The sequence below is a fragment of the Emys orbicularis genome, chromosome 1, assembly GCF_028017835.1.
Source record: "Emys orbicularis isolate rEmyOrb1 chromosome 1, rEmyOrb1.hap1, whole genome shotgun sequence".
Classification (NCBI taxonomy): Eukaryota; Metazoa; Chordata; order Testudines; family Emydidae; genus Emys; species Emys orbicularis.
The window spans coordinates 327,070,919-327,215,097 of NC_088683.1; the positions used below are offsets into that span (position 1 = coordinate 327,070,919).

The 144,179-nt window shown below is 41.4% G+C and overlaps 1 protein-coding gene across 1 annotated transcript; it reads right to left on the reverse strand.

Moving 5' to 3' along the window:
* Window positions 1-9,282: 9,282 nt before the first annotated feature.
* On the reverse strand, window positions 9,283-102,579 carry TNFRSF19 (TNF receptor superfamily member 19). Its single transcript, XM_065423500.1, has 8 exons — window positions 102,511-102,579; window positions 100,657-100,767; window positions 69,707-69,885; window positions 59,762-59,847; window positions 16,350-16,514; window positions 15,128-15,253; window positions 12,034-12,136; window positions 9,283-9,673 (listed from the first exon to the last, which is right to left on the reverse strand). The coding sequence occupies exons 1-8, from the start codon at window positions 102,577-102,579 to the stop codon at window positions 9,283-9,285; spliced, it is 1,230 nt and encodes a 409-aa protein (XP_065279572.1).
* Window positions 102,580-144,179: the final 41,600 nt, after the last annotated feature.

The following is a 144,179-nucleotide window of genomic DNA, read 5'->3' on the forward strand; positions in this document are numbered from 1 at the left end:
GGGGGAATCTCCCCAGCCCAAGTCAGAACAGGGCTTCATAGCTGCCTCCATCAGGAAACTTTTTCAATCAGAACTCTCAGGCCTCTTGCATTCTGGGTGGGAAGGATATGGAAAGACTGCACTTTGCAGCGAGCTGTGCCTCACCCAGACAGTACAGGCACAGTTGATGCTCGCTGCTGATGGAGAAGAAAGAAGGCAGGAGACACAGTTCTTCAATCCGAGGACACAGGGCTTAGTCCCACGCCCCGGGGCATAGTCCCGTGAGTGGGGAGCACTTACTTTACAGGTTATGCACAGAGGGAAGGAGGACATGCTTCTGACTCAGGCCTTGAAGCAGTGAGAAGGAACTGGACAGGCATCGCCCCGCACTGCCTCTTATACCCACTGTCAGGAGCACAAAGGAGGTGACTGTGCATGTGCTGGTCAATGGCCATGGCTTTGCAGCATTTCCAGACTCAGGCACATGGGTGCATGCGCACCTACATGTGGAATACACATAGGGACCAGCACTCAAAGAAGACCCAGTGGAGATTTTCAGATTGGGGAAAAAATCATAACTGTGTGGATGGCAAATGTAGCCAGGAACCTAGTGTCCAGATCACCATTAGCAGCATCAACTGTATCCAGGAGGGAGAAAAGGGCAAGATGAGGGCTCCTCCCTTTTATTTTATTGTTAGTGGTGATGGAGGACTCAGGAATAGATATCGGGGGAGGCAATTGCAGCCCTGAGTTAGGGAGAGGACTGAATACAGGGGCAAACAAAAGGGGCAGATAAATGAGAATGTAAAGAGCCAAAAAGACAGGCCAGACCAAGAGGAGTGTAACAGGGTACTGGCCTCTTAGAGCCAGAGAAGGCAGTCTGGGAGGCCAGTTACCTTGCTTCAGGTGTCCAGAGAAGGTGAATGAAGGCCAAGGGAATACGCAGAATGGACATTGGCTGAGAGAAAGATGGTCCAAGGAATAGTTAGTGTCTGGGAGGGGGAAGGGTTAGGAAAACCCAGGCCATTGTTCTGTTAAGGGCCCAAGACCAGGAACCTTGTAGACAGGATGGGTAAGGCTCCCGTCTCCCTCACAGTCCAGACAGCAGTTTTTGGTTATTAGTCCCACCCAGGAAGCATCAATGGAAGCAGATGATTGGATGGGTAAATTAAGAAGAAAACTTCAAGCCCAGTTATGGAGCGGCTTCTTAGAGGAAGAACTCAGCCAGGTCATAGTCCCCAGAAGGGCTGTGAAACCCTTTCCACTTAATGGGAGAGCTGCAGATTGGGGTGGACATGACTTGAATCACCCAGCCCGGAGAAGGAAGGGCTGTGTGAACCCTGACTGTAAAGGAAGAGTTTGTAGGCTGGGAAAGTCAGGACTTGAATCACAGTCCCAAAAAGGAGGACTGTACAGCCCTGAACCTAACGGGGGGAGGCAAAGGGGAGGGAGGGGCTCTTTTTGGGGGGAGATGGCGGCTGTGCAGTAAATTAGACCCACAGTAGAGGGTCTATTGTTTTGAAGATGTTGGGTGTGAGTAGATGTATTCCCAAAACTCAGACATGGGACTACAGTGGCACGTCATGACGCAGAGGGAGCATATTCAGAAACTGCATCCTCAGGCCCTCTTAGAGGTCCAGAGAGGCCTGGGCCACTTCAAGCTTTTGAGGCCCCTAGCCATAATACAAATTAAAAATGAGGACACATGAAAAGAAAATAAGGCACCAAAAAAAGAGTGAGATATAATTTGAATATTTTTTTAGTTAACAAATGCTTTTCTGGTCCGATAGGGATGCATATAAAAACAAATTGCAAAACTTATCAAATGCCAAAAAATTAACAAGTGTCTAAATTTGAGGCCTCCTTTGAGCTTGAGGCCCAGGCCAAATGGCCCTCCTGGCCCAACCTCTGATTGGCCCTGTGCATCCTACACGGAATAAGGGAACAGACACTGGCTAAAGCAAAGGAAGGGGTCGGACTGAAGAAAGGAGGCACTGCTTTTCAAAGAAAGAAACGGAAATTCAGGGTAAGAGAAAGACAGACAAATAATAAAGACAACTAGAGAAATGAGGGGGGGAAAGGAATAAAAGACAAAAATGCAAGTAAGTGCACACCTTTCAGGATGGTGGTTTGTGTGTATGCACATGCATGTTCGTAAATGATAATGCATTTCGTTTGCAGCTTTCATAGACGACTCAGTCTGGCTGAAAGGGATGGCACGGCTCTGATGAGTACTTGGAATTTTGTTGGCTGCACTGGAGTACAGTTAAGTGACTGGAGAAAATAACTGCAGTAAATGAGACAGGACTAAATTCAATTTACCAGAATTAACAAATCACCCCTGAGGGTGGGGAACATAGCCACTCCCAAATTATTTGGAGATTAGCCATTGAAAACAACTTTAGATATTGGCATCTCTAGATGGACCCGCCAACACAAGCAGGCTGGCTCTACTTTAGCTCTAATCAGGGCCGGCTCCAGGCACCAGCATAGCAAGCAGGAGCCTGGGGTGGCCAATGAGGGGGGTGGCCCGTCCGGCCGTTTGGCGGCGGGGCCGTCACTCCCTCTCGGAGTGAAGGACCTGCCGCCGAATTGCCGCCGTAGAATGAAGCGGCGGTAGAGCTGCTGCAGCTTGCGATCGCGGCTTTTTTTTTTTTTCCTGCTTGGGGCGGCAAAAAACGCTAGAGCCGGCCCTGGCTCTAATGATTAGGCTTTTGAAGCTTATAAGCTCTCCCCACAGCATGCTTTATTTAAGTTTAAAAATGAGTTTCAGTTTTGAGCTTGGTTATGGGTCAAAATCTCTCACTGGACTTCCCATTATCCCAACCCTTGACTCTACTATAAGGATGCTGATAAATTGGCAAGGGCATCACACCTGCAAGCTCATGTTCAGTTGGTTATCTAACATGATCTCTAAGTCCTTTTCTGAGTCACTACTTTCCAGAACAGTCCCTACCCCTCATGTAAATGTGTTGGGATTCCCTTAATTATCACAGCCAACTCTATGAAGTATTTGGATTTAATTTGAAACAGATTACACTACAAAAGCAATCTGTTGAGCTCACCAAATGATTCTCTCTCCACTTGGGACCAATACCCAATTTGAAGCATCATGCCTTCAATGGGTGATATCTTCAACCTCCCACAACTTGGAGAATTAATAATTCTAATTTGAAGTAACATGTATCTCAAAATAATATTGGGCCAGATTATGCCATTTTTTAAAGCAGCACTCTACTAAAATCAATGGGGAAATCTGTTTAAAAGATTATGGCCTGATATGATCCATCATTATAGTAATGAGTAATATTCACTGGTTGAAATCAACAAATGAAGAACAATTCATGTAACAGTTTATTCACAAATAGAAAAAGTATTACAAAACAATTTACATAAGATTATAATTTACAGATTTTTTTAAAAAGTCCAATATGTAAAACAGGACTGAAAAAACTATATGTTAGGCACACTGTCTAAATGTGTTGGTATTTGTTTTCTATTGGCATATACGTTGCTTGCATATACAATATAAACAAGACCAATTTGGTTAAATTAAGAAAAACTATTCAAAAGTATATACACAATATACATATATATTTAAAGAGACTTATTCGGCAGTGTTTTGGTGGGGGTGTTGGTTTATTTTAGTTTTGATTTTTTTTTTACAATTTGCTGTTAAACTATAGGTCTCTCTATTAGAGGAACTTTGTATATAGCTGCTGGACAAAAGTGATCAAAGTGTAAATTCCAATGGGAAACATACTTATTGGTGAAAGATTCTGGCAAAGTTTCAGTACCATTTTAAAAGGAATTCCTGATGGCAAACATTTTAATCTCCACACTTATTCTAACAATATTTTGCAATATAATGAAATGCACTTTGGATTTTTCTCTTTACACAATATATACAAAAACAAATGTATGTTCATGCGGTAAATAGTAGAAAGTAATATTTTGATTTTCTCTTATGTATGAAAGTAACAAAAGGAATTTTGAACCACAGTTTTCTGATCTGAATAAATCTTTAGCAAATTTGTAGATTAACAATTGTACTGCAGGCACAACTGTGTATGTAGTCAGTAAGTCAGTGATCATATAGTAGCATTTACTGTATAAATATTCTTACAAATGATTTCATCAGTAACCCTATGCCATCTTCTGGAACTCTTACTCATGATGAGTAGCTCTTACTCACACAAGTAGTCCCATTGTCTTTTGCCAAAGCATCTTGTTGCTTTGGCATTCAACACTGCATATAATTATTCTTTTGCCGGTCCAAACGTCTGTTGGTGTGTGTCATCAGCAAGAGAGTTTTTCTTTTAAAGAAACTGAATGTTTGCATGGCAGTGTAGATACTTGCAGCAAGAGGGAGCATTTATGGCAAATCTACAGCATTTTGCTGATTACTTTTATTGTGCCAAGACCACACTCGCTGGTTTATAGTACACTTATAAGAAGAGTTCAAAAATCTCACAGCTCAATCCTGCTGAATGTAGTTCTTAGTTCAGTTCACTGGGACTACTGGTAGTAAGCACAGTACCTGGTTGAAAGTGTGTGCAGTTCAAACCCTAACGTAAGATGCAAAGTATTTCAGGGAGAGGAACAACAGAAGTTACACCAGTAAGATGATATGTTTAACTCAATTTAGTCATGTGCATAACTTGACAGTTCAATTAAGGTATATGTTTAAATAATTATTGTGAACTTGCTTTTTGGAAGAAGTGAATTTTTAAAAGATATTAAAATGAGGAGAGGATAGTGGCTTGGATGAAATTTTAAAAATGAACCAGTAGAAGAAAAGGGACTAGGTCACCATGATATGACCCCTGAAACTCATCCATGACTATAGTAATAGTTTAGCTCTCACTTATATGAATACTTTCATGGTATGTTTACTGTAATTTGACATGACAATTTATTACAAAAATTATTTCAACATCTAAAAAGTATGTGATATAACAAGTCCAATATGCTGACCCTTCCACATATTGAACATACCAAACGACAAATACAAAAAGCCCTATCTATGAGGCTGATTTTTATAAATCTAAATCTAAATTAAGGCAAATCTCCTGGTTTAAAAAGAGGTGTGATGTTTTTAGGGCACTTCAATAACCCATATTATTGTAACATGCTAATTGCTTAGTTCCCAAGAGTAGCTTAATGGCTAAAGTGTAATACATAATAAAAGCGTCATTTTTATCAATAGATGATCATCACATAAATAGAAGTGTTAATTTTTTTTACTCATTCTCAGAAGAAATTGTGAATTAACATTACATCTAGCCAGGGCAGTTTCCTAATACGTGATTAACTTTGCAAACAGAGTAACTGGCAAACTTCTGCCGCACATCTTCTGTCATTTGTAGCCATATTTAACAGATCAGTATAAACACACTAATTTAATTCATTTTGTTATATTTACATAATCTTCTTAGACTTTTCAAGCACCTTTGAGGCACAGAAGGTTGTTGTTTACAAGAGATGCAAAGTACAACAACAACAGATTCCAAGGCCAGAAGGGACCATAGTGATGATCTGGTCTGACCTCCTGTATAACACAAGCCAGAGAACTTCCCCATAATAATTTCTATTGAACTACAGCAATTTTTTTTAATATCATGAATCCACCTCAGTCTTCTCTCAAGTTGCCCCTTGATGGTTCAGTTACAGCTACTATGGCTCAGATGCAACTTGCTGAAAGGTCCAAAATGCTGCCAATTTATTTCTGCTGTTTCTGAAATCATGTAACACTGAGGACCAGGCTGTGTTTAATTCACAAGCATTAACAGACAGGCATTAGGGTAGCATTCAGTTCTAGTGCTGGCAGAAAAACTCCTTTTGGCTTCCTAAAAGAAAGTGACACAACAGTGGTTACACAAAATCACACAAAAACTGTATGTACTTCTATACAAAATAAAATGTTAAAAACTTATTGCTGGTTTTACAGTCACCTACTGTAAAAACAACAAACAAAACAAATCACTAAAAAAGGCAAGAAACTGACGTGTCCTAAAAACATTCACTTGTAAATTTAACCATACAATCACACAATTCTAAGCTCTGTTAAAAATCACTCTTATTTGAAATGATTTTATTCTAATTATCATTTATTTGCATTGCAATAGTGCCTAGAGACCCAGCCAAGATTGGAGCCCCATTTTGCTCAGTGCTCAAACACATACTAAAAGGCAGTCCCTCCCCGAAGAACATGCAGTGTAAATAGACTAGAATCATAGAATATCAGAGTTGGAAGGGACCTCAGGTTTTTGCCCCCATTGCTCCCCTTGGAAGGCTGTTCCAGAACTTTACTCCTCTGATGGTTAGAAACTGTTATCTAATTTCTAGCCTAAACTTGATGTTCAGTTTATATCCATTTGTTCTTGTGTCTACATTGGTGCTTAACTTAAACAACTCCTCTCCCTCCCTGGTATTTATCCCTCTGATGTATTTATAGAGCTATCGTGTCTCCCCTCAGCCTTTTTTGGGTTAGGCTAAACAAGCCAAGCATTTTTGGACATTGGAAACAATGTTATTCCTAGATATTATTCTTGAAGGGTTGGCACCAGAACTGGACAGTATTCCAGCAGCAGTCACACCTATGCAAAATATAGAGGTAAAATAACCTCTCTAGTCATACTCAAGATTCCCCTGTTTATGCATCCCAGGATCACATTAGCTCTTTTGGCCACAGTGTCACAATGGGAGCTCATGTTCAGCTGATTATCCACCATGAAAACCAAATCTTTTTCAGTCACTGTTTCCCAGGACAGAGTCCCCCATCCTGTAAGTATGGCCTACTTTCTTTGTTCCTAGATATATAAATTTACATTTAACCATATTAAAATGCATATTGTTTGTTTGCACCCAGTTTACCAAGTGATCCAGATTGCTCTGTATCAGTGACATGTCCTCTTCATTATTTACTACTCCCCCAATTTTTGTGTCATCTGCAAATTTGTCACTGATGGTTTTATGTTTTTTTCCAGGTCACTGATAAAAATATTCAATAGTGTAGGGTCAAGAACCGATCCTTGCGGGACCCCTCTGGAAACACACCCACTCAATGATGATTCACCATTTACAATTAGATTTTGAGACCTATCAGGTAGCCAGTTTTTAATCCATTTAATGTGTGCCATATTACTTGTATATCTTCTAGTTTTTTAATCAAAATGTTGTGTGGTACCAAGTCAAACATCTCACAGAAGTCTAAATTTATTACATCAACACTATTACTTTTATCAACCAAACTTGTAATGTCATAAAAAATATATCAAGTCAGTTTGACAGGATCTATTTTCTATAAACCCATTGATTTGCATTAATTACATTAACAAAAAAGGAGGGTAATTGAGTTCTGGATCAGCTGCTCCATTATTCTGCCCAGGATCTACGTCAGGTTGACAGGCTATAATTATCCTGGTCATCCCATTGACCCTTTTTAAACACTGGCACAACATTAGCTTTTCTCCAGTCTTCTGGAACTTCCCCAGTGCTCCCAGACTTATTGAAAATCAACATTAATGGTCCAGCAAGCTCTTAAGTCAGCTCTTTCAAAACTCTCGGATGCCAGTTTTCTGGACCTGCTGATTTAAAAATGTCTGACTTTAGTAGCTTCTGTTTAACATCCTTCAGAGATACTCGTGCAATGGAAAGAGTGTTAGCATCATCATATGATGAGACTATGTAATCTGTTTTTTCCACAAACACAGAACAGAAATATTTATTGAACAGTTCTGCCGTTTTTGCATTATTATTGACAATTCTACCATTTCCATCTAGTAATGGACCAATACAGTGGTTTGAGCAGTGGCCTGCTAAACCCAGCATTGTGAGTTCAATCCTTGAGGGGGTCATTTAGGGATCTGGGGCAAAAATCTGTTTGGGGATTGGTCCTGCTTTGAGCAGGGGGTCGGACTAGATGACCTCCTGAGGTCCCTTCCAAACCTGATATTTTATGAAATCAACCATTGTCAGGATTCTTTTAGTTCCTAATACATTTAAAAAACTCCTTATTGTCCTTAACTCTGCTGGCCAAAGAGTCCTCTTTGTTTCTCTTTGCTTCCCTTACCAATTTTCTACAATTCTGTCCAGCTTCAGTACATGTTTAAAATTATACTTAAATCTAAATTTCTGAGACATAGGCTCTGATTTACAAAAGGTTTAAAAACCAGTTAAACAGACTTTGGCAGGATTTGTTCTGTACATTTCCAAAATATTCACATTCTTGTTAATTCCTAAACCTCTTTTATTTTTCATTCAAGAAATAGAACAAATAAGTGTTCAGATTGAAGGGAAGAGGATTAAAGAGAATAATTTTATAAGTGACATGCAATTTTTAAAAGTAAGAGTAGGATTAGGTACTTTATGCTCCAAATGCCATAAAATTGCTACTTTTCAGATACAGGGCACAGAAGTATTCTAAAAGAAAAATGCCCATCCAGTGGTACTGTGAACTTTTGTGATCCTTACAATGCTCTAGCAGAGACAATAGTTTCTCCCCTCCCTTCATTTTGACCTTGTTTACTCTGTACATTACACAATATTAAAAGATGCAGATTAAAATTAAATTGGTTAAACATTTTATTTGTCAACAGGGAGATGTGACTGGCATAAAAAGAAGTTTGATGATCTCTTATATCTTTGTTTCTTCTTTATGCTGTAGTGGCTTCATAGAGAAGGCTTTGTGTAGCCTTTCATACAGATGAACAATGACAAGTCAGCAGGGCCGGCTCCAGCATTTCTGCCGCCCCAAGCAAAAAAAAAAACAAAAAAACCCCGCGATCGCTCCTAGAGGGAGTGAGGGACCTGCCGCCCCCGAATTGCCGCAGGTGCCGCCCCTCTCCCTTGGCCGCCCCAAGCACCTGCTTGTTAAGCTGGTGCCTGGAGCCGGCCCTGCAAGTCTGCAATTCTTATTTCATAAGCAGGGGCTTCCTATGAGTTCCACCATATAATTATTAAACTAGTTTTTGCACTTAAATTTTCACAACACTGAAAACTGTCAGTGCAACTTGTTCATGCTGTATACAAAGGCTCAAACTCTCCATTCTGATTCACGCTATTGTTACATTGTAGTATGGGGAAAATACCATACTTTTAAAATTCACATAATGCATTTAAATTTTTGAAGATTTTGCAATTATATAATATAAATTACTCCACCAATTCTTCTATTTATATTTGTCTCAGTGTGGCTGGAGGACTTATACATTCTTACCTTGGTCTCCCTCAGAATGTACCATTCTAACAACAAACAGGTTTTCTTAATTTTTTTTTACAGATATGTGTCTTACCTGATTATCAGTCTGTGGGATGATTAACTGTTTCATCACACTCTGACATTGGCAGGTTTTCAGCAGCTGATGAGTTCTGAACTAATGAAGCATCCACACATATGCTCTGTTTGGAAAGTTCAGTGGATTCTGCAAAGCTTCCAGCAGACTTAGCTGAAATAAGTACATCACTTAGATCCTGGTCATTATCTGAATCTATATTGGCCGTGTTTTCAGTCTCTGGATTGAAGGAAGTGATATCTCTTCCAGTCAGTTCTGGATAAGATTCACAGAAAGAGATGCTGTCGCAACAAGCAGGGTTTTGCATAAGAGGCCAAGCATCTGAAAGGTCTCCACAGGCAGAGTGTGAAAGAGAACCGAGGAATGCAGGAATCATTTCTCCGACCGAATTTAAAGTCCTGCAAAGAGAAAAGAAACAAGTTTGAAAAAGTTTTCCAAAGACTATGACACTAGTAAGTGTTACATTAAGAAAATTAAACATGGGGGAGAGATAGCTCAGTGGTTTGAGCACTGGCCTGCTAAACCCAGGGTTGTGAGTTCAATCCTTGAAGGGGCCATTTAGGGATCTAGGGCAAAAATCTGTCTGGGAATTGATCCTACTTTGAGCAGGGGGTTGGACTAGATGACCTCCTGAGGTCCCTTCCAACCCTGATATTCTATGTTAAGCCAATACTCTGGAGGTAGCCATGTTCTGCTGGAGGAGAGATCCTGCTGGCCTGCTCCTCAAATCTGAAGACAGCAGGGGCATTGGAAACACTATGAAAGGTAGAGAGGATGTGCTGATGGTTCCTCACACTCATTTGTACTCCTTAGTAACTGTCTTCTTTAGACTTCTTCATCCCTTAAAACCAGCCTTCAAAATAGTATCTGATGTGACTAATAAGAAAGGTTTTGCTCTAATTTCTGTTTCTGCATTCAATATACATAATATTAGAGAGCACTGATAGGTTATTTTTATTTTTATTTTTAGAGGGACTATTTCCATCTTACACAAAGAAAAAGAAATTGGCAGCAGTTTTCAGGTAAGTCACAATCTAGGTCAGGTATTTTGAAGGTGACTATTACTGTGGTATCTAAGGGTACGTCTACACTGAAAACAAAAGAAAACATGGCAATGAGTCTCAGGGTATGTCTACACTGTAATTAAAAACCCACAGCTGGCCCATGCCAACTGACTTGACTCGGGCTAAGGGGCAGTTTAATTGCGATTCAGAGATTTGGGCTCAGGCTGCAGCCTGAGCTCTGTGACCCTCCCGTCTCACAGGGTCCTAGAGCCCAGGCTCCAGCCCAAGCCTGAATGCCTATACTGCAATTTAAACAGGCCCTTAACCCAAGCCCCACAAGCCCAAGTCAGTTGACACAGGCCAACTGAGGGTTTTTAATTACAGTGTAGACATACTGTCAGAACCTAGGTCAACTGTCTCAAGTTTGTGGGACATGCATTACAGGACTGAAAAAAGCCATGTAGACGTTCCTGCTCAGGCAAGGCTGTAGGTTTCAGATCCCAGACTCCAGCTCAAGCAGGAATGTCTACACCGCTTTTATTAGCCCTGTAGCATGAGCTCCGTGAACCGGAGTCAGCTGACTCTGAGACTCTGTGCCACAGTTTTTCTTTTTACAATGTAGTTGAAGGAAAGAGACTTTTCTGGGAAAAGAAATTGGGGCAAACCCCTACTCTTATGGAAACCACCAAGGGATCTTTCATATCCTGAGAGAGTAGACCGGACTTCTATTTTTAAAGTCTTAACCAAAGACCCCACACAAACTGCATGGAACTCAATTTGTCAGCAATGGAAGGATAAAGGGGCTGAGTCAACTTGGCACTTGAACATGTAGCTGCAGAATGCCTACATGTTTTAAATTTGATGCTTAGACTACTAAGCCATATTGTATCAAGGGCAGCTATTTAAAACCACCTCTAAATTTTTAGTCACATTTGACCACAGGAACAAAACAGCTAAAGGCCAGTTAAAACCTCATATAGAAAACAATTCTGGTTAGAAAATATTCAGTGTTAAAATCTACAGTTAGGAAATATCAGATGACATCAAAAGCTTTCTATTTTTCCTCACTGTATAGGATTTGTGATGCATAAATAACTGTACCACTACTGTATTTATATTTGGCCAGATGCAAAGTTGACTAGGAGTAGATGAATAGTTAGTACTATGGGACTCATCAACATTACATTAATCCAGTACTGGGCATTTGTACATAAATGATTAAACAAAATCTCATAGCAATCTCAAAAGTACTAGAACAGATCAGCCAATTCGGAGAGCAACTTAAAGTTTCTGAACCAAAAAAATATAAACTGAGTTCATGGAGATTACAAGCCATACCACTGGCTTCCAGAATTCTGGTTCACTGTAGTAACTGTTCCAGGCAAACCAGAGGCCGGAATGAGATTACACAACATCCTGCTAGCCCATTGGGGAATAGAGGGTCACCAAAAGGCTACAGGCGGATTGGGAGAGGGGAAGAAAATCCATCTGGGGAGGAAATTAGGACACTCTCCAGATTTTATTTTACTAGTGTCCAAACTTAAGGCTTGGATCTTGTATAGTTTTTTTTCTGGGTGAAAATGCAGAATTTGTTTCACCATAACATGATTTTTTCATGAATCTGGCAAACAGGATTGCCAGCAGTTCAAAGTTTTTCATTAAGCTCCACTGGAACTTGTGTAGCCTGTATAAATATTAATTTGTCTAACGTGCAAAATAGTTAATACTCGATACACTCTAAAAAACGGTGTTACCTTTCATAAAGTGTAGTGTGAGAGTGGAAAGTGCAGCTGTGACTGCTGTGCTCCATGCTGCAGGTCTCGTCACAGCACAGTGATGGAATCAAATGAACTGGGCCTACAGAAGAAAACTTTATTTTAATAGAGGTAAAACATGTCCTCAATTAATTCACAACAGGGCCATAAGTTTAAAGTCTGTATTCTTGTAAACTTATCATTTTTTCCCAATTTTACATAAATTAATTCATGAAGATGTGAGATGTCATTGTAAAGATGGTTTTTTTTAATTATTCCTTTAAAACCAGTGTTACCCAATCTTTTAAAAGCTGAACCTCCCCTTCAGGAAAACGAAAGCATTTGTGCCCTCCTTCAGTCCCAAGGTGCGTTAGTAAGGGCCTCGACCTACCACTACTTTAGTTCTTCATAATATGATACTTCCTCTCCTTTCTTACATGTTTTAATGAAGAGTAAAATAGCTAACAAACGCTGACATTTCAACCGTCATCACTGGCATCTGAGTTAGCGCCTCTTGAAAAGAATGGGCAGTCCTTTCCTCATAGCTATTGTTTTAGGTTTTATTTTGAGGGTTTTCTCCACAACAGTAACATTAACAATAACAATAACTGAGAGACTTCGCTTTCATTTAAGAAAAAAATGAGTCTCTGGAGAAAAATTATAGGACTGCCCATGCACTCTCAGCTAATCTTTTGTGCCTATCCTTTGGGAAACTGCACAAAATCATTAAAGACTGTTGCATTGCATAGAATCACAGGACTGGAAGGGACCTCGAGAGGTCATCTAGTCCAGTCCCTGAACTCATGGCAGGACTAAGTATTATCTAGACCATCCCTGACAGGTGTTTGTCCAACCTGCTCTTAAAAATCTCCAATGATGGAGATTCCACAACCTTCCTAGGCAATTTACTTCAGTGCTTAACCACCCTGACAATTAGGAAGTTTTTCCTAATGTCCAACCTAAACAACCCTCACTGCAATTTAAGCCCATTGCTTCTTGTCGTAGCCTCAGAGGTTAAGAAGAACAATTTTTCTCCATCCTCCTTGTAATAACCTTTTATGTACTTGAAAACTGTTATCATGTCCCCTCTAAGTCTTTTCTTCTCCAGACTAAACAAACCCAATTTTTTCAATTTTCCCTCAGAGGTCATGTTTTCTAGGCCTTTAATCATTTTTTGTTGCTCTTCTCTGGACTTTCTCCAATTTGTCCACATCTTCCCCGAAATGTGGCACCCAGAACTGGACACAATACTCCAGTTGAGGCCTAATCAGCGCAGAGTAGAACAGAAGAATTACTTCTCATGTCTTGCTTACAACACTACTGCCAATACATCCCAGAATGATGTTTGCTTTTTTTGCAACTGTGTTACACTGTTGACACATATTTAGCTTGTGATCCACTATGACCCCCAAGATCCCTTTCCATAATACTCCTTCCTAGGCAGTCATTTCCCATTTTGTATCTGTGCAAGTGATTGTTCCTTTCTAAGTGGAGTACTTTGCATTTGTTCTTATTGAATTTCATCCTATTTACTTGAGACCATTTCTCCAGTTTGTCCAGATCATTTTGGATTTTAATCCTGTCCTCCAAAGCACTTGCAGTCCCTCTCAGCTTGGTATCATCCACAAACTTTATAAGTGTACTCTCTATTCCATTATCTAATTAATCGATGAAGATATTGAACAGAACCAAACCCAGAACTGATCTCTGCAGGACCCAATTTGATATGCCCTTCCAGCTTGACTGTGAATCACTGATAATTACTCTCTGAGAACGGTTTTCCAACCAGTTATGCACACATCATATGGTAACTCCATTTAAGTTGTATTTCCCTAGTTTGTTTATGAGAAGGTCACATGAGACAGTATCAAAAGCCTTACTAAAGTCAAGATATACCACATCTACCTACCACTTCCCCCCTATCCACAAGGCTTGTTACTTCAACATACGCACAATGGGCCACAGTTAAGGTTACTCATGCAGTAAAGAGGCAGGGCACTGAGCTGCCATGCTGTGGGTAGCAATTTAGTATTGGTACAGGCCAGCAATAAATTACTATCCTTCTGAAGCAATCCTTGAACGGTGTGCTCTTTCTTTCCTTCTTTTACACATTCATCCTTGGGCAGAGACCAATGTCTGTAAAATTTCAGTCTAAAATGGAAAGTTTTAGTAAACTCTGAGCCACTAGAAACAGGGGATAAGAGAGGAAATTATTATGCTGACACTATAATGGTAATTACAAATGTACATAGAAAAACAGATCTCTTAGTATGGTGTTAGATGATATAACCTATCAGTACCATGTGGTGATTTTAACTGTGTCTATACTGATATTAGTTTACCACATGTGAATAACTTTGAATGTTCAAGCCTCCTAGGGTAGGTTTACACTATAATTAAGATCCCGCAGCTGGCCCATGGGTATCGGGCTAAGGGGCTGTTTAACTGCAATGTAGACATTCGGGCTCATGTGAGATGGGAGGGTCCCAGAGCTCAGCGTGCAGCCCAAAGTCCTGTGAGCCCTAGTCAGCTGGCATGGGCCAGCTGTGGATGTCTTACTGCAGTGTAGACATATTCTTAATGTAACCTTGGGATTAGGTTCACTGTGAAAATGCTGAAGTTCAGGCTGTCTGATCACACACATCAATTTAAATCTCAAAGCCTGAGCTAACAGTACTTTTTAGGAGCAACGGGAAACAAACATGTCTAAACAGACCTGCAGAAGAGTTCTGTGTAAGCTCGAAAGCTTGTTTATTTCACCAACAGAAGTTGGTCCAATAAAAGATATTACCTCATCCACCTTGTCTCTCACATGTCTAAACTGGCAGATTATTTACATGAAGGATCAACTGACCCAAAACAATAAAACAAAACCTACCTCAACAGCTTCTGGAAAATTCTAGGCCTATAATGAGAAGGCCACTTTCTTTTAACACTTACAATCAATCCTAACCTTAAGAAAGACTGATAATGTCCTACCATAACTAGGAAACCTACCAAAGCAACTCAACTGCTAGATGAAAGCTCAGCATTCCATGTGTTCCTTATGTTTAGACTTCTCATTTCCATAAGGCCTTATGGAGACCTAACTTACCACATGTCTGTGATGCATCTCGTTGACACTGACAACATGTTCTGTGAGCATATTCATTAAGCCGGGGTCTATCAAAACACGACAGTTCAGAACCATTGTAATGAATATCCTGTGATCTCATAGACCCTTTGAGTAAAATTGAAGAGAAAATGTATCAGTATGCTCTATTTGTTTTTGTTCACAATTTTTTATACTTATGGAGTATTTGAACATTATAGTTCACAAAATGTTCACATTTCTAGTTTCATAGATTTTAGACCAGAAGGGCACCTTATGATCATGTGGTCTGATCTCTTGCATAACACTGGCCATTGTATTCTTGCACTGAGCCCAAGAAATTGTGGTTCAACTAGAATCTCTTCTAGAAAGACATCTGATCTTGATTTAAAGACTTCAAGTAATTAAGAATACATCACTTTCCTTAGTAAGATCTTCCAATGGTTAATTACCTTTACTAGTAAAAATGTATGCAGTATTTTCCATTTGAATATTTTTAGCTTCAGCCACTGGATATTTATTTTGTCTTTATTTGCTAGATTACAGAGCCCTCTACTATAAGCAATCTCCACCCAATGTAGGTACTTATGGACCATGGTGAAGTCACCTTTTAAATTTCACTACAGTAAGTTTAACAGATTAAACTCCTTAAAACTCATTATAAGATCAGCCCTCAAATAATTCTGGCAGCTCTTCTATGAACCTTCTCCAATTTTTCAATGAGTGGCCTCACCAATACCATATACAGAGGTAATATCTCCCTACTCCTACCTGATATTTCCTCTTTATACATCTAAGGATCATTTAAAGTCATTTTTATCTTAATTAAAGATATTTTTAAAATGAGGGCAAAATATCATGCTTTAAGTTTGCTCTCATTTTAATGTTAATTTTAAGCAATCTGAAAATATGGATGAAATGTTGACAAAATTATTAATTAAAAACATAGCTGATTAAGGCATTTCATTCATCTTGAATATGTCTATAAATATGGATAAATCCTTAGTGACAAACTTGGGATTTTTTCTTCAATAATATAGTAATATTAGTACTGAAATTTTAAAGCGACAAGTCTCTCATTGTACATTTTGTACTATTTTTAACAGGCTTACATTCACACAATATTGCCAAAGGCTTGACCCTGCAAAGGGATCTGTTGTACTGCACAATCTTGTTACTCTTAAAACAAACAAACAAACAAACAAACAAATAGTTGGAAACTCACAGCTTTGCTTCTTCTCCATAAACTGTCTCTTACAGTAAATAACACAGAGGATGAGAAGAGCTAAGAGCACTGTGGCCAGTGCACTGCATATAACAGCTGCTAGAGCAGTATCCCGAGGACTGGAAGCAGTTGATGGGATCTTCACAAGATTCACTTTGATAGTACCTAAAATATAATTAAGCACATAGGTAAGGCATGCTGTGTGGACAGTTTAGGTATATGGAAAATCCAAGAAATATAACTAGAACAGGCTCTTAGCACAGAAAAAAAAAGGACTTTCCATCTGCTAATGTATCAACAGCAAAGTTGTATAACGAATATTAATATAGCTTATCCTCAGTTATGTTACTTACTCTCAATTACGCTGCCAGGTGCAGACACTTATAAAATAGCACAATCGGTTAAATGGGCATATAATGAATTGTAGCCGCATACATATAGACACCCTGGTTGTCAGGGAGGATTGAACCAGGACCTTTAGCACCAAAACACAGGCCTTTGCTACTTGAGCTACAGGAAAATTTGTCTAGCTTTGAGAAAGTAGCTAACTGTATAGTTAAAGGGACCACCCACTAGCAGGAGTTACAGTCACACACTAGGCCATTTTTTTCATGCTCCCCTGTTAAGGAATCTTGTTGTCAGTTAGAGGTCCACAGGAATTCAAGTCCATTAGAAGCACCATTTTGTCCTAAACTTGGTTGCATATACACACAGACACCAAGGCTGTCAGAAGAATCAAACTCCGGATTTTCAACTGTGATGGGACTTTATGTACACATAGTGATGGTTTGTTATACACAGATTACAACTCTTACAGCCACCATATTAACAATTTCTGCCATCCTTTTGGTTTGGGGGAAAATGACTATTTTTACATGGCAAAGAGAATAGGAGTTGACTAGTGTCAAAGAGGTCCAATTGCAGTTATGGGAGGTATCTTATATATTGAGGATGTGCCAATTATTGTTTTCATTTTTCATTAAATGCTTTCTTATAACTGCTTAAAAAAGCTTTCTTACAGTGGCTCAATTCAGATCAGCTTATCAATTTCAGTGCACACTGGAATCTACATTAATTCCATAAACTTTCACGAGGGAAAAAAACAGACCTTTGAGCTTTTATTTGATTGCAAGTTTTTAAAAAGCCCAACAAACCACATTTTATTAACTTATGAAAACATGTAGAATGTGCCTAGTCCTGAAAACATCCTTGGTTAAAACTGAAAGACTATAATTTCCTGAGAAATGATCCATAGTAATAATTTTCAGTTGGGAGATCAAGGCCTGCCAGAATACGATAAAATCACTAATCAAGACTTACATGTAATAGGTTGTTATCCTAAGTTTGCAACATGATAATAAGAGAGAACAGGATCCTTAGATTGTTTGAACTATCAAAGCATATTACTTTTAAAATACATTTTTCTAGACCAAGGCCTGATCTACACTTAAAAGTTAGGTCAACATAGCTCTGGTACTCAGGGGTGTGAGTTTTTCACACCCCTGAGCCAATCTAACCCCCAGGAGTAAATATGGCTAGTTCAATGGAAATTGCTTCTGTCGACCAAGCTACTGCTGCTTAAGAAGGTGGATTATCTACCCCTTCCATCACTGTAGGAAGCATCTACACGGCATATCAATGTAGCGGCTGTAGCGTAGACATGGCCTGAGTATAGTATTTTCAATGTACACATCAGTAGGGTTTCTGGACACCAAGTATTTAAAAAAAAAATCCCAGGCCCTCTTAGACCAGTCATATTAACAATTGTATTGGCCACAAAACAAATTGGTATTACTATTAAATATTATGTTCATTCTGCCCAACTGCAAGTCTGCAGAGAACATGCTTTTTGACTAAGAAAACATTGACCTCTAGGCAAATGGTTAATCGCAAGTTTTAAAAATTCCTTAAGGAGTGACCATTTCCTTGGGGCTTCAGGAGGCTTGTAGTGAGTGCTATGTCAGGGAAGGAGAGAGGATTTGGCCAGAGTGAAGAGGGGGTCAGCTCAGGTGTCCTGGAACAGAGGTAAGGCTTTTAGTGGAGGATTAGCTATTGAAAGTCTGGAAATTAATTGTTTTCATATAATTACAACATTCTAGTAGGCCTTGAGGCTGCATTAGGAGCTGCTAGTATGGATCTGTGTACTCATGCAAAGTCTCACTGTAATCAGTGGGACTCTGCAGAGGAACAGGGTCCATGCTAGGGGATCCCTATGCAAGGCTAGGGTATAAGACAAAATGTGGGTCTTTCTTGTACCATTGTGTCTTGCCAAAGGATAACAGGTTTTTTTTAAAAGTCATGTCTCAAAACTCATGTCTATGAAGATGTTAAAGGAATACTACTCCATGAATTTTCCATGCTTACTGATTGTATATGTTGAAACTTTTTCCTTGTACTGAAATCACAGTATTTTTTATTATTATGGCACATGGTCTACCTATTGTTTAGATTTCAGATGATGGGATAAAGGCATTTCCCTTCATTAGTTTAGAGCAGGGTTACAGAATGTTAGGAACCATTAGGAAAGGGATAGATAATAAGACAGAAAATATCATAATACCACTATATAAATCCATGGTACACCCACACCTTGAATACTGTGTGCAAAAATGATATATTAGAAATGGAAAAGGTACAGAGAAGGGGAACAAAAATGATTACGGGTATGGAACAGCTTCCATATGAGGAGAGATTAAAAAGATAGGGACTATTCATCTTGGAAAAGAGACGACTAAGTGGGGATATGATAAAATCATGAACGGTGTGGAGAAAGTGAATAAGGAAGTGTTATTTATTTACATGACACAAGAACCAGGGGTCACCCAATGAAATTAATAGGCAGCAGGTTTAAAACAAAAGGAAGTACTTCTTCACACAACATAGAGTTAATCTGTGGAACTCATTGCCAGGGAATGTTGTGAAGACCAAAACTATACCTGGATTCCATAAAGAATTAGATAAGTTCATGGAGAACAAGTCCATCAATGGCTATTAGCCAAGATGGTCAGGTATGTGACCCCCATCCTCTGGGTGTCCCTAAATCTCTGACTGCCAGATGCTGGGACTGGACGACAGGGGCTGGATCACTTGATGATTGCTTTGTTCTGTTCATTCCCTCTGAAGCATCTAGCATTGGCCACTGTCAGAAGACAGGATACTGGGCTAGATGGACCATTGGTCTGACCCAATATGGCCATTCTTATGTACTTACACTCTTATTTGAGACCCACAAACTTAATGGCCCAGATTAAGTGAACCACTGAAGCATGTGATTACCTTTAAGTTTGTGCTTAAATTATAGGACTTAAGTACATGCTTAAATGTTTTCTGGGATAGAGATGGATTTAATCACATGCTTAAAGTTAAGCACATACTTAAGTGCTTTGCTGAACTGGTGCCAATATGCTGTTAAAAAACAATAACCGGGGGAAGGGGGAGGGAAGACCCTACAGTGAGATTCTGGAAAGAACACAATGTTGTACATTATTAAAAATAAACTTTAAAAAGGCACTTTATTTCAGAAAAAAAATATTGCATTTAGTTTTCAAACTCTGAGTTCCAGTATATTCTAGGACAGGGATCAGCAACCTTTGGCATGCGTCTCGCCAGGGTAAGCCGCCTGGCGGGCCGGGCTGGTTTGTTTACCTGCTGCGTCCGCAGGTTCGGCCGATCGCGGCTCCCACTGGCTGTGGTTTGCCGCTCCAGGCCAATGGGGGCTGCGGGAAGCGGCGCGGGCCGAGGGATGTCAGCACCAAGGGTACTAAGTTTCATAATTCTATGCAATGTATTCCATTAGTCATATTGAGTCAAATCATTGTTAACTAGTAGGAGTTGTATTGATTAAAACAATGTTAATTATGGCTTCATTTAGAGCAAAATGGCACAGTGCGTGATGTGCTACATCTTAATGTTTAGGTTAAAACCCTGAATAGACTAGAGATAAAAATGAATTCAAATGTCTTAGCCCACACATTAGAATAATAAGGGTGTTGCTGATCAAGACAGAAACATTGGCATGACTACAAATAGAAGTTTCCACTTTAGCTGTCCATTCTATATTTGGTTCAAATGAGTGCTAATAACTTTAGTTTGAAAATAATTCAATTTGCAAATGTTTAAAAACATGAGTATGCTCATTTAAAGGAGAACAAACAAAACAAACAACACCCCTCCAAGCTCTCCTCCCTACTCTCCACCAAACAGAAAAAACACAAAATTGATAAGACATTACAAGTACTATAAAGATATAACATCTTTGGAAAAAAGAAATAATCCTGATCATATTTCTGAATCTTCCCACAAATAAAAGATTGACTGCTTTCTCCTGATCTTTGAGTAAGAGGTAAGAAACGTTATTAAACATGACCAGAGACTGTGGTAAACACTGGAAAGACTGTCTCCTAACATCTGCAAAAGGACAGCCATTTGCGTGCATGGACTAGATCCAAAAGTTCATCATGTCAAACCACATTTTTCAAATATGCTCCAACTGCTGACTTTGAAGCATTTTGTTTCCAAGTTGGTGCCCCACACAGTTTTTCAAAGAAATGTACCAAGAACCCTTGGGGGTGGAGGGTAGAAATACAACTATACACGTATTCATCATTTGTTGAGAAATCTTGCAATACTTGTGTATAAATAGAAAGCTTTAGAACTTAATTTCTTCTGTTTCAAGCCCACTTCTACCACAATACATATTTTTAAATGACTCCAATTGTTGACAGAGTCAGTGTACCGATAGGAAACAGCATCTTCTTGGGTGCTATTTGAATATTAAAAGATTTTTTAAAAAGGCTTTATATACTTAACCCTACCTAAACTGAAATAGGGACACAAAAATATGCCTTTCCACATGTAAATCTGGAACGTCCAGAAAAATCCAGTGGCAAAGAGAATATATAATTATTAATGTGGGTATAATGTTGGCAGCAATGACTTGTTTGGGATTTTTTGTTTCTAGGAGCTCATTTTGCATCTTCTGACATCTGAGGACGTTTACTGCCCATCTATTTTTTTCAAGGACTGCCATATTTCCTTCATTTTGTTGCAGGGCTGCCATCCCTTGAATCAAAGTCATGTCATGTTTGCACAAGGACTTGGTAGGATGCCATGCAGAGCAGAACAAGTTATTTTTTTGACTTCATATTTGGGTTTGATTTGTAATTTAGGCCAAATTCTTTTCCTGAAAATTTTTTATGAACAAGGATTGAATATTTTGGGATGGTTTTCTGTTCAGATCCAAATATGAACGATAGCCTTAAAGCTTATGTAAATCCTTTCCAAAATGTATTCAAGGTATCCAATAACTTCTTCCTTTGAAAAGCTTGTGAATCTTACTCTATTTCTTGTACTCTGATATTAGGAAATTTATGTTTACTAGTGTTTAGTTTAACTATTTAAAATATTGAATGTATTAGAATAGGTTGAATATTAACCATTTAAAATTTGGCTGCAGCCAAGATAGAAATCAGAGGATCACACTCCAAACTCAAATTTCACAATATTCACTTTTTCCTTGAATTCTCTATTTCATGGTAGGATAACAGATTCAGATCCTGTACTTCAAAGTTCTAATTTCACAGAGGTCTGTATGCCCATATATATTTCTACAATGCATGCTTGTATTATCATGTGTGTGCAGACTAATAAGATTCAAAGTTCTTACAAAACTATAGACTGAAAAGCCTTCAGAAATCACAAATATTTATTTTGGTTGATAAAAATGTACACATTTGTTACGGTTTTAATTAGAAAAGATTTTTCTGCAAAAACAAAAGGATACAGTATAAGCTAACTAGAACTGTACATGATGGATGGGCCTGATTCTGTATTCCTTACTCGAGTAATCCTCATACAAAATCAAGAGGGTTGCTTGCATCAGAGGGCTAGATTGGCAACTTGATGTGCCAGCCCTTTCCTGACACAGCTATTTCCTCCTTTGCACTGGTTCAACTGTACTGGCTGGCATATGGAAGGGAGGGATGGAACCAAAGCTTGCATGGACACATAGGATGGCTCATGACTGAGCCCAGAAAGATTACTCATAAGAGTTGCAAAACTGCAGCTCAACATTGTTACTGCAAAGGGGTGCAACAATTAGATTATTAACTATCGCTAATGTTCTATGCAGTACTCATCATGCAAAGAGGAAAACATACTTTAAAAAGGGACCTGTGCTTTTATTGTATTGCTTTAAACATTTTTTGCAACCACTGAAGATAGTAAAGGTGTTGTTTAGTTTCCTCACTTCTGTCTATTAACAGGATATTTGCTTTATTATCAATATCACAATACACTACACTTTCTTGAAAGTAATGGTTTACTCTTAATTTTTGTCCACTTTCCATCTAGATAGCTTTGTACAACAGATATTTTATTGTATTTTAAATACAAATAGTTCAATCTATAAATATGACTGATGAATCTGAATGTCAGCTGTAGCTATGGCCTTTTGCCTCCCCAGATTTTTTTTGTCTTTATTGACTCAGATCAAAATGAAACTCTTGTGGTGTTCAAATAATTTAGCTCCTACAGAAAGCTGGAATTTCCCTGCCAAAACATTCCATCGCTGATTGGATTCAGTACAATTATTGAGCAAACAGGTCCTCCCTCTTCTTGGGCGGCATCTGAATTAAGATTTCTTTCCATGCTAGCTGAAATTCTCCAGATAGGCAAAACTAGATTATTTGTAAGATTAGACTAATTAAAAAAGAATGATAAAAATAAACCTGTATGAGGCATTTAATTTTTTAAGACAAAAGTTAGACAGTGTGAGGAACGATCACATGAAAATTCAAGAGATAGATCAGTTACTTCCGAGTTAAGAGAATAAAGCAAAAATAGGATACATGAATCCAGCAATTTTCAGATTTATCTTCACATGAATTTGAATGTGAGAATAAACACAAACACATAAAATGGCTGCTACCATATAACACGTCCCTGTTGATCTCAGACATGCATGTACCTGTTCCTCCTTTGGTGGCCAAATTTTTACTTTTTATCTTGTGGATTCAGAGGCCTGAGAGCTGAAGAAGCTAAGGAAGAAAAGGCCAATATGGCTCTACCAGGAACTTTTTAATGGCCTGAAAATCAATAAGGAATTATAAAAAAAGTTGAAACGTAGACAAATTGCTAAGGAGAATGTCATAAATATAAAGGGAAGGGTAACCACCTTTCTGTATACAGTACTATAAAATCCCTCCTAGCCAGAGGCACAAAATCCTTTTACCTGTAAAGGGTTAAGAAGCTCAGGTAGTTAGCTGGCACCTGACCAAAAGGACCAATAAGGGGACAAGATACTTTCAAATCTGGGGAGGGGGAAAAGGCTTTGTTATGTCTGTTCTTTGTCCGTTCTGTGTGCTTGCCAGAGACAGATCAAGAAAGCAAGCAATCCAACTCCATTAGTATTAGTAAGTACTCGCGAAGGAATGCATTAGCTTACTTTTATTTTGGCTTGTGATTTCCTTTGTCTAAGAGGGTGGTTTATACCTGGTTTTGTAACTTTAAAGTTTTGCCTAGAGGGGAGATCCTCTGTGTTCTTGAGTCTTTTGTTATTCTGTAAAGTACTTACCATTCCGATTTTACAGAGGTAATTCTTTTACCTTTTCTTTAATTAAAATTCTTCTTTTAAGAACCTGATTGATTTTTCATTGTTTTAAGATCCAAGGGTTTGGGTCTGTGTTCACCTGTACCAATTAGTGAGGATATTATTCTGAAGCCTGCCCAGGAAAAGGGGTGTAGGGGCTTGGGGGGATATTTGGGGAAGGTAGGGCTCCAAGTGGCCCTCCCTAAATGTTTGTTTAAATCACTTGGTGGTGGCAGCGTTACCTAATCCAAGGTACAAGGAAGGATTTGTGCCTTGGGAAGTTTTTAACCTACGCTGGTAGACATAAGCTTAGGGGGTCTTCATGCGGGTCCCCACGTCTGTACCCTAAAGTTCAGAGTGGGGAGGGAACCCTGACAGAGGAGTACAAAATAATAGCACAAGCATGTAGAAACAAAATCAGAAAGCCTAAAGCATAAAATGAGTTTCACTTAGCAAGGGACATCAAAAGCAATAAGAATAGATTCTTTAAATACATTAGGAGCAAGAGAAAGATGAAGGAAAGTATAGGTCCTCTACTTAGTGGGGAAGGAGAGCTAATAACTGATTACACTGCTCTACAGCCAAAATGCTTCTGAAATAAATGTAGTCAAACTTTACTAATTCTGGGTCACTGAGAATGAAAATGATGCTTAAAATTGTTGATTGGCTCTAGTTTTCAAGATATGCTATTGGGTCAGTATATACGACCCTTGACTTGGGAATGGCGGAGGATAAGTGAGTTATAAAGGGAAGGGATCTCAATTTAAACCAGAAATGACTAAAATACATCTTTGACTGGATCTATGAATAAATCTATGACTGGGTTTGGACAGTACTTGCTTTTTAGGCAAAACAATGAATGATGCAATCTGAAGCTGGTATTGTGTCATACATGATATGAATTGCATCATGTTATTCCTAGAAGTCATGGATGATGCAATCATAACGAAGCTTACATCACTCTGCTGAACAAATTGCCCTATATCAGCTCTAGAAATCATACAGTGTCATGCTCTCTTATTTGTCAGTGTTTGATTTTGCAAAGGGACACATTTCTGTTTAGCCAAAGTGAGCAGAGATGCCTCGTACTTGTGTGAACAGTGCAGATAACTTCTGCTATGTTTGTGGTGAAGTGACTTTTGCATCACAAAAGCGCAGTATAACCACTATGGTTAAGAAAGCCTATCACCTTTATTTTGGCTGCAAAATTGGAGATCAGGACAAGAGGTGGGCCCCACACATACGCTGCAACACTTGTGCAACAAATCTTCGCCAGTGGTTGAACAGGAAAAGGAAATCTATGCCTTTTGCAGTGCCAATGATTTGGAGAGAGCCAACAGAGCATACCAGCAATTGTTACTTCTGCATGGTACCTCCAGTTGGGAAAGGTGTGTCAAAGAAGAAAAAGTGGACTGTGCATTATCCAAACATTCCATCAGCTATACGCCCAGTACCCCACGGAGAAGGACTGCCGGTTCCTGATGCACCAGAATCATTCTCACTTGAGTCAGACGAGGAAGAGGAAGAGGATGAAACTTCTGGTCCTGAACCATCAATGTCACAGGACCCACATTTTCTCCCATCCTCCTCCTCTGAACCACACCTCATAACACAAGGTGAACTGAATGACCTTGTCAGGGATTTGGAACTACCCAAGAGTAAGGCAGAGCTGTTGGGCTCCAGACTACAGCAGTGGAATCTCCTGGCAGGTGATGTTAGGGTTTCCATGCTCCGTGACCGTCAAAAGGATCTTGTCGCATTCTTCTTCATGGAAGGTGATCTTGTAGCCTGCAACAACATCGATGATGTGATGGCAGCCCTCAACATCGTTCACGATCCAGATGAGTGGAGACTGTTCATTGATTCATCGAAGACGAGTCTTAAAGCTGTTTTACTGCATAATGGCAATGTTTTGCCATCAATTCCAGTTGGTCATGCAGTCCATATGAAGGAAACCTATGACAACATGAAACAACTTTTGAGGTGCATAAACTCTGACCAACATCAGTGGCAGCTTTGTGGCGATTTGAAGGTTGTTGCTCTCTTGCTTGGTCTGCAGACTGGATACACAAAGTACTGCTGTTTTCTCTGCGAATGGGATAGTTGTGCAAGAGATTCCCACTACATCAAGAAAGATTGGCCACTCCGACAGTCATTGGAGCCTGGGAGGAAAAGTGTTCAGCATCCACCACTTGTTGAATCAAGGAAGATTTTGTTACCACCCTTACACATCAAGCTGGGTCTGATGAAGAACTTTGTCAAGGCCATTGACAAAACACAAGCAGCTTTCAAGTACCTCCGTGGAAAATTTCCAAGGTTAAGTGAAGCTAAGATAAAGGAAGGTGTCTTTGTTGGTCCTCAGATTCGTGAACTTCTTCGAGATGATGCATTTGACCATGCACTGCGTGGCAAGGAAAAGACGGCATGGAAAGCCTTCCAGTTAGTGGCAATAAATTTTCTCGGAAACAACAAGGCAGACAACTACAGGTTGTTGGTGGAAAACCTCCTCAAGGCATACAAAAGGATCAATCCTGGGTCTGATACTATTCAATATTTTCATTAATGATTTGGATAATGGAGTGGAGAGTAGGCTTATAAAATCTGCAGGTGACACCAAGCTGGGAGGGGTTGCAAGCACTTTGGAAGATAGAATTAAAATTCAAAGCAACCTTGACAAATTGGAGAATTGGTCTGAAATCAAATGCACAACTTCAAAATGGGGAATAAATGGGTAGGTGGTAGTATTGCTGAAAAGGATTTGGGGATTATAGTGGATAATAAATTGAATGAGAGTCAACAATGTTATGCAGCTGTGAAAAGGCTGATATTATTCTGGGGTTTATTAAGAAGAGTGTAGTATATAAGACATGGGAGGTAATTATCTCGCAGTACTCGGCACTGGTGAGGCCTCACCTGGAGTACTGTGTCCAATTTTGAGCACCACACTTTAGGAAAGATGTAGACAATTGGAGAGAGTCCAGAGGAGAGCAACAAAAGTGATAAAAAGGTTCATAAAGCCTGACGTATGCGTAAAGGTTTAAAACTGGGCATGTTTAGTCTTGAGAAAAGAAGACTGAAGGGAAACCTGATAACAGTCTTCAAATAAGTTAAGGGCTCTTATAAAGAAGAGGTGATCAATTGTTCTCCATGTCAATTGAAGGTAGGACAAGCAGTAATGGAGTAATCTGCAGTAAAAGAGATTTAGGTTAGATATTACGAAAAACTAACTAAATATAAGGGTATTTAAGCTCTGGAGTAGGATTCCAAAGGAGGCTGTGGAATCCCCATAGTAGGAGGTTATTAAAAGCAGGTTGGACAAACACCTGCCAGGGATGGTATAGATTTGTTTGGTCCTGCACAGCACAGGGGGCTGGACTTGATATTACTTCTCAAGGTCTCTTCCAGGCCTATATTTCTATGATTCTAGAAACAAAGTGGATTAATTATATCTCTAAGAGGAATCAGATCCATGTTATTAATACAGCTATTATGCCAATAAAGTTTTGTACCTAGGCTGAAACGCTACATCATCATTCATGGCATCCTTCATTTTAACTGAATTAAGAAATGTTTGTTCTCAGTACACAAGCAGCTTAAGTCATTCTTTCCCCCTTCTATTGTATTTTTAAAGATTATCATAACATACAATAAAAATAAAAAATTCAGACAAAAGCACCACATAATACACAGAAAACAACAATACCACATTAGGCGTACAAAGAGAAATGGGTTTGACTAGTCAAAGCAGTTACATGGATAATTTTAAAATAGGAATAATATCATCAGATCACTTCAGCAGGATGTTGTGAAGATAAATTCATTAATGATTTTGACGCCCTTGCATATTTTGGTGAAAGCAGCAAAGAAAAGCCCATAAAGAAGTTATTAATTTTGTATTCTGTGCAGGGTTTATATGGAGTATGGTAAATAAAGCATGGGGTCAAGCATGGAATGATGAAAATAAAAAGAAATATTGAATTACAGACTATTCTGTGCTTTCTGCCCATCCTGTGCACTAAATGAGGCAGAGGTCCTATGGAAAAAGACCATGTAATAATGGAATTTAAACTGTATTGTAATGCATATGTACACGGGAGCCAAATTAAGGGTCCATGGGCAAATTGAGTACTAGCATTTCCTAACTTTGGTGTGCTTGACTTTACAACCTTAATGTTCTTTGAATGTAGTTTAATTTTGTACATACTAATTTCATCAAATAACATTGGGAAATTTATTTGCTAAGTGGGTTGAATGGAAGAAGAAAAATAATCAATACAACAACATTATTTTTTCTCATAAAATTCCTCAATCTCCTGCAATTTCACGTCAAGGAACAAAAAAAGGTAAACTAAAGTATAAGGGATGAGAAAGACTAAGTATAAGAAAGAACAATAAAATCACTGTGTGTCAAATTTGCAATCTGCCTCAAACCCATCTCTAAATTTCCCATCACACATTTACATATATTTTTATTAGAACTATAAAAATATGTGTACATTAGTTTTGTGCATGTAAGATTATAGGCTGCTTTTTGAAAATTTGGTTCTACTTTTTTTTTGTAGTAAAAGCTGCATTTTCTGTCCTAGAAGAATTCATAGAATACTATTACAGTCACAGAAGGTTACACCCAATATGGTCCTCACTAAAACATGGATATGACAATATAGTAAAAGGCAAAAGTTAAGTGAACTTCAGCACTTAATCTCATTCACAATCATTTCCAAAATTTAAACCCACACTATTATGGCAATAATGTCTTCTACAAGCAGAAAGAATCTGTAATGACAGTGAAGAGGGGGAAAAGTGAGAGTGCTTGCAGGTTCAAATTCAAGATGTTTTTTAAAATAAGACACTAGAACAAAGAGATAATAGAATTTCCTATCAAAAACTTGTCTGAATCTGATATGAAGAAACTGGCAAGAGAGCTTTTAACTTCTTAAAATATATAACCCCTCTGGAAAAGTATTCCTCTTTTTTTTTTTTCAAACCTTTCAAATTACTTTTTTCCTTTTCTCCCCAATAAAGCAAAAGGACGCAATCAAAGTGACAAAGTAATGTTTGCATACCACAGGGGTCTTTGAGGAATTTTTAATATTAATTTCACAGGAATATAAAATACTTTTGTGATTTTCAAAAGAAAGTTGAATGTTTTGGTTAAATTAGTTTCCAATAATAGAGACTACCAAATTCCGCTATTTCAGTGAATCTTAATATTCTCATACTGAAATTCTCAGACAGAATTTCAATAATATAATAGAGCATTGGCCTTTATCTGTAGCTTGAGCATTATTACTTAAATTTCCAGGACCAGATTATGAAACCTGTACTCACACGTTGCTGAGTAGTCCCACTTCCGTGAATAACTACCCACTGCTGTGAGAAATGGCCCCACAATCTGACCTTCAATGTCTAGTACTATGTCCCACTACAGGGATTCAGCTCTGCAATTATGCTCTTGCTGTCTGTTTGGGAAGAAATCTTTTAGAGAGCCCTTGCCAGTGGAACTAGCTCCAGTGAACCCCCAGGCCTCATTTTTAGCAATCTTCAGGACACAAAATAGGGCTCACCTGTTTATGCAAGCTTACTCATGGTATTGACTACTAAAGAAAGAACTCTGCTTTTATTATATATTCTTTACAGTAAGAAGCTAATAATGCAAACAGTTTAAGCTTAATATACATAATCAGAATATCATATCAATAGAGATTAAAAAACTAAGTAATCCACACAACACTCCACTAAAGTAGTTAAGCATTATCTTCACTTTACAGCTCAAGAAACTGAGGCAGAGAAGTGAAGTGACTAACCCTATACCAGACAGTGAATCAGCGTCAGAGCTGACATTTGAAATCAGTATTTTCTGACTCCCTATTTGTCACATTAATACCTATCCCTTTTTGTCCCTTTCTACTTTACACCACGTTAGCAATATTGGGACTCTGGCTGCCAATGGCATTTTAAACAGCAAGTCTAGCAGAAACACAGACTGATTCATTGTTGTTCCACCTCTTGTGCAGTCACCAGCACAGACACCAATACCATATTGATTGGCATAATTCTGCATTCAGTTTGCAGTGGTATAAATGATGATAAATTGGACCTACTGTGCTTAAAAAGCCAGTTGCAGCTGTCAACCCAACCGGGCTGAGACTGCCCATATTACTAATACAGGTGGAGATGAACTGATATTATCAATGGTTGAAAATGTTTCCTTAATTTCCTTATTGTAAAAGAGGCCTTTATATGTGGTTGGTTAAAACTAATACTCTCAGGCTAACCATAGAATTGAAAAATTATATCAAAACCTTTTCAATGAGTCAAACTTCTGAAATTAGCAATTGTTTAAAAAAACTGCACACATCCTTAACTACAGCATTCTGACCAGATATTTTTCCAGATAACCCCAAATAAAACACTACACATCAAAATTCTACTGAAAAAATTCTCTCTAATTTATTGTGATTCATGGTATAGTTAAATCTGATCAACGTGAAAGCCAAACTAAATAATAAGCATGTAGATCCAATACCAGCAATCCGTTTTTTTAAAATGACTTTTAGCTAGTGTAAGATTGCTCACAAATTAAGAACAAATACTGTATTTTACAATCAAAGCAATTGCATTCATGAATGAATATGAATTCTGTAGGTGGATTGAAGGGTAAGATACGTTAATAAGTAATCATACAAGAAAGAACACAGGCACTGATACTTATTCAATACAGGTCAATCATTGGCCCCTTCTCTGTAACTGAGGAATTTCAAGTTCATTTAAAGCTAGTGTAATTGAGTCAACCATCTCCACCATTAAAGAGCAATGATTAAGTTAAATTTCTTGCAGACACACAGTACCTAAAACAAACATTCAGAGTGCCTCTGGCAAGGAGGAATACTAATTATAGTATGAGATGAAAGGTTGCACAAGTCACTACTAGAAACAGAAACAGGTAAGCTATTTAGAAGAAATTATTGAAATTCTCATACTTGGTAGTTAAACAGAGCATTTCATTTTGTAACTGTATTCACCCATTTCAAGATTCAAAACTAAAATATTTGCATGCTGCTATATTTTTATATATGAACATAAATTAGAAATGTATACTGTAATTACAAAGTCCTGCTGTATGCCAAAGAAATTCTTAACCAAAGAAATGAATGAACTTCCTAAAATGGGCTTTTATATAGCAAAAATAAAATTATATAGAGAGGCTTTCAAAGTATATTTGGTCACACACAGCTCTATTTATTTATTTATTTATTTAAACAAAACATGGTTTTAAAAATGGATATTTAAAGATTCAGTGCATAGTGAGGCTTCTAGACTTCAGTTCCAAGAATTTAAAAGGAATCATAAAAGAAACACGTCATTAAGGCCCCAAACATCTGTGGGGAAGGATACACAAGCTCAAAAATAGTTTTGTATTTCAAACTGAAGTTTCCACTGGGATTAGCAGACAGGATTGCCAGCTGGGAGTTAGAACAAAGATATGAAACTTGGGCTCCTGCCCTATACATTACTGACTCGCTTTAACCTTTTGAATGCCAGACAAGCCCCATCAACAGCAGGAGAATCTTGTACTGGACATTCGTGAAGCAAACAGAATCCGACTCAATTTTTTTAAGATTAGTTGACATTTCAATTTTGGTGTGTAACACAATCTATACATTTATTGTTATTTCTGAGTAAATATTTCTTGTTAAATACTTTCAAATGGATTTGCTTGGGAGTTCTGTGTTCTTTATTAAATAAGTTCATGAATAAACACATTAGGAAGACAGATAAAAGAGGATTACAAGTAATCAGTATCAGTTTCATACAGGCAATGCTTAGCAATGCAGTTCAATTTACTGAAATATTTTCAGCTTATGTTTATAGAATTTGCTTAAAATCTAATTAAGCTATTATCATGTACATTTAATATACATACATCTTTTCCTATCATTCCTGATTACTTTGATTTATGTATATAAACAAATACTTTATAAAACAGCATCTTCTCTTTCCTAACTTATTCCAGGATTTTACAGTTTGTACTATGGAAGCAACTGATGTCACATATACTAGATCAGAAAATCACTGAATGATTATATTCTCCTTTTTTCTAACAAATACCTTGGCATTAGTAACAACAGGGAAAGGAAACTTTACAATAATCTTACAGAGTTTTCATATTAAAATATTTCTGGTGGTACCTTGCAGATAGATAGTAGCTTAAAATTATGAGATTTTAAAAAAAGAATAAATTATGGGTCTTTTTATTTGTCTTTTGGTTTTTGAGCTGTTAGTGTTCAAATTTTCTAACTTTTCTCCAAACCCATACGGGCTAAAAATGTACCTTAAAAAAGGCATTTAATTATAGACTCCAGAAGATGAAGCTTTAAGAACATCACCAAATAATGTGAGACTCATGAAAAAATTTGAATTTACAATATTATATACATTGTTTTTAATAACCAACAACTACAACCACCACTCCCAGAAGCTACTGACAGCATCTTTATTAAGTCTTTCAAAAGTCAAACAGTTAAACAAAAAACAAAAACAAAACAAAACCCTCAGTCCTTGCAATCCTAGCACTGGCTGAAGAGCTGGAAGCCACACGGGCACCTTTATGTCTTTGTCTGCAGAAACTCACAGTGTTGCCAACTCTCAAGATTTTGTCATGAGTCTCATGATAATTATTGTTTTCCTTAAAGCCTCAGCTCCTGGAGTCAAGTGATATGTAATGTTTTCAGCCTTATTCTTAAAGAAAAAGTGAGTTTCTAGCCCTCATGGCTATGGAGAAAGCTTCAATATGTGATCCTTAAAGGCTCAAAAAGCAGAAGATAAATAAAAAGAACATCAGATCTATTATTTTATATAATCTCATGATTGTAAAGCCAATCTCATTATTTTTGATGACCCTGACTCATGATTTTTGAACATTTGGGGTTGGCAATACTGAGAAAGAGACTTCAAACCGACCTATATTACAACTATGTAAAGTGCTTTGAATTTACTTGATAAAAGGTGCAATACATGTACAAGTACAGTATAATCCCCACTGAAGAGAACGAGGCTCCCTGGCTTAAATGCATGGGTGAAGATAATGCCTTGAGAACCCTTGCATGACCTAGACTGATGGCCATTGCATCACCTATACAATGAAAGCAAACCACAAATGATGAGAAGGAAAGGTAAACTGCAGTTGTTACCAAATGATTCTTGCAAAATACTCCAGAGGAGGAAAAAATTCATTCCTTAAAAAAAAAAAAAGCTAATCTGCCATGAGGAAAAATTCCTTCACAACTCCAGACATAAAGTCCTGTATAATCCTATGCATTTAAGAAAGGGTTGATGTGCTCTATCATCTAACCATCAAACAATCCTAACAGGTGTTCAACCCAACAAACCCAATTCAGCCAAATCTAGATAACACTAGAATTTAAAGGTTGGGAATAGAGTGACTGGAAAAGTCTGGTTGCCAGCAAGAAAGCAGCTCCTCCCCTATCAACAGCTTACTATGGCCTCAGGCACATCTGCAGGGGTCAATCAGCATAACCGGTGGGATTCAAACACACCAGTTCTGGAAAAGTCAGGCTTCTGACAGAATCCCATTTGTGTTAAATCACAGGATTACAGAAACTAGAGATGGAAAAGAGCTATTAGGTCTCTTGCCTGGATGGAAGAGGGCACTGGGGCAGAGTCACAGTAAAACATGATTTCTGAGGCAAGAGGAATGTTAAAATTAAAAAGGTGCTTTTTGATTGTTGCTTTTATTGATTTACAAACAAAGAAGTAATATTTTGGGATATTAAGTGATCAGATGTTTTATAAATACAAAAACCTCTTTATGCTACAATTTTCTAAGCCATATTTCAGTCCAGAATGAACTTCCACAGTTGAAATCTAAAACCCTTGAAAAATAAGGGGGATATAATGGAAATGCTGATACAACCCTAATTATGGCCGTGTGTAAGGAATCAGTCTAATAAATCTTGTTTTGCTAAGAATCACATATGTAATTACTACATGTGGTGAAAATGCAGGGTTTTTCAATTTCTTTGAAAAACAAAACAGGAAGGCGGGAGAGTGGAAGCACATCCTTCAGTAGATTGTACAGAAAGGAGAACTACAAAGAAAAATTCACAAAGACCATATTTTGGTTGGCTCTGTATCTGCTTAATTCAATTGGCAAGGTCTATTCTACTGAATTATACATTTAGCTGGCATGTACCACTACAGTCTTGTACTTTCATTTTAAGGACATTTTACAATATTTTAATAATAATGATTTTAAAATTTCAACATTTAAATGACACGTAATGAAAAAAGCAAAAAGCATGCACTCTAGTGCAGACCTGCTCCGAAGTTACACTCTCCATTTCAACAGGATATTCTTCCCCCCACCCTCCGATACTTGTCTGTGGCCATGCAGATGGATCTGGCTGCAATCTAGTCATTAAAAATCTTCTGATATATGTTCTAATATAAGAACTTGGCCATATCCAGGCACCTACAGAAAATTAGGAATGGAAAATCCTGTTGTCCATCCTCTTGGTTATGCAGGATTGATCCATACGATACAGGGTTATTCAATAAAGCACAGTAAGTAATTAAGCACCACAGATTCCTTTTGGAATCTATTTCTGTCCAACAGATATTACTTTTAGAAATGCATCTCTGATACTCCACTTAAATTTTCATTTGTTTCATTATTCATACCCATACTCATGGACTGTTCTAGCCTCTTTCCCTCTCTACTGGCGAGATTTTCTATTCTCACTGGCATAGGTAGAAGGAAACATCTTGCTTGCTCTCTCCTTTCTCCCTGCCCTATTTTTGATACACTGAGCATCAGTCGCGCTGGACCCCTGACAGCCTTTTAAAGAGATGAGATCAGCAGACCTAGGTAGGAGTTACTGCTGAGTCTTGCTGCACCTGTAGTGGAAGAGGGTGAGGGGAAGGGAAAGACAGAGCTACCCAAAGAAAAACATTGAATGGATTATTTGGGAAGAAGCAGAAAGCCTGGTTATCGCCCCAGTCACCTACCCTACCCTAACTTACTACAAAGGATTACAGCAGTAAGTGAGGACCTAGGACTGGTTGGGTGCTCAGATACGCATTTAAACTGAAATACTAAACCTCATAGCACCTTCACTACTTCACATCTAAAACTTTACTTTCAAGTCACTCCAGACATTCAATTCTTCCTGAATGACATCACTTTCATTTTTTCATTTTTCAGCAGTAAATCTAAAGTATACAATATTTTATTATATGGTGTCTTATTTTTTCATGAACAGATAGGAGCATTGTCTTTTGAGTTTAATCTTTAGAGAGCTCTCTTGAGTACTGTTTGGATGACAGACCCAAGTAGTGCAGGTGAATGATTTTGTTACCCTAACAACTTGTCTAGGGTGGACAATTGCAATATGTTAGAACATGATCTTGAGAAGTCCTGGTAACTAATGTGACGTTAAATATGACTTAGTGCTCCGTATTGACAGGGTCTTTTGTTTTTAACTCTACGATGAATGAAAGTCAATGGGATTTATGTCACTTTAAGCACTTCTGAAAATCCAATCAGACAGTCCATCTGCACTGAGGATGGGATTTTCCTAAACACTCAGCATAGGCTAACTCTGCTCCTGTGGACATCAATGAAAGCAGAGATAGGCCAATGCTGAGATCTTTTGAAAATCCTATCCTCTGAGTTCAACATCGAGTTATTCATCATCGCTGCTCAGGGCATGTACTAACTGATCATTTAGACATGGCAAGTTGGGGTGTAAATCTACAGCGCTCCAGTGTGCTGTGCACCAACTGTTTGTGTGGACCCTGCTGCCATGCACCATAAGTTCCCTAGTGCACAATGATGTACTTCTATTTCACAATATATCGATGTGCAGTAGGGAATTTTTAGTGCATAGCAGCAGAGTTCACATGGACTCTGATAATATGTGGCAAACTGGAGTGCTATAGATTTACACCCCAGCATATTGCACACTATCTGATCATTTAGACAAGCCCTCATTGTTGTGTTTTAACTTAATATAATTTTACAGTGTGGACAAGCCCTCATTAGACACATACACGAGCACAAAATCCCTCTATCCCAAAGTACTTTTATTTGTGTACATGAGCCTATATATCTAGAACGCTGTGTATTTGAAGCTCACTCAGCAAAATAAGTTGTTTGTGTACAAATAAAAGTCAATAGGCTAGATATGTACTAATATGCATAAAAGCAGAGACACTGCTTATTCCTCTAAAGGTACGTCTACACTTACAGTGGCATACAGAGTACGGACACAGCATGCCCAGCTAGCATGGGTATAAATAGCAGAGTAGATGGTAAGGCACAGCTTAGGCAGGTAGAGTGCCCTACATGCCGGAACCCTAAGATATATATTTTACACAGCTCTCTAAATGCCCAAGCCGTGCCTCCCACATCCATACTGCAACTTTTAGCCGTGTAATGTCCCACTGTCTCCCTGCTGCAGTGAAAGGCTCTAGCAGCTGGGAAAGGCTCTACTGGGGGGAGGCTGCATGCTTCAAGAAACTTGTTAAAACTGATGAAGATATTCAGATAACTAAAAGTGAATAGATTTAAATGAAAAGGACTTATAACTCAGAGTAGACGCCAGATCCTGCAAACCCTTATTCTCATGAGTTATCATTAATCAAGTGGGTTGCCCCATTGATTTTAATGGCATCTACTCGCACAAATATCAGTTTTCAGCCTTGGGCTATATTATTAGAGCTGGTCGGAAATTTTCTGAGGGAACATTTTTCTTTTGGAAAATCCTAATTTATCAACAGAACATTCTGTGGGAATGTTTCAATTTTGACACAATTCAGACAGGAACTTGGCTTATGGGGAGCCAGGATGGTCTCCAATTCCAGGCTTGCAACTCCTCAGCAGCCCAGGCTTCCATGGTCCCCCGTTTCAGACCAGCCTGCCAAGCACGTTGCCAAGGAGACAGCTCCCTGGATTACCCACAGAGTTCTGGAAATATTTTAGAAAAGGTTGAACCAAAATGTCATTTTAACTTTTTCAAATGAAATTTTGTAATTCCCATTCTGTAGGAAATTTCAGGATTTAAATTTTTGTTGGGTTTTGGAACTAAATTTAAAAAATGCCTCAGAAAAGGAATTCCAGTTTCTGGACAGCTCTTTTTGTTATCTATAGTCTGTCTTAAATGATAAGTAATCTACATAATGAAGGACTAATGTCGTTAGTGGCATAGAAATGTGAAGTAATGAAAACCTACGCCTAACTAAGTCCAAGTTAGTGGGGCACGTGTGTGTGAAAAAATATATCACAGTGATAACCCTGGTCTAGGTCAGAGACTGTAGAAAATTATGGAAAGTTATAAAATATGCAATAATTCTTCAAAAAATTTCCCGATTTTGAAAAATATGTACACATTTACAACACATAGCAATGGTCACTCCCCTACTGCCTGGTCAGTGGAAAATTGAAGAGAAAAAGTCATCACCCTCTGCCTGTTGCTTTTTTGTTTGAGGGAGCAGGCACCTGAAGCAAATCAGAAAGGTAAACTAAGGGAGAGGAGAGGCCAGCTGGATTTAAATCAGATAACGGGCCAGAGGCACACCAGTCCTTATTGAAGCCAAGACAATTAAATAATTTAGAATTTCTAGGTCAAGCTATTTTTGATCTATGATGAGTAAAAGAAATAAAAGAGAGTCAAAAAGCTTTATAGGAGGTGAAAAACGATTTTCATATCTCTGAAATATCTTGTCAAATTTGTCTCAGACTTCCTGAAAATGTTTTACTTTGGCATCAGGTCACATATGGAAAAATATTGGATGGGTTAATTTCATTTTGGCAAAAGTAGGGGTGGCAGGATGGGGTGTGTGTCTTTTAAAATCAGTTTTATAATAGAAAGCTAGTCTCTTCATAATAAACTAATGCTAAGGTCTAATGAATATGTTAATGAAATGGTGCTATGAGTTCCCCACTCTGGTAACAATAAGTCTTTGTGAAAGGCTTATAGAAGTTGCAGCTTCTTTCTATCACAATTCTCTATGTGATGGCAAGGAGGGCTATGAAAAGAGGATGGTGGTGATATAATCTCAGGCCAGGTCTACACTACCGCGGTAGTTCGACAGCTGGCAATCGAACTTCTGGGTTCGATTTATCGCGTCTGGTCTGGACGCGATAAATCGATCCCGGAAGCGCTCGCCGTTGACTGCGGTACTCCAGCTCGGCGAGAGGAGTACCGCGGAGTCGACGGGGAGCCTGCCTGCCGCGTGTGGACCGCGTCTGAACCGCGGTAAGTTCGAACTAAGGTATGTCGACTTCAGCTACGTTATTCACGTAGCTGAAGTTGCGTACCTTAGTTCGAATTTGGGGGTTAGTGTAGACCAGGCCTCAAATAAGGAACAAAACTGAAAAAAATGGACATACACGTTGCAATAAACCCCAAATAATTTCACCCTTTATATACTTTCGGCATCTATTTCACAGATTGAAGCATTAACTGGTCTGCAACTAACTACACATTTTTGCATAAAGTCCTACTGATAACTTTTCTGATCTCGACTTGACTTTTTTAAATGTCAGCTTTACTCTTAAACAAACAAACAAACGTAAAAGCTCAGTACATTACTTGATATTTGACAAAAACATTCATTTGGAGGCTGATAAAATTCAAACCACAAAATTCTGAAATGTTAAAAGAAAATGAGACCATAGGAAAGGAAATACCATTATATAAACAGAGGGAATATTATGGAATTGCATGTCATCCAAACTATACCCTCAAGTTAAAACACTATAAATATGCTTGATGAAAGAGAATCAATGGGGAAAAAAACAGAAACAAAGTTTGACATGAAAGGAAATTCCCTCCATGTCTAGTGGGAAAAGTAGACTCTTACAGAGCAGACAGCAGCAAGCATCTTCCTTTTTAAAGATTATTTTAAAAAATATTTATTTTGTGATCCTGTAATTTTTCCATTTGGACTGTAACTTACAGTTTTGATCATTACCCTTTTTGCTGCTGCCTGAGCAGTCGCTGATCTGATGTTACATTTCTTGCATATCTTAAACTACCATTACTTCAAACAAGAGTTTGCAAGATCTCATCCTTATGTCCCAATATTGCACAAATTTATGCACGTGAGTAAATTTATGTCAAATTCTCCCCTCCCTATACTAGTTGCACTCGTTGCCTTCTAACCCTGTGGAGGAAAGGCAGACTACCAAGATTTTCCCCTTAAATAGTGCTGTCCATTGGAGGAACTCAGAATACTTCATAAACATTGGCCCAGATTTGCAGTTATTTAGGTGTCTAATTACTATTGATATCATTGGGAGTTAGGTGTATCAATAATTTTGAGGGTCTGGGTCACTAAGCCTCCACATTCATGTGTGACAGCATTATTCTAGGGCTGTCAAGCGATTAAAAAAATTAATCACGATTAATCGTGTAATTAAAAAAATTAATCGTGATTAATCATGCTGTTAAACAATATTAGAATACCATTTATTTAAATATTTTTGGATGTTTTCTACATTTTCAAATATATTTATTTCAATTACAGCACAGAATACAAAGTGTACAGTGCCCACTTTGTGTTTATTTTTGATTATAAATATTTGCACTGTAAAAAACAAAAGAAAGAGTATATTTTAATTCACCTAATACAAGTACTGTAGTGCAATCTCTTTATCATGAAAGTTGAACGTACAAATGTAGAATTATGTAGAAAAAATAACTACATTCAAAAATAAAAAATGTGTAACTTTAGAGCCTACAAGTCCACTCAGTCCTACTTCAGCCAATTGCTCAGACAAACAAGTTTGGTTACAATTTGCAGGAGATAATGCTGTCCACTTCTTCTTTACAATGTCACCTGAAAGTGAGAACAGGAGTTTGCATGGCACTATTGTAGCCTGCATCAGAAGACATTTACGTGCCAGATGCACTAAAGATTCATATGTCCCTTCGTGCTTCAACCACCATTCCAGAGGACATGCGTCCATGCTCATGATGGGTTCTGCTTGATAATGATCCAAAGCAGAGCAGACTGATGCATGTTCATTTTCATCTTCTGAGTCAGATGCCACCAGCAGAAGGTTGATTTTCTTTTTTGGTGGTTCGGGTTATGTAGTTTCCGCATCTGAGTGTTGCTCTTTTAAGACGTCTGAAAGCATGCTCCACAGCTCGTCCGTCTCAGATTTTGGATGGCACTTCATATTCTTAAACCTTGGGTCGAGTGCTGTAGCTATTGTTAGAAATCTCACATTGGTACCTTCTTTGCATTTTGTCAAATCTGCTGTGAAAATGTTCTTAAAACGAACATGTGCTGGGTCATCATCCAAGACTGTTATAACATGAAATGTATGGCAGAATGCGGATAAAACAAAAGAGGAGACATACAATTCTCCCCCCAAGGAGTTCAGTCACAAATTTAATTATCGCATTATTTTTTTAACAAGCATCATCAGCATGGAAGCATGACCTCTGGAATGGTGGCCGAAGCATGAAGGGGCATACGAATGTTTAGCATATCCGGCACATAATTACCTTGCAACGCTGGCTACAAAAGTGCCATGCCAACGCCTGTTCTCACTTTCAGGTGACATTGTAAGTAAGAAGCAGGCAGCACTATCTCCCGTAAAAGTAAACAAACTTGTTTGTCTTAGCGATTGGCTGAACAAGAAGTAGGACTGAGTGTACTTGTACGCTCTAAAGTTTTACATTGTTTTGTTTTTGAGTGCAGTTATGTAATAAAAAAATCTACATTTGTAAGTTACACATCATGATAGAGACTGCACTACAGTACTTGTATGAGGCGAATTGAAAAATACTATTTCTTTTATCATTTTTACAGTGCAAATAATTTTTTTAATTGCAGATTTTTTGAGTTAATCGCGTGAGTTAACTGCGATGAATCGACAGCCTTACATTATACCTGTTTTACAGATGGGGCAACTGATATATAGAAAGGTTACATGATGTGGACAAGATCAACAAAAAGTCCCAAGAGCCTATAATAATACCATTTAGCTCCTGTAGAGCACTTTTCATTAGTAGATCAGTATCATTATTCCCATTTTAGAGATGAGGAAACTGAGGCACAGGGACGTTAAGTGATTTGCCCAAGGCCACCTAGTAGATCAGTGAGAACAAAATCCACAACTCCTGACTCCAGCCATGTGCTTTAGCCACATGACTATTTTTCCCATTAGAAATGAACTATTAGGGCCATGATTTTTAAAAACTGGGTTACTTAAAGCAAGGTTCCTAATTACATATTTTGATACCTAAATAAAATTGACCTCATTTCCAAATTGCTGAACACTTGGCATGTCCCACCAAAATCAACTAAAATACAGAGTGTTCAGAAGTTCTGAAAAATCAGACCACTTATTTGGGTACCTGAAAATAGTCTTAGAACTTAGAGGCACAAAATGTATTTGGAGTGTGTGTGTGTAAAATGCTTTAGGGGAAAAAAACATGCTGCGCACATTTTACACACAGCAATGAATAACTAGCAAAGTTGATTCCTCCAGGCATATCAGGTCCCCAGATGGCGCTGTGCATTTGACTCTAGATGGTGTTGTGCATTTTGATGGATTTATTAAGCTTTTAAAGCATTATACAAAGTTGTTGCCATCTGTACATTAATCCGTTTGCTATGATGTGGTGTGCAAATTTAAATTGTAAGCATCAACCACAATCACAGTTTTGCTTTTGCTTTTATTACAATGGATTGTTGACTCTGTTTGAATCAATGCCTTACTGTTTCTAATAATTAGTGAGAATTGCATTTTTTTATTGGTATATGCACTTATGTGGCAGGAGGGGCAACAAGTACTACAGACACAAGGAAGGGGGGTGTGATGAAATAAGTTTGAGAACCACTGATCTATGATGATTTAACTTGACATCAACTTGGGTGTTTAAATTAAATAACTTGTTGTCACAGTGCATAGTACGTGGAGTTTCGTATTAAAAATTTATTTTAAAAACCCCCCAGAAATATTGGTTATTTCAAAAAGAGGATTCCATATTTTTTACTTCTAATAGTAGTTCTAGACTTGAAGAGGATAAATAACTCTACAGGATCGCATGGTTCAGTTTGTTTCCTCACACACCTTGGAAACAGTCAAAGAAGTTGCTTAAATGAAATCTCTGTAGAAACCACCCCTCGTACTATCGAGAAATTATCAATGCTTGACACACACATTGTTTAGTTTGACATTATGACCCTCTCTATATATATTTACATACGTAAAAGAGGCATAAATCTACCGGCACAAAGAAACTTAACACTTCCATTCTTAATTAAAAAATGGTTCCTACACTCTAGTTGCGCTAGATATTTATCAGAAGTGCAAACGCATGAACATTTAGAAACCAGGAGAAAACTAACATGCTATACTAAAAATGAAAAGTGAACTTAGAAATAAAGCTCAGTGGAGGTGGCCAAAATGCAAAAGATATTCATTAGGGTATAAAACATTTCAGTAGGATAAAATTAGACATCAGCACATCAGCATTGTAATGCATTCATTATCATCTAAAAACCTATTTATTTGTCTTCTACATGGAGTGATCTGTGGTTTGACTCTCACTTCTCACCCTTAGAAGCTTACCATATCTGCAGATCAACAGAACTCAGATCAAAAATCAAATACAAGTGTTTATGTTTTGCATTTATAACACTCAGTGGTGTACCTGCTTAAGGTTTCATTTACTTTAACTCTGTGTTTTTATGTATGATGTATATCTGTTTCATACAGAAAAATAAATGTTTTTTAAATTGAAATTTAGGCTTAGCCTTTGGAACCATTCTGGTGAGTATTTCTGAACATGTCCAAATTACCATCACAAATTATTAAAACAAAAAAACAGATCTTCAAATGTGTGCACACAAACCCTGGTGACTTTGTGTGCCTGGAGTAGAAGGTCAAAACTGGTTTAGTGTTATCCAAATGGCACAATATATATGCCAGAAATTTATTCCAGAATTGGTTTAAAGTAGAAAAATGAAATTAAGTATATCAGACCTCACACATACAATGGAGCATGATAAGGATGATAAGTAGAGCTCCACGGATTTCAATAGAGGTCCACCAGCAGGGATCTCACTGCAGGATCAGGTTCACACAGTTCAAATGTCATAAGCAGTGCTGCGCTTCACAACCTTGCCTGGCATAAGACAGTGAACCTATCAAAAGTTAAATTTCTTTATACTATCTTTTGCTCAATTAATTTCATTACGGAACATGCATTACCAGTATATATCTGATCCCACTCCTACACAGTTATATATTAAATTCTTCCCCATATTAATCTTTGCTCCTTATTGTCCACATTCATTCTGGATTAAGAAAAAAAGTAAAGAGAACGTTCCACAAGTTCCGAAGTTGAGATAGAGTAAATGTGCTTAAAGAGTCTTTCATTCTGAAAGTTTCCACTGGTTTGAGAGATATTCCCTATACTTAAAATGAGTACTGCCACTGGAACCAGTAATATCTCTAAAAAAGAAAATTTACATAAAACAATTGAATATATATAAAAATTAGTGCCTCTTTTAGGTCTAACTGAAGGTATACATCCAATACATGTAATACTACACTCTTCAGTTGTAGACACTTCCACCACTGTGAATTATTCAACAAAACATTTCTGATTCACTGAAGCAAAAGATGCAATTGTCCTGGAACCTGCAGATGCTAGCTTCTCAAGCTTGATTCAGAGTTGGGTCTCATCTCAACCTTCCCCTGCTTTCTTAAAGGTGTGGGGAGGGGCTACTACAGAGAATGAAGCAAAACTTCTTAGGAGCAGGAAAAAGCGCCCAGAAATGTGGCTCTCTTAATACAGCAATCACCGAACAGTGACTAAATAGCAACTTCATTCTGAGTACAATTGTGAGATGTTTTAAGCAGGAGTTTCCTATGCGCTGCAGAAAGTCTTCCTGGAAGTTAAACAATTCTAGACATGCTCCAAAGGGAGTGGAGTTATGCTGTATACCCATAACTGACAGTTCTGGTTCTGTCTCCTGAACTGAACAGTAGAAAGAGAACCCTCTGTAGGAAAAGTCAAGATGGCTAAGGAAGACAAGCAATTTTCTTCTCAAATTAAGCTTTGATTTGACTGTATCTTTTGGTTTATTGCATTTGTTGGTTTATTGCTAATGACTAATCCAAAGTACATGATCCCCTCCAGGCTCTCATCTCATGCACTGTGATATAGTGGTGGTATTCAAAATATGGAAATAACCCCTTTTCCAGGAACAACTTCATCTGCAACTGCCTGATTCCTAGAACTATCCCCATTGCAGAGTTCCCTTATTACAGTGACTTTTTTCCCAGCATATCTTTCTGGGGCTGGCCCTTTAAATGTACCAGATCCAAAGAAATCCAGTCCTAAAGATGCCATTTTAGAACTGATTGCTGCATCTTTCTCTCCTTTATCTTGTAAAAACCTGCTATTTTTTTCCCTTTCTGGTTGCTAAGGAGATGGCACATTCTCACAAGTATCGTTTTTGAAGTGTGTTCTGAAACATCCTCTTGTAATGGGTAAATCTCAGATTAAGGATCCATGCATAATAAAATATAATACATAAACTGCATTATCAGGATAGGAGTCTGTTTTATCATCAGCATACTGTACATCTGTTCTTTATATTCCTTACCTCCTATCTTTATCTCAATTCTTTAAGAGCTCTGTTAGATTGTATCAGCTAAAGTTTTAAGAGCTGTATGTGTAGGGAAGTAGAGGGTACATCTGTTTCTGTGCCCTTTAAAACTCAACAGAGACTAATAATCCCACTGGTGGTTATGTAAATCCTTATCTTAGAATTTGTTTGAATTATATTTGAGAAAACTATTTCAAGACTATTGTTAAAGTTTGTACCGTCATCTGATGTTTCATCGGCTTCAGAATTACTGAAGCCAATTCCTTCTTGGGCTAGTAGACAAGAAATTACTATTAAATATAACAGATCAGTAAATTGCGATTAAGGCCTTTTTATATCTAATTAATGCATTTGTATCTTATAACTTAAAAAAAAATTAGAATAAATTGACTTGAAATCCTCAAGCTGTGCGTGTAACTAAACTATATAACCAGGTCTCCTATTCCTCTTCTATTTAGTCTGACTTTTACATCCACTTGGGTTTTGCCTTAAATTACACTGAAAGCTCCTCAGGTCATATATTGTCTTTTGCTATGCATTTCTACAGCATGTGCTCGGCCCTCATAGGGGCTCTACTGCAATACAAAATAATTTAATGATAATAAAAAACCCCATGTATTAATTCTTAGAGGAGTATTCTCTATGCTTTTTCCAGAATTAGACATATATGTACTCAATTCTGTACGCTATTCTCCAGGGACTGGCTCTTTTCCAATATTTCTTCTTCTTTTGTAATCCTCATTCAAATTAGCTTTTTGTTCCTTGATTGTAATCAATCAAAATATATGATAAATTCTTCACAGTTAAACAGTTTTATTATTTGAAATTTATTAAATGATTAGCTTAAAATATATAGATTCATAGATTTCAAGGCCAGAATGGACCACTGTGATCAGCCTCTTTATTGGTAAATGCATTGGTATTAGTGGAGAAAACACTGTTTTCAATTTTTCCAAAATTTGTCATTTGTTTACTTGCTTACTCCCAATTCTAAATATTTAAATATGAAATTCAATTAAGACAAGTGCAAAGTACTACACTTAGGAAGGAAAAATCAAATGCAGAAATACAAAACAGTGAATAATTGGCTAGGAAGTAGTATGCAGACAAGGATCTGGAGGTTATATTGGACCACAAATTAAATACGAGTCAACAATGTGATGCAGTGGCAGAAAAGCTAATATTATTCTGAGTTGTATTAAGTGTTTTATCTAAGACACAGGAAGTAATTGCTCTGCTTACTCTACTTGGCTGGAGTAGAGTAGTGAAGCCTCAGCTGGAGTACTGTAGCCAGTTTTGGGCACCACACTTTTAAGAAAGGTGTTCACAAATTGGAGAGAGTCCAGCGGACAGCAACAAAAATGATGTAAAATTTAGAAAACCTGACCTATGAGGAAAGGTAAAAAACCTGGGCATTATTAGTCTTGAGAAAAGAAGACTGCGGGGGACAGGGATGTGATAACAATCTTCAAATATGTTAAGGCCTGTTATTAAGACGATGGTGATCAATTGTTCTCCAGGTCCACTGAAGGTAGGATAAGTAATCACCTTAGTCTGTAGCAAGGGAGATTGAGGTTAGATATTAGGAAATATGTTCTAACTTCAGGGATAGTTAATTACTGTAATAGGTTACCAAGGGAGGTTGTAGAATCCCCATCATTGGAAGTTTTTAAGAAAAGGTTAGAGAAACACCTGTCAGGGATGGTCTAGGTATACTGCATAGACCAGTGTTTCTCAACGACTGGTCTGTGGACTGGCACCCAGGGCCGGCTCTAGGTTTTTTGCGGCGCCAAGCAAAAAACAACAACCAAAAAAAAAAAAAAAAACCTCCGAGAGTGCAGCTGCTGATGCAAAAAAAAAAAAAAAAAGACCTCAGAGAGTGCAAGTGCCGCCCCTAGAATTGTGCCACCCCAAGCATGTGCTTGGTTTGCTGGTGCCTAGAGCCGGTCCTGCCGGCACCAGTCCCTGAGATCTGCCTGACACAGTTTAGGATGCAGCAAGCCAGTCCCTGGTATCAAAAAGGTTGAGAAATACTGAACTAGTTGACGTCTTGAGATCCCTTCCTGCCCTGTATTTCTATGATTCAACTGATGCCTAAAAAGTGTACACTTGTATTTCCACTAAAGAGCTGTTTCCAAAGCATCAGCCAATTTTCTAGACTGGTACAACATGCAAGCACCTGTGAGTGCCCTCAATTTTTATTTACTGTAATGAAGCTTTCTCCATCTTGCAGACATTATATAGTTTTGGTTGAGCCTCAGACAACTAGCCCTCATCCATGACTAGAGCTATATAAAACACCAACACAGTGAAATAAATGAATATATAGATTTGAATGTTATTAGCATACTGAAAACATCATGACTTATACTTCTTCACAGACCTCCTACTGGTCCCACATTAAACATGAGGTGTAACAAGTCAGCCCAAATAAGAGGATGACTGATTTCCCAGGAGACGGAGAGATCCTTCAGAACTGACTCTCTCTGGGTAGTTTTTCAATGAACACTAAAATAGGTGCATTTAATTAAGTATATATGTGTTTCATATCTCTCAAAGTTAGAGTGTGATTGCCTATACTATTCTGAGAATAGTTTGGAAACTCAAACACAATGAAGTTTCCTAAGGCAAAACTTTATCCTTTGAAAAGAAATAAGAGATGGAAATTAATGTTTTGGCATAGCTTTCCTTTTACTTAATTATCAAACTTCCATCTTCAACCGAGAATTCTATCCCTTGCAAAACACACACAAGTACATCTTCTAACGATCCTGAAATAAAGTTATGATAAATATGGCATTCACAAATTATTTCTAAAAACGTGACTGTAGGACAATGCAGATGATAAAGCCAGGTTTGTGAAGAAGAAAGCTCTTATTCAAACATGTTTATCTGCATAGATGGAAAAAATAGGTAAAGCAAAGTAAAATGCCTTTTTGGTAAAAGTTCTCACTTTTTCAAGTCTGCCCCAGTCTGACAGCTCCTCTTCAAAATGGAATACTTCAGTAGGATTGTTCAGTTGTATGCTTTATTTGATACAATTTGTTTTCTTTGGGTATGTCTACACAGCTGACGTTAAAGTGCTGCCGAGTCGCGACTCCAGTGCCGCGAGGGGAATAGCTACTAGCGCTGGGAGCGCGGCTACCAGAGCTGTAGCACTATCTACACTGCCACTTTACAGCGCTGAAACTTGCATCGCTCAAGGCGATGTTTTTTCACACCCCTGAGCAAAGAAAGTTTCAGCGCTGTAAGTGGCAGTGCAGACAAGCCCTTAGTTTTTCCTTTATTTCCTATTTGATGAGACCAAGACTAGCTGCAAGTATCTCACTTACTCTGTCATAATTTCATTGCTGGACATGGACAAGTCAGGGTTAGACTTGCATCTACTTTTCCCTTCCCAGCCTATAGTATTGTTTGTTTGTGTTTGACACTAGGTCTCTAGCACAGACAGATGAAGAGTACCAGTTGCATTCATGTAGTTGCCAGGAATACATTGTAACTATGTCTGCACTTCAGTTTAGAAAGTGAATGCGTATAGCCATAGCACAAATACACCAAGCACTCCTAATCTAATGTTTGACTGCTGCACCAAAATGTAGGGGAGGTTATTTATAATTTATTTGAACTCAATATTTTAAAATATAGTTATATCTATGTATATTTAATTTTCTATTATGCCAAATTACACAGAGAATTCATTGTTTTCCCTTGAAAGTTTACACAAAGGTGATAATTCTCCTGGCCTTTAACACTCTTTACTTGTCCATTATAGAACCCTTTCAACTTCATCTTTAACAATCCACAACTTGTTTTTCCATGAGTAAATATTTAAACCAAATTTCTGTTTTAAAATGTCTGCAAAAAGACAGAAGATAAAAGCAAGAACTTAGATTTATAGCTAACTAGGTAATAATCAACTGCTCCCCATACACAGAGATCCTCATCAATGGCTCAGACTTACTATGAACCTTTAGCCCAGGAAGTTCATGCCCTTATGGTAGTGTTCATAAGCAAATAAAAACTTGCCAAAGCACCTCACAAGACAGTTAATTTATTGGAGCAAGACATTCAAACTTTTCCTTTTCCTCTATAATTGCTCAACGGAGTTAGCTGCACAAATATTTGTCATTCTATTTCACATTGAAAGAAGAAAGGGATTAAGGAGTGATAGAGCATTAGACATCTAAAAGCCAAACAGTATTTAGGATTGGGGGAAAAGCGTATTTTCATGTTTTGTCATTTATGTTTCTCAACACCACTGTGTTTTCTAGTTAAGACTCAAAAGAGAGACTTTCCCCCCCTTTAATGTTACATGGACCCTACAAGACATCAGTTTATTCACTTCTTCTTTGAGAATTCCCTATCAGTCCCTTATATAGAAAACCTTCTGGGCTGCTTTGAGGACTGGAGTCAAGACTTTCCTAAAACAAGAAAGCTCATGTCAGAGACCGGTGAAGATCAGACTACTCAACCCCTTAGTTCACATATCATACCAGAAATATTACACTAAGTGAAGAATTTCCATTAAATAATTGACAATTTTATATTACACATATATAGACAAAGTTAAAATTAAAATGCGCTAAAAAATTGTCCTAAGAATTGTGCACTGGTATAGACTTAGTCCTTGTTTCAAACCATGCTTAGTAGCTATAGATTTTTTAAAAAACCTTTTCTTTGATTTTTACAAGGAAAAAAATACATGGTATCTGCATAAGCATTCTGTTCTCATTATAATACCATTAAACATGATTGATTGTGTATCTACACTAAATTTCGCTAGAATTTCCCAAGTTGCTGCCACCAGCTCAGTTCCAACAGTGGTAAAAGCAGTAATGCACTCAGCGCATAGTCAACTTGTGGAACTCACTGACAGGGGATAATGTGAAGGCCAAAAGTATAACTGGGTTCAAAAAATAATTAGCTACGTTCATGGAGAATAGGTCCATCAATGACTATTAGCATGACCACTGTCAAATAACATGATACTCGGCTTACGTGGACCATGGGCCTGACCCAGGATGACCATGCTTATGTTCTTAAAAGTGCTACTGTAGACAAAAATGAATCAAGGTCTGGAAAATCTTGATTTGGTGAGACACTTAAGAATCTCATTCTACATAGTTTATCCAATAGAACACTGAAATGACTATCACAGTTTATAAGCACATATATAGGGAGATTTCAGATAGCAGATGGTTCTTTAACAGATAGTGACGACAAATTCCAGTTCCTGGAAGGTGAAGCTTGACAAATTCAGCTAGATGAATAATAATAATACCTAATTCTCATTGTGCTTTTCATCAACAGATATATATGGCATCTTACCTCCAAAGCTAATATTACTCCTGTAAGCACAAATTCCTACAAAATCCATAGAGTCTGGATATCGGATCTCAAGACCCTTCAAGAATTTTTCTTGCAGATCTAAGAACATCCGAGTTTGGAGGCCATGGCCCTATAGGCCCCCAAACCTTTCCTACTCAGGTACATAAATCAAGAACTTCTTGGATATCTTTTCAATTTTCATGGCTGTTTCATGGGAGGAATGATATAACCCTATATTTCAATCATTGTAGACTGCAGAACAGAAGGAATCTAGACATCAGGAGTGAAACACAAAATTCAGCCTTCATGTATGTAACTGATTTAAACATACTTTTATTGGTGCATTTTGAGTTCCCAAAGGAACGTTGGACACTTATTTGCTATATAAGAGATGATCGAGAAATTAATATTTTTATATGTGATAAGGAAAGGAAAAGTGTTTTCTTTTCCCGATTAATTATGTAAAATTTTATTTTAGAAAGGTGCACCAAAATGTGGGGACTCTATCCACTTCATTCACATGCTGAAATGTGACACTGAATTTGTGAACATTTAGTTGAGAATAGTTACAATATAACAAAAACTTTTTCCTTTCTTCATGTTTTCCCCATTTCTACACCTGACTCTATTTAAGGAATTATGTGCTATGAAGAATGTGAGATTCTTATGAGGTATCAATTATATTTATTTCCAAATATTGGCTTTTTTTTAAAGCAAATTGTAAAATGCAATTTCACTGTGAATTTAAGATAAAAAATGGTAACATACAAACAGATGACCTGAAATACCATTTTAAATGCAATTTGAGCTAAGATTAGACTTCTGTGTATATTTTACAGAAACTTAAGAAACTTGACGTAAGTGGAGCTGAGATCTTACCTAGAAAGCATATGTGAATCATAGAACTGTCTGACTGGAAGGAACCTTGAGAGGTCTTCTAGTCCAATCCCTTGCACTCAAGGCAAGACTAAGTATTATCTAGACCAGGGGTCGGCAACCTTTGTTGCTCTGCTCTGGAGAATGGAAGAATTACTTCTTGTGTCTTGCTCACAACACTCCTGCTAATACATCCCAGAACAATGTTTGCTTTTTTTTGCAACTGTGTTACACTATTGACACATATTTAGCTTGTGATCCACTATGATCCCCCAGATCCCTTTCCACAATACTCCTTCCTACGCAGTCATTTCCCATTTTGTATGTGTGCAACTGATTGTTCCTTGTCCTTATTGAATTTCATCCTATTTACTTCAGACCATTTCTCCAGTTTGTCCAGATCATTCTGAATTTTAATCCTATCCTCCAAAGCACTTGCAACCCTTCCCAGCTTGGTATCATCCACAAACTTTTAAAGTGTATCCTCTACGCCATTATCTAAATCACTGATGGAGATATTGAACAGAACCAGACTCAGAACTGATCTCTGCAGAACCCAACTTGATATGCCCTTCCAGCTTGACTGTGAACCACTGATAACTACTCTCTGAGAACGATTTTCCAACCAGGTATTCACCCACCTTATAGTAGCTCCATCTGAGTTGTATTTCCCTAGTTTGTTCATGAGAATGTCATGTGAGACAGTATCAAAAGCCTTACTAAAGTCAAAATACATCACATTTACTGCTTCCCCCTATCCATAAGGTTTGTTACCCTGTCAAAGAAAGCTATTAGGTTGGTTTGACATGATTTATTCTTGACAAATCCGTGCTTACTGTTACTTATCACTTTATCATCTTCTAGGTGTTTGCAAACTGATTGCTTTATTATTTACTGCACTATCTTTCTGGGTACAGAAGTTAAGCTGACTAGTCTGTAATTCCCCAGGTTGTCCTTATTCCCCTTTTTATAGACTGGCATAATATATTTGCCCTTTTCTAGTCCTCTGGAACTAGTCCTCTCACCCGTATTCCATGAGTTTTCAAAGATAATCACTAATGGTTCAGATATCTCCTCAGTTAGCTCCTTGAGTATTCTAGAATGTATTTCATCAGGCCCTGGAGACTTAAAGACATCTAACTTGTCTAAGTAATTTTTAACTTGTTCTTTCCCTATTTTATTCTCTGATCCAACCTCATTTTCACCGGCATTCATTAAGTTAGATGTCCAGTTGTTACTAAACTTTTTGGTGAAAATTGAAACAAAAGAGTCATCTAGCACTTCTGCCATATCCACATTTTCTGTTATTGTTTTTCTCCCCTCATTGAGTAATGGGCCTACCCTGTCCTTGGTCTTCCTCTTGCTTCTAATGTATTTGTAGAATGTTTTCTTGTTACCCTTTATGTTTCCAGCTTGTTTAATCTCGTTTTGTGCCTTGGCCTCTCTAATTTTGTCCCTACATACTTGTGTTATTTGTTTATATTCATCCTTTGTAATTTGACCTAGTTTTCACTATGCAGTGGGATAGTTTGCTCCTGTGCCCTTAATAATGTCTTTTTGAAAAACTGCCCAACTCTCTTGAACCGTTTTCCCCCTTAGACTTGCTTCCCATGGGATCTTACCTATCAACTCCCTGAGTTTGCTAAAGTCTGCCTTATAGAAATCCATTATCTTTATTGTGCAGTTTTCCCTCCTACCATTCCTTAGAATCATGTACGCTATCATTTCATGATCACTTTCACCCAAGCTGCCTTCCACTTTGAAATTCTCAACCAGTTCCTCTCTATTTGTCAAAATCAAATCTAGAACAGCCTCTTCCCTAGTAGCTTTCTCCTCTTTCTGAAATAAAAAATTGTCTCGGATACATTCCAAGAACTTGTTGGATAATCTGTGCCCTGCTGTATTATTTTCCCAATAGATATCTGGGTAGTTGAAGTCTGCCATCACCATCAAGTCCTGTGCTTTGGATGATTTGTTAATTGTTTATAAAAAGCCTCATCCACCTCTTCCTCCTAGTTAGGTGGTCTGTAGTAGATCCCTACCATGACATCACCCTTGGTTTTTATCTGTTTTTTACTTAGAAGGTCCTTTCTAAGCTACTTCTGGTAACTGCAGTGACATACTACAATAACACATTCTTTTCAAAGATATTTAGTTAGTGCAAATAAAGGATTTTTAATAGGTTTAGTCAAGAACTATTTATGCTTCAGTTGCAAATTCTCATAACTTGCCACAGGAAACATGAGAAACAAGTAACTGCACTGGTTCCTCATGTTATTTTGTTGAAGACCATCAGCCTTGAGTTGATGGAATAAAAAAATCTCTAGTTAAGATTTGGGCTCACTCCTGCAGGTGTGCCAAAGAAAGCACTCTTCTCTGCAATATGGTTTTCTGCCCAGTATGAGTCTACCTAATTTGTCTACCTTAGGCTCCATCTGTAGACTCAAACCCTATTCTCTAATGAAAGGCTAAAGTTGTGTAAACTAAACAATTCAGAGTTGTTTCAAAAAGGACCGATCTTCATTCTTTCACCATCTGTGAGAATCAACATTTGCAGAAGCTTGTGAACATTCACAAATTAAGCTATTATATTTACTTTTTTCATCTTTCAACTAAAAGGGCTTGATTTTGAAGGGAAATACTTGCCTATTTTGTGGCCCTAAACAAACAGTGCGAAAAATGTATATGAATGGCTAGCTGCAGTCTGAGCTCAAGGAAGACAGAGCTATCCATTTCTCTCACCTGCCTCAGAGTTCTTCAGGAAGCAGAATTATTGTTTCAGTATCCTACTTTCTTACAGGAACGGACTAGGTGGGAAGACAGGAAAGATTGCACAACATGAGTGCTGCAGTTAGGGTTACTCAGCTGGGAAGCTGGGATGTTAATACTGTTGCAGACTTCATTTCAGAAGGCTGTTATGTTTTTCTTTTGTATCACAAGGGTACATTACAAAAATAGTTGAGGGGTCAGTTTTAATTCTGGCCTTTATTTCCTTGAGGTAAGACATTTACCTACCAACTTGTTTATTCGGAACCAAATTATACCTTGAAATATCCTGTGCAACCCTCTTGTTCAAGGTGGTTACTCCAGGTAAGTCAGAGCAGAATTTATTCCTTGGTGTCAAAACTGTACATATACTTATCAAATGCTCAACATTACAAAACTAGCTGAAAAAGGTCCAATTTCCCTTCTAGACATACATCACAATTGGAGGGGAATTATTACAACTTTAATAACTTGCTTAATTTATTCTTGCTATTGTAGAAATCTGACTTAATAGTTTCAAATTTTGTAATCTTGAATAAAAATTGAATTATTCTGACTCAGAGTCATGTAATATACTGCTCTGAATCCATGGCAGAAATCCAGGAGAAGTCAGATTTTAAAAACGTTTGCCTTCAAAGATACTGCCTGAATATCTGGTTTAGTCAGGAAAAATGACTTAGAACGACATATTTTCCAACAGAAGTCGCTAAAAATTGAGTGGCAACATAATTCATTTGGAAAATTTTCACAAAGCGATCAATTTATATCTGACCTCTCTGTCCTCATCCTCAAAGGAAAAGTGCACAATAGCTTCAAGAGATGAGCTTGGAAGCTTAAATTCGTAACTTTTGCTAGACAATAAAAATCACAGACTGAAACTCTATATTTATGGCTTATTACAACAATCTATAACCCACGAAACCCCCTCCACCCCCAGCTATTTTTTCCTACTTTCCTCCCATGAGTGGAGAGGTGTTAACTGTACACTTCACCTTGAATGGTACTTTGAAATATGAGTTAACTACTTATGCTAAACAATCTGTTCCCACCTTGTATTAGCTGTGACATTCTGAGTGCATTTCCCAGACCTCAAGAAGAGCTCTGTGTAAACTCGAAAGCTTGTCTCTCTCACCAGTATCATTTGGTCCAATAGAAAATATTACCTCATTCACCTTGTCTTTCTATTCACACAATAAACTTGATTCAGCATTTCACTTTTTTATAAGGCTAGGTCTACACTATGGACCTTACAGTGGCACAGGTGTACCGCTGCAGCTGCGCTGATGTAAGGTCTTCCATGTATCCACTCTATGCCCATGGGAGAGAGCTCTCCCACTGGCATAATTAAACCACCCCCAACGAGCGGTGGTAGCTATGTTGGCGGGAGAGCGTATCCCACTGACATAGCACTGTCCACAGCAGTGCTTTTGTTGGTGAAACTTGTGTCGGTCAGGGATCTGTTTTTCCACACCCCCGACTGACAAAAGTTTTGCCGACAAAAGTGCTAGTGTAGACAAGGCCTAAGACTTAAGCTAAGATAAAAATTATCTTGAAATCAATATTTTTTCTTTGGGTACAAATCTACATACTTTTTAGTTTTTGAATTAGACTGAATGGAAGTATGAAGAATGTTTATAAGAAATCTGGCAAGTTTTGTTTTTCTGGTAATGGTGTAAAGAAGAGGATATCGAAGAACTTCAGACACTTGTCAATTTGTTTTGCAAACACAGTAGTTACGTTTCTTATTCAGTTTTGAAAGATTTTTTGATTATTTATTTAAATACAAAGGATAAGAGAAGGTTACTCACCCTGTGCAGTAACTGAGGTTCTTTGAGATGTGTGCCCCTGTGGGAGTTCCACTTCAGGTGTTGGGGCATCCCTGCGCCTTTGATCAGAGAATTTCAGCAGCAGTGAGTGTCTGGGTCATGCACGTGTGGTCCCTGTCTCGTGGTGCCATGGGCGCCTCATCTAGCGCACATGTGACCTGATCTCTTTAGTTCCTTCTCTACCGTAGAGTCCAGGATTGAACTCCAAAGTAGATGGGGAGGAGGGGGGGTAGTGGAGCATCCACAGGGACACACATCGTGAGGAACCTCAGTTACTGCATAGGGTGAGTAACTGTCTCTTCTTCTTCTTTGAGTGATGTCCTCTGGATACTCCACTTCAGATGACTGTAGAGCAGTGACCCACTTGGGACGGAAGGAGCTTCTGAGTTGCATGAGTGAGTGAAGATAACACTGTTAGTCCTAGCAGTGCATCTGAGCCTAAGCTCTGGACAATTGCATAGTATTTTGTGAACATATGTTCAGAGGCCCAGATAGCAGCTCTACATATGTCTATGCATGGAACATTGTTCAGAAAGGCTACTGAAGTTGCTATCAATCTGGTAGAACGAGTTCTGATCCCAGATAGGGGTTGCAGGTTCTTTTGCCCGTAACAGAGATGAATGCACCCTGAGATTCATTTTGATAGTCTTTGTGTGGAGATTGCGGAGCCTTTAGAATGTTCTGTAGTAGAAATGAAAAGTCTTGGGGATTTTCTGAAAGGCTTAGTTCTGTCAAGGTAGAATGCTAGTGCATGTCTGATGCCCAGAGTATGTATTTTGGAGTCCTGTGCACTCCTGTGTGGTTTGGGAAAGAATGTTGGGAGATGGATTGGCTGATTTATGTGGAAGAATGAAGATATATTAGGTATAAATTTGGGATGTGACCTTAGGGTGACCTTGTCCTTGGAAAAAAATGGTATAAGGTGGGTGGGCCATGAGAGCCCCTAACTCACCCACATGGCAGGCTAATGCAATAGCTACTAAAAATGCCACCTTCATTGAGAGGTGTGTTAGAGAGCATGTCGCTAAGGGTTCAAACGGAGGCCTGGTGATGCACCGTAACACAAGGTTTAGGTCCCATGGTGGCGTGGATGCACATATTTCGGGGTAAACATTCAGAATGCCCATAAGGAAGCTTTTGGTAATTGGGTGCACAAACAGCGATGTCCCGTCGATCTTATGGTGGAAGGCAGAAATAGCCGCTAAATATACTTTGATCTAATGAATGGATAGTCTAGACTGTTTCAGCTCCAGGATGTAATCCAGTATCAATGGCAAAGGTGTGGAAACTGGAGGAGTTCGTTTGTCTTGGCACCATCTGGAGAACTTCTTCCATTTCTAAAGGTAAGTATTGCGCGTGGTTGATCTTCTACTATTTAGTAACACGTGTTTAACTTGTTCTGAACCGGCTAGTTCATCATGATGGAACCATGTAGGAGCCACGCCTTCAGGTGAAGACTCTCCAGATTTAGATGGCGTACCTGTCCAGAGTTCTGTGATAAAAGGTCCTGCTGGAGTGGGAGAATGCGTGTTGCACATACTGCCATCCGCATCGGGTAAGAGTACCGAGTCTGTCTGGGCCATGTTGGGGCTATCAGTATGACTTTTGCTTTGTCAAACCTATTTTGTGTATCATCCTTGATAACAGTGGTATCCATGGGAATGTATATAGAAGTGGTGCTTCCCATTTTGGTTTGTCTTCTCTTGGTTGCAAGCATGTAAATTCCCAGAGTACAGAGGGTTGCATGGGAGTCTTTCATCGCATGAAGGACTTCAGCTGTCTTTGCAGGAACAGTTTCTGTTAATCAAACAGGAAATCCTCCACAGTGGACTGTATCTCCCTAGGAAAGCCCAAAGAATGGAGCCTGGATGCCCGGCGCATGACCACCACAGTAGCCGTGGATCTTGCCGCTGTGTCTTCCATGTCTAAGGATGCCTGTAATGGGGTTCTGGTCACAAGCTGTCCTTCGGATATAAGAGATTTTAAATGGCCTGTTTTGTCCTCCGGGATATCGTTAATAAAGTCCATACATTTTGAGTAGTTGCTGTGCTCATATTTTGCTAATAGGGCCATGTAGTTGGCAACCCAAAATTGCAGAGTTGCTGAGGAACAGACCTTGTGGCCGAAAAGGTCTAGGCATTTCCACTCTTTGCCATTAGACATGGACCTGTATTGTTGCTATCTATCGTGGTGGTTGATGGCATCAACTACGAGAGAATTTGGTGCAGGGTGGGAAAATAGGAAATCCATACCTTTTGAGCGTACATAATATTTTTTGTCATCCCTCTTACAGGTAGGTAGTATGATGGCCAGAGTCTGCCAAACTGTTTTGGCTGGTTCCATTAGTGCATCATTGATTGGGAGCGCTATTTTGGATATCCTACAAATCTCGACTTCCAACAACTTATATTGTGCCTCCAAGACTTGCTCAAGAGGGATCTCTAGACTGTCCACCACCCATTTGAAGAGCTCTTCAAACTGTTTAAAATTGTCGGTGGCTTAGGTGGGGGAGGCATGATGGCCTCATCTAGGGAAGAGGATGAGTTATGGGTAGCAAATATATAGTGTCTTGTTCTAGAGCCTCCTCCCATTCCTCAGTTGCGTTTTCAGTGGGTTCTGACTGTGCAGGCACTGATGATGGTGGTGGGAATATAATTCCCTCCCTATAGGGGCTCATGGGCTGCTGTGATGCCTTCTATAAGTGGCCCATGGGTCCTAGTAAGGCCAGTGTGTTGGGAACAGCATAGGTGGGCCCATCCATTGGTGGCTATATCATGGGTGCATGTCTTATCCATAATAAGGCCTACGTTGTAGAGGTCCAGGTGTTGGCATTGGTCGAGCAGGGGAAGAGTGTCTTGAAGAGAAAACACCTTCTTCCACATCCTCCTCCTCCTCACTGGACAGAGGAGAGGCTAGCAGTGAATCAGATATTTCTCATCCTGCGTGCACTGGAGAGCCGTCAATGCCAAAGAGTGGTGATTCCGGTATCAACAGGACTAAAAGGTCTTTATGATAAAGAAAGTGTTGCAATGCTGGTGGTTTCATTGCTGATGTATTTGGCACTGTAGGTCTCGGTGCCGATGGTAAAGTTGTCATTGCTGATTGCATCATTGCGGATGTGGTCATCAGTGCCACTGTAGCTAGCAAAATAGGCAGTAGTGGCATCGCCTGTGGTGAAGGTCTGAGTGCTGCTTCCTTAAGCAGTGTCGACAGTGCTGTGGTGGAGGAGGTAGGCTTGCTCTTGCCTCTCGACTCCAAGTCAGTGTGCCTGAGATTGGCAGAGGCCACGGTGTGGGCAGTGCTGAAGGATCCCAGTGTCTCATAGGTACTCAGCTGTGGTGTGGTCAGTACCGAGGAAAGAGACCGAGCCGGAGACTATTTATTTTTGGAAGGCTCTCCCTGAGGAGAAGTTGCTGCTCTTTTCCTCGTTGACTTTTTAGAAGAATAAGCCTTCCTCTGTGAAGAGGGTGAGGTCTCCAGGGACCTTTGTCTAGAAGGGGTTTTCTGGCCAGGGTCTGAAGCCAGATGCAGGGACTCTTCCATGAGAATGAGTTTGAGATGTAAGTCTCTGTCCCTTCTAGCGCAAGAATTTAGGCACATTTCTGAGGGATGTACGACTCACCAAAACAGCAGACAGGCCATCCGACACTGGCATGGTGTTCTGGCATGAAAGGCAGTGCTTGAATCCTGGTGAGCCAGGCATAGCTTGAATAACTGTGGTTCACCCGTAAGGGTGAGTCCTAACTAATCTAAGGAAAAAGTTTTTGTTTTTTTTTGGTTTTATTTAAGGGCTAGAGTAACGGGGAAGAGAGGGTAAGTACCTAACTATTAAACTAAACTACTTTAGATAAACTAGTTCAACACTAAACGAGCTAACTGTAACACTGCTGGGAACTCAATCTCAGGCTGAGGACAGTTGAGAAGGAACAGAAGGGTTCACACTGCGCGTGCTGGATGAGACACCAATGGCGCCACGAGATGGGGACTGTGTATACACGACCCAGACGGTCACTGCTGCTGAAATTCTATGATTGAAGGTGCAGGGACACACCAACACCTGAAATGGAGCACCCATAGTTTGAAGAAGAACTCAATATTTACAGAAAGAGACAAAAAAAATTAAGTCACCCATGTTTTGTTGCAGGATTGGGCTGAATCAATTGGGTTTTGGCACAATAGAACACAGCAACTGCACTGAAACAAAGATGTTTACTTTCTTGGTAGCAAAGTTGATTAAAGAGAAAGCAAGTGGGTCAGTTTCAGCAATGAAAGTACACTTAGCTGAGCTTTCTAGATAAAAGTAGGAAAAAATGTACAAGGCCAAAAGTTGGTCCTGTTCTAATTTGAACACAATGAGCACTTACAGTGAGGTTCATAGGGAGGAGGGGGATCTCCACAAGGAACACACTCCATGTCTTGAAAGCCGCCAAGCTTCGTCTTCCTGTAAAATCTAGAAGATAAAAGAACAGCTTGTAATTATTATTTTTTTATTACAGTAGAGTCTTTACTCCTAGGAGAATTCTGCACTACTGTGCATGAGCAGAATTCATGTCTCCCACAGATTTTTTTTCTCTCCATGGAAAATACATTCTGCTGGAGAGGTGTTGCAGTTACTCCTTTCACCCACCAGGAGCTATTATGGCACCAGAACAGAGGCAACTGGCTCAGCCAATCCCAGAGAGAGACAGGGAGAGGCTGCGTTCCTCACAGTACTCTGCCTGCGGGGCCAGATGAAGAGGCATGGAATATTGGAGGAGGGGGTGCAGGACAGACAGAGCAAGGCACATGGGGCTGCTGGGAGGTCACAGCCTGGGATTCAGAAGGAGTCGTAGGGGTGCAGGGACACATAGGGACAGGGCAGATGTGGCTGACTGAATGGGGGAGGCTATGGGTCAACCAGGATCTGCATGGGAGAGGCTTCCCAACTCCCTAATAATTATTCCCCTGCCCAAAATAAACCTGTTCCATACTTCTCCCACCCATACCCAACAACCATCCAGGTCACTCCTGGGCTCCTGCCCAGCAATTACTTCCCTCTGCCTCAGATCATCCGTTATCCCTGACTCCCTCAAGCCTTTGCACTGCTTCTGAGGGGTATGGGAAATATGTTTCTGTATTGAAGTTTAAATGAATTATTACTCAAAGTTCAGTATTAATATTCCTACTAAGGAATCTATTTGTCAAAAAACATTTCCTGAATCTTTTTTGTTGTCTGTATTGTTACAGATATACTTGCTGTCAGGTATTTTGAAATAAATTAGCAAAATAATTGAAACTGGTGTGATTATATTGTGTTATTTTGACAAAAAAAATCAGAATTTTGCAGCATTTTAAAATATTGTGTGCAGAATTTTTAATTTTTGGCAAAGAATTGTCTGTCTCAGAATTGGAGGACTGCTTACAATATGGCTAGTTTATATAGTTATGTAGAATGACATCTGAAAAGTATTTAAAACATTTAAAAAACAATTACTAACCTTTCCATAACTGTTATTCTGTGAAATGTGTTGCTTATGTCCATTCCCATATAGGGATGTACATGCCGCATGCACTGTTACTGGAAGGTTTTTCACTCAGTAGTATCTGTAGGGTCAGATTGGCTCTGGCCCCTCTGGAATCAAGCCTACATGGTGCTGTATATAGGAGCCTGCCACTCCGTCATTCCTTCTTGCCGGCAACTCTGACAGAGTGGTAGAAGGGCGGGTTTGGTAATGGACATGAGCAACATATCTTGAAGAACAATGGTTATGGAAAGGTTACTAACAGTTTTTGATTCGAGTGCTTGCTCATATCCATTCCCATGTAGGTGATTTCCAAGCAAATGCAGGAGGTGGGTTTGGAGTCAACGAAAAGTGGACTGTAGCACTGCTCTGCCAAATCCAGCATCATTTGTAACCTGTTGCGTGATGGCATAGTGGGTTGCAAAGGTGTGGACTGAAGACCACATTGCCGCTCTACAGATATCCTGGATGGGAACATGTGCCACGAATACCACTGAAGATGCTTGCGCCATTGTGGAGTGTGCCGACAATGCTGGAGCAGGGACTTTCACCAGGTCATAGCATGTGTGAATACAAGAAGTAATCCATGAGGAAATTCTTTGGGCCGAGACAAGGAGGCCTTTCATCCTATCAGCCACTGCCATGAAGAGCTGAGTAGTCTTGCTAAACGATCTGGTCCTATCTATGAAGAAGGCCAGCGCTCCTGTAGCGAGTGGAACCTCTGCTCCTGGCAACTGGCAGGTGGCTTCGGGAAGAAGACAGGGAGGAAAGTGTCCTAGTTATTGTGGAGCTGCGATACCACCTTTGGGAGGAAGGCCTTGTGGGGGTGCAGCTGGACCTCATCCTTGAAGAAAACCATGTAGGGTGGTTCTGAAGTAAGGGCCCTAATTTCTGAGGCTCTCCTGGCCAAGGTGATGGCCATGAGGAAGGCCATCTTCCATGACAAGTAGAGCAAAGAGCATGTCGCCAACGGCTCAAACGGTGCCCCTGTGAGTCTTGAGAGAAACAAGTTAAGGTCCCAAAGTGGGATTGGCTGTCTCACCTGCAGGTATAGCCTGTCCAGTCCTTTAAGAAAGCGGCTACAGAGTGCGTTAGCAAAGATGGACCCGCTGCTCACGCTTGGGTGGAAGGCTGAGATAGCTGTAAGGTGCACACTAATCAAAGACATCGACAGCCCTTGCTGCTTTAGATGTAACAAATAGTCCAGAATACACGGTATTGTCATTTGCATGTGCAAGATCCCCTTCTGTCCTGCCCTGATTGAGAACCTTTTCCATTTCACCAGGTAGGTGGCCCTGGTGGATGCTTTCTGCTACCTAACAGAAATTCCTGTACCGGACCTGAGGATGCTGACTTCAAAGGATTCAGCCATGGAGCTTCCAAGCCATCAGGTGAAGGGACTCATGGCTCAGATGAAGGAGACATCGACAGCTGTGGTCTCCTGAATGGAATGCCTGCGCAAACCACCTCTGGGGGCAACCACCAGAGGAGGGCATTGAAGTGTGAGCATTTTGTCCAGGCAGTCCTGGCCTGGCCGGTACACTGTCGCTAGCCAGGCCTGAAGCAGTCTGAGTCTCAAACTCATGTGCTTTACCAGATATGTGCACAATGCCATGTGCCCTAAGAGCTTTGGGCAGGTCCTCGCAGTGGTAGTGGGATGTTTCCTGAGGTTCTCTGTGATTGAGCTCAGTGTCTGGAACCTGGCTTCTGGTAAGAAGGTCTTGGCTTGGACTGAGTCAAGAATGGCCCCTATGAACTCAAGCCTTTAGATGGAGATAAGGGTCGACTTTTGCGCATTCAGCAAAAGGCCTAACCTCTGGAAGGTTGACAATATTAACTGAATGTGTGCTTCCATTCTCTGGACCAGCCTCTGACCAGCCAATCATCGAGGTAGGGATACACTGTACTCTTCGTTTTCTCAGGAAGGCAGCAACTACCACCAGGCACTTTGTGAAGACCTGAGGGGCCGTTGATAGGCCAAAAGGTAATAGTGTGAACTGATAATGCACCTATCCCACAACAAACCGCAGGAATTGTCTGTGGTCCAGGACTAAGGATATGTGAAAATATGTGTCCTTCAGGTCGAGGGTGACATACCAGTCTCCTGGATCTAAAGAGGGGATAATGGAGGCCAGGGAGACCATGTGGTACTTCAGCTTCTTCATGATTTTGTTGAGGTTTCGCAGACCCCGAATGAGTCTGAAACTGCCTTTGGGGATTAGGAAATATTGGGAGTAAACCCCCTATCCCTTAACTCCAGAAGAACCTCCTCTACCGCTACCACTTGCAGGAGCATTCGCACCTCCTGAATTAGAAGTTGCTTGTGAGAAGGGTCCCTGAAGAGGGACGGGGAGGGAGGGCGAGAAGGGGGGGAAGAACTGAATTTCAGAGTTTATCCTAGTCCTATCGTGCATAGCACCCAGCAGTCTGAGGTGATATGGGCCCATGCCCTAATAGAAGTGGGATAGCCGGTCTACTAAGATAGTGGATCCAGGTATAGCTCAGATATGCCATCCTTGGGTGCACCCTCAAAATGCCTGCTTGGAGCTAGCTGACTGCTCGGTGGGCCCAGATCCCTGGGACAAGGAAGGTTGGGGAGGAGGCCTCCTCGTGTAATTCCTGCCTTGCTTTCTACTATAGTACTGCCTCGGTTGTGACTGGTAGAACCAAGGTAATGGTTGCGGCTTGAAATGTTTTCTCAACGGGGCCAGGGTGTGCAGATCCAAAGATTTCAGCGCAGCCATAGAGTCCTTCAAGCTGTGCAGCTTAGCATCTGTTTGCTAAGAAAATAGCACTGTGCCTTCAAAAGGCAGGTCTTGGATAGTTTGAGGCACCTCATGAGGGAGGCCCAAGGACTGTAGCCAAGAGGCTCTTCACAAAACAACTGCTGAGATGGCTACATCCAGAGCCGCCTGCAGGGACACCTTGGCCACCGCCCTGCCCTCCTTGACCAAGGCTGAGAATTCTGCTCTGGACTCCTGGGGCAATAACTGTCATTGCTCCCCAGTATTAAAATCATATCGGCTAAGGAGCACCTGCTGATTTGCAACGTGAAGCTGGAGCCCCTTATAGCATAGATCTTCCTGCCAAAGAGGTCCAGCTTTTTGGCATCCTTAGCCTTCAGGGTAGGACCCCGTTGCCTTTGTCACCCTCACTCATTTGCTGCTGAGACTACTAGGTACCCAGGAGGGGGATGAGTGTAAAGATATTCAAACCCCTTCAGTGGGACAAAGTATTTTCTCTCCACCCTCTTTGGCGTAGGTTGCACAGAGGATGGAGTCTGCCACATGCTTTGACTGGTTCTAAAATGGCACGATTTGGGGCTGGGCTACCCTGGATGGACCTGACGGTTCCAAAATGTCCACCAGGGTGTGGGAGGTCTATGCAACTTCCTTCACCTGGATCCACAGGTTTGGGCGACCCTCTTTAGCAGTTCCTGATGGGCCTTGTGGTCATCTCAAGTGAGTGCCCTTGAGGTTTCCACACCCGCCTTGTCCGGTGAGGAGGAAAGAGGGTCCTAGGATCGGTACCAGTCCTTGTTCTTGTCTGTTTGCTTCTGACAGGTCCCTCGATACTTTCCCTGAAGCACGGTACCTGGCTCAGTGCCTTGGTCCAGTCCCTGCATCGCTAGAGGAGGTGGTGGTGGTGGGGCTCTTCTCTCTGAGGCCTCTGAATAGGACCTCCTTGACTGAGGTCCTTAGGCCTGATGAAAAACCCACGGAGTCCAAAAGGGCCATTGCACTGGCATTTGCCATTATGCTGGCCAGCCTGTAGGTGGGAATCCTTGGTTCATATAATCCATTCAGTACTGTTGGTACAACTGATTCCAGCTCCTTCTTGAGACATAGGACTCAGGGTCTGAGTCTGATGCCAAGGATTCACTACCCAGAGACCAGGGAGGGGAAGCGCTGGATGGTGCCAGCAAGCGGTGCTGGGCTAGGGGAGACCAATGCTGCTCCCTCATTGCCGACTTCCCTTTGGACGGCACCTGGGGGATCAGTACCATAATTGTCCTTGCCTCCGGTGCTGGCTCGTGTCTAGATGGCGATGGCGGTACCAGGAGGGACATCAGATCCTGTCTCTCCTTGAATGCCTTAGTTCCGGACAGGAGCGCCAGCCCTGCACTCCTATGGCTCTTTGACGGAGGAGAGTCCAATAGCACTGGACTTGACAGCTCCCTCTCTGGGCCGGAGTCAGTGGTGCCACAGCAGCAGTCATTGAGCCAGAGTGGCCCTGGGTGGGTCTCACTCTTCCAGAGTCCTTATGACTGGCAGGCTTTGGGGTAGAGGAGCACCCCCTGTCTGTTTTACGCTGTTTCTTGCACAGTACCAGAAAATGGGAGCAGTGCTGCATGCTCTCCTGCACCAACTTCCTCTATACTGGTGAACTGTGGAAGTGCTGGGAGTCATGTGACGCTGATGAGGAGTCTCTTCTCGGTGTCGATGAGGCCAGGCTGCGGTGCCTGTCCCTCACGGAAGCTGGCACACTCCTCACAGAGGCAGAGGTGCTTGGTGCCGAGTCGGGGTGACCCAGTTCCGAGGGACGAAGAGCCCACCTCCATCAGGAGGAACTTAAGTCTCTGCTCCCTTTCCTTTTGAGTCCGGGGCTTAAAACCTCTACAGATCCTGCAACGATCATGCAGGTGGGATTCGCCCAAACACTTGGGTTGAGTGCGGATCACTGAGAGGCATAGGCTTGTGGCAAGCCTTGCATGATTTAAACCACGGAGACTGAGGCATGCCCTGATGCCAGGGTGGGAAAGAACCCCGTTAAGCAGGGTCCTACTCTATACTAACAACTATTAACTAACTGCAAACATGAACTACTAAAATTTTATAACTATTTACAGGAAAAAATACAAAGAAGTCCACTGGGGAGAGAACCTGCAGACCAAGAACGAGCAGTTCCGGTGATTGTCACAGGCGGAAAGAAGGAAGTGAGGAGGCAACAGGCTTCTATATACAGCGCCATGAAGGCGTGACTCCAGGGGGCACTGGAACCGACCCAACAGATACCATTCAGGGAAAAACCATTCAGCAATGGTGTATGTGGTGTGTGCACACATACATGTGAATGGACATGAGCAAGCACTTGAAGAAGAACATGCTACTCTGCAAAACCTTCAGAAAAGCAAGATGATTCTCTCAAACACAATTCTGTTGTGAACTGTACAAGAAGTGAACTAGGAGAATGTTTATGTTACAAAACTCATCAAAGAATGAATATGAAGTAGCCAAGTCACCCTATGATCCATGTTTTACCCTCACGCCATTCCCTTTTGTGCTGTCACTCATATCATATTTAAATTCTGGACTGTAAGCTTTTGGGGGCAGGGATCTGTCTATTTATTTATGAGGCATTTAGCACATCTGTGGGCATGGTACAAATAAAATATGATAAATCTACAACTTGAATCTGTCACCCATATTAGAGCTTATTCGCAAACAAGCTAAATAAAGCAAGGTGAGGCAATACACAGGGTTGAAACATAGGGCATGAGGAGTAAGTCAGATGGCTATAAGGAGGAGCAAATGAACAAAAAATAAACAAAGAAAAAACTCCTGAACGAACAAATCAATAAACTACCCCCAAAAACATAAAATCCAAACACTATAACCCAAGCAGAGATTTGACCCTGAAAAGAGAGAAGAGCCGAGACTTTATGAACTTTGTTACTGATTTTGTGCACAACGCTCAGATGCTAGCTATGGTGATGGGCATCAGGATACAATCTTAAAACAGATAAGAGAAGTAGCAGAGGATAAATGAGAACTTCCTAATATGCTTTTGAGAGTTAGGTTTTAAAATAACCTGTGCCAGAGTATAACAGCCTACAACACCTCACCAACTTATTTAGTTTTGTTTTGAGCCTTGTACTAGGTTTGAATCATGTAAATTGTGGTTTCTTCAAGGCAACTTCTTGGATTAAATGTTTACTTTGATGTGACTAGCACACTTATGATCTATCTAAAATAACACAAAGTATTGATTGTACTGGCACCAGGTTGGTGATAATGTGATTGCCTACAAATCAGACAAATTTTAATATTTAAAAAACCCATTATCAATGCACCCATTAAAATAAAATATATCAACAGCTCAACAAACTAGTTTGATGCTGTGATATGAACAGAGAAAGCACACATTAGATAGAATAAAAGGATGTTAAAAGCCAGTATGCAACTGCAATACAGACCATTGCTGAGATGCAAAACTCAATTCTCCTTAACTATAGGCTAAACCATTTAGCTAGTTATGTTTTGCATAATCTTTAAATTAGTTATTTTTTGTTATGCTTAATTCCTCTCTCTTTATTTTCTCTATTGAATACATCTCATATTATTTAAACAAACTGGAATTGTTGTTGCTTAGGCATTGCTAAGTGTTCCTAGAGGAAGAAAACTCACTTCTGGATTCAGAGGAGACAGAGTAGGGATAGAGGTAAAAGTTTGCACACTCTCTCAAAGGCACAGGTAGCCCATGTCCAAAAGGTGCTAAAAAATGCCTGTAGTTGGTATGGGTACGTGTGAAAACCTAATTAGGAGTCCTTTAGTGATGGAATAAAATCCATGACTCACAGGTAGGACAATAATCTGAATTGCTATACAATTGCCAAGAAGGAATAAAATGGTGACTTAGTCCTTGGCAATTATTTATTGTATTTATTATGGTAATGCCTAGGGTCACCAATCATCGACCAGGATCCTGAGGTATTAGGTGCTGTAAAAACAAATCACAAAAACAGCCCCTGCCACAGAGAATTTACAATCTAATTTTACAAATGAATGAGACAGATTGATAGTGTGGGACTAACAAGATGAGACAAACTCAGCAAGGTCTGTGAAATAACCACAAGTCCCAGTTTGTCACTTGTTTAGTTAAAAGGAGATTCGCAGCACTGATGCCATGTTGATGCATTGATCTGTTCATTTATTTGACCAATCATCAGTGAATTCTGTCCAAATCCCTTAATGTTCAACAGTTGACAACCCCCAAGATCACGCTCACTGATTCATCAATTTAGTGTAAGAATAAGGAGGATTGAGCACAAGCCATCACCACCAGTCTTGAATTAAAAATATTAAATAAGAATAATCAAGGATGGGCAGTGGCCTTGGGGTAGTGGGAGTAAGCAAACAAATATTTTGGACAGTGATGAAGAAAATAAATCATATGTTTATAAATTTGTGATAGTCCTAACAATCTTCTAGACCTAACGGTAGCTATGGAATGAATCTGTACACCATAAGAAATAGCACTGTGATCCTGCAAAGACTTATACATGCACTCAACTTTACACACTGAGTAACTGCATTGATCTCAATGGAACTACTCACGGTGGGTAAACAAGTCTTGAGCATGTAAACAAGTCTTTACAGGATCAGGGCCTAAATGATTAACATTCTCAGCTGCGATAATGACCACTTATAACTTATCAAACTTCACTCCAGACACTGCCTCAAGCTATACTGTATTGGGGTGGGGGAAAACAGGCACAAACAAGATGGGCCTCAATGCAAATCACTAAAGTTAACAGGACTCTTTCAACTCATTTCAAGGGATCAGGTCTTATAAGCATAATTCAATCTCTCACTGTTGTGGCCATTATTTTTCAACACTCCGTCATTTTTTCATTCTTTGTTGCTGTAGATTGAAAACTTCTTGGGAAGGGAATCTGTAGCTTTATTGCTTTGTAAAGCACAATGCATATACATATAAATAGGAAGTTTTACTCCTTCTTGGTAAGATTTTCAAATGGGTACTCTAGCTGAATAACACAACCTATTCAAATCCTATAGAAATCCTATGTCTAGAGACCATGGGAATTAGAACTAGAAATGAGTATTAACTTTCGATCAGGATAAGACAATATAAAGAAGTGGGTTGTAGCCCACGAAAGCTTATGCTCTAATAAATTTGTTAGTCTCTAAGGTGCCACAAGTACTCCTGTTCTTTTTGCGGATACAGACTAACACGGCTGCTACTCTGAAACCTATAAAGATTTAGTTCTTTCTCACTTACATTAAACCATTGCAGGTAATTCACAGTACATTGTGTAAATGATAGCAATATTAGTGACTATACGCATTCATAGGACCAAATTGTGTCCTTTGTGGTGGGTGACATCCCATTCAAAGTAAGGAACACAGCATGGACACTGAACACAGAATTTAGCTCCCTATTACCAAATCTTAGGATGTAAAAACCTGATGATTAAACATATTTAATATTTTTCAGAAGTAAAAAATATATTCATAAATATCACAGTGATAATGAGAAGTGTAAAGGTTAACCCACAAATAAAGTTTCAAGATTAAAGAGGTTTCATCAGAATTTAGAAAATATTTTGACTTCAGTGTTGGGGTGATAATACATTTATAATCATTTTTAAATTGGTTTGGAGAGGTAAGAGGAAGAAGTCAAATTGGAACTTATTTGCAGTTTGGAAATGTCTAATCAGATGTTGAGTTCTTTAAGAAATAACAGTAATAATAATACTTAGCATTTTATCGCACATTCTGTATTCAAAGCACTGTGCAGACATTGATGGACTACTCCTCACAATACTCCTGTGAGGTAGGTGGGTAAATATTATTATCCCGATCTTACAAGTGGGAAAACAGATAGATAAGTGAAGTGATTTGCTTAGGGCCATATACTAAATTGTTGACAGAGTCAGAATTAGTACTCTGGATTTTCTGACTCCCAATTATGTACTCATTTCTCCAGATCACACAAACAAGTAAATATTAATGCAAATTGTTTTAAATTTTGTATTTCAAGTTTCACCTACAGAAAATGACTCACCCTGGTAAGCAGTCCCCACACACTGCATTGCTGGTGGCAGAACAGTTGGACTTCTGAAACCGGTTAACTACTGCACAGTCCAGACAAGGTTTGCACTTCTGAAATCCCCAGTCCTCCTTGAATCTGTTTAGCCTGCATGTCATGCACTGTGCATCCTCCCCATATCCAAAGCCGCATTCCTGCAGGGATTAACAAGCAATAGCAAGCTATTCAAACATTGAATGTGTGAATAAGGAGAGACTTCTGGGAGTGTAATTATTACTGAGAGTTGGTCTTTATAGAGACAAAAGCCATCATTTTCGGCAAGTTCAAATGTGTCTTCCACTGCTAATAATCTCCCTTACTTCTATAAGTAATACTGAGTCATCCACTTTATTTGAGAAACCACTGAGCATTTCAATGATAAAGGTCTTCAGGGACTCCAACTGCTTCATTACTAGCAGCTTATGGTAGAATTATTGAGCTGTCTGTTTTTTAATTAAGCTGGTCATGCGAATGTGCAGAACCTGGAACAAATGCAGTATTTGGGCACTTATTCATTTACAAAAACAGGAAAGGAACACTTTGATATTAAGGTGCATAGCTAAAGTGAACAAAGTTAATTGCTGAAGAGAGGACAAATCTTCAAAGGTTTAAAAGCTCTGTTGGCAAATACAACATAGGGCTGGTTAATGGACACAGAGAACAAGGGCTTGAAATGTTCATTACCCACTAAGAATTTTAGTAATTTAACTATCTCCTATTTAACTAACAGTTTCCAACACAGTTCTGGAAAAGCTGCAAGACCTCTGTGAATCAGGAGAAGGTGATGACATTTATTAAATCTGAATATTGCAAGAGCTGGTCACTTACCCCAACAACTAATTTGTGCAAAGAAATTAGTTTTTAATTTCCACAATTTTGAGAAATATTTTTGAGCGGGTAGGAATACAAAAATAAAGATGATATGGAAATGTAGGTTATAGCAGAAGTAACAAAGGTCTGGAGAATTATGGAATGATGTCCAAATGAGGAAAGATTTAAAAGATTAGTACTACTTAAATGTCAAGAAGAAATGAATGAAAGGCATAAAATGAGGAGTAAAGAGAAGGTAATTCAGATGTGCCCATTTTCCCTCTTTCATGCTACATGAAGAAACGGACACCAAGTAAAATTGAAAGGCAACAAATGTAATCAATAATCTGTGGAACTCACTCCCACAAGATATTATCAAGGTAGAGAGCTTATTCAAATTTTAAAAAGGATTTGACATTTATATAAAAATAACCAGTTACATGAGCTAGGATAAAAATGTATATGGTATAATAAATCTCATCCTTTAGGACATACAGCTTTTATTGCCTCAAGTTAGGAAAACACTTCCCTCACAGGCATGTTATTGCAAAATTGTGCTTTAGGCATTTTAAAGCATCTTCAGAAGCATCTGGTACTGACCGCTATTGGAGACAGGGTAGAGAACAGAACAGATTACAGGTCTGAATTGATATGACAATTTCTATATAAGGGCATTTTATTAATATAGAATCTTATCCACAATTGTTTGTGGCTCTCCCCAACTTCTTTGTTGGCAGTAGTTCTCCTAAAGGAGAGTAGTGAGGAATGAGGGTTTCACAACACTGAGGAACTCAGAACAAAACTTAATGCAGCCACTAGATGAATTAAACTTGAGTGGATTCTGTGCTGTTTTTTGTTCTGGGGGATGTAAGAACAATCTACAAAATGAAATCCTTCCATCCCAACCAGTCACATCCTCTTAGCCACACATGGATACCTCCTCAAAGGGACAGCAACTACTATACTACGCAGGTGATGCTTTCCCAAACACCCCCTTTTCTCCTCAGGCATGGGGAGACCATGACTAGAATGCCCTCTCCACATACAAGTTTTAAAGACATGACAAAGGCCCAAACTGTTTTGAGAGAGAGAAACAGATATTGTAAATGCACAAGACTAAAAAACCCACCCCCTCTCCCAAAAAACCCCTAGTTACTTACCTGTTTTGTAACGATTGTTCTTCAAGATGTGTTGCACATGTCTATTTCATTGGTGGTGTGTGCATGCTCAGCGCACTGAAGCAGTCTGTGCACTGGGCGTGCATGTGCCTACAGTGTAATGGACATGTGCAATCACTTGAAGAACTGCACATTTATAAAGATTTTTAGTCGCAAACTAAAGGCCAGATTGTGCAAAAAGAGAGAGAGAGAAAAAAAGGCTGTGCTCCCCTAGAAAAACATTGGTGAATGAAAAATGGAATCCTTAGCACTAACCACCTAGACTGCCTGCAGACCTGGGCTGTGGCCACTAGCAGAGACACTGCGGAAGATTAGAGGATCCTGACTATTTTTTCTACCTCACAAGAGATTTTTGTACAACAGCTCAAGACATTGAACAAGCTCACCCTCGTTTTCCCATTCTGTAGCAAAATACGAGATCTGCCACAGAACTTCTCCTCAGCTTGCACGGAAGGGTACAGATGGACACACAGACATACACATAGATCTATAAAGGATATAAACTGTATATTGTGTATTCATGTCATTTTATGTACCTATTTATTGTGCAGCTAAACATAATTTTGCACAAACAGCTGTTAAAATAATGTTATTTATATTGCAAAATCAAGCACTCAAAAGTTGTGAAATTCCACATTTAAGGTTGCATGGGCAACCATAGTTCTTGTTCATCCAGCCTTGCACTGAATGAGGGGGAAAAACAGTATGTGATCGTGTAATTGAAAGACTGTATCAAAATGCATACACACAAGGGGCACAATTTCAGACATCCACACAACCTTCAACATGGCATTTTCCATCTGGCTTTCTTCTCTCTCTCCTGACCCCAGAGTTGAAATAGATCCTGCACTAGAGGGAGGGTGGGGTATATAAATGGACCAACTGGGGCAATGGGCAGGTAGTGGCCCTGATTGCTGTTAGTGCTTCTATAGAACTTTTTAGAAGGTTCACACAGATTTCCAATGGCCTTAGTCACAAGCTATGTGTACATCAGTTACTCCTGAGGGCATTCTGCGTCAAAAAAAAAAATCTGTACACAATATTTTAAAATTCTTCAAATTTTATTTGTCAAATGAATGTGGAGGGTCCAGCAAGGCATTGGGGAGCACAGGCCACTGGCTACACAGAGGTGGGAGATCACTGTGCAGCTCCCCCCCCGGGACATGGACTCAGCGGTGAGGCTGCACCCGACCCTGACAAAGCACAAGGACCGGGCCTGCCCCAGGAACACCCTAGGACCCTGCCCTCCATGCCAGGTGCACCAGGTGTGGGCAGGCAGGCTCAGCAAGGCAGGATCCAAGTGTGGAGAGGCTTAGTGTGGGGGGATGCATGTGTGGGTTGAGACGGTTCTGTGTGGGGCAATCTGGATACAGGCAGTTCAATGTGGGATTCTGTTGTGTGGGGGATCTGGATGCATAGGGGCTTGTTGGGGGTTTCTGGGTGCAACAGTAATGGGACTCTGCATGGGGGTCCAGGTGAAGGTGGCTGGGGCTCAGCAGGGGGGAGCGGTCGGGGGGGTATAACTTGGCAGAGGGGTCTGGGTTTTCGAGCTCGGTGGGGGGTCCAGATGCTGGGGGAGTGGGGCTCAGTGGGGTGGCGATCCAGGTACAGCTGGCTGGGACTCGGTGAGGTGGGGATCCGGGTGGCTTGTCGGGGTGGTTCAGATGCAGGGGGAATGGGGCTCAGCGGGGGGGGGGGGAGTCTGGGTGTGGGTGGGTGAGGCTTGGCAGAGGGTCTGGGTATGAGGGGGTCTGGATGCACGGGAGTTGGGCAAATGGGGGAGCAGCTCCCCGTACGGGGATCCCGCCCCCTGCAGCTGAGGAGCAATGGGTGCAGGAAGCGGGGGGAGGAGATGGGGGAGATTGCAGAGCTTCCTGCAGTTGGGGGAGAAATCTGGGGATGGGTCTGACCCAGCCCCGGATGCTGTGCAGCGGAAGAGGAAGTCCCATCCTCCCCAGCCCAACTGGGACTAGCAGCTGAGCCTGGGGCAGGGTAGGAGCCACCAGCCGGGTCTTCCCCAGTCCTTCCCCCTCCCCCACAGTGATTTACCTGTATACCGGCTGCCCTGGGCACCCAAAACGTACTTCTGTGGAGGGTCGCATGACTGCTCTTGTGGCTTCCCTTTCCTTCCCCATCAGAAAGTCATTTTTCTGATGGGGAAGCAAAGAAATCTGCAGGGGACATAAATTCTGTGCATGCGCAGTGGCGTAGAATTCCCCCAGGAGTAATCAGTGTGTCCACAGAATCATACTTCAGTAGTATTTGTTAGAAGTGTTTGGGCCCAGTGCAAGAAAAACAAGGTCTCTTCCCCAAGGAGCATATAATCAAACAAATATTAATAAGTAGATATAAATATGATTTAAGATTGTGACAAACAAACAACAAAAAAACCCTCAATGAAAATGCCAAGTTAAAGCAGCTAGGACAGCAGGTCAGGAGAGTGGTGTATCCAAAAATTACAAGTATTGAGAATATCAATTCATACACTAGTATAAGATACCTGAAATGGTGAGTTAAGGGTGGACTGCTAGCTTTATCTGAGAATTTTCTTTGTCACTTATCAAACACAGTGTAAGAGCAGTCTGTGTTAAAAAAAGGAAAATATCTCTGTAAGAGGTGAATTGGAATTGGTGTGATCAACAATGATTATCTAATTACTAATAATTAAAATTAACCCATTCTTATCTCTCATCAGAATATGTATGTTATGCTAAAGCTGGTTGTGGCAGTCAAGTTAAGATGGTATTGGAGTTTCCAGCTCAAAGAGAGTTTTAAACCTTTATTTTGAACAAGTTTCATAAGAATGGTAAACAAAATATAAAATGCAAACTTTGAGTACTTTTTTAATATTTCATGGTGGTTTGCTGAAAAATTGGTTGGTACAGAGAGACTATGTATTCTGAAATCATTTTTGGTAGTTTTTCTTATTGGACTGCCTTACTTTTTTTCAGATCCCCTTTGCAAGATATCTGAAGTACTATGGGCACTGGGCTTTGTTCTACATATTGCTCCTTGCATGCCAGTTCCGACAGTAGCAATTACACGTAGCTAGCCTTTGTCTATATAGCTTTTTGTCATGTTTTAGAAATAAGTGCAATTGTGTGCGAAGACAAACCCGCCACATTTGAAGTTACATGTCTGCTGGTGAAAAACCTCTGCAGTCACTGAATAAGTTCCAGTAAGTCAATACAGGGAAGAAGAGTCCTCCACCAAAACCTCTGTAGCCTATGGGAAAGTTCCCTGAGCTGTAAAACAGGAGATCATGGGTTTAAATCTTATCTCTGTTAACTTGGGGATATAGACAACTTGTTTTTATTAGGTGGGGCTAGAGTTAAAAAAATAATAGCTTGTGACTTCCCTTTATTTAGTAGTTTTGTATCTTGACTAAATCTGTCCACTTTGAATAAAGTGAGATAAACAACTATGTTCCATGGTCAGTGTTTCCTTTATTTATTAATGGAATCCCCAAATTTTTGAGGGGGGCTAAAGCCTCTCCCCCAGTTGGCTATGCTCACATATCTGCTGTTTATATTCTCATGCACTTCAGCACACACTTATTACTTGGCCTTGTGGCCAAGGTCACAAACCTGAACAACAGAAAGCAATCAAGTTTGAGCTGCTGCACGCAACCCCTCCCTAATTTTTCAAACCCTTTAACAAAGGGTATGTCTACACTGCAATAAAAAAACGGCGGCACTGAGTCTCAGAGCCTGGGTCAGATGGGTCAGGCTTGGGCTGCAGGGCTAAAAAGTGCACATAGACATTCAGGCTCAGGCTAGACCCTGGGCTGAGAGACCCTCCTCCCTTGCTGAATCCCAGACCAAGCCCGAATGTCTACACTGCAGTTTTATAGTCCCCCAAGCCCTAGTTCAGCTAACCCAGCCCAGCCCCAGCCATGCTGCAGATCTTTTATCTCAGTGTAGACATACCCAGAAGAGATTATGCCAGGCAGTCAGGAACAGAATAAGGGTCTCTATCATGGCAAACATACATCTTATCCATTCAGTTAATTACTTTCCAAACAGAATATTGAAAGCTCAAAGTCAGTTTCTAACAACTAAACTTACTCTCTTCTCATAGAGCCAGGGACAGAACCAAGGGTTCCTCATCACAATTATGCTACTACTGACTAGTAAATAGTTGGGCAACCCAGTCAGAAAGTGTGTATCAAGTCCTCCTCTAGTGATTGGTTTGAAAAGAGATGAGCAACTACTCCTGGAAGCTCAGGTGACAGGGTCCTCATCTAGGCTCAAACCCTGATGTTGACTTCTATGGGGAGAGATGGTTTACAGTTGTATGTGGTTCACACAGCGAGATGACATCTTTAAAAAAGTTCTTGTACCTAAAAACCATGGTAATCTGTAAATCATGTTGTGAATCACCAAAATACACGCATTTGTTATGCATTTTGATTTCACACAATGGCAGGCTAAAAGATTGAGAGGTATGCTTCACACTGGAAGGAACAGAGTACAGAGAGTAAGGAAGAGCAAAGGGCAAGCCCCATGCTGCTGCAGCTGCTCCTGGAAGTTTCCAGATATCAATGAGAGGCTACTGCATGTTTCAGGAAGTGAGAGATGACAGACTCCTTTATGGGGCTTCCCTCCACCTAACAGGTTATGTTGGCACTGCTAAATATGGTGGGTTTCTCTTGGTGCACTTACTTTCAGTAACCTCTAAGCAGGGATAAAATGTTTTAGACAGACAAAACTTCCTGAGGTATTTTGCAGCCTCTCGTACTCTTTAGGAGAGTTGATAAAGCCTGGAACAGCTTCAGCAATGCGGTTTTTCCCAGCTGAAGTACAGCTCCCCTTCTCCCCTCTCCCATCCCTGACCCTAGGGAGTTATTCACTGAGGTATACCAACTCCATATAAAAAAAGCCCTAGGAAATTAACACAAACTATATTTTGTGACAGTTAAGTTTGCACCAGGTCACACCCCATTTACACAAAACCTTAAAAGCTTGGAAATCAGAAGTTAAAGTCTGCCACATTCCTTGCTACCTTCATATTGCCTACAACACTGCTAATAACCGACTCCCATAAAGCTTTCACTTTCATCTGCAACATCCAAAAATGCAATACGTGCTCCAACTTCATCAAACTTGTGCTGTATCGCAAAATCTTAACCGGGATCTTAGCAATGATAAAAGAGATTAATTTCCCGAATACTTGGAATGTGTGACAATCAGATGTGCTGATTTGTTGTTAAAAGAGTGTATAAGATTGCAGTTTCTTTTGGGTTACAGTGCAAGTTTGATAACGACAGTGTATGTAGTGCTTTTTAATGCAAGTGAAAGTCATATGGGAGTGTTGGAGTGAGTGAGTGAGTGAGGCCAGGTCTACACCCAGCCGCTAGTTCGGCGGCTGGGAATCGAAGTTCTGGGTTCGATTTATCGCGTCTGGTCTGGACGCGATAAATCGATCCCGGAAGCGCTCGCCGTCGACTGCGGTACTCCAGCTCGGCGAGAGGAGTACCGCGGAGTCGACGGGGAGCCTGCCTGCCGCGTGTGGACCGCGTCTGAACCGCGGTAAGTTCGAACTAAGGTATGTCGACTTCAGCTACGTTATTCACGTAGCTGAAGTTACGTACCTTAATTCGAATTTGGGGGGTAGTGTAGACCAGGCCTAATTGACAATGTTGTAGACAATATGGAGGTGGCAAGGATTACAGGAGACTTTTCCTTTAACTCCTCATTTTTATGATTTTAATGTTCTGGGTGGAAGGGCTATGTCCTAATGCAATCTTTACTGTCACTAAATGTACTTTTTGTTTGCATTAATGGTGACTTGTCATAATCTCAATAATCTAAATGGCTAGGTTTATTAAAAAAATTAAGGTAGGACAAGGAAGGGGTCTTATCTTTTGAGTGCTTCCATCTTTATCTTTTAGCATGCTGCAGAGGGTTCTCCCAACATAAGGAGTGTGGAATTTTCAGGCATTACTATCTCCAACAAGGTGAAGATGAGGCCAAAAGTTGGCATGAACTCTTGGCTGACAGGAACAAAATTTTCAGCCAGAGTGGTAGCTAATCATTGGACCACACAACTACTACCCCTGTAAACTTCTCCAGCTTGACTATATGCACACTAATTGTATAACAGTAGAGCTCATCACCATCAAACAACTTGTTTAGTTGTGTAATGCTTTGTTCCCTGCTGTTTGGAGATCATTGATCAAAAGTAAATAGCAAATTTAAATATTTAAATAATGGAAAACTGCACATAGCAAACACTTCCTTTTCAATAGACAAGTTACAATCACCTCAGATAAAGGAAAACACCTGTTTTTGTCTTTCAGAATAAGGCTTTGAAGTGTTTGGTAGGAGCAAGATAACTCCAAATATTGTGAAAGGAACATTTATTTTTAATAGTTAATAGATAATTAAAAAGGAAAAAAAAATCAAAGGACTTTAGAATAACATTGTTACTTTCTTCCTGCCCCAAAAGAATAATTAATAATCATAATAATATTATTGTGAAAGAGAACTTAACAAAACTGAAGAAATGGTGCTAACCCTGTGCAGTAACTGGTTCTTTGAGATGCGTCCCCCGATGAGTGCGCCATTCTAGATGTGCTTGCGTGTCCTGCGCCTTTGTTTGGAGATTTCTCATTGCAGTGTCCATTTGGCCTGCATGTGCATATTAGTCAGTTTCGTGCTCCATGCTGTTATATAGCACTGCGCAGGCAAACCACGTTCAGTTGCTTGTCTGCCACAAAGCTCCATAGCAGAGAACTCCAAAGCAGAGGGGAAGGAGGGCAGCACCTACAAGGGCAAACATCTTGAAGAACCACAGTTACTGCACAATGTGGGTAACCATTTCTTCGAGTAGTGTCCCTATGGGTGCTCCACTCTTGGTGACTACTGAGCAGTTCCCTTTAAGGAGAAGGGGGCTTCAGAGTTGAGTCCAGTATTGAATAAAGTATTGCCAAGCCACATGCAGCATCAGAAGCCAAGTCGTGAATTACTGCACAGTGGTCAGCAAAGGTATGTACAAAGGTCCAAGTTGCAGCTCTACATATTTCAATGATGGGAACGTTTTTGAGAAAGACTCTAGAAGTGGAAATAGATCTTGTAGAGCGAGTTCGTATGTCCCAGGGTTTTTGGAGATTAAAAATTTGGTAGCAACAGCTAATGCAGTCAGCTATCCACTTGGAAAGTCTTTGTTTAGAGTTTGCGGACCCTTTTGATCTGCCTGCCATTGAGACAAATAATTTGAGAATCTTTTTGAAAGGTTTAGTCCTGTCAAGATAGAAGGCCAGAGCTCTCCTGACTTTAAGTGTGTGAACAATGCCTTCTCTTTGTCGAAGTGAGGTTTAGGGTGAAAGATCAGGAGGTGGATGGGTTGGTTAATATGGAACTCAGAAGATATTTTTGGTAAAATCTTGGGGTGTAGTTATAATGTGACCTTCTCTTTGAAAAATATTGTGAAAGGGGGGTATGCCTTCTCACTCCTCCATCGACAAATGGAGGAGTTAGAAGGTACCCAACGGTTCAAACAGAAATCTTGTATGATATTCAAAAACCAGATTGAGGTCCCAAATTGGAGTAGGATGTTTAACTGGTGGAAAGAGATTTACGAGCCCCTGAGGAACCTGATCACCATTGGGTGGGCGAATATGGAATAACCTTTTATTGCGGAATAGAAAGCTATGATGGCTGCGTGGTGGACTCTAATGAAACTCAGCAACAGCCCCAGGTTTTTTTAGTCTAGGGTGTAGTCCAGTATATTTGACAGCAATGAGGTTGCCGGTGGAATGTGTTTGAGGTCACACCAACAGGCAACATTCGTCATTTTTGTAAGTAAGGGTAGCTTGGAGATGGTTTTCTGGTGTGTAATAGCACTCTTTTTACTTTCTCCAAACAGATCCTCTCTAATCCCGTTAACCATCGATCAACTATGCTTTGAGGTGAAGAACCCCAAGACTGGGGTGAAGGATCTTTCCATCTTCCTAGGATTGGAAATGAGGAGTAGCCTGGAGAGTGATCGGTAAGGAAACAGCCAGATATATCAGGTAAGGAAACCATGTTTGTCTGGGCTAGGTTGGGACTATAAGAATAACTGTCTTTGTCCTTTTTTATTTTGAGTAGAACTTTGGCTATTAGAAGCATGTGGGGGAAACATGTACACTAGACCCAATGACTACCGAAGGTAAAAGGCATCCCCCAAGGATTGGTGACCCAGACCACCTCTGGATCAGAACTGAGCACCACCATGACACACAGGTCTATTTGAGGTGTGCCTCATTGCTGTAATATGTGGTGAAGTATAATGGAATCTATCTCACACTCATGATCTTGAGAAAAGTGTCTGCTTAGTGTGTCCACAGTCACATTCTGAACTCCTGGGAAGTAAGCTGCTGTGATGATAATCTGAATGCATATGCACCAATTCCAAAATTTGACAGTCTCGGCACAGAGGGAGTGCTATCTTGCCCCTCCTTGCTGGTTGATTAGTAGTGGAAACTGGAGATGGGCATATCTGACTGCATTGAGTTCCTGGATGTTGATGTGCAGAGTGTTATCCTGAGATGTCGACCTGCCCTGGGCTGTGTGGGTGTCCAGATGCATTCCTCATTCCAACAGGGATGCATCTGTCATTATAGTTGCTGGGGGAGGGCAAGTGAAAGGGACTCCTGCACAAACATTGTGAGGATTTTTCCACCAATTGAGAGATTCTTTTATGAAGATGGGTATGGAAAGTAGTGTAGTTAGACTGTGTGTGTTCAGTTAATAAACAGTCCTCAGCCACCCTGAAGGCATCAGACTCACAGTTTTGCATGGTCCATAACGAAAGTACTAGCTGCTATATGTCCCAATAGCTGAAGACCATTCTGGCCCATAGTTTGAAGGTTGATCTGGATTGTATTGACTATGTTGAATAGGGCCATGAATCTGTGCATTGGTAGGTAGACTCTTGTCGCTACTGAATCAAAATGAGCTCTTATGAATTGAAAGTTTTGCACAGGAGGTAAGGTGGATTTTTGAATGTTCAATTGCAGGCCCAATTGGAGAAAAAGGTCTACGACCTCGCAAGTATTGGAGATCATCATCTCCAGATGAAGTGTGAGCAGGCTTCTTAGGTACTGAGTGAGAAGAGGTAGTACTCTTCTTGCCGCCTCACTCTGTTGATGGTACTGATGACCTCTTGGAGCCTAGGACTTTATAGTCTTAGGTTTAACCATGCCCTTGGTACCAGAGGAACCAGCAGCCTCATGGGTACTGGGTCAGAGAGCAGTTCAAAGGGTGGACCTGTGAATGTTGACAGGACAAAGTTGAGATCCCATTGAGGCACAGGTATAATGACCAGTGGCAAAGTCCTGATCAAGCACTTCATAAGTCTCACAGTAGCCACGTGTGTAAAGACAAATTGTCCCTCTGCTGGAGGAAGGCATTAATTGCTACTAAGTGTACTTGCAGCAAATTAAGGGCTAGACCTTAAGTTTTTAAGGAGAGGAGATAGTCTAGGATAACTGGAATACCTATGGCATCTAGCGATTGTTGGTGGTGACATGCCCAGGCCAAAGCACGCCACCTTTTAGCCAGGTAGCAGGCTCTAGTAAAATCCCTTCTATCTTGGTTAAGGATTTCCTGAACAGGTGTGAAACCTGAACATTCTATTTCCGACACCCATCCAAATACCGGAATGAGCCAAGGTTGGGGTGCTTGATCTTGGGGTGCTTGACCCCACCTGAGTTAGGAGATCCTAAAATGTTGTGGATCCTGATAGGTGAGCATGTGGGCATCATTGTGAGTTCCATGAACCAGAAATGTCTGGGGCAGTTGCGTGCTGGGAGGATGGTGTGGCTCTGTTGCAACTGATCTTCCATAGAAGTTGCAGTAGTAGAGAGATGGGAGGAAAGGCGTATCTGAGACCATCCATTCAAGGAAGCAGGAGAGTGTCGCCCTGGGAATCATGGCCTATGGCTTCCCTGGGGCAATACATGGAAGCTTTTTATTTGTCTGGGATGCAAAGAGGTCCCATAGCAGAGTTCCCCATTGTGTGAATATTTTGGTTAGAACTGTGATGTGGACCTCCCATTTGTGGTCTGCAGATAAACGTCTGCTTAACTTGTCTACCAGGGTGTTGTGTACACCCGGGAGATATGCGGCCTGTATCATGTTATTTCTGATGCACCAGTTCCAAAGTCTGACTGCTTCTAGGCATAGGAGACGGGATCTTGCTCCTCCCTATTTATATACACCATTGTGGTGATATTGTCTAATATTACCTGTACATGGAGCGAGTGTATGAGGAGAAGGAAGGTCTTGTATACAAGACAAACCATTCTCATTTCCAGAAAGTTTATGGTCCAGGTACCCTGAGCAATGTGGTAGTCCAGGTGAGTGTCCCACCCCATAAGGGAGGAGTCTGTCAGGATGGTGGCCCTTGGGCTGAAACACGTCCCCACCAGGATTTTGCTTGGGTTGGACCACCAAGCAAGGGAGGTGAGAACTCTGGTGGGAACAGTCATGGTGGGAGCCAATGCGATTCCTGTTTGGTCATAAGGTGGAGCATAGCCAAGTTTGAAGGCACCATAAGTAAAGTCTGGCGAATGACGTAACGTAGGTGCATGTGACCTAACAGAGAAACACTGGCACACCACAGTTTGTGGGTGATGCAAGGGATCAAGTTGCACATCACATAAAATCTGTCTGTGCAGAGAAAGGCTCTTGCAGAGGCTGAATGATGCCATTCTCCTACAAAAATTATTGTCATAGTGGGTGACAAAACGAACTTCCCTGCATTTATGCAACAGCTAAGGTAGCAAGAAGGTACCAAAAAGAACTTGCTGCTGCTATGACTTCCTAGTGAGATTGGCCTACCAGGAGCCAGTCATCCAGGTATGAAAACACAGTATAGGCCTGATGTCGCATCTGGGTTGCTACTACAGTGAGAACTTTTCTCACCCTACGTATGTAACGAGACTAAAGGGGAGGATGTGAAACTGGTAGTGCTCTTGGCCAACCATGAGTAAAAGAATAAAAATAAGCTATAAGCAGTTTAAAAAGTTGGTTTCGCATACACGGTGTAGTAATTTTTGTTAATACTGAGAGCTACAATTCTATTTAAAAAGGGACAACTTAAAATCACATTTGTCTCATTTTTTCCCAAACCTACTATTTTTACAAGTTAAACTACAATTACCAGAGCTCAAATTAGAGGAGAAAAAGTTTTTTTTTCCAGTTTGCTTACTCAATACATTTGAAAGCACAGTGTAGAGTCAGTTCTACAATTGCTCCTGTACTATTGTATAGTTGTAACTGCTTGACCATAGATTAGGATTGCAATTGAGTTTCCATTTTTAATTCTGATTTTGGCTTCACTCTGAAATTCATGAAGAGACTATATTAGTCTTTATATGTTGTGGCAGAGGTCCGACCTGGTCTCCGTGGGTTCCGCGCTTCCAGGCGGTTTATGCTAGCCTCAGAGGCTCACTGCGACTCTCCATGTAGCACTTCTCTCTCTAGGGCCAGGGTTATAGTCTACTGAGCCCTTGTCATCATAAGTCAGCAAGGAGGTTGGTGAGAGAACTCCTACAGTCTCTGTTGTTCCTACGGGCTTATTCAAGAACAGTTTAGCCTCCTGTCCTGACAGGGGCCTGTCTTCCCCTCCCAGGAGGTGTTTCTGTAGTGGCGGGTTGGGAGGAACCAGGGCCCACCCTCTACTCCGGGTTCCGGCCCAGGGACCCTAGTGGCAACATCTGTTGGCAGCCGACCTTTCACTGCCAGAGCTGCTACACTTCCCTGGGCCACTTTCCCACAGCTCTCCCGCTTTTCTCTCTTAACGCCTTCTTCACCCTTACCTTAGGGCTCCCTTCCAGTGGCTTGAGGGTGTCTTCATTACCCAGCCCTTCAGCCGCACTTCCTTTCCTGTGGCTCCCTTTTCCTTCCCCCGGCCTGACCGGAGTGAGCCCTTTTACAGTATCAGAGGAGCCTTAATTAGAGTCAGTGTTCACGTTAGCTTAAAGGCCTCACTTGACTCTTTGCAGGCTAATTGAAGTCATGTGTCCACCCTAGCATGGAGCAGTCCCCGCTCTGGTCAGTCAGGGAACAGAAAACTGCTTATCCAGTGGCCAGTATATCTGCTTTCTACTACTCTGCTGTACCCAACTGGCTTGGGTCTATCACAATGGGTAAGGTTACAGCTAGGTGCAGAGTAGCATACTCTGGAGCAGGTCCTCAAGGAATCAATTATGAAACACTTAGAGGAGAGGAAAGTGATCAGGAACAGTCAGCATGGATTCACCAAGAGGAAGTCGTGCCTGACTAACCTAATTGCCTTCTATGATGAGATAACTGGCTCTGTGGATGAGGGGAAAGCAGTGGATGTGTTATTCCTTGACTTTAGCGAAGCTTTTGATACGGTCTCCCACAGTATTCTTGCCACCAAGTTAAAGAAGTATGGGCTGGATGAATGGACTGTAAGGTGGATAGAAAGCTGGCTAGATCGTCGGGCTCAACAGGTAGTGATCAATGGCTCCATGTCTAGTTGGCAGCCGGTTTCGAGCGGAGTGCCCCAGGGGTCGGTCCTGGGGCCGGTTTTGTTTAATGTCTTTATTAATGATCTGGAGGATGGTGTGGACTGCACTCTCAGCAAGTTTGCAGATGACACTAAACTGGGAGGCGTGGTAGATACACTAGAGGGTAGGGATCGGATACAGAGGGACCTAGACAAATTAGAGGATTGGGCCAAAAAAAACCTGATGAGGTTCAACAAGGACAAGTGCAGAGTCCTGCACTTAGGACGGAAGAATCCCATGCACAGCTACAGACTAGGGACCGAATGGCTAGGTAGCAGTTCTGCAGAAAAGGACTTAGGGGTCACAGTGGACGAGAAGCTGGATATGAGTCAACAGTATGCTCTTGTTGCCAAGAAGGCTAACGGCATTTTGGGCTGTATAAGTAGGGGCATTGCCAGCAGATCGAGGAACGTGATCGTTCCCCTTTATTCGACATTGGTGAGGTCTCATCTGGAGTACTGTGTCCAGTTTTGGGCCCCACACTACAAGAAGGATGTGGAAAAATTGGAAAGAGTCCAGCGGAGGGCAACAAAAATGATTAGGGGTCTGGAGCACATGACTTATGAGGAGAGGCTGAGGGAACTGGGATTGTTTAGTCTCCAGAAGAGAAGAATGAGGGGGGATTTGATAGCTGCTTTCAACTACCTGAGGGGGGGTTCCAAAGAGGATGGAGCTTGGCTGTTCTCAGTGGTGGCAGATGACAGAACAAGGAGCAATGGTCTCAAGTTGCAGTGCGGGAGGTCTAGGTTGGATATTAGGAAACACTATTTCACTAGGAGGGTGGTGAAGCACTGGAATGCATTACCTAGGGAGGTGGTGGAATCTCCTTCCTTAGAGGTTTTTAAGGCCCGGCTTGACAAAGCCCTGGCTGGGATGATTTAGTTGGGAATTGGTCCTGCTTTGAGCAGGGGGTTGGACTAGATGACCTCCTGAGGTCCCTTCCAACCCTGATATTCTATGATTCTATGATTCTATACCTTTTCTACCAAATTTGAAGTATATTGGAAAAGAGACTGCACTCTAAAATCAAAGATGTTCAACAGAATTCAATAAGTGTAATATATTTTTGCCACTTCATAGATCACCCCACCACTGTAAAACTCTACTTTACTGGACTCCTTTTATTAAGATCTATGGCACAGCATTAAAGGTTACTTAATTTAAGTTAAATCTTATTGAGGAAAATAGAAAGGAGCATAAACTCTGGCAAGTGAAGTGTAAAATATAATTAGGAAGAACAAAAAAGAATTTGAAGAACAGCTAGCCAAAGACTCAAAAAGTAATAGCAAAATTCTTTTTTAAGTACTTCAGAAGCAGGAAGCCTGCTAGGGTCACTGGACAATCAAGATGTCAAAGGAGCACTCAAGAAGGATAAGGCCACTGTGGAGAAACTAAATGAATTCTTTGCATTGGTCTTCATGGCTGAGGATGAGAGGGGGATTCCCCAACCTAACCCGTTCTTTTTAGGTGACAAATCTGAGGAACTGTCTCAGATTGAGGTGTCATTAGAGGAGGTTTTGGAACAAACTGATAAATGTAACAGTAATAAGTTATCAGGACAGATGCTATTCACCCAAGAGTTCTGAAGGAACTCAACTACGAAATTGCAGAACTACTAACTGTGGTATGTAACTTATCTTTTAAATCCGCTTCTGTACTAGATGATTGGAGGATAGCTAATGTGATGCCAATTTCTTAAAAAGGCTCCAGAGGCGATCCTGGCAATTACAGACCAATAAGCCTAAACTTCAGTACTGGGCAAATTGGTTGAAACTATAGTAATGAACAGAATTGTCAGACACATAGAGGAACACGATTTGTTGGGGAAGAGTCAACATGGCTTTTGGAAAAGGGAAATCATGCCTCACCAATCTACTAGAATTCTTTGAGGGGGGTCAACAAGCATGTGAACAAAGGTGATCCAATGGATATAGTGTACGTCAGTTTTCAGAAAGCCTTTGACAAGGCCCCTCACCAAAGGCTCTTAAGCAAAGTAAGCAGTCATGGGATAAGAGGGATGGCCCTCTGATGGATCACTAACTGGTTAAAAGATAGGAAACAAAGGGTAGGAATAAATGGTCAGTTTTCAGATTGGAGAGAGGTAAATTGTGGTGTCTCCCAGGGGTCTGTACTGAGACCAGTACTGTTCAACATATTCATATGATCTAGAAAAAGGGGTAAATAACGAGGTGGCAAAATTTGCAGCTGATAGAAAACTCCTCAGGATAGTTAAGTCCAAAGAAGACTGCGAAGAGTTACAAAGTGACTTCACAAAATTGGGTGACTGGGCAACAAAATTGCAGATGAAATTCAATGCTGATAAATGCAAAGTAATGCACATTGGAAAACATAATCCCAATTATACATATCAAATGATGGGGTCTAAATTAGCTGTTACACCTCAAGAAAGATCTTGGAGTCATTGTGGATAGTTCTCTGAAAACATCCACTCAATGTGCAGTAGCAGAAAAAAAGCGAATATAATGTTGCGAATCATTAGGAAAGGGATAGACAATAGGACAGAAAATATCATATTGCCTCTAGATAAATCCACGGTACACCCACATTTTGAATACTGGGTGCAGATCCGGTCGCCCCATCTCAAAAAAGTACAGAAAAGGGCAAAAAAATGATTAGGGGTATGGAACAGCTTCCACATGAGGAGAGATTAATAAGACTGGGACTTGGAACAGAGATGACTAAGGGGGGATATGATTAAGGTCTATAAAATCATGACTGGTGTGGAGAAAGTAAATAAGGAAGTGTTATTTACTCCTTCTCGTAACACAAGATCTAGGGGTCACCAAATGAAATTAATAGGCAGCAGGTTTAAAACAAACAAAAGGAAACATTTCTTCAGACAACATGTGGAACTCTTTGACTGAGGATGTTGTGAAGGCCAAGACTATAACAGGGTTAAAAAAAGAACTAGATACGTTCCTGGAGGATAGATCCATCAATGGCTATTAGCCAGAATGGGCAGGGATGGTGTCCCAAGTCTCAGTTTGCCAGAAGCTGGGAATGGGCGACGGGATGGATCACTTGATGGTTACCTATTCTGTACAGTGTTCCTGAAAGTGCATGCATCATGCACCTTCCCGCACCACCCTGCATTGATGTCAGTGAAATACCTGCGGTGATCCAAAAGTGCCTGCAGTACCATAGAGAACTCCCCCTTTCTATTGATATATTCTGTCGCAAAATGGTCCGGGGCCAAAATTTGAATATGCATTCCATCTACCACCCCTCTGCAGTTAGGGAATTCCATTGCCACAAAGTCATCCAGCATTTCATGGACATTTTTGAGAATCACAGTCCTTCGTAGCTGGATGCAATTAATGGCCCTGCACACCTGCATTAACACAGCCCCAACGGTCGATTTCCCAACTCCAAACTGATTCGCAACTGGCCTGTAGCAGTCTGCAGTCGCCAGCTTCCACACAGCGATCGCCTTGCAATTCTCCACTGAGAGGGCAAGCTCTCATTTTGGTGCCCTTGCACTGCAGTGCTGGGGCGAGCTCTGTACACACTTCCCGGAAGGTGGCTTTCCGCATCCAAAAGTTCTGCAGTCACTGCTCGTCATCCCAGACCTACATAATGCGATTCCACCATTCAGTGCTTGTTTCCCGAGCCCAAAAGCAACGGTCCACCATGTGCAGTTGCTCCGTGAATGCCAAAAGTAATCTGGTGTTGTATCTTTTCATGGCACACAGCAGGTCAGGCAACTCTGATTCCTGTTCATATTGGAAGCATGACCATCCGCGATGTGTTCATAACAGTTACCACAACAATAGAAAGAAGTGTGGGATCCATCCTTTCAGGCAGAGAGGCAGGCGTATAGTAAACTGGGGCCGTTAAAAATGCAGTGAAACGCAATCAGAAGCCCCTGGAATGATGGGACAGAAAAAAATGCATTATGGGATATTGAGCCCGCACCCATGATGCATTGTGATCCATTCCACCTTTCCACTATTCCTAGCTGCAGAAGGTGGCAAATAGCACAGTGGGATAGCTACCCACAGTGCACTGCTCTCTCTGTCAATGCTAGAGTGCCAACTGTGGACACGCTCTGCCAACAGAAGGAGAGTTGTGTGAATATGCACAAGCAATGTAATTATACTGGTTTCTGATCATCGACGTGACTTGCATTGACGAAACTCTGTAGTGTAGAGAAGGCCTGGGTCTCCTCAACTCCTTCTTCCCTAACACCTCCCACCACCACCCTGAATGCTACTGAGCATCTCCTAAGATCTGTAGGAAGGAAGCCTTGCTCCTGCAAGCCTCAGAAGCTCTGCAATGGGGGTAAGGGGTTGGAGAACAGAGTATTTGCAGGGAGAGGCATTTCCCCTTTTTGTGACCCTCCTGAGGTACATGGGGGAGGAGGGGCGAAGACTCACTGGACCCTCCTTGTGACTCTTAAAGCACTTGTCTAGATTCCCAACCACACACAAGCCTTAAGAATGCTCATCAGGGCTACTCCTAACCCTTCACAATGTTTAGTAGTCGTCTTATTCCCTGACAAGTCTCATTTAGCTCTTCTGGGTCCTGACAAAACCTAGTTTGGCCCATCAGGAACCCTCCAACAACTCCCATAAGATATTAGGGCTGGGGACTCAGGATGCCATGAAACAGTCTATATGACATTTGTAACTAACATTCTTAAAATATAATGCGCACATTCAAGAACACGTATCCACAAACTTAGATTCAGCTTAGTAAAGCTTCCCTCTGTGTAGACCTGTAAAATAGCAACAGGGGAAAGATGTTTTGAGAACTATGCATATATTACTAAAGCCACACACGTGGGAAAGAGGATATGGTGAAAAGAAAATGATAGAAACTCATATGATGATAGTGCAATTCTAAGAAGGAAACAGATCGAAACACTCCTCTAGACCTACATATAGACTGATTTCCTGGCCTGCAATACATCCTTCTCCATCTCTGCAGAAGCCACTAAAACAGAAAAGAACTATACACAGTGATGATCTGCTTCACTACCCTGGAGTGCCTACAGCAGAACTCACCATTATGTGCTGCAACTATCTTAACTGAAATGATCACCCACATCCAGGAGAGCTTGACAGGATGTATGATACTGGATCCCATAAATAGATTGCTTTCATTTAATGAATTCAGCCTGTTTATGTTATAGGAAAAGTTGGACATATTTAGAGAGACAACTGAAAATGAGGTCCCTGCCCTTCTTAGTTAGTAAAAGAGATCATTAACAAATCTTTTGGATGACATTGCTAATACTTCATTTGTAGATATAATCTTCCTTCCCACCTCAAAGCCTTACTATAGTTAGAACAACTGTGGAGAAACCTTGGCTAGATGCAACAGACATAGCCAACTACAACCCAGTCTATCACCTGTTTCTGTGCAAGCTTCATATTAAGCTTGCACAAAGCTGCCTTCAAACATGTTTCCACAGCCACTATCATAGATCCCCTCATAACCTGGTTTCAAGCCAAGATTCAGAATAGAAACAACATTGCCCTAAGATAATCATGCCCTAAAATAATTTATAGTGTTAAGGCAAACGTCCAGACCCCTGGACCTCTCTGCAATATTAGATATGGTTCTCCATAGGATGACATATCTTACCTGAGGGAGGAAGAGATCCAGGCAATGCTCGTAAGTGTTCTGAATCCTTTCTCAAGTGCTGAGATAGCAGAATTGGGAAACAGCATCTATGCCGCCAGGCCCTTCACAGGGATTAACTCTTTCTCTGGTTCTATCCAATATGTACACGCAGCAGTCTCAGATCCTGGGTTAACAGCACCTGTGACCACCACGTGTTTTCCTTAAGGGCAACCCATCTAGGTCTTAGATCTCCAGCCATCATCTTTCTAGGGACAGAAACCCATGGTTCTCTCCCAATAGTCCAGGATCTTAGCTGCATACCCCTGCAATTCACTGTGATCACCTCAGCAGGTCTGACTTCAGTTCAGCACCTGCAGTTCTCTTCTTCCTAGGGCAATTAACAGGTTAACCAGCAACCAAGTAGCTTCCACAAAACAAAGTACTATTTATTCAGAACAAATGCATTTAAGAGAAAACATAACTTAAAAAACAAACAAATAGCTTATATCACCAGGTTACCCATTGCTCACATGGAGACCCAGGTAGATAGGTTGTAAAATACTTCAAGTCCTCTTGCAGGTCCTGGTTCTGTTGGTCAGAGTCTCATACCTGTCAGTTCTCAGATGGCATGAGTGACCCTCTCCCCATGTCAGGGCTGCTATTTTATACAGTGTCAAGTTCTTTGCCTTCTTAAATCTTTGAACCAAGTCAGTCCAATTTGTGAAGTTTCACCCCACGGGGAAACAGCACAAAACTCTTGTTACCCACATTGTTTCAGTATTGGAGATTTGCATGAATTCCACACCTCTCCCCCCTACCCCAATTGACTTTAGCTCCTGCAGGAAGCATACCTTATTTTAGCCATTTATCCAGGAACACAATCAGTAACCAGCCCATAAAGATACATATAACATTTATAAAGTTGATACTATAGTCTTTGAATTGTCCATGATTCCATAGCATCACATCGGTCATAGCAGCCACTGGGAGAAATGGTAAACCTTCTCAGAATCAAGCATTAACAATATGTGGAAGACACACAACTGTCATTTGCAACCTACACTGAACGGTCACCAAGTTACCCTAATGTCTGGCTAGGATCAGCATCTGGATGAGAAAGGGCTGGCTAAAGTTGAATACCAGAAAGACAGAGGTGTTTGAAGGCAGGGGGAAACACCTTGAAAGAGCTGGCTTCCATAGATACAACCCAAAAATGTAAACTCACAGATTGTTGAGACAATCTGCAGTTTGGCAATTCTGTAGATTCCTCATTGATGCTGAGCCATTTTATAGCAGTATCCAAGAAAAATGCTTTCTATTGTTATCTCTAACTGGCTAAGAGACTGTGTCTCATAGTTGCTGCTGATCTGGCCATGACAAACACATACCTTTGTATACTCTCAGGATTACAAGTTAGTTTATATGGGTTTGAAAAAACATCAAACTTGAAAAAACTGAAGATGATGCAGAATGCAGCAGCACACCTCATTAGTGACACAGATTACTGACAGCATATTACTCCATTACTCTGTTCTTTTCACTGACTCTCCATAGAACATTTTGTTAAATTTAAGTTCTCAATTCTTATTTTCAAAGCACTAAATGATCTGGGCCCAGCATACCTAAAAGACCACTTTATCCTTTGGAACCATGACTGTCCTCAACAGCCCCACTCCTTAGGAACAATGTAATTGTCCATAATAAAGAATGAAATGCATCTATGTGGGAGACAGGGATTTTGGGGGGCCTGGCCCCAGACTACAGAACGTTCTCCTATGGAAACCAAGTATCACAAATCCCACAATACTCCAGCCCAAATGAAAGTACATTTTGACATTGTTTTACCTAAAAATAGAACATATAACATTTGCTTATTTGAAAAATAAAATGAGCATGTACACAAAATTATAGAACTTCACACAAAATTTTCCATTGGGAAATAGGAGGAAACGGCGTGGAACTACATTTGATAGATTTTAGTTTCCTTGTTTAACTTCCTAATTCTGGAAGGTGCTCAGATGTCATGGTGACAGTAGTGATCCAACTACCTGAATAAAACAGTATCTGAAACTTTTTAAACTATAATTTAACATTTGCTAGATTTCAAGTCAGTGTTGTCTCTTTAATATCCTATTTGTTATATATAGCTATTATTTACGCAGGCAAGTTTTAATGCAGAAGCTGATATTTTGAAGTCTTCATACTTTTTGAAGGTCTTATTAGCTCCTCTAGCATAACAACTCTAGATTTTTCCTATTTTTTTTTAAACCTTTTAAAATAAGAAAGGACAATTAACATATTATAGCTTTTGTTATTGCAACATTAAAATGTATTTCATTTTCAAAAATCAGTACATGTACAAATTAAAAGTTGATCACAAAGCATTATTTCTACAATGCAATTGCCAACTACAATACAGTGTACACTTTTTTTCTGAAACCTTAGACCTAAGGTTGGTCCTATAAGCTGATGCACTAGTGCTGAGTCCCACTGAAATCAATAGGACTCCACATGATTAGAAGAATCCATGTCAGTGTATTGACTTTGAGAACTGTTGTTTTGGATACTTAGGGTAACATTTTTATTCTTACATATGTGCACTAACTTCCTTGTCATAATGATCCAGTATGTCTTACACTTTTTACACAAAACACTTTCTCTATAAGTAATTAATAATTTTGTCAGCATATATGCATGATATATTTTGGCAATATAGTTTTTCTCTCTGGAGACAGAAAAGTTCCCAATAGTAACTTATATAATGTGTCTCTGGGGATGTCTAAGAAATACAGCTCACTAAGTGCAATTTAATATATTTTTAAAATAACGAGTACATACAATTCATGTCTTTTTCATGTGACCTACCCTCAAACTCTTGTCAAAGCTTAACATATTTCAAGTATCACATGTATTTCTTAAAATTAAATAGTGTTATAACATTTTTATGTGAGAATATATTGTATATCGAATTTATAACTGCACAGTTTTCAAATTATCAATATATTTCTGACTTTACAAATATAAGTAAATTTAAAAAACCTTAGTTCTTCCATAAACTGACATAATGTGTTTATTTCCAGATGCTACTATTCAACAGTATTACATAGCAATATAGAATCACAGAATCATAGAAATATAGGACTGGAAGGGACCTTGATAGGCCATCTAGTCCAATTCCCTACAATGAGGCAGGACTAATTATTACCCCTAGACCATCCCTGACAGGTGTTTGTCTATCATGTTCTTAAAAACCTCCAGTAAGGGAGATTCCACAACCACCCTAAATAATTTGTTTCAGTGCTTAACTGCTCTTACATTTAGAAAGTTTTTCCTAATGTCTAACCTAAATCTTCCTTGCTGCAATTTAGCCTATTACTACTTTTTTTTTTTTTAACTTGTCCTGCCCTCAGTGGATAAGGAGAACAATTTATCACTTTCTTTTTTATAACCGTCTGCATACTTAAAGACTGTTATCACTTTGCCCCTCAGTCTTCTCTTCTCCAGACTAAACAAACCCAATTTTTTCCAACCTTTCTTCGGTCATATTTTTGTTGCTCTTCTGTGGACTTTCTCCAATTTGTCGACATCTTTCCTGAAGTGTCCAGAAGTTGACATAGTACTCCAGTTGAGGCCTTATGAGTGCAGAGCAGAGTGGAAGAATTACTTCTCGTGTCTTGCTTACAACACTCCTGCTAATACATCCCAAAATGACGACTTTTTTTTTCATCAGTATTACTTTGTTGACTCATATTTAGATTTTGATTCACTATAACCCCCAGATCTTTTCTGCAGTACTCCTTCCTAGGCAGTAATTTCTCATTTTGTATTTGTGTAATGGTTATTCCTTCCTAAGTGTTGAACTTTGCATTTGTCCTTACTGAATTTCATCCTATTCATTTCAGGCCATTCCTCCAGTTTGTCAAGACCATTTTGAATTCTAATCCTGTTCTCCAAAGCAGTTATAACCACTCCTAGCTTGGTATCGTCTGCAAACTTTATAAAAGTGTCCTCTCTATGTCATTATACAAATAATTTATTAAGACACTGAACAGAGCCAGACTCCAGACAGATCCCTGTGGGACCCCACTTGACATGCCATTCCAGCTTGACCATTGATAACTACTCTCTGAGTACTGTCTTCCAACCAGTTGTGCACCAACCTTATAGTAGGTTTGCCTAGGCTAAATTTCCCTAGTTTGCTTAGGGGTAGATCAAGTAAGACAGTGTCAAAGGCCTTACTAAAGTCGAAATATACCACATCTACTGCTTCCCCCCTCCAAAAGGCTTCTTACCCTGTCAAAGGAGGATATTGGATTGATTTGACATGATTTGTTCTTGACAAATCCATGTTGACTATTACTTATCACCTTATTATTTGTAGGTGCTTACAAGCTGATTGCTTCATTATTTGCTCCCATTATCTTTCTGGGTATCAAAGTTAAGATAACTTGTCTACAATTCCCTGGGTTGTCCTTAATCCACTTTTTATGGATAAGTACTATATTTGCCCTTTTCCATTCCTCTGGGATCTTTCCAGTCCTCCATGAGATATCAAAGATAACTGCTAATGGCTCAGAGAGCTCTTCAGTTCCATGAGTGTTCTAGGATGTATTTAGGCAGTGCCTACCAACTTGAAGACATTTAAAGGGTATGTCTACACTGGCAGAGTTACATTGCCGGCAGTTACATCACCGCTCAGAGAGCGCTGAAGGGAAACCGCTGTTGTGTGTTCACACTGTCAGCTATCTGCACAATAACATATTCACACTTGTGGCACTTGCATCGGTATTTGGAGCAGTGCACTCAGGGCAGCTATCCCACAGAGCATCTCTTCCTCTTCTGCCGCTAAGAGTTGTGGGAAGGCGGAGTGGGTCACGGGGCATCCTGGGTCCTGTTCCGATGCCCCGTGATGCATTGCTTCACATCCCAGCAATCCTTGTGCTTCCATCCACATTTGGCACTATCTTTCAATGGTTTGTGTACTGCACGCTCTGCCTCTTCGGTCTGCAGGAATGGATCCCGCACTGTTGACCAATATGCTGCTCGCTCTCACTAACACGTCACGAGTGGCAGTGGAGTTATTCCTTAAAATACAAAGGCAAGAGGAGTTCGACATTGATCTCGCCACGCGTAGTAGCTATGACACGAGATTACTTGTGGCTTTCACGGAGGTGCTGACCACAGTGGAACGCCACTTTGGGGCTCGGGAAACAAGCACTGAGTGGTGGGATCACATCGTCATGCATGCCTGGAATGACGAGCAGTGGCTGCAGAACTTTCGGATGAGGAAAGCCACATTCATGGGACTGTGTGATGAGCTCGCCCCAGCCCTGCGGTGCAAGGACACGAGAATGAGAGCTGCCCTGTCACTGGAGAATCGCGTGGCGATTGCACTGTGGAAGCTGGCTACTCCAGACTGCTACCAATCGGTTACTAACCAGTTCGGAGTGGGAAAGTCGACCATTGGACTCATGTTGACGGAAGTGTGCAGGGCCATTAATCGCATCCTGCTCTGAAAGACCGTGACTCTGGGCAACGTGCGTGACACTGTGGATGGCTTTGCACAAATGGGCTTCCCTAACTGCAGAGGGGTGATAGATGGCACGCATATTTCAATTCTGGCACCAGACCACCTGGTCACCGAGTACATTAATCGGAAGGGGTATTTCTCTATGGTTCTCCTGTTGCTTGTGGATCACCGTGGGCGTTTCACAGACATTAATGCAGGCTGGTCCGTAAAGGTGCGTGACGCATGCATCTTTCGGAACACTGGCCTGTTCAGGAAGCTTCAAGCAGTGACTTTCTTCCCAGACCAGAAGATCACCGTAGGGGAAATCAAAATGCCCATTGTGATCCTGGGAGACCCTGCCTACCCCTTAATGCCGTGGCTTATGAAGCCATACATGGGGAAGTTTGACAGCAGCAAGGAGCTGTTCAACAACAGGCTGAGCAAGTGCAGAATGACTATTGAGTGTGCTTTTGGCTGTTTAAAGGCTCGCTGGCGCTGCCTATATGGGAGGCTGGACCTGGCCGATGACAATATTCCTATGCTTATAGCCACCTGCTGTACGCTCCATAATATTTGTGAAGAGAAGGATGAAAGCTTCACTCAGGGCTGGACCGCTGAGGCTCAGCGCCTGGAGGCTGAATTTGAACAACCAGAGACCAGGCCTATTAGAGGGGCACAGCGCAGGGCCATAAGGATCAGGGAGGTCTTGAGGCAGCAATTTGAAGCTGAAAACCACTAATATTTGTTGCTATGCTCAGGAGCACAGTGCTTGTAATGTTAGGAGGTGATTGTGATTAGTGCAGCCGATGCACTGTGAAGGTTTAAGAAAATTGCCTATTGCTTTGCAGGGCTCTGTTTGCTTTCAATTAATGGAATAAAGATTGCTTTCAAACCAAAACAATTCTTTTATTAAAAAATAACAACCGGAGGAGGGACACAAACAAAAAATCACATCAGCACTGTGGGAGATGGGGGAAGGGAGGGTCCCAGTAGGAGGTGGGGTCCTGGGACAGTGAAAGATTTGTGTATGTCCAGGTATCATATGCAACCTTGTCCTTTGGAGTACAGTGCAGCGGGTACTGTACTTCATCAGGGCTAAACTGCAGAGGGATGGGTGTTGAGTGCAGTGGGTACTGGGAGTCCGCAGGGCTAGACTGTGACGGACAGGAGGGGAACAGAATGAAGCTAGGAGGTTGATAAGAGTGTGTCGGTGGTGTCTGGAGGGCGCATGGGAAAGAGTTTTGCGACAGCAACTGCAGGGGAGCGTGGGCGTGGAGCTGCTTGGTTTGCAGTGTTAGTAGCACTTGGCGCTCCATAACATTTAAGAACCACTCCACGGCTTCATTCTGGCGCACTGCATTCTCCTTTCGGTCCCTCTTCTCACTGTCCCACCACTCCTTCAATTCTTGGTTTTCGGCCGCGGAGTGCATCATGACATCACGCAGAAAGTCCTCTTTAGTTCTTCGTGGCTGCTTTCTAATTCTGCGCAGCTGTTCATCCAGCAATGATAAAGGAGGAGGCTGGGGTCCCAAGGTCGTAACTGTGAAGCCAAAATGCAACATTTTACAGAAGCAGTATTGTTTGCAACACAGAGACCATTCATTCAGTGATTTAAAACACAGGCACTATTCACATACCTGTCACTAACTGGCTGATCCCAGGCAAGCACACATGAGCAACAAGACCCTCAAAATGATGAGTAACTGCAGGGGCAATCAGTGTTCCCGGACCGTACTGTATGCATGGCTCTTGGGGAGAGCCCACACTGTAGGTGGGGGGCCTTATAATCATTACTGTCCCCACATTTTCCACAGGCTGTGTTAATTATAGAAGATATCTCATTGCTGAGGGTGAGCAAGGAATCAGGGAAGGGTCTTCTCCAAGACTGTGGCTTCCGCCCTGGCCCTTATGCAGCTCACCTGTGTGCAGCAATGGTTCCCCCCCAAGTGATGGCACAGTGGCGTGGGAAAGTTACCCTTAATGGGGTAAGAAACAAAGCAGCTTGGTCAAAGAACCTGCAGCAGCGGATTGCCCAGTATCTCCATGAGAGTTTTGTGGAGATCTCTGAGGCAGATTCCTATGAAGTGAGGGAGTCAATCAACACCCTGTTCCATCACTCAGACTAGGCATGTGGTGGTACGCGCATCATACAGACACAAGCCTGCTTTCTGCAACCCTCCTGCCCACAACAACTTGATTCAGCAATTCCCAAAATCAAAGCCACTTACCAGGGGCCTCCTCTCCTTTTTGCTCTTCGCCAAGCTCCAACAGCTGTGACTGGCTAGCCTCCTCTGGGGTAGAGAAGAGCTCCTGGCTACATGCATCTCTGACCTCTGAATCGTCCTCTGCCTCTAGGTCCCCCTCCCCATCCAAGATTTCCTCTTCTTGGCTCGGTCCACTCTCGACTGGCATGTGAGCCACCGAAGTGTCCACAGTGGCTTTCACAGTGGAGGTGGGGTTGCCACCGAGTATCGAATCCAGCTCTGTGTAGAACCGGCAGCTCATGGGTGCAGCTCTGGAGCGGCTGTTTGCCTCCTGCACCTTGTGGTGGGCGTTCTGCAGTTCCTTCAATTTGACCCTGCACTGCAGTGTGTCCCGGTCATGATCCCTTTCTGTCATGCGTCATGAAATCTGTCCGTAGGTATCATAATTCCTATGACTGGAGCGCAGCTGGGACTGGACAGCCTCCTCTCCCAAATGCTGATGATATCCAGCAGCTCAGCATTGCTCCAAGCGGGGGATCGTCTGGTGCGTGCAGCAGGCATGATTATCTGGAAAGATGCGCTGAGAACAGTGCACACGTCACCAAGCAAACAGGAAGGGGACTGTCAAAATTCCCTAGGCATTTAAGGAGTGGGGCTTACGGTTGGTCACCTGAGGACAGGGTAGTAGAGTTCAAACTGATGACCAGAGAGGCAAGAACAGGTATTGTGGGACACCTCCGGGAGGCCAATCGCAGCACTGTAATCGACCAGGGTGTCTACACTGGCACCGCGGCGCTGTAGCCCCGGCGCAGAAAGCTGTATGCCTCTCATCGGGGTGGTTTTTCTACAGTGCTGCAACTGCGCAGTTTCTGCGCACTAGTGGCTTGGCAGTGTGTACATCTCGGGAGTTACATAGCAGAAAGCTGCTTTACTGCGCAGGAACTTGCTAGTGTAAACAAAGCCTAACTTGTCTAAGTAATTCTTAACTTATAGTGAACATCAATGTAAACAGGGTAGAATGTTAGTTGTAAGATCACTGCTAACTTTTTTGGTGAAAACTAAAACAAAAGAGGCATTTGGCACAGGCCACTGCTGCATTTTCTGTTGCTGTCTTCCCATCCTCATTGATCCATTCTTTGTCTACCTCTTGCTTCTAATGTATTTGTATAATATAGTTACAATTAAATGTATTGATGAAGCTTACTGATACAGTTAGTGAATGGTTAATGTCATAATGCATATGTACAAACAGACAGTTACAGTAACTTGTTCATCACTAAACTAATTGCCTCTCTTGAGCATTTGGAACTACTTGAAAGAATATATAACAAAACCATATAGGTTGATCTATTTACTGTCATAAGCCAGGGCCATCCTATTTTTGTTTATAGTTTTCTTTGTTAAACCTAAATTAGATTGTACACTCATTACAGCAGGAATTTGTCTTTTTTATTTGCCTTTTAAGTGGCAAGCACACCTATTGCACTATATAAAATAGAGTAGTAATGGTCACATTAATAATGAATTTGTTTTAAAAATGTATTAATATAATGTATAAAGTGTCAGATTTGTGCATAGCTCTGTAAAAAATCACAGATGACATAACATGCTGCAAAGAGATCATAATCTGAGACCAATCCTGCAAACATTTTTCACACAAAGTTCTATTCAAGTCTACTACTTCAATAAGACTACTCACATGAGTAAGGATTTGCAAGACCATCACTAAAGCACACTGCCTCATGTGCTATATACACACACACACACAGGGGAATTCTTATTACAGTTGCTAGAACAGAGCTGAAAGAGGCTCCACATGGCCCCTGCTCCAAGATAAATCCTGGGAGATGGGGAATGCTGGCTAATCAGCACCCCTCCCCCGAGCTGGCCAATTGATGCCAGAGACTCCCGGGGAAGGTGGGGGAGGAGCTGCATGATGTCCCTCAGCGAGTCTCTCCCTCCCTCACTGCTGGGACTGTTCTCTTTCACCACTGGCCCCATCAAGTTCCTCCACCCCTTGAGGCAGGTGGCTGGATATTGCAGCTGAATGCACTGGAAAATAGAAGCATTGAGGCAGCACTGCTGGAGGAACTGAGGCAGCACTGCTGGGGGAACTCAAAGCATAGTGACACTGGGACTCAGGGACTGTGCAGGTCTCATGGATAGTGCTCTAAATCAATAAGTCAATTGCAAATTAAGATCCAGATACACCAGTACGCACTACTTGCTTTGTGTTATCATGAAAAGCAGCTATAAATATGGTTTAACCAGCTAGTGGAACCTGGCTGCTTTATGTTGTTTTCATGTACTGGTGAATTCACCCTTAAAAGTTAAAATTTTAAAACATGCTTTAAGATTTGTAATATATATCATATCTTCAAATCCATTGGAAATATCACACGGTAGCATTCTCTTTAAACAAGAAACCCAGTGTTTGTATTCAATTTTTAAAAACTAAGGAAATTCCCAGAGAAAAAGGATGTTAAAAATGGAGTTAGGTTGATAGTATTTATCAGTAATTTACAAGTAAAAAAATATTATAGAGATATTGTAACTATCCCACAATCAAGCATTATAAACTCAGGAAACCCAGACACCAGGTTACACTTGAAAAAAATCCAAATGTGTTGAGATAAGAAATGCACAGGTAAGCAGGGCTTTGGAGCTGTGCTCCGGCTCCACTCCAGCTCCAGGCAAAAACCTGCAGCTCCACTGCTCCGGAGCTGCTCCGCGCTCCAGCTCCGGGCTCTGCTCCAAAGCCCTGCAGGTAAGGCACCCAAACACTCTTATGCTGTAGTGCTATGAGGGAGAAAAAAATTCTAATGTCTTTAAAAATCAGTTTAGTGTTTATGGTTCCTGATTAAATTGCCTTAATCATCGCTGTTTGGGTACTGCATGGCATCACTATTTTCTGAACCATATAGGCTTGGGTTACGTATAGGAACTAAAAGTTACATACTTTTAAAAAAGGATACATGTGGACAACAAGCTGAACCCATAAAAGTTCTTTCATGCATAAACTGATATTGATTATTTTAACCATACATGTAAACATATTTGTGGGGAAAAAAAATCAAGAAAGGGCACATGACAGTATATCCCATACATACCTTTGACAGCTCCATTCCAGGTCCACACTGTTTGCAGAGGATACAGTTTCCAGCATGGTCCCTGAACTCTTGCTCTCTACAATCCCCCGTCTCACAAATTACTTTACTCAACTTAAAAAAAATACAAATAGTTAAAAGAAATTAGCAATAATGCTTTACAGTTAATCTGGACATTTACATTTAGGCCAAATAATTGATTTTAAACACTATACAATCTTATAAAATTAATTAAAATAGAATGTATAATTATATCTACTTTAACCCAACACAAATCTTATTACTTAATACTACTTACAAATGATATTAAAATAATAATTTATTATTTTAAATTCACTTTGAGAAAAGGTCTTTTCTGTAAACAAGATGGTTCAGTTAATGCCATCTCCCTGGAAATATCTTTCTAGAATATGGCCAAAATTTTCAAATATGGGTGTGTAACGTTGGGCTCCTAAATTCATATTGCCTAAATAATATGCCTAAATAAGTGGCCTGATTTTCAAAAGTGCTCAACACCCAGCAGCTCCCACTGACTTCAGTAGGACTTGTGGGTGACTGGTACTTTTGAGAAAAAAAAAAAAAGTCAGACAACTTATTTAGGTGTTTAAATATGGTTTTAGATCCTAACTTCAGGCACCCATTTTTGAAAATGTTGGCCTATATTTTTATACCTCTAATTTGTTCTAAATTGCAAGAGTGGGCTTCAGTTATTTAAACCATCTGTATATCTGGGTTTTGTAATCTGGGAAAAAGAATAGAATCTGTATATTTAAGTATACATTTTTAAAGAGATTTTCAATGGCACCCAGAGTTTAGGATGAACACTTCAAAAGGTTTTTTTTTTAAATTTGCACCAATAGTTACACAATTATTTTCTTGCTTAATACATTAAATACACATAGAGATGCAATTTCTACCTTCCATGCTTTCTGAGTACAGCTTCTGACCAAGCTAGAAACTATGGCTTTGATGCTGCAATCTGCACCACAAGCAGAAACACCAATACAGAGTCTCAGTAAAATCAGTGGAACCCTGCAGAGATGCAAGGGTCCCCATGAGTAAATCCTACTGCAGCATCAAACTCAGTACATTTACCATTCTGTCTCAAGTGCACACACTTTTTTGATTAAATGACTAAGGCCCAGTTAATCACTTTTATCAAAAGCACATTCTGGAAGATGATTTTGGTAGTCAGTCTAGTTCCAAGTAGAAGGGCATCCACATCACATCACAGTTGCCACTAAGTTATCACCCTGTTTGGTAGTTTCAGTAGTAAGGTCAAAGCATGAATCTGCTATGGATACTGAACTACCTTCATTCCTACAGATTGTCTCTCTGGGTCAGAGTTCAGGCACACTGATATGGCAGTGGAAGCTTGCATTGTTGCCAATTGTGCTGTTGCTGTTTTCTGCATAAATAGAGTACTTGACTCCTATGCCTTAAATCTGGCACCTTGCACTGAGAGATGTAATGATGTACTCACGCGTAACCCTGGGGATCTTGCTCCAACTTCAGAAGTCAATAGACTGACATGTTGCACAAGCACTAAATTCATATATGTTTTATTCTGCCCAATCAAACCATCCTTCATGTGGGCATATTCAGAGAGAGGTGGATTTTTGAGGGGCAGAAGAGTGGGATGGAAAGTTGTGTCACATGCAATTTGAATAGAGTAATTTTTAAACTGGAAGAATGTATAACTAATTGTCATTGACTTAAACTGATATTCTCAAAATACTGCATTCTATATATTAATAGTTGTATTAAATATATATAAAATTACTCCACCTCACTAGTTTATGCAATTATTTTCCAACATTCATGATGAAGAAAAGGAAGTTCTCATTATTTACTTACCAAATACACTAATAATAGTATAAGCATCTTCACTATTTTATCTTGTCTTTGTAATCCTTCACTGCCCATATCTTAGAGTTAAACCTCTCTCCCTTATGAAGAACTAAATCAAAAGAAAAAAGGAAAGTATTTAAAATCCCCAAGTTGGACAACGAGTTTACTTTGAATGTACTATTTATGTAAAATTCAGCATTATATTATACTTTGGTGTTCTGAAATAGATATTTGTCAACATTGCTCAAATGTTTCAGATAAATAATTCCTAAAACTCAAAATAATGACTACCTAATTTACAAATTGTGGTTTGTTTGTTCATTTGTTTTTAAAATGAGTGGATATATAGACAAAAGGCAATATATCATTTCAATTTCTATGCAAATTTTTCCATTCACTTCAATAAATACTCAGAACATGCAAAGAAAAATACGATCTTGCTGTTCAACTGCGACTGGAGAACATCAAGACTCATTGACAGAACTGTTTTCCAATCCATGAAGTTGACTTGAAGTCTGCTACATACCTGGAAGGTGCCAAGTAAATATAGGAAAATAGACATATAAACCAGTCTATTGATTCGGGGGCCTGTTCCAAAATCTATTGAAGTCAATGGAATTCGTTCAGTGGACTGCATCACATTCTAAGCAAATATTCTATGAAATTCAGAATAAATGATCAATTTGGTCACATCAGATACATTTCAGTACACCACCATCTCAGAAAATGGATTTAAAAAAAGGAACAAGGAAAGAAAAGTATTAAAAGCCTTGCTGAATACGTTTTTGGGAGGAGTAGAAAGCTGGGAGAGAGGGGAGAAGTAGGAAAGGGGCACAGCTGGTTCTAGGGTTTGGATTTAAGCTTTCTAGAAGCTGAGAAGAAAACAGGTTCATGATTTGCACATCCACAAACACAAAAGTTTTTAGTGAAAAGACAACCTGGAACTAATTTTTCATTTCTGAATTTGGTAGCGAAATAGAAATATAACCTGAGTTTGCTGTGCAAAAATCTATATTGCCGCACACAAAAATGCAGAGTATAAGCCCATTGTATATAATTTGTTATTCTGTAAATACAAATGAGCAAGAATTCAATACTAATTTGCCTTTCTTACTCTAGCACACTGTAACATTATTCCTTTTCACTTATCTGAAATGGAAATTAATAGAAAGCTTTAAAAAAATCAAAGTTAAACTAAATTATGTTTAAAAAGCAAAATTAATATGATTCAGTGAGGTTTTGCATTTAGGAGTAGAAATGACTGACAAATGAGAGGAGGGAGGACAAAATACAGATGAAGGGGTTCTGAAAAGCAGGAATAGTTGCAAAGTATGTGTTACAATACTAAACTGTCAATTAAAACAACTTTTGTTTTTGGGGAAACAGTTTAATCACACAAGTGTAATAAAGCATCTGAAAAAAAAAATGTATGTACATTAAAAGTTATTTGTATACCAATGTTAGGAGTCTGGGTAACAAGAATTGGAAATTCTCATGGAAGAGAAGAAATTTGATATATTTGGTATTACTGCAACCTTGCAGGATGATTTGCATGATTGGAATATTAAAAATCACTATGTATAACCTGTTCAGGAAGGATATAGTGGGTAAAAGAGGTGTATGTGAGGGGGTACTTTACTTTAAAGACACCATTACCTGTTTTAGAGTTATTGATAACTCAAAATCACAAGATCTTGAATACATGTGTATCAATGTGCTAACTAACAAAGCCCAAGAGGGAGTACTGGTGGGGGTCTGTTATAGACTACTACATTAAACCAGAAAATAGGATGAGATACTCCTTAAGCACCTGTCTGTAATATGTGGAAACTAATACTGTGTTATGATGGACTTCAATAAGGGAGACAGAAGCTGAACGTCTCATGTAGCCGGTAGTAAAATATCATTCAAGTTTCTGAACATTATAGATTTTAATTTTCTAACACAAGACATATTACACCCAACATGAGGTAACTACTGTGAACCTCATTATGACTGACAAAGATGAATTAATCACTGAACTAGAAGTTGGTGGTTGCCTAGGGATCAAGTATCATTCTCTGATTACACTCAATACAGGCAAACAGAGGACTGGCCCAGTATAAATACCTGGTGCTTCAAAAGGGCTAATTTTCCCAAACCAATGAAAATTATGAGCAAAATTCATTGGAAGGAAAAATGTACATAGAAAAAAAATGAATGAAAATTGGAAGTTTTTAAAGAAGAAGTTTATTAAATGGCCAAAAAGCCATGATTCCGCAATCAAGACAATATTGGCTAAAAGTCTAACCTGGTTCCAAAGTAAAGTGAAAGCTGTGTAGGGTTGCCAACCCTCCAGGATTGTTCTGGAGTCTCCAGGAATTAAAGATTAATGTTTCATTAAAGATTATGTTGCATATGAAACCTCCAGGAAAACATCCAAGCAAAATTGGCCACCCTAGATGTGACAGATATGGCAATTTCCTCCAATATCCTTGAAAAACTTTATTGAATTAAGTTTAAGTAACTTTGGAGTCCATTCATTAAATGCAAAAGTTATGTATTATTGTGGGCTGGGATTGTATGCAACCTCATTAGGTGGGCAGATGTGATGATGTGAGCCCTGAGAAGTGTTATGAACTTCAAAGGATTACACTGAATAATGTACCAGACGAGAATTGACTTTTGGGACCGTGTCAAGTGGTTTGCCTGGAGAATCTCTAAGGGCAGGTGAAAGCAAATTCCCCACCTTCAGTTATACACAGTCTTTTGAAGCTATGTTCTGAGGAGAGGACCATTATCTGCTGATTACTTGTTTCTGGAGTCTCAAGATCAAAGGCCCAAGCTTTATAAAGGAAAGAGTAACCTATTCATGGGTGTGCTATTTCTGAGCTAAAGCTGTTATCAACTGGTAACCATAGGAAAACCCATTGGTGGGGTTTGAAGGACTGACTCCTACAAGAGCCCTTGTTGAAGTTGGCAGGAAATCTCTAGTAAGCTTATTAGCATGCCTGTAGGTTCTTTGATTAAAAGCATTACAGAGAAAACATTAAAAACAGCTTAGGAATAAGTGTGCTTGCTTATAAAAAGCTGTGTGGTAACTTGTTAATGCAATTACAGCTGTGCATACCCTTTAGAGAGAATGCAAAACACAGATGCTGGCCTGTTTACGTAGTCCGGTTTGCAGGGAATATTACAGTACAAGCAAGGAACTGTGCAGCCTGAAAACACTCCATCAGGAGAGAGAGTGACATGGGTTTCCTCCCAAGAGAGGTGACAGCTGAGGAGCCCCAAGCCAAGAGTAGGTGCCCTCAAGGGAGTAGGGAGGGGAAATAAAGGTGCACTTGCCCTGAACTGTAACAAAGGTATCAATTAGAAGAGTAATGTGTAACAAATGCAAAAAGGGGGTGTCATAACTATAAAGGGAAGGGTAACAGCCTTCCTGTGTACCATAATATAATCCCTCGTGGCCAGAGACACCAAAATCCTTTTACCTGTAAAGGGTTAAGAAGCTCAGGTAACCTGGCTGACACCTGACCCAAAGGACCAATAAGGGGACAAGATACTTTCAAATCTTGGTGGGGGGAAGGCTTTTGTTTGTGCTCTTTGTTTTTGGTGGTTGTTCGCTCTTGGGACTGAGATGGACCAGACCTCAATCCATGCTCTCCAAATCTTTCTGAACAAGTTCCTCATATTTCAAACTTGAAAGTAAACAGCCAGGCAAGGCGTGTTAGTTTTATCTTTGTGTTCTCAACTTGTAAATGTACCTTTTACTAGGGTGTTTACCTCTGTTTGCTGTAACTTTGAACCTAAGGCTAGAGGGGGTTCCTCTGGGCTCTTTAAGTTTGATTACCCTGTAAAGTTATTTTCCATCCTGATTTTACAGAGATGATTTTTACCTTTTTCTTTAATTAAAAGCCTTCTTTTTAAGAACCTGATTGATTTCCCCTGTTTTTTAGATCCAAGGGGGTTGGATCTTGATCCACCAGGAGTTGGTGGGAGAAAGGAGGGGGGATGGTTAATTTCTCCTTGTTTTAAGATCCAAGGGTTTTGGATCTGTATTCACCAGGGAATTGGTGAAGAGTCTCTCAAGACTACCCAGGGAAGGGAATTAGCACATTGGGAGTGGTGGCAGCGGACCAGATCTAAGCTGGTAGTTAAGCTTAGAAGTTTTCATGCAGGCCCCCACATCTGTACCCTAAAGTTCAGAGTGGGGAAGGAGCCTTGACAGTGGGAAATAGATGGCAATCAATATAAATTAGAAATTATGAAGTGTCGAAAATTGATATGGGAAGCTAAAGCCATCAGGGAAAAAACATGGCTGGTAGGACTAAGGACAATAAGGAGTTTTCTTTAAGTATAATAGGAACAAAAGAAATCTTAACAATGATATAGGACAATTACTAGTCGGAGATGGTAAAACTGTCAATAGTGATGCAGAAATAGCAAAAGTGTTCAATAAATATTTCGGTTCCATATTTGGAAAGAAGCAGAATGATATAAGGACACCATATTAGGATGACAAAAGATATGAGGATTACAGTTCATTAGTAACTGAGGAGGATGTTTACATCTATGAGGGATAAACATTTTTAAATCAGCAGGCTTGGATAACTTGAACCCAAGAGTTCTAAAAGCGTTGGCTGAAGAAATCTCTAGCTGACAATGTTATTTTTTAATAAATCTTGAGATACCAGGGAAATTCCAGAAGACTGGAAGAGTGCTAATTTTGTGCCAATATTCAAAATGTGTAAGGGATACGACCTAGGCTGGTTATCCTGATGTCAATTCCAGGCAAAAAAATTGAAAAGCTGATACAAGAATCAATTTATAAAGCATTAAAAGAGAGGAATATAATTAATGCCAGTCAACTTGGTATTATGGAAAATAGGACTTGTCAAACAAACCTTTTTAAATCTTTGATGAGATCACAGGTATGGTTGATAAACTAACTGCAAGAAATATACTTAGATATTTAACTTAGTACCACACATTTTGATTTTAAAAAACCCAGGAATTTATAATAAGAATAGAGCAGAGTACATAAAAAAAATCAGATTTTTTATTTTATTCAAATTATCTTAAGTTTTCCTTTTTTAAAGTAAACCTGCTTAAAATTAAATCTGAATTTAATACAAAATATGTTAAGGCCTAAACTTGTTATAATCTCTTAAAACATTTTAATAACAAATAAATACGCTGAATCCATGAGTCTCTATCAAAAACTTTGAGTTAAATGCTGCTTTTCTATATAAAGAAAGAATCAGGTGAAAAACATCTAACTTTTGAGGTCAAGTTTTAGAAATATGGCACATTAGGTCATGTATTGTGTTAAGGACTTGTTTGGTTTAATAAAAATACATTTTATATGCTGTTGTGTGTGTTTAAATTCCAGTTACCATCCTAATAGAGCTTGACATAAATCATGAGCAAAAAGTTAATTATCTAGGGCCTGGTCTACACTAACCCCCAACTTCGAACTAAGGTACGCAACTTCAGCTACGTGAATAACGTAGCTGAAGTCGACATACCTTAGTTCGAACTTACCACGGTTCAGACGCGGTCCACACGCGGCAGGCAGGCTCCCCGTCGACTCCGCGGTACTCCTCTCGCCGAGCTGGAGTACCGCAGTCGACGGCGAGCGCTTCCGGGATCGATTTATCGCATCCAGACCAGACGCGATAAATCGAACCCGGAACTTTGATTCCCAGCCGCCGAACTAGCGGCTGGGTGTAGACAAGGCCTAGGATATAACCAATATATAGTTCACCATCTTCTAACATAGTAAGATGTCCAATTAATAAGAATCTGAAAATATTAAGCTATATAATTGCTTAAATAAATATATATAGTTATAGTGTACCCTCCTAGGTAACAAAATAAAGGCAGTACAAATGAGAAAGTTTATTTAAATTGAGGCTTTCCACTTGATGATTTAAATCTCCTTGATTTAAATCAATCCACCCTGGAATAGAGCACATGTTAAATCGTTAAGAACTGGCTAACAGATCTCAGAAAGTAGTTGTCAATAGGGAATCATTATTGAATGGTGGTGTTTCTAGTGAGATGCCTCAAGAATCAGTACTAAGCCAAACCCTATTAAACATTTTCATCAATGATCAGGAAGTAAATATAAAATTACTATTTATAAAATTTGCAGATGACACAAAGATTGGGATAGTGGTAAATAATGATAACAGGGCAGTTACATGGCGTGATCTCGATCATTTGGTAACCTGGGCCAATTCAAACAAAATTCATTTTAATATAGCCAAATGCAAAGTTACACAATTAGGAACAAGCAATGCAGGCCATATCTACAGAATGGGGGATTGTAGCCAGGAAATCAACAACTCTGAAAAGGATTTAGAGGTCACAACAGATAAGTAACTCAACATGAGCTCCCAGTGGAATGCTGTGGCAAAAAGGACAAATGTGATCCTTGGATGTATAACCAGAGAAGTAACAAGTAGGAGTAAAGGAGGTAATTTTACCTCTGTATACGACACTGGTGAGATCGATACTGGAAATCTGCATACAATTTGAGTGTCCACATTTTAAAAAGGATATTGAAAAATTGGAATGAGTATAGAAAAGAGCCACAACATGCCTTACAGTGAGAGACTTAGAGTGTTAAATCTGTTTCGTTCATAAAAAAGATGATTGAGAGGTGACTTGGGTACACCGTACAAGTACCTTCACAGGGGGAAAATACCTGAATACTAAAGGACTCTTTAATCTATAGGAGACATAGGAAGAATCAATGGCTGGCATGTGAAGTCAGACAAATTCAAATTAGACACATATTTGTAAGTTTCAAATCAAGACTGGATGCCTTTTTGGAAGATATGCTTTAGCCAAATATGTTATTTGGCTCAATATAGGGATAACCGGGTAAAATTTAAGTGACCTGTGATACATAGGTCAGACTAGATCAGTGGTCTCCAAACTTTTTTGATCGTGCACCCCATCAGTAAAAAATTTTTGAGCACGCACCAAGCAAAAAACAAAGCAAAACTCGGACTCCTACCCGAACTGCCGAAGTAAAAAAAAAAAAAAAAAAAAAAAGCGCTCCTCCTGCCGCGTACCCCCAAGGATCCTCTTGTGCATCTCCTGGGGTGCGTGCACCCCACTTTGGAGACCACTGGACTAGATGATCTAATGGTCCTTTCTGGCTTTAAACACCATGAATATGGATTTTTTTATTATATAGGTAATTTTAAAAAAATTAAGGAAACAATAGTATATGAACTTTAAGATGGCTATTGTACTCTTTGAAATAAACAACATGGATGAAATCCTGGCCCCACTGAAGTCAATGGCAAAATTCTTATTGGCTTCAATATAGGCAGAATTTAACTCCACTCCATTTTCCGGTATCAAAAATTCATATTCTCACGGAAGAAAATAAAATAAATTATTCATTTTCTTTAATGCTATAAAGGCAGGAAAGCATTAAGTCAGGCAATTAAGAATAATTTGAAGTAAACATAAAACTGAAAATTGATAGCTTTTAAATTGCTTTGATTTGACTGTTCAATTACTATTTGATTAGTAAATTATGTGCACTTATACCATTTAGTCTATTCCAGAGTAATACATTTTATTTGACAAGGGGTAAACAAAACATAATATGAATATAATTAGGAATCTATAACACACTAAATAGTGATCTCCATAATCACAACACTATCACAAAGTTCAAATATGGGATTTTTCATTTACATTTAAAAAAAAAAATTAAAAACAGCAATTCTGTTTTGAGAAAATGCGTACTTTTGTCTGTTTTCTTTCATTGTGAAAATAGATCTGTGAAATGTCAAAACAGAAGTTTAAGAATGTAAAATTGTTGTTTTGATAACTATTTTCACACTTCTATATAAAATGACTTATATAAATGATCTTGCTAAAGTGTACTAAAAATTACCCAAAATATGAAGCTGTGGCATAATCTAAACAGTCTGGATAGTTTTTCAGAGCAAGTCACTTAAATTCTTCTTTATTTTTCCATAACTTAAGAACAGCTTGATTTATTAGCTACCAGATGTAGCACTTGCTATAGGTAATAGTTTTACTGCAATAAAACTATATTAACTTTGTGAAATGAAGCCCCATTCATACTATACATTTTTTCCAATATGCAATAACCTGAAACTTTAATAGTGTTAAAATCAGTTGGCAAACATGTAATTTATTAAAACTAGTGCTGAAACAAAGCCAGTGATATATATACACATTTTGACTATTATAATGTTATACTGTAATCACAAGTGGATTAAAAACAAATGTCAAAAGATGGCAAAGACTGATCATCAGTACAGAAAATTCTATTCTAAAGACTGACAGTAACCTTTCCTTTCTGATACATTCCTATATCTTAGCTTTTGGAGTCACACTGTGTTCCTTGTAAAATTATCCTATTACAGCATATTGTTTGTAGATTTTTAGAACCTAAGAAGCATACAGAGGTGCACACTGTATTAAACTGACACATTTTTGTTGGCTTAAGTGTAGAAATGTTTCTCTTATTGCAACTGTGAAATATTTTCTATTGAAAAAAAAATCTACCAGCTTTATAACTCTGTTGCCAAAACCAACACCTTCAAACATCAGGAGTTCCAATATGTTACAACTCAGAATCGAGTTCCAAAAACCAAGTGTTTTTGAACTGGCATCTAAGGCCTTGTCTACACTACGAGAGTACTTCGATTTTAGTTAATTCGACTATGTGGAATCGATATTACTAAGTCGAACGTGTGTGTCCACACTAAGGACAGTAATTCGACTTTGTGAGACTTTGTGAGTCCACACTAACGGGGCAAGCGTCGACATTGGAAGCGGTGCACTGTGGGCAGCTATCCCACAGTTCCCGCAGTCCCCCCTGCCCATTGGAATTCTGGGTCGAGCCCCAAATGCCTCCTGGGTAAAAAAATGTGTCGAGGGTGCTTTTGGGCGCCTGTCGTCATCCGTCCGTCACTCAAGCCCTCCCTCCCTCCCTCCCTGAAAGCGCCGGCGGGAAATCAGTTCGCGCGCTTTTCTGATTACTGACAGCGCGGACGCCACAGCAGTGCGAGCATGGATCCCTCTGCGACCATCGCTGCAGTTGTGGCAGTTCTCAACGCCTCGCAGCTTCTCCTCCACCTGTACCAGAGGCAGCTGCAGATCAATCATGAGAGGAGGCTACGGCACTACCGTGACGGCATGAAGTCGGACACTAGCTCCGACCTCTCTGAGAACATGAGACCCAGCGCCCAGGACATCTCACTGTCACTGGGTCTTGTTGATACTGTTGAACGGTGATTCTGGGCCCGTGAAACCAGCACGGAATGGTGGGACCGCATAGTGCTGCAGGTCTGGGATGAATCCCAGTGGCTGCGCAACTTTCGCATGCGGAAGGGGACTTTCCTCGAACTGTGTGAGTTGCTGTCCCCTTCCCTGAAGCGAAAGGACACCCGGATGCGGGCAGCCCTGACTGTCCAGAAGCGAGTGGCCATAGCCCTCTGGAAGCTCGCAACGCCAGACAGCTACCGGTCCGTCGCTAACCAGTTTGGCGTGGGCAAGTCTACCGTGGGGGTTGCTGTTATGCAAGTAGCCAGGGCAATCGTCAAGCTACTGCTATCTAAGGTAGTGACCTTGGGAAACGTGGAGCTCATCAGAGATGGCTTTGCCGAGATGGGATTCCCAAACTGCGGTGGGGCTATAGATGGGACTCACATCCCTATCCTGGCACCGGACCACCAGGCTAGCCAGTACATCAACCGGAAGGGCTACTTTTCCATGGTGCTGCAAGCACTGGTGGACCATCGGGGACGTTTTACCAATATCTACGTTGGATGGCCTGGCAAGGTTCATGACGCTAGGGTGTTCAGGAACTCTGGTCTGTGTAGACGGCTGCAGGACGGTCTTTACTTCCCGGACCACAAAGTAACTGTTGGGGATGTGGAGATGCCTACAGTCATCCTCGGGGACCCCGCATACCCGCTAATGCCCTGGCTCATGAAGCCCTACACTGGCGCACTGGACTCAGGGAAAGAACTATTCAACTACCGGCTCAGCAAGTGCAGAATGGTGGTGGAGTGTGCTTTTGGCCGTCTCAAGGGGAGATGGAGAAGCCTACTCACTCGCTGTGATCTCAGCGAGACCAATATCCCCATTGTGATAGCTGCTTGCTGTGTGCTCCACAATTTGTGTGAGAGCAAGGGGGAGACCTATATGTCGGGGTGGGAGGTTGAGGCAAATAGCCTGGCTTCTGATTACGTCCAGCCAGACAGCAGGGCGATTAGAAGATCACAGCGGGACGCGCTGTGCATCAGGGAGGCTTTGAAAGCCAGGTTCCTGACTGAACAGGGTCTCCAGTGACTTTTTACTTTGTGGACACAGATGCTGAACCTGCCCCCGTTTCTTTACCCAGTTACTGTTGACTATCCTTCCAAGTTACATACCCCCTTCCCCACCTTCCCAACAAATAAAATCTTTTCTGTTCCGTTAATGCACAAGGTTCTCTTTTTTACTGTTTTCGCGGGAATGTTTCAAACCGGGGACGCAGACTGTGGCGGGGGGCGGGCTTAGTGTTTTGATGCAAATGATGCTTCTAAAGTCCGGGAATGACAGGCTCCGCAGTGCTGGACTGGTTGTTTCAACGCAGCCTGCCAGCAGTCCTGGGCGGGACTGGATGTATGTGTCGGCCAAGTGACTTTCTGGCAGGGGGCGGAGGGTAACAGATCCCCTGCTGCGTGGCTCTGTGATCCAGGATAAGGACCGCGGCATAGGATCTCTAACTGCCCTCCCCCGCCACAAAGTCACAGATCAACCCCCTCGCACCCCAGAACAAGAAAACCGCCTCCCAGACTGACCAGGGTAACTGGTGACTGTGCTGTGTATGTGTCCTGATGCTGGACCTGCCCCCGCCTCTGTAGCCTGCTACAGGTGACTGTCCTGTCCAAGTAACAAACCCCTTCCCCCCCTTCAGACAGAATCCCCTCCAAAAGACACTCTCGGAAACAGTACTTAACAGAAACAGATGTTTTATTGTGAACCGCACATGAAAAGGGGGGGGGTGGAGGAAACTTGGACATGGGCTAGTGTGAGATGGGTAGGAAAGGACTTTTCAAACTTTGGAACGAGAGCCTTCCATTGCTGCAGCAGTGTGCAGTGGCCGACTGACAGTTTTAACGGACCTTGCCGCCCCTCCTTCTTTGTACTTTTGGTGAGGGGGGTGTGGGACTTGGTGGCGGGGGAGGGCGGTTAGAGATAGACAGCAGCAGTACTCTGTCCTCCTGCCTCCGGTCTTGCAGAACATCCACTAGGCGCCGGAGCGTCTCCGTTTGCTCCCTCATTAGTCCCAGCAGGGTTTGAGTAGCCTGCTGGTTCTCCTGGCGCCACCTCTCCTCCCGTTCCATGACTGCTCTGTGCATTTGTGACAAGTTCTCCCTCCACTGTGTCGTCTGGGCTGCCTGCTCTCGTGAGCACTCCATAAGTTCATAAAACATGTCTTCACGCGTTTTTCTCTTCCTTCTTCTAATCTGCGCTAGCCTCTGGGAGTGTGATGCCAGGCTGGGTTGGGAGACAGTCGCAGATGTGTCTGTGGGAATGGGAAAAAGGGAGTAAATTCCTGAGACAGATACATGAAGTTGCTAACAAAGAGCATAGTCTTTCTCTGTGAACAACACCATGCACTGCACCTTTCACATGTGCACTCAGGACAAGGTCGAATTTTCGGCCCTCGCCTTATGTGTCTGGGGTCCTGCAGTTGCGATCAGAGAAGCGTTGCAGGACACCTCTACTTCTGCTGCAGGAAAACATGGTAAGCCGTAGACTTGTGGCAGCTTAAACATGTAATAGTAGCACTGGGCTCCTTTCGCACTGAATGCAAGGCCACTCTCTGCTGGCAGCAATCAGGGAAGCATGAGCTCTGCCCCTGTCCCACCACCTCGCGGCTGTCCCCGGGAAAGATCCCTGTATGCTGCCCCTCTGCCGCCTCCACAGCGTGGCTGTAAAGCAGTCCCAATACTAACATTCCCCTCCCTACTTTAAAGCAGGGCGTCATGTGTGACATAACACTCATGAGGATCTCGGAGACCGAGAGGGGAAGGATGCTGCGTGAAAGCATGCAGAGGCCTGGGCCGTATGCCGCCATGCTGTGCCGCGCACTGATCCCTGACTACCTGATGGACTCATGGCGTGGGAACGTGTGTTACCACGGGGGACCAAACAAGATCGCCCTGCCATTGAACCTCGTGCGCATGCTGGAGCGGTACCTGCAGGAGAGCTATGCCGAGCTATCCCAGGAGGACTGTCTGTCCATTCCCAGGCACATTGACCGCCTTTTCCTTTAAGTTCAGCATAACGGACTACAGAGTGGAGCGTCCTGTGGTGGACTAATCATGAATATCCGGACAGTACTTGATTTTCTATATATAGTTAGGAGTAAATAGTTCACTAAGCCAACCAAATCATGAACAACAAATTACTAATATAGTTAATATTCCTGTTTTGTTATAAATAAAAGTTTCTATGTTTAAATGAGTGACTGAAAAGCCCATTCTTAACAATATAAATATTCCAGTTATGTTAAAATGAAATGTTTAGATGTTTAAAGCACTCACTGCTTGATCCTGATTCGGTGTCCGGGGTAAGGGCTGTGGACGGTTGGTAGGGGATCTCGGTAAGGGTGATGAAGAGCTCCTGGCTGTCGTTGAAATCAGCGGTGCAAGCGCTGTCGACTGCCTCGTCCTCCTCATCTCCTTCCTCATCTTCCCCGTCACCTAACATTTCCGAGGAGGAACCGGCCGTGGACAATATCCCATCCTCGGAGTCCACGGTCAGTGGTGGGGTAGTGGTGGCGGCCGCACCTAGGATGGAATGCAGTGCCTCGTAGAAACGTGATGTGTGGGGCTGGGATCCGGAGCGTCGGTTTGCCTCTTTGGTTTTTTGGTAGCCTTGTCTCAGCTCCTTGATTTTCACGCGGCACTGCGTTGCATCCCGGCTGTATCCTCTCTCTGCCATGGCTTTCGAGATCTTCTCGTAGATCTTTGCATTCCTTCTTTTGGAGCGCAGCTCTGAAAGCACGGACTCATCGCCCCACACAGCGATGAGATCCAAGACTTCCCGATCAGTCCATGCTGGGGCCCTCTTTCTATTAGATTGCACGGCCAACTCTGCTGGAGAGCTCTGCATCGTTGCCAGTGCTGCTGAGCTCTCCACGCTGTCCAAACAGAAAATGAGATTCAAACTGGCCAGACAGGAAAAGGAATTCAAATTTTCCCGGGGCTTTTCCTGTGTGGCTGGTCAGAGCATCCGAGCTCGAAGTGCTGTCCAGAGCGTCAACAGAGTGGTGCACTGTGGGATAGCTCCCGGAGCTATTAGCGTCGATTTCCATCCACACCTAGCCTAATTCGATATTGCCATTTCGAATTTAGCGCTACTCCTCTCGTTTTCGAGGATTACAGAAGTCGAATTTAAAAGAGCTCTATTTCGAACTAAGTAGCTTCGTGGTGTGGACGGGTGCAGGGTTAATTCGATGTAACGGCGCTAAATTCGATATAAGCTCCTAGTGTAGACCAGGCCTAACTATCAGACTTTCACAACTCATCTACCTGTTTTGCTGTACCATATGTTGACTGTTCAGTTTGTAAATAATGTTACCAATCTCCCAGTTTTTCTCAGCTTTAAAAATGATAAATTATCAAAAGGATATCTGGGTTTAAGCTCTAAATAAATATCATAACTTGCAAAGGAAACTTGTGAACATCTGGTTCTTAAACTTAAGGGACACTCAGTCAGGTTTAATAGGTGCAAAAGGTATTCAAATCCTTTCAGCAGAGATGTATGACTGTGGTTTTATATCATGCAATTATTTAAGTTATTGTCCCAATTCCACTAAAACAAAATCCCAGGAGAGATATCAGCTATTATATGTAAGAAGCAGAAGGATCAGTGTACAACACAAGACTTCTGTACCAAAAGTAGAGAGTAAAAAAAATTCACTCCTCATCCTGAAATGTAGATAAAAATAATCCGAGAGGTTGAGGTACACTAATAACTGACTCACCTGAAAGCAAGTCTTGAAAGAGACATAACTGTGCCAGCTGCATGTTTCCTGTTTCTGTCTCAAACTTGAAAGTGCTGCTTAAAAAGTAGACATTACAGTGCTTAATAATAGGTTGCCATTGGGCAAATTTGTTCTCTCTTGGTATCAACTTGGCATTACGTTGATGTCAGCTGGACACTAGCCAATTATTCTATGTATTCAAAGTAACAAGTAGCTAATGGATGTTTCTCCAAGTATTGAGTGAGTGCCCTCAGATATTAATTCAACAGATTTAGAGATTTTTCCCACCTCCCACAGACACCACTACTACTTAGAAATCTACCCAATTGAGTTTTTTTATTTATGAAAATAAGGACATTTGAAATTGATGGTGCATGTTACTGATGTCAAAAAGTAATTTCATGTACAGATGCACAGTGATATATTAACCCAAACTATATTAGGAAATGTGAACAAAGGTCATACATTCCACTCAATTTGTAAAAGAACTCCCATATATATTAAATATTAATTAACACAGTTTTATGGCCATTTGTATATGTATATGCCGCCTCATATGTGGTGAGTGTGAGATCATAAAATAAATTAAAGAGCCGTGCATGATAAATTTATCATGCACATTAGACCAGGGATCAGCAACCTTTGGCATGCGGCCTGCCAGGCCGGTTTGTTTACCTGCCACGTCCGCAGGTTCGGCCGATCGCGGCTCCCACTGGCCATGGTTCGCCATTCCAGGCCAATGGGGGCTGCGGGAAGCGGCACGGGCCGAGGGATGTGCTGGCCATCACTTCCCACCACCCCCATTGGAACTGCAGCCAGTGGGAGCCACGATCAGCCAACCTGTGGACAAGCGCATGCCAAAGGTTGCCGATCCTTGCATTAGACTGTCTCGCCTGCCCTCTGTTCAATAATCCCTTGTCTTTCAGAATTTATTTTAACATTCAGCTCTTAATCTTTCACAGAAATATCTCTTCCTTCTCCTCCTAAATGTAGAATCTACCAGGAAAGACATACCAGCCTGAGACTCAGGGTATGTCTACACTACGAAATTAGGTCGAATTTATAGAAGCCGGTTTTATAGAAATCGGTTGTATACAGCCGATTGTGTGTGTCCCCACATAAAATGCTCTGAGTGCATTAAGTCGGCGGACCGCATCCACAGTACCGAGGCTAGCGTCGACTTCCGGAGCGTTGCACTATGAGTAGCTATCCCACAGTTCCCGCAGTCTCCGCCGCCCATTGGAATTCTGGGTTGAGATCCCAATGCCTGAATGATGCAAAACAGTGTCGCGGGGGGTTCTGGGTACATGTTGTCAGGCCCCTCCCCCTCCGTCAGAGCAACGGCAGACAATCGATTTGCGCCTTTTTACCTGGGTTACCTGTGCAGACAACATACCACAGCAAGCATGGAGCCCGCTCAGCTCAGCTCAGCTCCACCATATGTCATCTGGGTGCCGGCAGACGTGGTACTGCATTGCTACACAGCAGCAGCTAACTAATTGCCTTTTGGCAGTAGACGGTGCAGTATGACTGGTAGCCTTCATCGGTGATCTGGGTACTGGCAGACGTGGGGCTGGCAGACGTGGGGCTGCATTGCTACACAGCAGCAGCCCCTTGCCTTTTGGCAGTAGATGGTGTATTAAGATTGATATCCATCGTCGTCATATTGCAGTTCAATCAGAGGCACCTGGGCAGACATGCTCAGTCCTATTGAACTGTCTTGACGATGATGGCTATCAGTCTTAGTACACTATTTTCTGCCAAGCACCCAGTATTTTCTGCCAAGCACCCAGAAGATGCCGAGGGCTATCAGTCATGCTGCACCGTCGGCTTCCAGCTTAAGATGTAAAAAATAGATGGACCAGATTTGTTCTGTATTCATTTGCTTCCCCCTCTCTCCATGAAATCAACGGCCTGCTAAACCCAGGGTTTTGAGTTCAATCTTTTCTGTGTCACAGTTGTTTGTGTTTCTCCCTGATGCACAGCCACCTTTGTTGATTTTAATTCCCTGTACCTGTATGCCATGTCGTCACTCGCCCCTCCCTGCCTCCGTCAGATACTAGTTTCGCGCCTTTTTTCAGACCGGACGCCATAGCACTGGGATCATGGAGCCCGCTCAGATCACCGCGGCAATTATAAGCACTATGAACACCATGCGCATTGTCCTGGAGTATATGCAGAGCCAGGACATGCCAAAGCAAAACCAGTACCAGCCGAGGAAGTGATTGCAGCGCGGCGACGAGATTGATGAGGAAATTGACATGGACATAAACCTCTCACAAAGTACAGGCCCCAGCAATGTGCAAATCATGGTGTTACTGGGGCAGGTTCATGCCGTGGAACGCCGATTCTGGGCCCGGGAAACAAGCACAGACTGGTGGGACCGCATCGTGCTGCAGGTGTGGGACGATTCCCAGTGGCTGCGAAACTTTCGCATGCGTAAGGGCACTTTCATGGAACTTTGTGACTTGCTTTCCCCTGTCCTGAAGCGCCAGAATACCAGGATGAGAGCAGCCCTCACAGTTGAGAAGCGAGTGGCGATAGCCCTGTGGAAGCTTGCAACGCCAGACAGCTACCGGTCAGTCGGGAATCAATTTGGAGTGGGCAAAACTACTGTGGGGGCTGCTGTGATCCAAGTTGCCAGGGCAATGAAAGACCTGGTGATATCAAGGGTAGTGACTCTGGGAAACGTGCAGGCCATAGTGGATGGCTTTGCTGCAATGGGATTCCCAAACTGTGGTGGGGCGATAGACGGAACCCATATCCCTATCTTGTCACCGGAGCACCAAGCCACCGAGTACATAAACCGCAAGGGGTACTTTTCAATGCTGCTGCAAGCCCTGGTGGATCACAAGGGTCGTTTCACCAACATCAACGTGGGATGGCCGGGAAAGGTACATGATGCTCGCGTATTCAGGCACTCTGGTCTGTTTCGAAAGCTGGAGGAAGGGACTTTCTTCCCGGACCAGAAAATAACCGTTGGGGATGTTGAAATGCCTATCGTGATCCTTGGGGATCCAGCCTACCCCTTAATGCCATGGCTCATGAAGCCATACACAGGCAGCCTGGACAGTAGTCAGGACCTGTTCAACTATAGGCTGAGCAAGTGCCGAATGGTGGTGGAATGTGCATTTGGACATTTAAAAGCGCGCTGGCGCAGCTTACTGACTCGCTCAGACCTCAGCGAAAAGAATATCCCCATTGTTATTGCTGCTTGCTGTGCGCTCCACAATATCTGTGAGAGTAAGGGGGAGACATTTATGGCGGGGTGGGAGGTTGAGGCAAATCGCCTGGCCGCTGATTACGCGCAGCCAGACACCAGGGCAGTTAGAAGAGTGCAGCAGGGCGCGGTGCGCATCAGAGAAGCTTTGAAAACGAGTTTTGTGACTGGCCAGGCTACGGTGTGAAACTTCTGTTTGTTTCTCCTTGATGAACCCTCCGCCCCCCCCCACCCGGTTCACTCAACTTCCCTGTAAACCAACCACCCCACCCTCCCCTCCCCCCTTCGAGCACTGCTTGCAGAGGCAATAAAGTCATTGTTACTTCTCATTCATGCAATCTTTATTAATTCATCACACAACTAGGGGGATAATTGCCAAGGTAGCCCGGGAGGGGTGGGGGAGGAGGGAAGGAAAAGGACACACTGCAGTTTAAAACTTTAAAACTTTAGCACTTATTGAAGGCCAGCCTTCCCATGCTCGGGCAATCATCTGGGGTGGAGTGACTGGGTGGCCGGAGGCCCCCGCACCGTGTTCTTGGGCGTCTTGGTGAGGAGGCAATGGGACTTGGGGAGGAGGGCTGTTGGTTACACAGGAGCTGTAGCGGCGGTCTCTGCTCCTGCTGCCTTTCCTGCAGCTCAACCATACGCTGGAGCATATCAGTTTGATGCTCCAGCAGCCGGAGCATCGACTCTTGCCTTCTGTCTACAAGCTGACGCCACCTATCATTTTCAGCCCGCGATTCAGCCCGCCACCTCTCCTCTCGTTCATATTGTGCTTTTCTGTAGTCAGTCATTGACTGCCTCCACGCATTCTGCTGTGCTCTTTCAGCGTGGGAGGACATCTGGAGCTCCGAGAACATATCATCCTGAGTCCGCCGTTTTCTCCTTCTAATCTTCGCTAGCCTCTGCGAAGGAGAAACATTTGCAGCTGGTGGAGGAGAAGGGAGAGGTGGTTAAGAAAAGACACATTTTAGAGAACAATGGGTACACTCTTTCACGTTAAATTTTGCTGTTCACATTACACAGCACATGTGCTTTCGTTACAAGGTCGCATTTTTCCTCTTATATTGACGGCCTGCCGGTTTGGTGTGAGAGATCACTCACGCAGTGCCAGGCAACAGATTTCGGCTTGCAGGCAGCCATGGTAAGCCACAGTCTTTTGGCTTTTGTAACCTTCTTAACATGTGGGAATGGTTTCAAACAGTAGCGCCCTCATTTCCCATACCAAGCACCAGTTGGGTTGGCCATTTAAAATGGGTTTGCAATGTAAAAGGAGGGGCTGCGGTTTCCGGCATGCAGCACAAACCCAACTAAACCCCCTCCCCCCCCACACCCAATTCTCGGGGATGATCACTTCACCCCTCCCCCCCACCACGCAGCTAACAGCGGGGAACATTTCTGTTCAGCAGAGCAGGAACGGGCACCTCTGAATGTCCCCTTAATAAAATCGCCCCATTTCAACCAGGTGACCGTGAATGATATCACTCTCCTGAGGATAACGAAGAGCGATAAGGAATGGATGTTGTCTGCATGCCAGCAAACACCAGGGCCATACGCTGCCATGCTTTGTTATGCAATGATTCCAGACTACGTGCTACTGGCCTGGAGTGGTAAAGTGTTCTACCATGGCGGACGGGATAAGGTAGCCCTCCCCAGAAACCTTTTGCAAAGGCTTTGGGAGTACATGAAGGAGAGCTTTCTGGAGATGTCCCTGGAGGATTTCCGCTCCATCCCCATACATGTTAACAGACTTTTCCAGTAGCTGTACTGGCCGCGATTGCCAGGGCAAATTAATCATTAAACATGCTTGCTTTTAAACCATGTGTAATATTTACAATATTTACCTCACCAGAGGTCCCTTGTGTGCCCTCAGGGTCTGGGAGCACGCCTTGGGTGAGTTTGGGGGTTACTGGTTCCAGGTCCAGGGTGATAAACATATCCTGGCTGTTGGGGAAACCGGTTTCTCCGCTTCCTTGCTGTGAGATATCTTCATTGTCTTCATCCTCATCTTCCTCGTACCCCGAACCCGCTTCCCTGTTGCGTGATTCTCCATTGATGGAGTCAAAGCACACGGTTGGGGTAGTGGTGGCTGCACCCCCTAGCATCGCATGCAGCACCGCGTAGAAGCGGCATGTTTGCGGCTCTGCCCCGGACCTTCCGTTTGCCTCTCTGGCTTTGTGGTATGCTTGCCTTAGCTCCTTAATTTTCATGCGGCACTGCTGTGCGTCCCTGTTATGGCCTCTGTCCTTCATGGCCTTGGAGACTTTTTCTAATATTTTGCCATTTCGTTTACTGCTACGGAGTTCAGCTAGCACTGATTCATCTCCCCATATGGTGAGCAGATCCCGTACCTCCCGTTCGGTCCATGATGGAGCTCTTTTGCGATCCTGGGACTCCATCACGGTTACCTGTGCTGATGAGCTCTGCGTGGTCACCTGTGCTCTCCACGCTGGGCAAACAGGAAATGAAATTTAAACATTCGCGGGGCTTTTCCTGTCTACCTGGTCAGTGCATCTGAGTTGAGAGTGCTGTCCAGAGCGGTCACAATGAAGCACTGTGGGATAGCTCCCGGAGGCCAATAACGTCGAATTCCGTTCACACTACCCCAATTCCGACCCGCTAAGGCCGATTTTATCGCTAATCCCCTCGTCGGAGGTGGAGTAAAGAAACCAGTTTAAAGGGCCCTTTAAGTCGAAAAAAGGGACTTAGCCGTGTGAACGTGTCCAGGCTTAATTCGATTTAACGCTGCTAAGTTCGACCTAAACTCGTAGTGTAGACCAGGCCTCAGGATTGGCAATATTAAGTTCTAACCCAGTAACAGGTTTTCCATAAGTGTCATGATTTTTAAGCTGCTACTTCATGGCTTGGGATGCCTGGTAAAGGGGATTTTATATCACAGGAATGGGAAGAGTCCCAACTTCCCAGTGGGCTCATCATTCGCAGATTTGCCAGATGTCACACACTCCACTTGACACTCATACATGCAAGCTATTCCTCATGCATTCCCATGGCCCAGAGTGAATGTCATGCATTCTGCTGCTGGGCTCTGGGCAAGAAGTTTGGGCTGCAGTTTATCCTGCCCGCCACCACAGACCACTGTAACACCTGCTCAGCAGGCAGCTTCTCTGCCTCCGCTTCTGACTGCTCTCTACTCTCTATGCCAGTTCTCGGCCACAGAGCGTGAAGGAGGTTGCATTAGCAGAATCAGTGCCTTACAGACAGGAAAGGTGAGCAAGGGGAAGGGGGGCAGGATCAAAGGGAGAAGCAGGACCTGTTGTGGGGACAAGGGCTAATGGACAAAAGATAGGGACACAAACTAATAGGAGGGAAGGGACTAATGGAGCTTGCACCACCGTATAACCCCTCCCCCTCTTTGTTTCCTTCCACACAGCAACATCACTTCCCCCCAGACACCCCTGGTTACCTCTAGCTCCCCACAAGCCTTCCCTCACTTATCATGAAGTGATACTCCTGGGGGAGTTCTGCATCACTGTGTGTGCACAGAATTAATGTCCCTGCAGATTTCTTTGCTTCCCCGCAGAAAAATGACTTCTGATGGGGAAGCAAAAAGAAGCCACAAGAGCGGTAGCGGTAAGGTAGTGGCAGCGCAGGCAGGTTGGTTCAGGCACTCGGAGCAGCCAGTAGAAATGTAAAACCCCGCTGGTAGGGGAGGATGGGCAGTTGTGCATGTGAGAAAGAGAGACTCTGTCTGTCTCGTTCGCTATTGCGTCACACTCATCGTGGAGGGGTCGGGCTTCAGTGTGTTTCTGAGCAGGTAGGAATGGGACAAACTCTGTCCCCTCGGGCAGAGCAGAATGTATGCTCCTGGGGGAATTCTGTGCCACTGGGCAATTCAGAATTTTACAGAAATTAATGCTGTGCATGCAGAATTTCCTTTCCCCCACAGTAAAAAGCTGCAGTGCTGCTAGGTGCCACTAGACCTGGTAGAGTCCAGCTCGCACATAGAAGACACTGCTTGGGGGAGAGAGAGGGAGCTAGAGGGTTCCTGGCAGCTGCAGTTCCCAGCATGCCCTGAGGGAAGGAGAGGGCGGCGAAGGAAACTCCATGCAAGCCTGGTACTGAGCATCACGCTGTTTCTCCCTCTGGATTCCTGAGCTCTGGGAGGGGGGCGGGTGTCTGGGCTGGAGGGGCCATGGCTGGGCTTTGGGGGGGAAGGGGTGCAGGTATCTGAGCCGGGGGCAGGGGCTGTGGCTGACTATGGGGTAAGGGGCTTTGGATGTATTGGCTGGGTGGGAGCCGTGGCTGGCCTCTGTGGGGGGAGGGGTTGTGGGTGTCTGGCTCCCTGGCTGGGCTTGGGGGCGGGAAAGGGGCAGAGAAGCAGAAACTGGGTTGTCATAGGGGTTCTTTAACTCTCTATTCTTGGGGGAAATTTTGTGTGTCTGTATTGTTACAAAGATACTTGCTGACAGGTATTTTGAAATAAATTACCAAAATAATTGAAACTGGTGTGGTTATGTAGTGTTATTTTGACAAATAAAATTTGCAGATTTTTGCAGAATTTTAAAATGTGTACAGAATTTTTATTTTTTTGGTGCAGAATGCCCCCTGGAGTAAAGTGTGCAAGGAATAAGGTCCTGCCTGGCTGAACCTGCCCTCTCTACTCCAGGGAAGCCGGTGTGGGAAATCTGGTGTCTATCAGATATCATTCACCACCACTAAATCAACACGTTAGAATTGCATATATTGCATAAAATGTCACACATGGAACTACACAAAACTTGGCAGCCATGCATTCACTTCTGCCTCTGTAACTGCCTGGGATACCCGACCTTAAAATTGTCACATTACAATGTCTAGAAAAGCTAATTTAGGCCATTTTTAGAGGTTTTTCACATAAATTGTGAGATTTTCTCCCTCTGAGCACTGTATTCTTGGACTCATAGTTAGCAAAGGCACAGGTAAAAAAAGTGCCATAATTTTTAAAACTTTCTAAAAGTGTTCCTAAAACAGGATTTATCTGTCATGTCATATTTGCAGAATACATCGTGGTTAGGTGTGGTTAGGTTATCAGCATGAGTTGGGTCAGAACTGTACCGTTCATCCTTGGCTTTGCCACTTGTGAGTGATGTGTACCAAATACATGCTGATCAAACTATTATACTAGCTCATCATCATCCAGGACTAACACAAATTATTCTTTTACGGAAATCCTTCAGTGAGAGAAGCACAAAATGGTAAAGCGTTGTCTATAACTACATCAAGAGAGAGATTTTACAGGGCCAGACTTTTACTCAGAAAAGCAGTCCCAATTCCACTGAAGTCTATTGGACTACTTATGTGAGTAATTATTACTCACGTGTTTCAGGATCAGGCCTGTAGCATGTAATATTGCTGCATGTTTAACTTATCTTACTCTTCAATTTCTAAAATAAATTACTTTGCTGAGTAAAATCTCATATTAGAACTTCAATTGTATATACCTATGAATGTGTTTCAGTACAATAAAAATGGATGTCTATATGATGCTCTTGCGTTCCATTTATATTACTATACACTGCTGGCTCTTTTATCAAGATTGCTTCAGAAGTGTCCTGCTCTATTAACTACTCAATATTTAACCTTATGATTATTGCATCTATCTAAAAAATTACAAGAGCTGCTTTTATGTATTACTGGACTTTCAAAAGATCCTACTGTGTTACTTTTAACAAGGAGGGATAGCTCAGTGGTTTGAGCATTGGCCTGCTAAACCCAGGGTTGTGAGTTCAATCCTTGAGGGGGCCATCTGGGGCAACAAAAAACTGCCAGTACTTGGTCCTGCTAGTGAAGGCAGGGGACTGGACTCAATGACCTTTCAAGGTCCCTTCCAGCTCTATGAAATAGGTAATAGGTTTGGGATAGGCCCAGAACTGGGCTTGTATGATCAGCCTTCTCCTAAACTGGAAAATATAGAATAAAGGGAATCAGTCATACTTAAAAAACTGATGTAAGGTAAGAAGGAGGGGGGCAGGAAATCAGTAAAATTAAATAAATTATCTCCTTAGTCAGCAATCCAAACCGCTAACATTCTTAAAGTAGTACAGTAAATCATTTACTAATAGAGTACAACTCTCTGAAATAAAATGTGATAAATAATCATACAAAAATAAACTTACTCCCACTTCTATAAACCTTGTTTATACAATGAAAAGCTTCCTGTTTATATATGAAGTTGTGATAAAAGTGAAACTTTACTTGAGTAAGATTACCAAGTAATTACCCAGCCTGTTCACAGACCTGAATAAATGTGTTGTTTTGCTCATATTTAACACAACTGAACCCTATTGTTAATGCAATAAAACCATCCATGTCAAAGATTTACTGTACAGTAAATGTAGAAATGTTAAACAAGTATCAATTGTCAGGACTGTTCATTTTGACTGAGCTAAAGCTTTATCTCCAAGGGCAGATTAGATAATTTTTATGATGTCTGTCTCTTTAAATAACCAAAGGGTTTTCAAAAGAGCACAATTGTGAATTTTTAACTTCCAACTCCCACCCAGCCTAAAGAGACTGTGCCAGTTTTTGTCCTACTATTGCTTGCCCAAAAATTATTTCAAGTAAATAGTAATGGATTAAAGTTTTACAAACAAAACATCATCATGAAAAGTAAGACACGCCTTTCAGGAACATTTTGCTTTCAGTACCTCTCTCAGGCTGATCAAAACCCTTTTGTCTGCTTTGGAGAAGTAGCTCTTAGCTGTTAAGATCTGCAGGGCTGAGCTCATAGCTACCACACATTATCTATCATGAGTTTTTATTTTGCTTGGCATCTTTCACATACATTCTGAAGCGCTTTTGGATACGAGCTAGGAGGGGGCAGAGCTGGATACATTATGGAACAGATCAAATTAAGTGAAATAAACAAAAAGAGCATGTTTCATGAGGAAGGCTGTTTCCATCACTCCCAGTACTGCCTCCCCCTGAAATGCAAGTGCTGCTGTTGGTGCAGGTTCATGGCAGCAGCATGATGAGGGGAGCAGGGAGGGTGAAGGCATCGGGACACGCCAGGGGCTCTTGGGACCGCTCCTAGCAGCAACTGACCTCGGGCAAGGCCACTCTCGGGGGAGCTGGAGAGTCTCTGAACACTCTCCGCTCGCAGCCCTTTGCCCCCCGCTACAACCTACTACTCCCACCCAGCCCCAGTCCCGCCTCAGGCCTCCTGCCCCACCTCCCCCCAGCCCCCCATCACCCACCCAACGCCGCCCCTGCTCCTACCTGCCCCAGCCGCCGCCTCCTCCTCCTGTTCCCAACCGTTCCGCTCCCCGGAGGTGGGGGGTGTCTGCCCGCTAGGGTCGCTCTCACACACCTGCCGCCGCGATGGTCCCGCACGGAGTCAGCTCGCCTCCCTCGGCCGCCTCTGCCCAGCGCTCTCGCCGCTCTCTCGTAGCCTAGGCAACAGCCCGCCGCTTCCCCTCCCTCGCTGGCTGGACTCGAGTACGCTCAGGTGACCCAGGGCAGCCAATCGGCCACCCGGGCGCCACGTGACGTCTCAGGAGCAGGCGCTCGGCGCGAGTACCGGCGCTGCCGAGGTAGGAGGGAGAAGCTGCGAGGGCCAGGCCAGGGCGGCGGCGGTTGGGCCAGCTCCGGCGGGTTTCTCGGGTCACGTCCCGCACGCGCGTTTCAGCCACGAACGCTCCACAGCGCCGGGGAGGGGGGGCTCTTGGCGCGGCGCCTCAGGGGGCGAGCCGGGCACCCCGGCAGCGCGCGGGGCGGGGCAGTGCACTGGGCGATGCTGGGGGAGCTGGTGCTGGGGCCCCCTAGTGCCTGGTGACGGGCTTGGGAGCGAGTCAGGCTTGGCCGCTCTCTGCCTGCCAAGTGTCCCGACGGGCTCCGCCTGCCCCAGGAGTCCCGAAAAGCCCGGACTGCTGTTTAGCAACCCACGGGCTGGCCGTGCGGCCGTCGGCAGGGGAAAGTGACTGCGCCCGGTGAAGCGGAACAAGACACTCTCCAGGGCAGGCCAGGGACCCTCCGGCGCATTGAGCGAGGCGCGGCTAATCAAACCACTAGGGACTCCGGTAGCAAAATGATCCGAGGATTCCCTGCTCCTGAGCGTGACCAGTTTTCTGAGATTCCTAGGGGTGGAGCCCAGTCCTTCGCTCCCGAGAATCCGGTGATGAGGCTGGATGATTTACTGGCGTGTTTTCACCCAACTCTTCAAAACCAGGATTCCCACGTGCTGCCTCGCATGCTGGTACCTGTTGATTTAGCATCAACTGATTGGGGCTTGGGGGTGCAGCTGCATTGATCAAACTTAGTATAACTCCCCCAGGCGCTGTGTCCCTCCCTCACTAAAAATACTGATTGCTTCAGGAGAGCAGTGGGCCAGGAAAAGATGTTTCCACCTCATAGTTCTTCCACCACACAGTGCCACGTCCTTTTCCTCCTTCCCATGTTTTAATTTTTTTCCTCCTTTTTATTTTTCTATATCCTGAAATAATAATTTAAAATCCTACAGAATTTAATCAGTTATCACTGCAGTGGAAGAACATCAAAATACACTGCTAAATGGAATCCAGCCCCTGGCATACAATATTCCTTTTACAGGTAAACTGAAAGAGCCTGATTCTCCTTTCACTTACCCTAGTGTAAATCCATAACTATTGAAGTCAATGGCATTTCACCTAATCCAGGGGTGGCCAACCTGTGACTCTGGAGCAACATGCGGCTCTTCAGAAGTTAATATGTGGCTCCTTGTATAGGCACCGACTCCGGGCTGGAGCTACAGGTGCCAACTTTCCAATGTGCCGGGGGGTGCTCACTGCTCAACCCCTGGCTCTGCCACAGGCCCTGTCCCCACTCCACCCCTTCCTATCACCTCCCTTGAGCCTGCCATGCCCTCGCTCCTCCCCCTTCCCCCAGAGCCTCCTGCACACCATGAAACAGCTGATCAGGAGGTGGGGGGGGAGAGAGGGAGGTGCTGGTCGGTGGGGCTGCCGGTGGGTGGGTGGTGCTGGGAGAGGGGGGACGGGGGGGAGAGATGATGGGGGAGCTGTTGACATATTACTGTGGCTCTTTTGCAATGTACATTGGTAAATTCTGGCTCCTTCTCAGACTCAGGGTGGCCAGCTCTGACCTAAGGTGAAACAGGCTGAGATGAGAATCCAGCCCAAAGACTTTCTCTGCCAATATTTGATTTCAAGGTTCTTTGTTTCTAATGAACCAGTTGATGAAATTACTAAAACTTAGCAGAGGGTGAATAACAAATTCATTGGAAATGGACTTGGAAGTTATGAATCCAAAAATTCAGTGAGTAATAGGAATTTTAGATAGCTAATTGCCATCTTTCAGTAATAAGGAATTTTTCAAATCCTCCAAAACAGATGGTAATAATGCCTACCTCTTATTTATGGATGCAGTGTAGTTGTAGCCGTGTCAGCCCCAGAATATTAGCGAGACAAGGTGAGTGAAATAATATCTTTTATTGTACTAACTTCTGTTGGTGAGAGAGGCAAGCTTTTGAGTTTCTTTCCCAGACCTGAAGAAGAGCTCTGTGCTTGAAAGCTTGTCTCTCTCACCAACAGAAGTTGGTCCAATAAAAGATATTACCTCACCAACCTTAGCTTTTGTTTAGCAGTTTTCATCCATAGAACTCAAACTTTAGAGCTTTATAATGGCATAAAAATAGAGTTCTCTTTCACTAATCATGCAACTGACTATGATAAAAAGAGAATGTAACATATTCAGTTGGGTCATAAGAGGCAAATGGTTCCAACAAGAATAAGTAGTTTATACATTTTCAAAATGTACTTGAACAATTTTATAATTTATTAATGGGAAAAAGTGCCTAATGAGGAATACTTTGTTTTAGCACCCTGGACAAAGGGAACACTGTAGGACACTGGAATTTTTATAAAGAGTGACATACTATATAGTACAACCATGGTACATCTGTTGTGAGTGACAGCTGTTGTAGAGCACTGAGAATTCTACATCCTTCTGCTATTTACAGACAGCTGTTAAAAGTATGTTATCTATTTTGTGTTGACACCTGTAAATCCAGTAAATATTTGTTTCTCTCTGTGGAGTCACTGAGAATTACTCCTAAGCATCTGAGATTCAGATATTTATTTCAAAGTAATATAATTTTAGATATCATTGATTTTTCCTATGAACATAAAATGGATGAGTCAATTCCATGTAAATTGTGAATTTTGAAAATTGGAAACATTATTTTAAATGAGGTGATGTTTGATCTCTATTTAAAAAAATGCTAGTTCCTTTTTAGGACTTGGCAAAAATTGTAAAAGCAGATTTGTGTGGTAGGGAAGGCACAAGAGAAACAGTTGGGAAGTAATTTAGGTTGACCCTTTTGACAGGGCAAAGTTGCATGACATATCTGTTGTGAAAGCAGGAATTGTGCAGCAATAGGAAATTGGTATCTGTATAGCTCAAAGATTAAGATAGATCTACCCTTGTTATGACAGCTGTTGGAAACCGATGTCAGCATAGCCTTACAGTGTCTTTTGATATTCTTAACTATTACAAATCTCAAAATGTTTATGATATCTAAAACAATCTGTGGAAATGGATCAGTAATGTTAACCAAGAACTGCTGAAGCCTGTCTAATAAGTAATATTTACATGAGTCCTCTTCTAGCCAGATTTGCTTAAAAAAAGCAATGTGAACTCTTTTTGTTTGTGCAGATTAAAGCTGAGGATTAATCCATGTTTATACTGTGCTTTGTAAATGTAAAGCCCTAAAAATGCCAAGTATTATTATTATTCAATCTTTAAAAGCCAGATCCATGAAAGGCTAAATTATTATAGCATTGCTTTTTAAACTAACAAAATGCCTAAGTTTTTTTTCTTGTACTTTGATATCTCCCACTGCGCTCTCACTTTTTAGTGCGCATTTTGCTGTATGCAAGCGTTACATTTCAAGCCATTTAAACTGGAAAAGGATCTGTGTTTAACAATTGGGCAAGATTACTTAAAATCCCTGGCGTCTCTTGGCAATGTTAGGGCCGGAATACTGCAATGGTTACTTATGTTGAGTAAGTATTATTCACATTAGCAGTCCTGTTGACTTCAGTAAGTTACTCACTTATGAAAGTGTTTGCAGGATCAGGCCCTTACGATGACATTTTACTTACATTTGGCTCATAATACACTGAAATAACTATTTTGATTTCTGATGTGAACAAAACCAGTGAAATACAGTAGTTTTTTTTCTACATTTTTCTTACTACTTGGCAGCAAATAGCAGATTTAGAAACAGTTTCTTCCAAAAGTAATAGGTAGTACAAGTCAATAAAATAACAAGAAGTCGAGAAAATGATGATCAAGAAAAGATGTCTGCTCAGCAGAATAAAACAGGGAACATATCTTTAAGCACACCAATAATAATCCATTGAGACAATAATTGTTTTTTCTAAATAACATACTGCATTTTTATTGTAGCTATGCCTTTTTAAAATGCCTTTTCTTGACCACATATTATTCATACAGTGCTAATTGCCTTTCTTATAATGTAATGGTCTCTCTAAAAAGGAATGTGAATCTAATTGATGCTGTGGGAAGTTAATTAGTTGAAATCAGGCCTGGTTGATCCAGGACTGACTTATTAGAATCTCTGGGTATTTGAAAAAATTAAAATGTGCTTTATATACATAGTCTAGAATAACTGGTTGTTTTTTAATTTGGAATAAAATGAAGTTTGCAAACTGATACAGATTAATGAAGCCTGCCTGCATATTTTTAAAATGTGCTGATAATTTTATCTTTTCTTACCTAAGTTTATGCAGGATGGGGAAGATATTTTTACATGTTATTGTAGCGGCATATACATTTCTAGTAAAGTATAAAGATTTCTGTTTGATGTTTAATAGGTTGATAAACTGTTACTGTCATTTTTTTAGCACCCTTTTTAATGAATATTCAATATTTCATTATTTGTGTCGGCTCTGTTTGTCATCTGCAGTTTTGTAGTAAAATGCTATACTCAAGGTGGATAATTTAAAGTTTAAGGTATTCAAATAGATATTTAGGGCCAGATTTTCAAAACTGCTCAGCACTTGAATGCTGAACTCCTTTGAAAATCTGGCCCTTCATTAGATTCATAAATGAGAGCTCAGCTCCTATTAAAAATCTGGTTCCAACTGTGGGTGCTGAGCATGTGAAAACTTGACTTGACCTCATCTAAAATTCTGTCCCTTAAAAATGCTAGTGCATGTTATATAATTCTTAAATACCATGAGTGGATATTCTCAAACATATTATAGGAATTGGTGGTTGTTTTTTAAAAACACACAGTAACTGACTAAATTTAAACATGAATTTGGAGACCTGAATATAAAACATTAGGGATGAAATCCTGGCTGCATTGACCTCAGTGGCAAAACTCCCATTGATTTCATTAGGGCCAGGATTTCACTCTGGATGTGATTAAGGATTTTTTAATATTTTATTTAAAATGACTTAAAGGAAGCTAATATCAGACTGAGGTGTTATTTGTATCAATAAGTATATGAGGGAATCTATATAGTTTTACTAGTTTTAAATGCTAAAATGAATAACTTTGCACTTAAAGGTGTCATTACATTTACAAATCAACATATTATTTATAGTTAAAACATATCTTCTGTTTCAAAATGTATCCTGAGTCCACAGTTATTACAATTAAAAGTATTGCTAGGAGAATGAATTATATATAGACCTAGCAAATGGCCTGGGAGGAGGTGGGAGAATAAAGTATACATGGTTTGCAAGAGACATAATTAATCTGTTCTTACATTAATTAAAAAAAAATCTGTAATGCACTTCTAAGTCCCACAACCTTTGTATTAAATAAATATAAATTGACAAAGCTAAAGACACAGACTATAAACCCTACAGCATAAAATGGTATACACCAAGAATATTAGTTGAAATTAAATTAATCTTGTTTAGATCTCTGATTTTGTATCTGTTAGGTAGCTTGTCCTCAATAAAACTTTGCATAATAGATTTTCCACATAAAAATGCTGCATGAACTACTTACTGCATTCCTACATAGGTCTGTGTCTTTTAAACTGTGTACATTTCAATCAAGATTTGCAAAGTTTTTCATTCTAATATAAACTAGCTTTGTCAGTTTTGAAAAATCCTGCAATAAAAGATTGCAATGTAATACTAAATGCAGTACCTGCTATATGCTGAAGTTTTTCCAATAGCCAGCCTTTCTGCAAATTAATCCACACTGCCAGAGCTTCTGTATTAACTGCTTTTAACTTGCCTCCTTTAAAAAAAAGTATGTCAGCACAAGCCCAGACGAAACTCCAAATCCAGGAAAATAAAATTAACCATGCAGATCAAAGGCAGAGGAGCACCGAGACCAAATGCTTGTAATCTGATCAGTGATCAGTTGCCATACATCAAAGGCAGTGCTTTGGAGAGGGAAAAGAGCTCTTTTCAGCAGGTAGTTGTACTCTTAAATTCTGCCTTCCAATCCTCAAATTCTTTTGTTTAAAAATGGATCACTTTAGTTCTCCCCTGCCCTCTCCCTTTTTTTGTGATAGCAGAATGTACATGATTCTTACTTACATGCTTAGAGTTGAGTGGCTGGATTCAGTTCCCAAGCTATGTTGTGAATTGTGTGTTGGAAGCTTTCCCCAGTGCCAGCGGGTTCCGCTTTATCCCTTTCATCTCACTGAACTGCAGATCCCATGACATCATTCAATGCTGTGGGACTGGTTAGAGAGCTATAATACAGCCTGTGGGGGAATACAGCTAAAGAGCAACAAAAGTTTGCATGATTTCTAACCAGGTTGGCGCATTGTGAGACGCACAAGGCTCATTTCAAAGTTTATCTGTAAGTTTCCTCCCAAGAAGAGAAATGGAATCCTAGAAGTTTTTTTGTGTGATAAGATTCCTGATAATTTTCAAATGAGGGTATTTAATAGCATTACCCTTGAAAAAACCCACAATTTTCCACAAAGGCCTGGCTGTCAAACACACAGTGATTTATTTACAGCTGCTAAGCAATTACCAGAACAACAACAAAAAACCACTTACACACATTACTGGTGACAGAAAAGCTTCATGGAAAAGCTGTCTTAAAATTTTTTAACAACTTTTTAACAGCTGAAACTCCAAGTTGAGAAGAACTTCCATCCTATTGTGAATTACCATTTAACTTCTTTGGTTGGTAGAGATGGTACCAGCACTGATTCCTGGGTCCTCTTCTTCACTGCCAGTTATTGTGTGGTGTTGTGCAAGTCATTTAACCACTCAGGTCCTGATTCAACTGTGTAATGTAGACACTTATTACAGCAATAGAAGAGGTTCTTCCATCGATGTAGTAAATCCACCTCTCCCATGAGGTGGTAGCTAGGTCAACGGAAGAAGTCTTCTCTTGACCTAGTGGTGTCTGCACCAGGGTTTAGGTCAGTGTGACACTAAGCACCCCTGTATTGTAATAATCTTTGTGCAAAACATACCTTGTGAGGTATCATTTGAAAACTAGTAACTCACTGATCATGAATATTCTCGTGATGTATATACACGATGTGGTATTAAGTACACGCTGGAATTGCACCTAAAGTGTGTGTAAACCAGGTATGTCAGGGAGTTGTTAAACAGGTCTGTTCTAAACAAAGGATGTTTGTTTTCCTCAATTTACATATAAGCAGTAAACGGACCCATCAAGCTAACAAAGGGTAGAGGCAAACCTCACACTAACAAGTGGGGGAGAAGACAGCATAGTGTATACATCCAGCAGGAGAGAGAATCTCGGTCTGGCTTTTATTTTTAAAATAATCCATTTCAGAGGTTTACTAGTCTGTAAAGATATAGGGGGGAGGGGTAACGGGTGACTGAACCTCAAGTGATAAGTAATTGAATCAACTGATTATATACAATATTACTGTACTGTAGAAGTGTATCATGAGTAAGGTCTTTTCTGAAAACTAATGATATGCTGGCATAAGAACGGCCATACTGGGTCAGACCAAAGATCCATCTAGCCCAGTGTCCTGTTTTCTGACAGTGGCCAATGCCAGGTGCCCCAGAGGGAATGAACAGACCAGGTAATCATCAAGTGATCCATCCCGTTTCCCATTCCCAGCTTCTGTTGATTAACATCATTATGAAATGTATGTATTAATACTATATGAAGAATTATGGATACTTCTTGATATTAGGTTATATAGTTTGCCCGGACAGGAGGGAATGTCATAGCTATTTACCTGTCTCCTATGTAAATTAAGCATGGAGCAATTGAAAACAATGGAAGCCTACAAGGATGGAAGAACAGCATGAAGTCATCCTGCCTCTTGAAGCAAAGTCATTGAACTTTGGAAGATACAATCATGGAGAGAAACAAGAGTCTTGCAAGCTGAGAAAGACTGGTCCTTGAATCAAGGGGGAGGGGCATTTGAAGTCTCTGGAGCTGAGTATAGATGAGAAACCTGGTTAGGCCAAGATCTTTCACCTAAGATGACAAGGGAAACCAGCATCTTGTACTTCTCTGGAAGATTCTGACTAGGGGAAAGTCAGTTATGACTGGGAAGAAGAATGACTGGTGAGAAACCACCTTGAACAAAGCCTGTATCTGGCTAGATTAAGTTTTAGACTTTTAGAAGCATACAGAACTACAATGTTAAGCAAGGAATTAATGTTCCTGAAAAGTGCTACTTTAAGCAAACGATGTTAAGTGAATCCAATTTCCCCATAAGAATTAATGTAAATGGGGGGGGGGGGAAGGGTTAGATTCCAGGGGAATTTTTTTTGCCAGATAAGACACTAATATATATATATATACATACAGTATAAGTTTTAAACAATTTAATACTGTACACAGCAATGATGATTGTGAAGCTTGGTTGAGGTGGTAGAGTCAGAGGGTGGAAGAGAGTGAAATATTTCCAAAGGGAATGCCTTACTGCTAAATGATCTAGCACTCAGTTCAGCCCTCAAGGGTTAACACGTTGTTAATGTAGCCTCACACACTACAAGCGAGCACGAATGGAGAGAGGAGAGACAGCATGACAGAGAGAAACAGAGACACACACCCTGTGTGTGTGAGAGACGCGCATTGCCCCTTTAAGTACGCTCACCCAACTCTTAAGTACACTGCCCTTTTATGTAGATCAGCAAGTTGAGACAGCAGCTGCTGCCAGCAAGCTCCCGCCGTCCTGAGCCCTGTCGTGTACCCCGCCTTGCACTATGGAGATGGGTTAAAGGAGCGGGGGGCAGGGGGACACCCTGACATTAGCAGCCTTCTTTCCCTTCCCGCTCCCCTGCACAGCAAGGAGGAGGCTCCTGGGAGCAGTTCCAAGGCAGAGGGCAGGAGCAGCACAGGGCAGTGATGGGAGGGACAGCTGAACTGCCTGGCAATTGATAGCCTGCTGGGCAGCTGCCGCACAGGGAACTTAGGAGAGCGGGGAGCTGATAGGGGGGCTGCCGGTCCACCCTGGTTCCAAGCCCCCACCAGCTAGCTGCAATGGGCTGCTCTTTCTGCAAGCAGTGAGCAAAGAGGCGCCTGCCAAACAATTTTATAAGGGAGCACTGCGCAACTTTAAACAAGCATGTTCTCTAATTGATCAGCAATGTAACAACTTTAACCAGGAGGACTTTAAGTGAGGAGTTACTGTATTTTGTTTGGTTTTACTTATACTTGAACTCACTTAATCTGATGTATATTTTGTTAATAAATTTATATCATTTTAACCATAAACCAAGTTAATAAGCTGTCATGTTTTTTGTGACATTTTCTCTGAACTGTCCAGGAAAAGTCTGGACACTGCAGATCACCTGGTTTTGGGGAAATTCAGGACTGGGAGTGTGTTGGGATCACCTTGCTGGTTGTAACCAAGGCTGGTGGAAGCCAGAATGGGGGTGTAGACAGGCTGCTGGGGTCAGAGCTGCTGAACTGGGATTGTCTAGCACACAGACATTCAGGGTGTGACCTGCATGCAGTTCAAAATACTGCCTGGATCTGTGCTGGGGGTTGAACTGGTCCCTAGCAAGCTTCAATACAGTGGAGATATAAAAGTGACAAACTGAAGTTCACCGTCCCCTAGTCAAGGACAACTTTGGCCTACGGATGAATTCAGCCCTCTGCTTCACTGTAACCCTCTGTAAAATAGATATAATATCTTATAGGGTTGTTGTTTGTATTGTATCCAGCGCTGCTGCAGGTTGTCCCAGTGTACCAGTTTCCTAGATTTTGGCAATTGTACCACATGCTCAGAGGCAAGTGTTTGTAGGCACACCAGGCATAGTATTTGGTGGGTTCTGATAAACACTTTGAGCAAATGAAGATTCCTTTACCGGGGCTGCCAAAAATAAAAGGTGCATATAACTTAGACACAATTGTTTTAATGCTTAGAACAAAAGATAACTCAGCAGTTCCTAACACAGTTCCTAGAGAAGTCTAGTACCAGGGTAATAAGGTAAGAGCCTTGTCAGGACCTTCCCCCCTGTCCTGCATGCAGGCTGCACTTCTTGTCCTCCTGTTATGGTGTTAAGGAGTAAGTCTGTACAGCTCTCGCCATTCTCAGCCTACAAGCTACCTGGCCTTCTCTCCCCAGCCAGCTACCTGGCTGCTGTTTCCTGCTTTCACACAGCCCCAAATCTCTCCTGCACCTGTCCCCTCTGACTTCAGTCTGTTTTTCCTTTTCTGTACTTGAGTATTTAGGAGCCCTCTACTGGCTGAATGTTGAAGTGGAAATAACCCATCGCATACTCAGTGGTCAGGCTCATTGCAACAGTAATTAACATTTACAAAGTGCTTTGAGATCCTCCTATGAAAGGTGTTATAGAAACATGAAGTTCTGTTGTTTGGATGTAGATGGTCCAAAACAATATTTTAACATGCCGGTTGGGCTCTTTGGTGATGTGTATAGTAATCGAGATACTAAGGAAAATATTTGTAAATTTGCAAGGTATGATGTCACAGCTATGAATCAACTCCCAAAGAATACATTACTGGAAAAACTGTAAGCAAACTGGAAGTCATTGCACCTTTGTCTAATTTCCACTTTCTGCTCTTCTTTAAATACAATTACCAGAATTGCTCACTCTTATTTTAACCTTCATTTATACCCTTCTCCCTACATACACACATTTCTTCTTTCAGGAACATCAGCTGATGACAATTCCATTCCATGTCTCCATAGCAAAACTGGAACTGCCAGCATTGAAATGAAGTGGGAGGATGAGGTATAGAAAGTGGAAAGAACCCTCACTGTTCACTTCAAAGGGCTTTCTTTTAGAAGCAATGATTGTTTGCAAAAGGTAACACCTTTAGTTCTCTTGGATTTAAATAAAAGTAAAGATTAAAAGGCTTGTTCTTTGTTCTCTATTTCATAAGCTTTAAAAAGACAGGAAGATTAAGGTTTGTAATCTTAAATTACTACTACTACTAATTGTACTTTGCACGTACAGAGCATTTTTTCTATGTGGAGTCCAGCAGTCTGAGAAACCTGCCCTCTCCATATTCTGCTGATTCCTCATAACTGGATCAGTGGCTATTATTAACTAATAATAAGAATATTTTGCATTTATATATTCTTTTCATCTAAATATCTCAAAATACTTTTCAAAAGTCAGTAAACATTACTATCCCTATTGTGCGCAAGGAGAAACCGATATGTACAGAGGGTAAGTGACTTTCACACAGCAAGCCAGTGGCAGAACCAGGAACAGATTGTAGGTTTCTTGACTCCCATTTATTTGCTCAAACCATTATAGGCCTTGATCCAGTAAAGATCTTAAGCATGTGCTTAACTTTAAGCACGAGTAGTCCTATTAAAGCCAATTGGACTATTCGCTAGGGGTCTGGTCCTGCACCATTGAAATCAATAGGAGTTTTGCCTTTGACTTTAGTAAGAGCAGAATCAAGCCCCAGGACAGTACTCGCGCTTAAAGTGAAGAATGTGGATCGCTGGATCAGGGCCATAAAGATTAGTTATCTAGCCCTAGATATAATGATATAATGATGGTTCTATATAGATGTTTATTGATCGATAAAAACACCAATTTCAAATGTCTCAACATATAAAAGTTCTGATTTTTATTTTGTTAGTATTTTTTTTCTGATCTATGGGATATCTATGTGTGAATTAGGGGTTAGAGCATAGGACTGGGAATCAGGAATTGTGGTTTTATGTCTGGCTCTGGCTCTTGCTTTGTGTGACCAGGAGTAAGTCATTTCACCTCACTGGGCCAGATCCTCAACTTGTATAAATTGTCATAATTGAATTGAAATCAATGGAGCAATGACAAGTTACACCATCTGAAGATCTGGCTCACTGTGGGTTTCTCCATTTGTTAAAAAAAAAAAATCTCTCATTGGGTACTGTGAGAATAATTAATGTTTGTAATAGTATATTGAGATCATAGATGAAAGGTACTATGTAAGTGAAAACTATCATGAAGAAAAACTATGCATTTACCAAAATATGTTTTTACCGCTCTGTTTTTAAGCTTACTTTAATATTAATAAACATTCCTGGAGCATTGGTGCACTTCTCAGGTGACTGAGGGCAACACCGCCTTTGGCTGTGCTCTCACAAGCTATCCAAAGTATGCACCAATGGCAAAGGAATGCACTCATGATTGTGCCTTATTGCTTAATTAAGTAAGAAACTAAGATGTTTCCCCCATTTATTAAGGGTTTAACGCTCCTTTACTGAGAGAATCCATTGCAACTTTCTACCTGCTGGGGTTTCTGAAGCTCTTTGCACCAGCATGCACACTTTAATAATGTAACATTCTTTTCAGAGGTACTGGTACTATGGTGTTGATGAACTGACTTCCCCAAGGCTATTGGAGCTAGATCAACAATGTTATTAATGTAGGTAGAACAGGAGGACTGGATAGACTCAAGTTTTTGAAATTTGTGTTCTTGGAGGATGCTTTTAGAGGATTATTTTTCTCCGTCTAACTTAAATAAATGTATCTCTACATTAGAGTGCCTTTATCTCAGGAACATTTTATTGTTATTATTTAATATTTATATTCTGGTAGCACCTAAAAGCCTCAAACAGGCTAGGCCATATTGTGCTGGGCATTATATAAACAAATAATAAATGTCAGTCTGTATTTCAAAGAGCGTACAGTCTAAAAGATGATGTAACAGTGTGTGAGTGAGACAAGCAAACAGGCTAGGTGGAGTTGGGGCTATCAATTGACAAACTTTAATAGGATTTGTACAATTAGCTGGTTAGTGATCATAGCTGGCTATCTGCCTAGTTTTTATCAAAACATGTATTTATAAGTATTTAATTTAGGCAATTTACTGTAGCAAAACAATTGGAAGAGCAACTAGTGTAGACAAAGCAATGTTTGTTATCTAGTTATGGTTAACTTTTGGGGGACCTTAAACACACCCTGAGAAGCATGACCATCTTCAAACAAGTATTAGTTTACTGTTATTTTCACTTTCCAGTTCAAAATTGCCCCAATTTTTTTAAACCTGCCACAGTCTGCCTCACAGATCTTGTATCTACTCCCTTCCCCTCCTATATCTGTTCTCCTTTCTGTCAGTCTTCTCAAGCACTGGCTCTCTTTCTCACTCAGTTTTCATCAGTGTTGTTATGAGAATCTTCTCCCCTGTAGCCTCTGCTGTGGAGAGCAGCCTTCTTTTATTGCTCTACCTTATCAGATCTCCATTTTTTTTTTCAAATCTTTGGTAAAATATTTCTCTCTCTGCCATTATTTTTTAGCATTCCATTTCTAGATGGAAGATATTTTGGGATACAATTTGTATGAAACCTGCTATGCAATCTAAGACCCCAATTCAGCAAGGTGTAGTTAAGCCTATGCCCAACTTCAAGTATGCGAGTAATCCTATTGAAATCAATGAATTATCTACATGCTTAAAATTAATAGGCACATGCCTTGCTGAAGCAAGACCTAAAGCTGTAAATACAATGATCCAGATCCTTAGTTGATATTATGAAACAGAGTTATATCAATGCATACCAGATAAGGTTCAGGCCTATCATTACTTAAGTTGGCATTATTTTGGGTCTTCTGACTTCGTTGTAGCAAATGACATAAAATATTGTGCCCTGTATTTTAAATTGTGTACTCCAAGTACACACAGTGCAAGCAGCCAGTCACAATTTCAGAAATTGCTGTGCTAAGTACCGGCAGCTCCCTTTGAAGTCAGTAAGAGTTGCAGATGCTCAGCACTTCTGCAGATTAGGCCGTAGGAGTCTAAAGTTGGTCACTCAAAAATCGAGGCATTCAAAAATTACAGGTCACCTTTGAAAATGTGGACTTTATTATTTATAATGATACCAAGCTAAAGGAGGTTTGGGGGGAGGAATAGCTCAGTGGTTTGAGCATTGACCTGCTAAACCCAGCATTATGAGTTCAATCCTTGAGGGGGCCACCTAGGGATCTGGGGCAAAATCAGTACTTGGTCCTGCTAGTGAAGGCAGGGGGCTGGACTCAATGACCTTTCAGGGTCCCTTCCAGTTGTATGAGATAGGTATATCTCCATTTATTATTATTAAGATGTAGAAAACAACTTGAGATCCTGTTTGGTAAAGCATTATAAGGGGGTTAGACTAGATCAGCGGTTCTCAAACTTAATTGAACCGTGACCGCCTTCTGACAACAACAATTACTACGTGACCCCAAGGCGGGGGCAGAACATAACCTTAACTCCCCTGCCCAGGGCTGAAGCCCTGGGGGTTTGGCTTCGGCCCTGGGTGGTGGGGCTAGGGCTTCGGCCCTGGGCCCCAGCAAGTCCAACACCAGCCTGACGACCCCATTAAAATGGGGGTCAGGGCCCCAAAGTGGGTCCCGAGCCACAGTTTGAGAACTCCTGGACTAGATGACCTTTGCAGTCCCTTCCTACCCTATGATTTTCTGCTTAAATCCATCGCTGTTCAGCAAAGCACCTAAGCATGTGCTGAAGTTCAAGCACATGAAAGTCAATGGGACTTAAGCACATGCTTAGATGCTTTGCTGAATAGGAACAGATTGTTGAATTAGGGCCTGACCCACGTGTTGTTTATGGAGATTCAGTTTAAACACAAACAACCATTTTTTTCACCAGGAGAAGATAATGCAGCTGACTCATGGAGCAGCACTGATGTCATTTTTGGATGAGCTTTTCCTCACTTCTGGTAAAAAATAGAATTCTTCTGTGAGGATAAGCAGGGGTCGGCAACCTTTCAGAAGTGGTGTGCCGAGTCTTCATTTATTCACTCTAATTTAAGGTTTCGCGTGCCAGTAATACATTTTAACGTTTTTAGAAGGTCTCTTTCTATAAGTCTATAATATATAGCTAAACTATTGTTGTATGTAAAGTAAAAAAGGTTTTAAAAATGTTTAAGAAGCTTCATTTAAAATTAAATTAAAATGCAGAGCCCCCTGGACTGGTGGCCAGGACCCGGGCAGTGTGAGTGCCACTGAAAATCAGCTCGCGTGCCGCCTTCGGCACGTGTGCCGTAGGTTGCCTACCCCTGTGATAAAGGAAGGAAGACAGGAACATTTAGGGAAAAAAGACTAATTCTTTACAGACTGCCACCATTTTTAATGCTAACTATTAATTCTATTTAACAAATAGTTAAACAGCAATCTGAATAGAGATGATACCTTAAGGAAAGGATAACTAGGAAAAGTCTTTAAACCAGTTCTCTAGAGCCCTGGTTTCAATACCTCATTTATTCACCACATTTTATCCTGAGGGAGTTGATGGATTTGATTATTTTTAATCATTTATCTTTATTATGATATAATGAGCTATAATTTCCCAGTATGGTGTAGTAAAAGCTAATGTTCTTCAGTTTACAAGATAGCTTGCATATTACCTGCAAACATAAAAATGCCAAAAGAATAAGAATTGTTTGCAGTGTTGGTGTAGCTGTGTTGTTCCCGAATATTGGAGACAAGGTGGGTGAGTTAATATCTTTTATTGGATCAGCTTCTCTTGTTGAAAGAGACAAGCTTTCGAGATTCTCTTCCAACAACAGAATTTGGTGCAATAAAACACATTACCTCTCCTGCCTTGTCTCCCTAAAATAATAAGAGGACAGAGAAACAATAGATCTTGTTACATATTTTTTTAAAAGCATCAGACTCAGGCCTTGTCTACACTACGAGAGTACTTCGATTTTAGTTAATTCGACTATGTGGAATCGATATTACTAAGTCGAACGTGTGTGTCCACACTAAGGACAGTAATTCGACTTTGTGAGACTTTGTGAGTCCACACTAACGGGGCAAGCGTCGACATTGGAAGCGGTGCACTGTGGGCAGCTATCCCACAGTTCCCGCAGTCCCCCCTGCCCATTGGAATTCTGGGTCGAGCCCCAAATGCCTTCTGGGTAAAAAAATGTGTCGAGGGTGCTTTTGGGCGCCTGTCGTCATCCGTCCGTCACTCACGCCCTCCCTCCCTCCCTCCCTGAAAGCGCCGGCGGGAAATCAGTTCGCGCGCTTTTCTGATTACTGACAGCGCGGACGCCACAGCAGTGCGAGCATGGATCCCGCTGCGACCATCGCTGCAGTTGTGGCAGTTCTCAACGCCTCGCAGCTTCTCCTCCACCTGTACCAGAGGCAGCTGCAGATCAATCATGAGAGGAGGCTACGGCACCACCGTGACGGCATGAAGTCGGACACTAGCTCCGACCTCTCTGAGAACATGAGACCCAGCGCCCAGGACATCTCGCTGTCACTGGGTCTTGTTGATACTGTTGAACGGCGATTCTGGGCCCGTGAAACAAGCACGGAATGGTGGGACCGCATAGTGCTGCAGGTCTGGGGTGAATCCCAGTGGCTGCGCAACTTTCGCATGCGGAAGGGGACTTTCCTCGAACTGTGTGAGTTGCTGTCCCCTGCCCTGAAGCGAAAGGACACCCGGATGCGGGCAGCCCTGACTGTCCAGAAGCGAGTGGCCATAGCCCTCTGGAAGCTCGCAACGCCAGACAGCTACCGGTCCGTCGCTAACCAGTTTGGCGTGGGCAAGTCTACCGTGGGGGTTGCTGTTATGCAAGTAGCCAGGGCAATCGTCAAGCTACTGCTATCTAAGGTAGTGACCCTGGGAAACGTGGAGCTCATCAGAGATGGCTTTGCCGAGATGGGATTCCCAAACTGCGGTGGGGCTATAGATGGGACTCACATCCCTATCCTGGGACCGGACCACCAGGCCAGCCAGTACATCAACCGGAAGGGCTACTTTTCCATAGTGCTGCAAGCACTGGTGGACCATCGGGGACGTTTTACCAATATCTACGTTGGATGGCCTGGCAAGGTTCATGACGCTAGGGTGTTCAGGAACTCTGGTCTGTGTAGACGGCTGCAGGAAGGTCTTTACTTCCCGGACCACAAAGTAACTGTTGGGGATGTGGAGATGCCTACAGTCATCCTCGGGGACCCTGCATACCCGCTAATGCCCTGGCTCATGAAGCCCTACACTGGCGCACTGGACTCAGGGAAAGAACTATTCAACTACCGGCTCAGCAAGTGCAGAATGGTGGTGGAGTG

What these genes read in the sequence shown, in the direction of transcription:
- TNFRSF19 (XM_065423500.1), bottom strand. Translation starts at nt 102,579, where the DNA reads ATGGGCAGTGAAGGATTACAAAGACAAGATAAAATAGTGAAGATGCTT. An exon ending in TATGGAGAAGAAGCAAAGCT is followed by an intron (nt 15,254 to 16,349) that starts GTGAGTTTCCAA and finishes TTTTACTCAAAG; the next exon opens with GGTCTATGAGATCACAGGAT. An exon ending in AGATGCATCACAGACATGTG is followed by an intron (nt 12,137 to 15,127) that starts GTAAGTTAGGTC and finishes TTTCTTCTGTAG; the next exon opens with GCCCAGTTCATTTGATTCCA.